General features: G+C 41.2%; 9 protein-coding genes across 21 annotated transcripts; 4 read left to right on the top strand and 5 right to left on the bottom strand.

The window, feature by feature from the left end:
- Window positions 1-21402: 21402 nt before the first annotated feature.
- On the bottom strand, window positions 21403-33856 carry cntn1b (contactin 1b). 3 transcript variants are annotated; one of them, XM_056368168.1, is made up of 24 exons: window positions 33699-33856; window positions 29994-30137; window positions 29800-29835; window positions 29545-29671; window positions 29230-29411; window positions 28499-28594; window positions 28001-28213; window positions 27815-27914; window positions 27452-27636; window positions 27044-27168; window positions 26802-26919; window positions 26495-26645; window positions 26243-26370; window positions 25948-26120; window positions 25659-25782; window positions 25241-25408; window positions 24896-25045; window positions 24736-24806; window positions 24367-24619; window positions 24124-24245; window positions 23142-23331; window positions 22911-23032; window positions 22622-22778; window positions 21403-22525 (listed from the first exon to the last, which is right to left on the bottom strand). In XM_056368168.1, exons 2-24 carry the CDS (start codon window positions 30046-30048, stop codon window positions 22443-22445), a joined length of 3129 nt encoding a protein of 1042 aa, XP_056224143.1. In that variant the 5' UTR covers window positions 30049-30137; window positions 33699-33856; the 3' UTR covers window positions 21403-22442. The 3 variants fall into 3 exon arrangements, with proteins under 3 accessions (XP_056224143.1, XP_056224145.1, XP_056224144.1); XM_056368170.1 differs by having other exon boundaries at window positions 29994-30069; window positions 33699-33766; XM_056368169.1 differs by lacking the exon at window positions 33699-33856 and adding an exon at window positions 30798-30892.
- Window positions 33857-34566: 710 nt separating this feature from the next.
- nrcama (neuronal cell adhesion molecule a) lies at window positions 34567-90003 on the bottom strand. Of its 7 annotated transcripts, XM_056368160.1 has the most exons (32): window positions 89718-90002; window positions 70061-70112; window positions 56640-56808; window positions 56088-56105; window positions 55597-55702; window positions 54815-55008; window positions 54495-54617; window positions 53884-54054; window positions 52235-52346; window positions 51846-52030; window positions 50970-51101; window positions 50496-50639; window positions 50262-50373; window positions 50012-50178; window positions 49717-49864; window positions 49469-49593; window positions 49043-49072; window positions 48201-48302; window positions 47761-47958; window positions 47585-47655; window positions 47200-47425; window positions 46855-46970; window positions 45309-45516; window positions 44368-44490; window positions 44078-44254; window positions 43804-43836; window positions 41976-42041; window positions 41019-41141; window positions 40670-40825; window positions 40098-40229; window positions 39924-40002; window positions 34567-38270 (listed from the first exon to the last, which is right to left on the bottom strand). In XM_056368160.1, the coding sequence occupies exons 3-32, from the start codon at window positions 56746-56748 to the stop codon at window positions 38036-38038; spliced, it is 3921 nt and encodes a 1306-aa protein (XP_056224135.1). In that variant the 5' UTR covers window positions 56749-56808; window positions 70061-70112; window positions 89718-90002; the 3' UTR covers window positions 34567-38035. The 7 variants fall into 7 exon arrangements, with proteins under 7 accessions (XP_056224135.1, XP_056224137.1, XP_056224138.1 ...); XM_056368162.1 differs by lacking the exon at window positions 49043-49072; XM_056368163.1 differs by lacking the exons at window positions 49043-49072; window positions 56088-56105 and having other exon boundaries at window positions 89718-90003.
- A 4715-nt stretch (window positions 90004-94718) lies between these two features.
- Window positions 94719-104246, bottom strand: pnpla8 (patatin-like phospholipase domain containing 8). 2 transcript variants are annotated; one of them, XM_056367482.1, is made up of 10 exons: window positions 104121-104246; window positions 101737-102722; window positions 101349-101498; window positions 101078-101229; window positions 100629-100723; window positions 100322-100493; window positions 100125-100182; window positions 99673-99867; window positions 96185-96380; window positions 94719-95999 (listed from the first exon to the last, which is right to left on the bottom strand). In XM_056367482.1, exons 2-10 carry the CDS (start codon window positions 102709-102711, stop codon window positions 95725-95727), a joined length of 2268 nt encoding a protein of 755 aa, XP_056223457.1. In that variant the 5' UTR covers window positions 102712-102722; window positions 104121-104246; the 3' UTR covers window positions 94719-95724. The 2 variants fall into 2 exon arrangements, with proteins under 2 accessions (XP_056223457.1, XP_056223456.1); XM_056367481.1 differs by having other exon boundaries at window positions 101737-102894; window positions 104121-104239.
- akap14 (A-kinase anchoring protein 14) lies at window positions 102934-104101 on the top strand. Its single transcript, XM_056367488.1, has one exon. The coding sequence runs from the start codon at window positions 103112-103114 to the stop codon at window positions 103631-103633; it is 522 nt and encodes a 173-aa protein (XP_056223463.1). The 5' UTR covers window positions 102934-103111; the 3' UTR covers window positions 103634-104101.
- Window positions 104247-105716: 1470 nt separating the features above from the next.
- avpr2l (arginine vasopressin receptor 2, like) lies at window positions 105717-108844 on the top strand. The gene is made up of 2 exons (XM_056367486.1): window positions 105717-106879; window positions 107003-108844. Exons 1-2 carry the CDS (start codon window positions 106057-106059, stop codon window positions 107080-107082), a joined length of 903 nt encoding a protein of 300 aa, XP_056223461.1. The 5' UTR covers window positions 105717-106056; the 3' UTR covers window positions 107083-108844.
- Window positions 108845-108986: 142 nt separating this feature from the next.
- On the bottom strand, window positions 108987-116346 carry LOC130163343 (THAP domain-containing protein 5-like). 3 transcript variants are annotated; one of them, XM_056367484.1, is made up of 3 exons: window positions 116088-116346; window positions 110623-110809; window positions 108987-110252 (listed from the first exon to the last, which is right to left on the bottom strand). In XM_056367484.1, the coding sequence occupies exons 2-3, from the start codon at window positions 110761-110763 to the stop codon at window positions 109488-109490; spliced, it is 906 nt and encodes a 301-aa protein (XP_056223459.1). In that variant the 5' UTR covers window positions 110764-110809; window positions 116088-116346; the 3' UTR covers window positions 108987-109487. The 3 variants fall into 3 exon arrangements, with proteins under 3 accessions (XP_056223459.1, XP_056223460.1, XP_056223458.1); XM_056367485.1 differs by lacking the exon at window positions 116088-116346 and adding an exon at window positions 111534-111648; XM_056367483.1 differs by lacking the exon at window positions 116088-116346 and adding an exon at window positions 111159-111339.
- On the top strand, window positions 111742-114615 carry LOC130163346 (dnaJ homolog subfamily B member 9-like). Its single transcript, XM_056367487.1, has 3 exons — window positions 111742-111849; window positions 112201-112442; window positions 112920-114615. The coding sequence occupies exons 2-3, from the start codon at window positions 112226-112228 to the stop codon at window positions 113411-113413; spliced, it is 711 nt and encodes a 236-aa protein (XP_056223462.1). The 5' UTR covers window positions 111742-111849; window positions 112201-112225; the 3' UTR covers window positions 113414-114615.
- Window positions 116347-117005: 659 nt separating the features above from the next.
- akr1b1.1 (aldo-keto reductase family 1, member B1 (aldose reductase), tandem duplicate 1) lies at window positions 117006-121467 on the top strand. Of its 2 annotated transcripts, none has more exons than XM_056367804.1 (10): window positions 117006-117181; window positions 117714-117881; window positions 118066-118182; window positions 118385-118462; window positions 118553-118675; window positions 118766-118872; window positions 118983-119064; window positions 119593-119676; window positions 119898-119980; window positions 121333-121467. In XM_056367804.1, coding segments are annotated over exons 1-10 (909 nt in total). In that variant the 5' UTR covers window positions 117006-117115; the 3' UTR covers window positions 121334-121467. The 2 variants fall into 2 exon arrangements, with proteins under 2 accessions (XP_056223779.1, XP_056223778.1); XM_056367803.1 differs by lacking the exon at window positions 121333-121467 and adding an exon at window positions 120074-120938 and having other exon boundaries at window positions 117007-117181.
- akr1b1.2 (aldo-keto reductase family 1, member B1 (aldose reductase), tandem duplicate 2) lies at window positions 121460-127164 on the bottom strand. Its single transcript, XM_056367802.1, has 10 exons — window positions 127006-127164; window positions 125986-126153; window positions 125691-125807; window positions 125376-125453; window positions 125150-125272; window positions 123520-123626; window positions 123134-123215; window positions 122752-122835; window positions 122558-122640; window positions 121460-122459 (listed from the first exon to the last, which is right to left on the bottom strand). Exons 1-10 carry the CDS (start codon window positions 127069-127071, stop codon window positions 122417-122419), a joined length of 951 nt encoding a protein of 316 aa, XP_056223777.1. The 5' UTR covers window positions 127072-127164; the 3' UTR covers window positions 121460-122416.
- Between the last annotated feature and the right edge of the window lie 4513 nt (window positions 127165-131677).

The raw sequence follows: 131677 nt of genomic DNA, 5'->3' as shown, positions 1-131677 counted from the left end.
TGAGTTTCTTTTCTCTTTTTTTTTTCTTGTGATAGACTTTTTCTTGGTTTCTGACCATGAGCCAGAAGGGGAGCAAAATCTGTCACGTGCTCATTCATAGACACGCAAAAGTTTTGTTGACATCAATTCCATTATATGGCAGGAGAAGCCTACATTGAGTTTACATCTTAATGCTTTCTGTGCACTACATTGCGTCCATAACAACAGGGGCCTGAACCCATGTAGTGAACAAGCGTGCAGTATTGATTTGGGGCCCTCTGTGGCTAAGGGTGTGGCTGCCTAACTGGCAGCGGTTGGCCTTACAGTCAATATGCTCAATAAAGTGAGGATTGCAGAACATACAGTAATTTGGCAAACACCAAAGAGCACAGATCCATATTGGGTCTAAAATCTATACAGCAGGTCAGCAGGGGATTTCTATTACACAAACGTAAATGTCTATTTTAACAAGTCATTTAATTGTTGGTGGAGTTCTTTAATCACAGTGGGACTTGGGGTTTACATGACTGCAGGTTTATTATATGCATTTTCACCTGCAAGCTCATTGTAACCTTGCAATCAATCACAACTGTTTACTCCTATGGAGAAATGCCTGACTGATTTTAGGGTTAAAATATTATTAGGAAATGTCATCTCTGTGTAATAATGTGTGTTCAGTTGCATTGCAAAATTTATTATCATCGCAATGAAGTCCACTCAGGACTCAAGGTAAAACTGACTGTGCCTTCAGATTGTAAGAATATATGTTATTGTTGAATGAAGCCATACAAATAGTTCAGGCTGTTGCTGCAATAAAATCACCAGATAAACATATCTCAGCAAGCCCGTATCACACTCATCTGTTACTCAATCTATCCCACAGTGCACTTTATTTTATTTGGATGCATCTGCTGGAGAGCCACAGGGCTTTTGGGTCTACAAATGTTCCCTGTTGCTGTGCTTTCTTTTTAATGCTCACAATATTGCCAGATATTTCAAGATGTAATTTTTTTTTTTTTTTTCTCCAAAATGATCTACACATGAATAAATGTGATTGATTGCTTGATTGACTGGGCATGCCTTAAGCGCCCTGCTGGTCCCAATCTTCGCCCAAAGTGACCAATAAAATATTTACTGTCCCCTCGATGGCTATATAACAGAGAGAAAAAAATGACTTTATGAGGAGAAGATGACCCATCACAGTCCAACTGAATGGTTTCATTTCATTCAGCAGTATACAGTATTTATTTGTAAGAAAAACCATTTAGATATTAAAGCTCAAAATTACCAGCAAGAAATAGCAACAAGAAAAGTTTAACTTACATGCTTGTGATAATTTTGTGTTTTAAATGTTTTATTTTAGGATGAATCTCCCAGATTTCATATGATGTACGAGCCATGATGTAAAAATCTAATTCAATTAAAAAAAATAATAAAAAAAAAAGAGCAGAACATCTATTGGCTGTCTGTTTTCTCAAGCAACGTAAACCATCTGTTTAATATTGACATTTAGGTCATTTCATAGATTATAAATTGATGCTACATGGTTCAAACCTGCCTGAACACAGATGGTTTAGTACACACACAATCCTGTGACACCAGCTCTGTGACGACCCCAGAGGTCAAGAGGATGTAAGGATAAGATGGCCTCAGTCTTTACAATGCTAATGAGCATCGTGAAGGAACCGCTTTGCTGGCGACTGAATTATTAGTTCAATGAGGATCTTCTATTGACAATTGTTCCCTGACGCCTAATCCTCACCAGCCTACTTTAAACCTGATCCTAATTTAAAAATCAAACATGAATCTGAGCTCTAACCTTAAACTAGCCCTTTAAAAGAGTGGGTTGTGACTGCTCACGGGGTTCGTTGATGAGCTGCTAATCTGACTCACCGGATGTCGTCTGTGCTGGTATAAAGCTTGGGCACCTATTCACAATTGGCGTTCTCCTCCCTTTTCCCTTCCCTTGTCTGCTACCATTTTTAAAATCCTCTTCGCTACAGGAAACAATCTCAGAGGTAGCAGCCTTCTGATGAAGATTTGGTCAGTTAGCAAACACGTTAGCTTGTTACTTAAGTCTAGCGTTGCACCTGTTTTGGCCAGCAGAGGGGGCTGTCTGCTAGCTAGCTCAGAGGCTTCACAAATGAAAGGGTTACTGTTATGGGATGATTCTGTATTTTGCAGGTTTATTGCAGTACAATCGTTACCATGGTCATAATACACGAAACCAGGACTGTCCCCCTTTGTTATTCCATAGAACATTGGGTATTTCAATGATTTAATAATTGGGTTTTCATTTCAGAAATCTGGTGACCTTACTAAGGGGGGCGACGAGTTACCTTGAGTTTATTCAAAAGATATATTCGTATTGACTCCTGTCTCATAACTGTCTGCAGACCATTACTCTTTTGCAGAATAGAACTAGCTTTCGCTGTTTTGGACTCTCTGACCCTCCGTCTCGCTATTGGTCAACGATGTGAATTTTCTGGTGAAATCTCACCAAAGTTTAACTCGACATGAAATTAATTCTCAGTACAACATCTAAATGTGTTTTAAATGCTAGTGTGACCTGGCCTTAACACTTTGGTTCTTACAATTATCGGGCTACAAGAACATCCATCCTCTGGATGTTTACAGCTCCCTTTTAAAACGCTTGTTTTTCTAATCCAGCAGCAGCCTTGTCAGTTGTTTATGATTCAATATCAAGCCCTTTTTTTATTTTACAGCCACCATGGATGGGGAAAAAGCACAGAAGGTCAGAGTGTATGTTTTTATTAGAACATACCAATGGTGAAAGTCATAATGCTGTCAAAAGCCTTTTACAGCACTTTAACTGCTTGTTAAAGACATATCAGCCTGTCGGAAAAGATTGGACTTGTCACACATTCATGAATTGATGCCGTTCACCTGCATGTACACTATGCGCCTTATGTTTTAACCAAATCAGTCTCATTTAAAAATAGTAGGTGCCAGACAAGACCTTATTTCTTACCTCCCTCTCTTGAATTGACATCATGCTGAGGTTGTCATAGAAACCATGCAATATGACAGAGCTAATGACAGAGGAGCACTAAGCGGAGATCTGTCACTGAAATGGTGGAGCCATGCTATAATGATGTTGGTATCTGTGTGTGTGTGTGTGTGTGTGTGTGTGTGTGTGTGTGTAAACTCAAACGTGTGTGTGGGTGCCAGTCTACGGTGGGTGCACAGGTGAATCAACACACACATGGATGTGCCATTACTTCTGCTGTGTCCACAGAAAAGCCAAAGCATTTTAGTTGGATTTGACGTGGCGGGGGGGGGTTTCTCCTCTCACCACAAACATGACAAAGAGGCGATGTCAAGTGTGTTTGGAGAGTGTGTCATGTATTGATGGCAGACAAAAACAAAATAAGGTTTCTGTTTGGTTGTACTTGACTGAAAGTCAGGGGAGTAAAAGTAACCTGCGGGCAAACATCCTGCGATAATAAAACGTTTCTTACTAACAATCTCTAAAAAGCACAAGACACTGTGTTTGGTGGTAAAATGTCAAATACATGAACAGTGGTTAAGGGATTTATTTTGTAAGGTGTTGGATTAAGTTTGTGTACTGTAAAATTCAGCTTGATGTTGATGTGTTTGCACTCATCCAACCTAATTCTCTCTGGTTTACAGCTGTCATTTTTTATTTGAAATTTGAACAACCATCATAACATTTGAAAGAATTATATATTCAATGTGTAATTGTCCATTCAAATTCAAAGACAGTGTACAATACCACAGGTTGCGTTTTTAGCAGGGGGCACTCCTAAAATTACACAGACCGTCTCGTCCTCTGCATGCCCCAGTGACTTGCCTTTAAGCTCGGCTATTGTTGTTTTCTTTGCTTGTGGAAAATAGAAAAAAGACCAAGCTGTGCTGAACATAAAATTAGGAAGCCAAGCTGTTTGAGAAATAATGAAAGGAAGTATTTTCTATTTAGATAGATAGGAAAATCGTGGATATATCTTGTCACTTGAGGCAGTGGCAGCACCGCGTTAACAACAACATTAATTCTACATCGCATTTTAGGATTAGGCTACATAGGTTGGACTGGATTTTTTGAAAGTCATAGTCACACAATCAATGTATTTCCCGCAGTACATTTGGATCGTCGTGCTCCCCAGGAGAAATTCGCAGGAGCACCAGCAAAGAAGCTGAGCTATGTAGACTGTGGACGGGGGTCAGCAGAAGTGTTTTAGCCACTTTAAAAGATGCTAACATCAGTTGATGTGTACGATTTATTTCTAATATTTTCACCACTTTATCTTGCTGTCAAACTGTCCTTTCCTTTGGAACTATATTTTCTCAACGTTGAACTTCTGTATCACTATGCACAAGTGCAACCACAGCGCACAATGTATTCTGCAGCAGATCAGCTGTTCAGGGTCAGAAAGAGCTAAGCGTAAGTGTGCCTGTAGGAATACGGTAGTTGCTGCATGCTCTGCATTTGGTCGGCGCAGTACTTCAGATTTTTTTTTTTTTGTTCTATCTGGGCCTCTCTTGCTGTGAACACTTTCTTCTTTGTTGACCTTTACTGGTCAATTCATCAGAGCGAAGCATAAGGGTATGTTAGGGTCATCCTGTGTCCCGTTGGGGGTCCTCTTCGGTCAAAATGGTTAAGGGGCTTAGTCTCCTGAGAGGGAAGCTTCTTCAGTGGATCCACAATGTCACAAGGTCAGTAAAGTGTCAGAGTTCAAAAGGCACCACTCACCCTTTCATTCATTCTTTCTTCTCAGCTTTCTTTCTTCTTATCCTAAGCTCTGTGAAAACAATTTCACCAGGTGAAATATTTTTAGAAGAAAAATAGTTCTATTCCTCAAAAAAGTCACAAATAAAGTTAAGAGTTTAGCCCTGAGGTTGTCTTCACACAAAATGGGGGTCTTGGGTAAAGCAATCAGAATGGTAAATAGCTCCTGGTCACAGGTCTGATTCCACAGCTCTCTGTAGACTCAAAGCTCTCATCAACCATCACTCTTGGTTTTTATTGCTGTGTTTTTACATTTCATACAACTACTATTTGGAGCAACAGTGGTGCAATGCAGCAAGTTTTTTTCCATTATTGTTTTCTATACAGTTCAGTCAAGAACATGAACTCTAGAAGTGTGCTGCTAACACATCCAGACATATCTGACATTGCATTTTCACAGTGCAGCTGCAGCACACTATCTGTGTGTGTAAATGAATCGAACTAGCTCTAACTTTTGTTACCACATATCACTGCAGGGAGAAATTGCTTTTTGATTGATTTTTGATTCTGATGCTTTTTACATGTGGTTCAACACAGATAAGAGAAACCTATACAGAGTGATACGATGTGAGCAATATGATGCAGGCAATTAAAGAAGAGATTTAAAAAGTTTGAACCACCTGGATTAAAAATTATAAACTTTTTCCAAACACATTACTGACTATCCATGTTATTTGTGTGGTTACTTGCCCTAAGAGGCCATGTTTGGATTTTATGATGATTTCATCTTGGGCTCAAAGCATCATTGAGTGTCTTCAAGTGCTGCAGTGGCAACCAAGACCACTCAATGCTTTTAGGGCATGAGGGATAAAATGCAGGAGCTATATCAAAGGTCCCAGCATCCAATCATGCCAAACATACTCATAGCTTGATGTAATAGGTCTTAATGGAAGAATATTAGGTGCATTTAACAGCCCACATCTATGGTCAAGGTTATTTGCTTCCCCAGTCATTACTTTTTCATCAGTACCTCTCATTTTCCCAGCTCTTTGAATATTAGTCAGCCCATCCAGCCATCTATCCAGCTATCCATTTATTGGTTGCTCTCACCATTTTCAGGAAACTGTAACAGCATCATCACACACACAAAGACAGAGAGACAGAATGGCCACAAATCGCAGGAGCTGCAGTTTCTCTGAAAAAGGTAAAATGTGTGACAACATTGTTTTGCATTGTTAGCACCATATGCAGTGTGGTGTTACAGAGATGCCCCTCTCCAGACATAAGGGAACATACTTGTTTGGTACAACAAAAATGACATCATTTTTGAAGAATTTCTTTCAGTGAAAATGAAATCACAACTCGCAGAAAAATAATCGCAATACGATTTTCGTTGCATATTGCGCAACAAACTTTCTGACCACTATGGTTCATATAATAGCTGGCACAAAATATAAAATGGAAAAAAGGGAGAGAGACATTAAGAAAGTGAGAAGGATGAACAGATACGGGGTGGGTGAGAGAGACAGAGTGATGAAAATAGCATTGATCAGAAGGACAGGGTTGCCTTGCCCCCGCCCTGAGTGAGACAAATAGCAGTAGCTCGGTCAGTATCTGGTGGAGTATATATATCGCGTCTCTCACTGTCTATCTGTGCCTGTCATGCTCCCCTGCTTCCAATGCATGACAATTATCCTGCTCCAGCCTGTGTGGACAATAAAAAATAAGGCTCCATGACACTTACTCCCTGCCGGTGTTGCAGCACAAAACTTAAGCTGTCAACAAGTTCTTCATGTGTGCCGCACTGATTTCAAAAGGTTTCCTGGTTTTGAGTGATTGTAATGGACGGGCATCACGGTGACTTGTGCAAATTACCGCTTCGTTTCTAACTGTTGTGCTGTGGGAAAGCAACCATAGTGCGCAAGGTTTAAAGAGCTAAGCACTTATAAAACGAAAAGCTAATGTACGTTATGAGGACTGTGTGGAAGCGGCCACATATGATTGACAGTGCTGACAACATAAGGAAACAACCCAACAGTGACATATTTTGATTCTTATGTTGTTAACCTTTTTCCAACTGATTCCTGCCCACTTCAAACTAGTGAGAAAAGCAAAATCAAAAACCGAAATACAGAAATCTCTCAACTGAAATAACAAGAACTTTTTCCCAAAAGTACATAATCATGCAGGAACCCATCACTCACAGTTTGAAGCTGATCGAGAAAATAGGTTTGCGGGGGGTTTTAAGCTCCGCTGATATTCAATAACAAATAATGGGGTTGGTCCAATTATCCCCTACACAGTGCCTAATATGGATTTATGTCTCTGGTCAGAAGCCTTTGTATCCTTTCAGCGGCGTCACAGGTCATAAACTGAGAGTCACAAGAGGTCAAATGAATGAAGAGGTCACTGAGAAACACTCGTCCACACCCTTTGTATTTGTCATTACTTGTATGTGCCTATTTGTGTCCACAGCTGTAACCACCTACATCACACAAATGATGCCTTATATATCCCACAAAAAGTACAGATTTGAGTGAGTGACACAATTCAAATACTTGGGAATATAGTTGAAAAATATTCTTATGTCCAGTTAGCTTAAAAGAAAGAGGATCACTTATATTTTAAGTTATTTGATTTAATAAACAGCTGGGTGATGATACAAGGAAAAACTTTTCAAAACTGCAAGAATCAAACTCACAACGATGAAAAAAAAAAAAAAAAAACGTAGGCTTCAAAGGCCACACAGCAGGAATGAGAAATGAGATATTGAATTTTCCCCCCAATAAAGCACAAAAGAGCGTAATGAATGGATTTGTTGTATTATTTAACATGTTTTTCTGCTTCACTTTATAAGAGTTAATGTTTTTCACTCTCAAACTTAGAGCATCCATTTATTCTTCTAATTGGCCAAATAAAATTTGTAGAAGGGAATTTAAGTGGCAACATAAATTTCAATTACTGATTCCTATTATCTGAAATTGGTTTCACCTCCATCTCACAAACAATGACAAACTAAAACAACCTCCATTAACTTCCACAGGTCGGCACACACCCACACAGACATACACATGCATATAAACATGCTTGCACATGCGGAGAAACACCACAGGGATGAAATAACCTTACAAATTAAAGTAATTATTACAAATATTAAATAATACCAAGTAATTTGTATGCAATCATGAGATGGTTACATCAATTAAATAACACAGTGGGATTCAGACGGTCGGTTACATGTTTCATTGTTTAATTAAGGAGAAGGTAAACTACTCAAATGCCATTGAAGAGCTACAATTGACATCACAGTAGAAGACTGAATGGCCAGATGTGTTAAAGACATAGTTTGACATCTTGCAAAAAAACTCATATTCCCTTTCTTGTCGAGAGTTATGAGAAGATTGATATGTGTGTATGGTGAATTCCGCCAGCAGCGTTAGCTTAGCACAAAGACTGGAAACGGGGAGAACGAGCTAGCCTGGCTGTTTCCAAACATAAAGTTTACGTTTGCTCATGTTCCTTACTGTTCCGATAAATGGGGAGCACAGCCTGTGACTTTTGTATGATCTTTTTATGGTGTTTTAAGAAATGGAAACATTTTTTGTACAGATTCCCTTTTGCACAAAGCTAAACTGGGCTGAGAGTGAGATTCTTATCTCACACTGAGCCAGTGTGAATAAGTGTATTTAATAAAAATGTCACTATTTCTTTAAAATACGGTGTCTGGGTGTGAAATACTGCGAGGTGACGTTAGAATGTCCATTTTGAAGAGTAATATCTCATTAATGGCCCATTATACATGTCTGATTGTATTGAATATACATTCCATTCGTATAATGACCCAAAGTATTAAATAATGTAGCACAGTACAGTGCACACATATGCTTCAAAAGGCACTGGAATGAATAATGAGTTCACCAAAACACTGATTTTCTACAACACATGGCTTTAATGTATTCTCTTGAATAATTTTTCAATATTTTCTTCTTCAGGTTAATCTTAAAAGCTCTGCTTTCTGCACCAAAATGTGAAGATTTGGCTGGAAATTCAGTGCATTTATTAATCTTAGTAATTGTATGAAAATGTATTACTCCCTTCAACACATTTTGTCAGCACTTAGTAACCTTCATTCTTTTCCTCAATCGCATTAAGATGCACATAAAAGCACAACAGGCACATAGCAGATGTTCCCCTAGGACTGAAAAGCACTAAAGTGATCGATGTGTGAACAGTCTTATTTCACATATTCAAACCAATGTGTGCTTTACATAGAGCACATAGAAAGACCGCTGGTACTAAAGGGCTAAGATACTTCTGTCCACACTAACACATACACTAACTGATCGATACCGCAGCCTGTGTTAAGGGGCTGCAGGTTTGAGGGTAACCTTGTTTGAGGATTCACCGACGGAGCTGTGGGCTGATCAAGATTCGTGTTATTTGCTTCGCTACATTAGAAAGGACCTGTTGACCCATCGGTTCAGCTGCTGATTATCTTTTCACTGGCAGAGAAAAATATGTTTCTCATTATAAGCATTGGAGATTGATTGCGGTCTTCTTGCTTGAGTGCAGTGTGTCTGATTGGCCTGGGGTGGAGATAATTGCAAGTCTTGTTGACTGAGGAACTAGTTCTCATACACAGGCCTGTCAGTCTGGCTGCACACACCAGAGCCCAGTATTTTCATCAGTGTCAGAGTCCTCAGGTCACAGTTTTATTCTTCATTATGCATGCAAATATGCTTCTTAGAACAACTCTTTTATCTTTTAGTGGAGGGTAAGTTTTCAGACATCACTCATAGAATGAAATGTTGGACGGTGTCACACAAAAAGTTTTTGTTCCGCATCGCTGCACATTTCTTCACCCCAAACACTAACCTGTCCAAATTCTGTGAGTAAAGCTTTTTAAAAGATGTCATAGCTTTCTAACATTGAATTCTTTCCAGGCGGGTTCTTCCAGATGCTATCTCTAATTAAGAACTATTTCAAAAAGCTCCAGACGCACCGCAACAGCTTTGTACCCATCAGCAGCCAAATATGAGCCATCAGCTGCGTGCCATGTCAGATTGTCAGTGACGAGCACTGCACTCTGATTTTCCTTTTCCCTTATTGGAAGATTGCTCTTTATCTCCAAACAGAAATCGTCAGCGTACAGCATGTGTTGCATGATAGTGTGTTGGGCATGTGCAGCAAGACAAAGATGTCTGTGAAGTGTTTCGGACTGTGTTTTCTGAGCTGAAACTTGGGTGTAGAAAGAAAAAGAATGGATCAATAACCTGGTCTCCCCATCTCTCCCCTCTTTTTCTACATTCTGCTAATAACCATAATTGCTCATTATTGTTAGTTGTACCTCAGACTCAGCTGTGATTGGGGTCATTCTAAAGCTTAAAGGTCACTGAATAATCCTCATACTTTGTTGTAATTTCTGTATCCTTTTTATAACCCTGAGGGTATATTTTAAGTCAAGGAAAAACCATCACTATAAAATGTGGAGTGATCTCAATCTGAAGAAGTGATCTGACACACATGATTGCATAGCCGCAGAACAACAACAATTTAACAGCTGTCAAATCCATCTTTTCCCATTGACCTCCATGCTTTTTCTTTTGTTTTTAACAGTATGCAAATAGGGATCTAACAGATGACAAGGGTTCAATGATGCTAGATTTTTCTTAGATTAACAACAATGTTAAATTTAAGATGATAAAAAACCCAACAAACCAGGAAGACCAGCGAACACTTGATGGATGCTAATGGGGATCCCAATGAAGAATAAAGAAAAAAAGGCTAACACCAGAGCAATGATGTAGCATTATCTGTCAATACTGAGTGAACACAAATTTCTGTATACCATTCATGTATTATGTCGTCTTTTTCAAAACAGTAAAAGTAGTTATACGATTGAGAAAACTTGAGTACTCAAGACGATTTGTAGGTTTTCAGTACATGAATGCTTCTACGTGTCAAATTGATGCTGTCAGATCAAAGAAAATAGATTGATCATAAATCAGCTCACAAAACCATAGGATGGCTTCTCTTGAGGACATATTGCTGACCTGTATCTCTTAGGATGATATTAGTCATCCTTGCTTCTCTTCCGTTCAATCAGTTCTTGAAGGGACGTTTGCATTAAGGCTACAGTAATGTGTCACTGTCGGGATTTATTAACCCAAAGCCCCTGTCCTCTGACCTTTAACCTCATCCTGGCGTTCCCGCACACACGGGGGTCGTGCCCTCTGTCCACGATTGTCACCTCTGTAACCTTTGCTTGGAAAAAAAAACACGGTGGTCAGAGGAAGTTGACAAACCCTACTTATTAACCTTCATTTGTATAGCTTGTCTTATTACGCTGAAAAGTTATTTAAGCGATTGAGTGTTTCTTTTGTTCCCCATTTGATTATTTTTCTTGTTTTTCAGTGGAAGCAGGGAGTGTTGCCATAGTCTGCTGATCCACAGAGTGCACCTTGTACGTTTTAAGGAGTGTGAGAAATGGGTTCAGATATCAAACCTGACAAAAGGTAGTCTGAAATCGATGGGTAAGGCCTTACTGTGCAAGGGGTTAATGGTTTGTTGAGAACTGGGATTGTACATTTCTGCTTTTCAGGATTTACTGTGCACCTTGTGGATACAGTGGAGAATGACAGGAGGAGAGGGTGAGACAAAAGCAACATGTCACATGAACCCAATCATGGACTAAAGTTTGAAACACTAAAATATAGTGTGTCTTTGTGAGATGATCCATGAACAGCTGGTGGCGTATTGAAAGATATCTGTTCTGAAACAAGATATTTTAGTAGAGCTACTGTCTGAGCTAAAGTAACTGATAGCACAAAATTGAGACAACTCATGGTGAGATGAAAAGGTCAGGTGAACTTATCTGACAAAATTAGACACATTTACAAAATGGATACTATGGACTGCTAAATATTGAGATTTTGAGATATAGACAAACTTAGCGTTAGCATTTTTTGGAGTAGTTCCCAATCCATCCAGCTCCTGAAGTGAATATCTAACCGGTTAGCAACTAAGCTCTCCTCTACAGTATGTTCACCAGCTAAAGGCCAACTTTGTCTGCCAGCCATTTGGTGCTGTTGCTGCATCTGAGAATATGGAGACTGTCCTCCTGTGAAAAATGAGCCCATAGGTTGTTTGTGCAGCAAGTTATTATGACCAATAGGTACGTTTTGCTGTTAGGCGACATCTAGCGACCATAGTAATTATGACAGGAGCAAAGGGGAAAATTGCAGTGGGGGTCGGATGGGTCAACAAATTACAGGCATATGACACGGCAGAGCAGAGTTTGATTCACATGTGAAACCAGCCATAGGCATGATATTTCAGGAGACACTCCTATGGGTCGGGGTTGAAAAAAAACGACCTGTATGGTTGTTCAGGTTTGAGGACTGGTTGATCGGAACAGCAAAGTCGCGGGTCGTAAAACAAAAACACTGAGCTGAAAGGTGCCAAAACCCTGTAGAGCTGACAGAAACGGAAGAGTTGGGTGCTCATTCTCTGAGTTCGTCAATATGAGCAATCCCTTTCAGCTTACATGTAGCAGCTTTAAATAACATTTTGTCCGATGATGATTCAAAACTGAAAGTCTTCATGTCTCAATTTTTGCAGGGTACATGGAAAATAATGCAAAATAACAATGTGTCCTTGTGAAGTGTCCTTGAGTAAGACATTAAATCCCTCCTTTCGAACACACTTCTTCAGTCTGGATCAGGGTGACAGCTAAATTCCAGATCTAAAAAGTAAAGAAACCCTACTCTTTGATGACTTCAAGTTTTATACCATCTTTTATCCAAACAGAACGATCCAAAAGTAGAACTGTGTACCACTCCTAAAAGAAAAGGCTTATTAAAGGCTTATTCCTTCAAACAGATATTTGCAGCTAATCTACTCTCACAGAGGAGCTCTGGTGACTTCAGCAGGGAGTGAGCTTAGAGACTCAGCTAATTTGTGTAATGTTCAGGAACAATGGCGAGAGGGGCTTCACTGTGTCATCCGTCAATGACTAATGCAACGCTGTGGAATCACTTCTGCTGGGAATTGACAGGACGTGGTGCCTATTGTCCGAGAGGCGTTCTTTACAATGTGGTGTGGTGATGTCATTCTGGGTCAGTCCTGTCCAAATTTTTTCCCCTACAGTTCCATCTATAACAATGGACACCTGGCAAAACATTGCAGCACACAACAATGGTAAAAATCATTCAATATTTTTTATGTCAACAGTGGATGAAATGCCTATGTGTGAAGTGAATGGAGTCACTCATAGAGTCGAACCCACAGAAAATTATCGGAGGTGAAACTATGCAATTTTCATGGGGGTGGACAGGTGGAGGCCAGTCTGGACTTTGGATGGACGGATGTTTACGTGTGGTCAGAAAGTGAATCTAAAATAAAAGCCACTAACAGTGTGTGGATGTTCAGGCAATAAGACAGAAACAGTTCCATTTTATTTATTTTCCATAATTATTAATTCTGTTAATAACATTATTAGCAGCTTTCAGTACTTTTGTAGCTTTTAAGGAGTTTGGTTCCTTTGTTCCTGTTCTGACTTACATCTAATAACCTTTACCTTCACGACATAACATTTTGTCATTGCAGACAGCCCCGCTGGGTTCTCCTCTGTAGGTCTTGACTTAACTTTCTTCAGCTTGCACAGCTCGTCCTTCACAAAGACAACCGTAAACAGAGCACAGATGTTTGCTCCAACCATTTGGCGTGGCTGTCATTAAATAAGTGACATTATTACATGACAGGAGCACAGTAAGCATCCTCATGTGGAGTGAAACTGGCAGTCTTCTTATGGAGGTTGGTATAGGAACTTACTAAAAAGCAACCCAAACATCTGCTACGCTGTTCATTTTAGCACCCAACTGTGGCACAGTCTGCAGCCTACTGTAACTCCCCTGAGGCTTCTACAACTGACAGATGGCAGCAAAGGAAATCAGTCTATTTGTGTGTGTGTGTGTGTGTGTGTGTGTGTGTGTGTGTGTGTGTGTGTGTGTGTGTGTGTGTGTGTGTGTGTGTGTGTCTATATATATTTGCCTGTGTCTGTGACTGTATGTGCACATGCACATTTTTCTGCATCCACATATATGCAAACAAAGTTGTGTACGTGTCTGCAGAGCTATGTTTTGCATTAGTGTGTGTATCTGGCGAGTGGTTGGTTCCCAGCAACACCCAAATGCCTCTGCTTTGATATCTGCCAGATTCCCTCCGGGTGTCACAACAGAGTTAAAACACCACCTCAGGAGTGCAGTCGGAGCTGAGGATTGGAGATAAAAAAAAAACACTGCTGAACTTTGGACCAAAACAGATGTTTGGTGATTGTGAATATTATAATGGATCACGAAGCAATGAAGAGTCTGTAATTACTAAATGCTTTTGTGACAAGAACAAGCCACGAGCCGAACAACATGCATTCCTAAGAGATTCGAAATAAAATGAAAATATCGGATTTCTAAGACTCACATACCCCTCTCACCAGATTTCACCATGGGGAAAGGACATTTAAAAACTGCAAAGTTCGTCTTTTAGCAGAAACCCAGAGCCATAGCAAGGCCATTAGCATTTTTCACTTACTTAGCATAATTTGATGCCTCTCTTGCTTTGGGCGAGGACCGGTCATTAAAAATGCATCTGTCTCAATTAAGGCGATAACAGGTTAACTCTTTGCTATATACGAGGCACTTTCACCTCTTGTATTTACTTGCACATTTACTTGTGTGTGGCTTATACTGCTGCTATATACTGGAAGGAGCGTAGCATGCAGCTTCATTGAGGTTTTGTGTGTATGTGTACTCATGTACATTTGAGAAACTTAAAAGTTTTTTTTATGTTTTAGTCACAGCGGGTACAATACTTATCCTGTGGCTCTAGAGGAGCTTTTTCAAGTGTGGGAAACCTACTTCTCTAACATCACAGGTAGCTCAGCCTCGACTTTGAGACTACAAATTCTTTTTAAGAGAAACTCAGTGTTACAAATTAGAGGCCCTGCCTTCATTTTGATGTCAACCAGTCACCTGTAAAGTTTCATGACTGTATCTTGCTGTGACACTATTGCGTTGACAAAATCTGTCCACACACATACAGTTTAAACATCTGCGGTAGTTCCCGCTACGGTTGGACCTCATTTTTCTCCGATGACACACACACACACACACACACACACACACACACACACACACACACACACACACACACACACACACACACACACAGACTCACGAGGTGAAAAACAATACCAGCCACGCTGTTGCAGCTGTTAACTAGGGGTGTGGAGTTTGAAAGAGTCAGGGGTGGCAGTGGGCGTTTAACAAAAGAGGCTGTCAAGGTGCATATAAAGAGTGTAACCTCCAGTGTTTGGAGCTTGGTTCATAGTAGGGATTAAAGGTGACAATGGTTCTGTCTGTGGGTGGCTTTTCACATTAATATAAACACATCTGGAACATCTGGTATATATTGAGGAAACCCAGGCTTCTTCAGTTCAGTATCTACAACCAAGCCCAGTTGTCCTCGATTCAACTTTTCCTGGATAACTGTGACCTGGACGACTGAGAATCTTATTCTTGTTTAAATGTGCAATTCTGAATAGCTGGACTTATATTGTAATCTGTATTTATTGCATTGTTTTTTTGTTATCTGTGATGAATTTGGGTCATAAATGATATATGAATTGATATGAACCTCTATCCTTCACTTGCATCACGGATGCCCCTACCTAGATAAGGTGTCCACGCAGATAAAATGATCAAAATCTGTGAAATGGGGCTTCTGTTCCAATATTTTCAAAAGTGCATTCAGCCTAATGAGGGCAGTAACATATTTTTTGCAAAAGAAATTAAACATTGCAACATCACACCATGTATTCCCACATTGCACTTATCAACCCAAGCAGAACTGTTTGCTTTCAATGTCACATACTCGGACAAAGGAGGGGGAGCCATTATTAAAACCTGCAATGTGGCATGTTTGTTTTCTGTTTGGCCCACACAGAGAAGTCATCATTTATAGAGGATGACATGTTTACTGCTGTGTTGTGTTTTTCTGTGGAAATAAAATTTTATGACTGACAAAGGATAAAATTTCTTGTTAAGATGGACAATGTCTGCTGTGTACAGATGTACATGTAACACGAGACAACACACAACAGGCTGGATCCGTTGCTTTAACAATGTAACACAACTAATGACGCTTTATGTAACTGCTATGTTGACAATAGAGCGCGTCTCTGTTGGCTGAACCTGAGCCCGTTTGTGCCTGCGACACCTGATGCAATCTGTTTGCCTTGCTGACACCAGTCAGATGATCCTGCACAAAAAGGATTTCATGTAGCTTGCTGTCAGGGAGAAAAAAAAGGGGCAAATTCCCCAAAAGAATTGCCTTTAAAACTGAGACAAAGGACAAGCTGATGCATAAACAAAATGTGCAGACATACACAGAGGGCCCATCTTGTTCTGCATCTGTTCCCACTTGAGATTCAGATGAAGACGATGTTTAAGTATGAAAAAAGACTTCAAGTTGACATTTTCGTCATGGCTGCCAGACAGACATCTTTCGGAATAAAGAGGGTTGTTTGAACAAGATATGGTGGGTATGTGTACCTATTTTCATGCTATAGAGCCGCTTCTAAACTCGAACTTGAATTCTACTTTCATGTCATCTCCCTGTTGGAGAAATCTTTCCTATGAACAGGGAATGCGTGATAAATCCTGCCATTATTCTGAGGGTGTGAGGAGGGATGGAGGTGATGATTTCGCCTCACGGGCACTGAGTGATTCCACATCATTTTGTGGAGTCTTTCAAAGTCTATCTTCTTTCCCTCTCTTCCTCTCTGACTTCTGTTTTTTTTTTTTTTTTTTTGCTGCCAGGTTGTTTCCTGCCTTTCTATGCTTCCATCCTTCTAGCTTTTCCTTCCTGACGGCACAGGTATCCAATTCCTCTGTCATCAGCCTGACATCCATCCTTCATTGCATGGCCGCCTGTGTGACAGCTTAGAGTGCGCCACACTAATGGCTGAAGAAGCTCTTCTCTCTTGTCTACACCAGAAACAAGGGCTGCATTGAGCAGATGTATCAGTCTTTGCAAAAACACATTCATCTTAGCCTTCTTGTTTGTCTTAATCTATAAATCTGAGTATTATTCACCCTCAGAGAGTTTCAAGATCAAGGTTACTGCACTATCAAATCATTAAATCTTGATTCTTTTACTTTTTTCTTTGCAAGGATTTTCTCTCTCTTTTCACTCTTTTGTAAGATACTTTTTCACTTATTGATACCAAGTAATTTAAAAACTAAATAGTTCTTTACATGCATACTTAACACTTAAAGTGATCTAACAAAGCCCTTCCCATTCGTCTCCACCAGAAATTAAACTTTCAGTTGTATGAATTATGGATAAATAAGAAAAATAATTTAATTAATACATCTTGTTTCACTTGTTAAGAAATACTGAAAGTGAAGACAAGAAGAGAGGTGAAACCAGTGTGCTCTCCCTAACTCTCTGCCTGATTTACTAGATAATTATAAATACTGGAGACTGATAGTCATGCCTAGCAGTAATTAGAAGTACAGACAACCTTGTACTGCTTCATCCATTAGGGATGGAATAAACCAAAATACAGCTGGCATACGCTATTCCACCGATAATAAGGAGTAAATAAAGGACTGCTAGCAGCCCCGTGAGGTTATACTTAGGCACAGCCATTGCTTTGAGCTAAGTGCTAATGCTAGCATCACAAAATTGTAACAGTGACGTTACGCTGCCGGTTTTCGCAGGTTTAATGTTCATGTTTGCCATTTCAGCTCAGTGTGCTATAGCATGCTAGGAATTAACCAAAGTAATGGACAAAGTCAAATTTTGACCTCATGGCGATCAAGACAGAGGATCACCAAAAGTCCATCATCCAGGAAGCTGTCTGTTCAAAATGTTTGGCCAATCCGTCCAGCAGACGTTGAGATATTTCACTGCATAAGAGGAAACTTTGACTTGCTGGAAGCGCTAGGTGAAAAGTCACAGGATAATTAAATCATTAGGATTCATTTTCTGGGGATTGTGATTAATCAATCCAATATTTGTTAATAGATTTTTAAAAGAAATAACAAAAAAAAAAAAAACTTCATGGTGGTGCAAGATAACAAGTTAAGGGATCACCAGTTTCATCAGGATACATCCTCTGGGTACCATGAATGTCTGTTATTTTTAATCATTCCAATAGCTGTGGAGAAATTTCAGTCTGGACCAAAGTGTTGGACCAACATACCAACTGACGGACATTGCCATAAAACCATATTCCTTGGACGGCTAAAAAGTGAGGAAATGTCCTGACTTTTACAGACAGAGAGAGAGAGAGAGAGTTCTCAGTTTTACTCCATTAAGGTCCTTGTTTTCCTTCAGTGAAGTATTTTATCTGGACCTTGGAAGAAATGTAACCCGGCAGTACAACATGACCTTGTCCTTCCTGTTTACCAGTGCTACAACAGTTGTCAAACAATGACACTTAATTGTGTGTTTTGTGTGAACTGCCCATTTCCCTGTTTCAGCAATAACTCTGGAAGAACATCTCTTAAACAAAAGCCGAAAAGGGTATTTACAGCAAGAAAGGTTCCTGGCTCTGTGGACGTAGTGCTGTTAATCTTTAATTGGACTCAAAGAGGATTGTAAATTGTTTTTCTGGCATCTGCATCAGCGAGCATCAGGTCTGCCAGCACAAGACACAGAGGAAGAGAGAGGATTTGGTGTGATTGCCAAAGCAGACTAGGGGGTCCTGGTGCAGAGTGAGCACAAATCTGGCAGGGGGGCTGATGAGCTGCACAAAACTAAGTCACACAACAATACAACCTGTCTGTTGTTGTTTCTGAATTTAGACAGCGCTGTCAATTACTGGGTATCTAGGGAATATTTCCACAATGAAGTTTCCCAATTTAGCCAATGGAGAGGAAAAGCCTTTCTGTGAGAGTATACAATGCACAGTAAGCAATCAATCCCGCCTCAAAAGGAACACAATACAGCTAAAATTGTTTCCTTCGGCCTCAAGGTGCACATTCTTTTTGTTCACTAATAGTGAGAGAGCACCTAAATCAACCATCAGCCTGATGTAGTGCCACCACCAGAAAGAGGGCTGTGTGAAGGAGTGATTCTTCTCGGGGTAAACAGGGTCATAAACCATCCATAGAAGAGGCAATTGCTTCCTGATCTGACACTGCAACCCATTTCAGCCAATCGAACAGCGGGAGGGGCCTCCAACCGTGGTCTTACAGGCTGCTAACCAGGTTAGCCATGCTGCTAACACAGGCCAGCTCTGCCATGCCAAATTGGTCTTAGAGATTTAGTGTGGCTCTTTCCAAACCCCGGGAGCCATCTGATGTTGCTCAGTAGGCTCCTCTGCACTGTGGGGCCAGCAGGAGTGGCTTCTCTAGCCTGGGCTAACTAGCTCGCAAACCAGGGGGGCCCTGCCAAATGTATGTGATTTATGGGCCAGTGTGAAGGCTAATGTAGGCTGCTTTGCATATGTCCTGGTTTGGCTCTTTGCTGGCTACACAGACTTTATTCTGAGACCTCCCATACCTCATGCTTTTAGCATTCACAGAATCACCCTTTGTGCTGCAACACTGCTGCTAAATTATAGAAAATGTGTTCTCTATTTAAATTTATCGTGTGCTGTTGTGCAAAAATACAGCCACTGGTATATAGGAAAGGATGGGGATAATTCAGAGAATGGAAATGGGGCTAAAAGGGTTGAGAGGATTTGATAAAAATGCAATGAGTGCATGTGAGAGGCAGGAAATCACACAGGCTGAACCTGCTTTGAGCACTAAGGACCCCAGCAGCTCTATTATTAAATCTATTTATATGCTCCCACCATCACAGGTCCAACCTGACAGTCTGAGAGCTTCTTCTGATCAAATGGAAGGCAGCAAAGGGAATATCTAATACGTAAATAATCAGGTGCATTCCATTGCATCGTGGGAGTTAATCTACTGTATCTGACACTTGGGATTAGTTTATCCGGTGTCTCTCAGAAACAGTACGTTTTTAAAAGCTAATAACAGGAAACAAAATTCAGCTGCATGTGGAAATTTGCAGATTAAAACCTTTTTGCTCAACAGCAGGAATCAACAGCGTGAGTATCAGCCAGTCATTTTCAGGCTTGACAAAGCCGAGCAAAGTCACTTCAGCCAGATTAATTCTGTTTAAAGGAGTGAGACTGATCCACACATTTGTTTCATCATCTCAATTTATGCAGAAAAAAATTCCCTCGACAAAGTTTTCATGTAGTAAACAACATCTTATCTTGTCCACTATATTTTGATGTGAAATTCCTTCCTCAATAAATGACACAACAGTGATGACGCAGAACCCTATAATGTCACTAGTGATTGAAACAGTATCTTTTTGCATGAAAATCAGGGAAAGTTGCTTCGGAAGGGGTTTTATATAAATAAATAAATAAATAAATAAATAAATAAATAAAACCCCTTCAGGGTTTGAACCCTAAAACCGGTACAAACTCAATAGGGCTCTACAGCGTTCAGACTCTAAAACTCCTGTGGTTCACTGCCTGGCTAAATGTCACCTTGCACTATTGCTGTAAAAAGAAGTGATATTTTACATCACATTTTCAAGAGTCACCTTGACAAATGTGTGGTCAGCTGGGCACTTCCACCTTCATTCGTGTAAAATATATTTGCACAGTCACGTACCTCCGGAGATGTGATGAAATTCCCAGACTTGTTTTTCAGATCAGCCTGATTTATAAGATGCATCAAGACAATACAATCTATTCAAAGATTCAGCAGAATTGGAAGAAAATGTGAGATTTCATGCCATACAAAAGAGATCTGGAGAGTCCACTGCTGTCAAAGCCACAGAGACGCTAAAGGCACATACAGTATGTTGCTGTTGTTCATTGTTCACAGAAGAGCCGCACTGAGCATGTAAATAAAAGCAGACGGACCCATGCATCACAACAACAGGCCCTTCAATATCTTCCTCTAGAGGAAGACTCACTCCCCTGCCTTAGAGACTCACCTTGTGCATCTGCTGTGATTGTTTGTAAATGACGGCAGCATTGATTTCAGTCCCACACAGGATTTTCTGTGTCGGTGTAATTTGTTTGAGGGGAAGGAGGTAAAATTGGAGAAATACTAATGATGGAGGTGGAAACAGGAGAGATAAAAGCCACCCACACAGAGACTGCTTTTCTGTTTACAAGGAAGCCTGCTTTAAAGCAAAAACAAAAAGCACACGGACAAAAAAAAAAATCCCTCCTCTTTTTTGAAGCCACACAAAAAAATATGTATATCAGACTTGGAATGCACCAGAGTACACCAATACCACAACAGCATTAAATGTAAAAAAACAAAACAAAACAAAAAAAAAACTGATGGCAGATGTGAATATTACTGTACTGCTACACAAATTCAAGGCAAAGACAAATTTCTCTAATGAATCAGCAGAACTTGCAGTACTGCTAACTCTTATTGGAAGTATAGATAATAGGGGATATATTTATATACACACATTATATACATACATATAATTAGATTAGATATAAAGCCAGTGTCTTATAGTATATTGCATTGTATGACTGGACTGATTGTTAACCATCATTTCAGTTATCCGAGTGTGGATATACTGCCATCTGCTGATTGAAATCACACATCGAATCTGCAGGCTCCAAAAAAGCTCAAAAAGTCAAGGAGACAATATGTTGTTATACTCCGTTTAATGGTTTTGCAGTCTGACAAAAAGAAAACTAGCATACTGATACATATGATATACAGTAGTTTTTGCCCAACCCTGGAATCACAGTTCATTCAAATATCACATTTTCACTGTCAAAAATCATCACTGGTCTCAAAGGAAGTTGTCAAAATGATATGGCTTTCACAGCTAGAACTCAAATTGGCAACACACGATTCTGGTGAGGATGCATAATAAAAAAAAAAAAAACTCACATTGAGCAAGCATCCTCTGTACCATCGTCCAGCACCATTAAAAATTTAGAAAATAAATCTAAAAAGGTTTAACAAAAATGAAACCAACTTTTAGAATCTAGTGCGGTGTCCTAGTGATTATGAGGTGTGATATACTACATGTGCTCCATGGAGAAAACATATTTAATAGGCAAAAAACATACACAAAAATAAAGACATCAGTCGTTGTTCATTCCAAACTAAATGCAGTGGTTATTATACAGTTCTTTACATACTATTTATTGTTTTGACCATCTGAGAGATTGATAGTGCTCGCTGTAAATAATAAAATACACACTCTGGGTTATATTCTACCTTGGTACTGTTTGTCCAGCTCATTTCAACTCCAAACAGGTAAAAGCAATTAGAAAATCATCCAACAGTTATCTGTCTTCATTTGTTTCGATTTGGGGGTGACTTGAGTAAAACATCTGGTTTTGACACAGACATTTTAGATCTTTTGTTTCAGTGGAATACAGATGTCACGGATGCAGGAGTTCCATGTTGTACTGTGTGTATCCTGCAGTTCCTCTGATACAGTTAATGGTCTATAAAAAATGCAAGACTCAATAATCAATTCTAAATTTGTGAAACAACGGCTTCAAATGTGCCGTTACAGCAGAACAAATGCAGGACAGATGCATGATGTAGGATTTTAACCAATGACTATCAGTGTGAAGAGTGTTCGGAGGTGAAGACTGGATTTCTTATTTTAAGGTCCACGTATCTGAGTCTTCCCAGAGTCTATTATATACATGTGACTTGTGGTAGGCTTAAATTTCCAATCCCACAATGCACAGCGCCAGCAGCACCAAAGATACCAGGCTTAGAGTGGGCAAGATCATAGATGCTTTACCTGAAGAAGCAGAAACATCATGAGATTAAAAAAAAAAAAAAAAAACAACAGGATAAAAAAATCTGTAATCAGTCATTTGAGTATTTGTAGTCTTACCCTTAATACTAATCTTCCTGACTGGTCCATCTCCTCCTTCATAACGGCCGCGCACCATCAGCTCATAGTCGCCAACCTGAGGCATGGGGAAGTCCATGAAGTGCCAGCCAGTGATGTAGACTTTCCCGTAGATGTAACCTGTCTTTCTGAACATGACCTAGGGAACAACAAAACATGGGAGGTTTTCAGCATTTCTGTTATTGCCATGTACCCCTGTGAATTAGTGTTAGATTTAATTGAAAACACATACTATTAGGCCAAATATATTAGCGAAACTTTCCACACCCACCTTATAGTACAGTGGGAATGAAACATTGCCAAACCAGTCGTACTGGATATGATCCCACCACACATACAGCCACTTTCCTGTCCAGCTGATGTAGCGCCACATCCTTGGAGGATCTGGTGGTGCTGTAAACAAAGTAATTTTTTAAGACCACATCTATATCTGTATATCATTATAAGATAACTCTCATTGTAGGTGTTAATTGTCCATAGATTTGTGGGTAATGAGTCTTACGTGGTCTCTTTGTGAACATCTCACAGTGTTCACCGGGGGGCCCGAGGCCGGCTCCATTGAAGGCACGGACCTCGATGAGGTAGTGTGAGTCTGGCAGCATATTCTCCAGCCTGGTCTGATTGACTGTGCCTGGAACGAATATACGGTTGGCTCCTGGCTCCGGGTCATCGTACTTTCGCCAGTATTTGACCTGGTAACGGAAAAAATGAGTATTTGAAATGAAGCGTTGACAGTTTATTGGTCAGATGATATGGTAATCACTGGATGAAGCTATGGCGTTTTCATTACATTGCTAGCTAGCTAACATTGAGATCACAATATGGTGACGGTGAGGTGGTGAGAATTGTTACAATGTAATTCACAAGAAAAATAAAAATGGATATCCGGCATGACGAAGGTTAAAAGGGCAAAATATTTAGTCACTAGCTAATTTTCAAATTGGTTTTGGTCGAACATTTAGCAGTTTCACAGCAGTTGCAGTTTAGCTAACTGACATTGTTACAGCTAACTTTCATCAGATCTGTGACCAAGCAAAAATTGGCAGGTGTGTTTGATCTACTCCCCCATTGTGATTACTGATTTATGATTTGTTAATTTGGTTTTAGGTGTGATCGGTTTACTGCTAACCAAGCTAGCCACTGTACTAGCCATTTGGGGCTAATGCGTTACTCATACAATAGTCTAAATAACTTCATTTCCTGTTGAGATTACTTTATATTTTACTCTTTTTACATTATTCATGTATATGATTACTAGCTATATTAATTACTGGGTTGTAGGGTACTTCCTAAAAGGGACATAATGTTGCTCTCTCTCTGGTGATAATTTGTTTCTTAGCTTAGCTAGTTGATACATATGTGAATCCAGTTTCCTTGTTACTGTACCAATTCATTTTTACGTTTTTGTCACTGCTAGCTGCTGCCTTCAACCTTTATTGGAAGTGTGTTTGTCTCAATGTATAAATGTAAAGAGTGATTTATACCTGGTATCCCTCAATATACTGCTGCAGGCCTGTCCCAGTGTCGACTACTGGCAACCACCACACCAGAGCTTCAGTGGAGGACACCGGTCTGGCATAGACGTCTGTCGGAGACTCTGTAGGTACTGGAGAGGTCGGGGGAATACATGAGAAAAGAAAAAAAAGTTAGTAAACTGCTGTAGTTTCACACCCTTTCATTTTCCAAGGGAGTTCCCTGATTTGTCTTGTTACAAAACAATTCCTCACCATCTCGTGGGTAGTAGATGACCTTGGTGAGGCTGTATGGTCCGTCTCCTTTCACGTTAAACGTTTTGACCTTCACCTGAAACTCTCGCACCTGGAAATCTTCTTCAGTGGGAATGAAGTAGGGTTCCCTGTGAACATAACGCCTCGTCTCGGGGTCTGAGATGGTCTCGTACCACCAGTCATAAGCATCGTGAGGCTTGAATGCAACGATGTAACCAAACTTCTTGCCGTAGAAATACCAAGGCTGCACAGGCTAAGAGAAATAGAAAGAAGAAATACTTCTTTTAATGTTAAGATGTGTTCATTTAGTTTTCAAATACGATAAAGTCGGAATCTTAATAGTGTCCAAGGAACTGATGGCTTTCTTACTGTCCATGTGATGACAATTTCGCCATTTCTGCCTCCATAACCTGCCACATCAGTGGGCGCTACCACTGGAGCTGAGAAGATAGAAAAAAAAAAAAAAGGAGTTCTTCATCCTCAATAGTCCTGACTAAAAGATGTCAAAAAATTTGCATTCTCTCCCTACCGGCATCCCAGGTTTTGATCTTGAGGGAGGGGATACTGGCCTCTCCAGAACCATACTCATTGGTGGCGATGACCCTGAACTGATACTCCATCCAGGGGTACAGGTCTGTCACCTCTGCCTTCTCCATACTGCCGTCAATAATGGTTGGAGCTGAGAGAGACACGAAGGGCACCCCAAATCAACCCTCAAATCTATGCTAAAAATTCAATTACATTGGTTGTTTGTTGTGTAGGGACTCTGTCTATCCACAACCTTGAAGTGATCAGAGCACATAAGGTCAGGATTTTCCACTTCATCACAAATGTGGAGCGAGCTGGCCCCCTGCTGATGGAGAGCGGTACTCACAGGTGCTGGCGTCCCTCCAGTCATCTTCATACAGAGCCCAGTAATGCCTCGTCTGAATGGTGTAGGAGACAATGGGGCTGTTATGCTCCGCTGCTTTACTCCACAATAGCTTCACCCATGTGTCCCCGATCTCCTCCACCCGGAGCACACCAGGAGGCCCGGGAACACCTGGATGTGGAAGGAAAGATGCATGGAAAGAAGGTAGACTAATGAGATAGAGTGGTATAAATGATCAAGAAATAAAGTAATGATAGCAATAGTTGCAGCTTTTAACAAGACTAGTACTAATCACTTGCAGTTTTTTGATCTACTCGTTTGCTTTGGATAACAATTTCAGCCAAGCACCTAAAAAGTGATCAAAAATTAAACTTAATCTTGGGGTATGTAGTCATCTGAGGCAAACCATGTTGGTACTGACCTACAACCTTGAGGTCAGCATACGCTGTATCACTGTCCACCACGGTCTGAGCCGTGCAGGTGTAACGACCCTCCTGCCAAATCTGGGCGTTCTTTATTTTAAGGTCACCACTGCCATCTTCACTCTGGAAATCCCAAGAGCAAAAGAAGGCGATAAAAGGGGAGGCGGGAAAAAAAAGGAAGAAGGAAAAATATCATTCATTAGCTGACAGTAGCAGTGGAATGTCAAGCGACCAGTTGTGAGACATCTGTAAGATGTAAAACGAAGCTAGGATGAACCATCAACCTACTATATCACGTTCGTAGTGTTGCCACTCAGAGTCAAAGTCAATGACTCTGAAGTCTATGGCCCAGATGAAGGTGATGTCCAGCATGGGGTCGAATGACGCAGTGCAACTCAGAATAACCTCATCACCAACTTTAACCTCACTGTCTTCAGGAGCCACGGTGATGCTGGTCGCCTCTAGGTGTTAAAAAAAAAACAAACGAACATCACCAATACTGTGTCCATCTAAACTGTCCAACAAATATTGGTGTTGGGGAAATGAAAAAAAAATGCCACATAAATAACAAATCCACATTAACCTGTAATGGTGAGATCACCAGAGCTGTTGGCCTTTCCTCTGTCATTCTCGGCAAAGCAGGTGTAAGTGCCCTCATCATTTTTCGTAGCATTGAGGATCTGCAGACTCCCATCAAACAGTATGGAAATGCTAAAAACAAACAAACAATCAACAAACGTAAGCTGTCTGTCAGTAGAAGGCCTTCCACTGCTACACCGTCCTGGTTATTGCAGTGTCATTGTGTCCGGTTCCTTTTCTTATGACTTGTTCTGACCGTGAATTGTTGAAGAGCAGCTCTTTGCCCTTTTTCCAGGTGTATCGAGGTCTAGGAGCAGCTCGGGGTTTACACTCAATCACCACACGTCCGTCTTTAGCTCCAAGAAGCTGCTTCTTCACGGGGTTAAACTCAAATGTAGGAGCACAGGCTGGAGGGAGATTATATCATTTTGTGTTTAGGAACTGTTTTATGACATATTGTAGCAGTAAGGATCATGGAGTCGTTGAATTATTCGTAAAAAAACCCTATTTTGTTTTCTTGTATTTAATATGTGACTTTTTTTTTTTTTCTCAAGGGGACTCACCAATGACTCGCAGCTCAGCGTTGGCGTATTTGATGCCCCAGTAATTCTCAGCAATACACTGGTACATCCCGGAGTCATCAAAAGTCAGACTGGAAAACCTCAGCTCACCTTTGCCATACTGTTAATAAACCACACACACACAACCCAAATGTATACTTGAATATAATTTTAAAGAAAACCTATCCACACAACAAAAGCCAAGCTGAGAATATTATCAAAAGTAGGTGGCAAAAAGTTTTCACCATATATCCGTCTTTGTACCAGCGGATGAAAGGGAAGGGCTTCCCTGACGCCACACATCGCATGGTGTGCTCTGAGCCAATGTCGATCTGAGTGTTGTTGATAGTTTCAGCCCACTCCGGGGCGGCTGGAAAAAAGAAAATGGGCATTGATATAATTTTAATCATGAATGTATTAAAATACATTCTGATTATTGCTGCTGTTTTGATGATGTTGATATTTTCTGCCATATCCCTTATGTCGCTCTGTACAATTACTATTTAAAGGAATTGATGTGATTTATTAGGAACGAGGGAAACAGTCTCCTACAACTGGATTTTATTGTTAGAAATAATGTTCTAGTACTTGTTTTTGCAGAGTACGCTCAACAATCTAATGTTGGTGATGTACACTTCAATAACTTCACTTACACTCTACATAGAGCCAGGACTTGTGCCAGTCCTTCCCTTTAGTGTTGATGGCTTCACACTCATATCCTCCCACATCTTCATACTGTACATTGTACAAATGAAGCACGGCTCCTGATTCGCTGATCTCGTGATTAGCTGGGAGGTCTGTGGCGTCCACCTTCCTCCAAACGATATGAGGGATGGGACTGAACGGACACAAGAATAGTTTTTTGTAATGATAAAGTCATGTTTATAAGTGTTATGTACATCCGTACCTTTTTGTGACATAAATCAGTACCTACTCTATGTGAAAGCATAGACGTACCTTCTAACGTACCCTTGTATTTAATTTATCCTTAAATGACTAAATTAACAAAAACTTACTTTCCCAGAGCAAAGCACTCTAATGTAATATTAGAGGCCAGCATGGCAGTAGTGTCTGGGAACTTGACCCTGATGTCTGCTGGGTACTTCTTCTCCTCACCTGGGGCAAAAATAAGAGTAAATTACATAAAAACCAAAGACTTCAAGACTTTTTTTCTTATTTAGTTGCAGCTACTATCTACCCACCCTCGTCAGGGGGTAAAGGGATGAGGGGGATGAACTTGGAGAAGACGCTCTTCCCTATGATGGGACTGGAGACGTAACAGGAGTAGTTTCCTGCATCCTGAGCTTCCACCTTGGAGATGTACAGGTTCCCTGTCCTCTGGGAGACAAATCTGCGGCGATCTGTGTGCAGGAAAACTGGAAACTCATTGTAGATCCAGCGGTACGTCACCGCCTCTGAAAGAGAGGAAGGACAATAAAATCATGTGGCTGTTCTCCAAAATGTTTGATGTTTGTGGGTAAAGTTCATGTTTGTATTGGTAAATGTTTAAAATGTGCATTTTTTGAAATAAATAATTAGTGCAAATTGTTCTTAAGCAAATATATATGTATAACTTTGTTATTATCTTTTATTCCTAGACATTTCAAAACTGATTATCCAGAGAGAATGCAGTGAAAAGATGGAGCTGTGTGATGATGACGACGACGACAACGGCGACGTCAGGAAAAACCTGTACACACCGGGCCAGGCTTTTGGAGACGCACACAGCAGAACTGCTCCCTGTCCTTCCTTAACATACACTGGATCTCTCTCCTCGTCAGAAAACTCCTCCACAACTACACAGCAGAGGATGAAAATTAATAAAAAGAATAAAACAACAACAATACATGTTGAAGCATACACAAACACTGAACAGGAAGGAGAGCTTTGAAATTCTCTCTGATGCTAACTATCATTTTCTCTATAGAATATTACAGTACATAATAACAAGTGGCAAGTGTAAAAATTATATATATTTATATGTACACATTTATTTACCAGTTCAGGTCAAGACAAAAATAAAACTAAGTGAAGCCTTAATCTAAGTCAGAACTAACAGGTGGTTTACATGTAATGTTTTTTTTCTGTTGACAGAAGGTAGCTCTACAGTATACTGTGTGTCGTACAATACCGCTATATCAACAGCCAACTCATTTATACACACAATTTTGATTTGTAAAGGGTTAGGCGACTAAACATTTAAATTTTTTTCCAGCTGCTTTTGGAGAATCTAAAATATAAAAACATAAATATTAAAATAAAAGGGAGCAGATTTGGATCATTGTATAGTACATTCAAAGTTAAAATAAGTTGAAAGAAAGAGAGGCAAAATGAGGCATCAAAAAACAGACGAGGATGGGGGAAAACAGGACCGAAGTCCTACCACCCTGTTAGCTAAAGTCAGCCACAGCAGCAGGGTTTATATGCTCACATCCAAACTTGACCCTGGCCTCCTTGCTGATGACGGTGCCATAGATATTCTTGGCCACGCAGACGTAAGTCCCGGCGTGCTTCTTCTGCCTGGGGTTGGTGATAACCAGGTTCCCCCCCACGAGGCTGTAGTGCTCATCTGGCTGCTCCATCAGCTTGATCTCCCAGTTATCACGGCGCCACCTACCAGTCATACAATTACAACGTATGCTATCAAACCATGCCATGCTGTACCACATGATATATTTTTGTGGCAGTGCAACATCATCATATGAAAGGCACAGTATATTGCAGCCTTCAGTTGAGGGTGTGTAACCTGTATGAAGCTGGTGGGTTTGCCCGTGCCCTGCAGTTCATGGAGATCCTCTCATCAGGTGAGCCCTCAGTGTATACCACATCCACAGGCTCCTCCTCAAAGATGGGACCATACCCAGTTGCATCCTCTGACAAATTTAACATAACAGTTAATGGATGTACTAATTGAAAAAAAATAACAATAAAATAATTTTCATGTGTAATGGTTTATGTGCAACGTGCTGTGGTTTTCAAATTTCCAAGAAACTAAACACACCTCCAAAAATTCTGGGCTCACCAAACAGGACCGCCACTGCAAAACAAAAAAAAAAAAAAAAAAGAGAAGAAAATATATATATTACTTCAGCTGATAGGGTGCCAGGATTACACCTGATCACAATAATAGTTTTTCACGACATCATATTGAAGGGGCAGGTGTTATATTTTCAGGCATTACTGTGTGCTGTGTACCTGTGAGGGAGACCGACGAAGCGAGGGCCAGGAGCAGTAAAGCAGTGGACGCCATGTTGGTCAACAGACGGATTTACTGCAGCCGCACGAGTCAGGCGGGTGGGCAGATGGACACAAACAAAAAGTGGATGAACAGGACATGAACTGGAGAGACAAAAAGAAAAGATTTGAGACAGACAGAAAAAGAATCTTTTTTTTTATACAACATCATAAGCCATTATTCTGTTTAACATTATCTTCCCCTGTGTCAACAGTGCATTATTAAAAATGTATGTGACCCATAAGATATAAAACCAGAGTGATATATAGACTTTCCATCCCAGAAACAGAGTGAGCACAGAACTAGCTGGAATCTTCCTGTGCCAAATAAATGATTCAAGATGTGAGTGACTCAGCAGAACAAAATCATATACACATCCATGCATCTCCAGAGACACACAAGCCTGTTCTTGTACTGGTGGGTGTCAATTGTTACCAAATTCACTGTAACTGCTGATTAAAAAAAACTGACAGTATTTCAAAACGTCTTGTACAGGACAATATTGCAACATACATCAAAATAAAACATATAAACATTAGTATCACTGCGTGTCAGTCCACTAAGACAGCAGAGCTCACGCATTAGCATCACAGTAGCTTTGTGTGTTGGTCCTGCTAGCCTTAGCATTGTAGCATGTATCGTTTCAGCTTCATTTTCGCTACATGACAACAAAATCTGTTTAAGACTGCACACTACACAACTTCACTGGGGCTCCACAACACTCGGAGGGCATGAGCATCTACTTTTGAGGAATATTGACCCACCTCTGTATGATAAAAAGGCCAAAAACTATAGCTTGTGTCCCGCTCGCGTACAGGATGTAAACTGTTTTCCAAGTTTTAATGATGAAAAAAAACAAACAAACAAAAAAAGCTTCCTCACAGGCACTATGCGCCATCTATTGTCCTGTTCGGATATTTCACCAACAAAGCAACAAAAAGAACACTGAAAACAGGATTTCACACAATAACTTTAAAAATATAGAGGGGTGTCTCTTTTGAAGCACATTAACTTATCCAACTTACCCAAAACCAACTGCAATAGTCTAAATTACTTTCTTACGTTTCTTCTGTATTTGTCCATTTTACTCTTTTACACTCTATATGAATATTTATGTCTTGTACACTCTTTTTTTTTTTTTAGCCCATTACATACTGCATGTGTGCACACTTTGCTGTAAACAAAACGCGAGGTAGCTCTGCAGCACCTCGACAGCTCCTGCTGTGCCGTCACACATGCTTACACATCACTTCTGCAGGAGGAAAAGCTGCGAGGAACTGCAGTGTTTCAACTCCAACTGTCATACACAGGAGAGACAGAGGGAGGATATGCATTGTTTGATTTTGATGGGGGGAATTCTAATGAGTTAAACTCTTTGTAGCCATCAGATGTTTTCCACTTGGCCCATGTTCCAGATTCAGACTACTACCCACTGTTTCTAAGCAATGGTGTTTCACACTGGAAAAAAACAGAGTGAACTCAAAGCACTCAAACAGTCGACTTTTGTGTGTGCTGGACACTATTCCCCCACAATTCAACCGACACAGGAAATTGAGAAACTGCTCCCAAAGCCAAAAAACAAACTAGAAAAACAAGTGAAGTTCAATTGGCAGTAGCTTTCCAGGGTAGCAGTTTGATTGACCTCTGATGTCAAATGCATTGTATCATTCCCTGTTAGTATAGAAAAATAACATTCTTTACCATTTTATACTATCTGCTATAACAATACACTATGATGAATAAGTATAAAGCATAATCCCAGCTGACAGTGGGCGAGGTACAGCCTGGATAGGTCGCCAGTCTATCACAGGGCTGACATATAGAGACAAACAACCAGTCACACTCACATTCACACCTATCGACTGTGCTTTATTCCAATCAACAAAAACTAAAGTTCATTATGTAATATAAATTTCAATTTAAAAAAAAATAAAAAAAATCTTTTGGCCATCTGCAGTAGCCATCATCTGACAAATGCAGCCACAGTCTCAAGGTCCTTTTCTGAGACATTCTGAATGTAAGAAAAAGAAAGCACAGTGTAGGAAGAAAAACCAGGCCCCTCCCGTGTGGTGTTCTGCCCTGAGAGAGAGAGAGAGAGAGAGAGAGAGAGAGAGAGAGAGAGAGAGAGAGAGAGAGAGAGAGAGAGAGAGAGAGAGAGACACCCAGCATACAGCACATTCTCATGCAGAGACTGCTGCACTGAATCCTCCCATCCTGGACTCCTGATGACTCAACACAAATCTCACAAGAGTATACTGGTAGTTGACCGCCTCTCTCCTGCATTGTTACAGCTGTGTTTAAACTATTTGACTTTGACATGGAGTAACAGCAGCAGAGTGTGAGTCCTCTTCTGCATCTGCAACATCCTCAAGATGAATGGGAAGGAGGGCGTCTGAAATTGCACTGCAACACAGGCCAAATTCAAATCATGCACAATTGCTTCTATGACATATATATATAGCTTTGGCTTTATAGATTACAGTGGCAGCAATCTGTTCCTCCACTAATTCTGATCAATTCATCAGAGTGTGTTTTCATGTGTTTCCCCTGGCAGTAATCCCATCACAGATCCTCTTTGGACAGACCAACAAAATTTAGGTCAGGACGCGTATTAAGCCCTGTGTCTTAGTGACTGTCTGAATAATCATGTTTGCTGCGGCTTTGTGGCTGCAGAGAAAGTCATGTTTGGATTCTGCAAGAGGGCATCCCCCAACGATATTTTGCACTTTTTGTTCTGGTTTAGTGGTGGATTGATTTCGGTGGACCACATCTGATTAGTTTCAGTGAATGTGCTGCTCGTAGATTTCTTTCCTGGATCACAAGAACAGGAATATGACAAAACAAGGGCATAACCAAAAGCAGGCCTACTGTTCAGGATGGGGAGCAGGGGGTGGGGGGGTGTGGGGTCTAATGGAAGGGAGACAATTCTATTAGATGGAGGACATTATCCATGTTTGTCATCTAGTCTTATTTCCCTCTTGTTTCACAAATTCTGCAGATCACCACATTTGCAACATAAATTTGCAACTTAAAGGATTTTTAAGTTGATATTCAGAGGATATATGTGGATTTATATCATAAAATGCTACAGTATTACAATATTTAGCTTTGTCTTAGACCACAATATTTTTTGGATAGACTGATAAATGCAACGATTTTAGACTCAGCAGCTATAGATTTGATGACTGTACAGTACAGAAAACAATGTTAAAGCAGTTTGAGTAATCAAGGAGTTGCCCTCTCTCCCATGGAGGACAGTTAGTCCTTTACCAAATAGATGCCATGGTGCCTCCAGCAGCTCACTGCGCCCTTGACGCATACAGCAGCACCTATCTGACACCTTTCACCGTGCCTCTGCTCCCTGCATCCACAGACGCACTTTTCTTCTTTTTAGCATGTGTGAGAGAGAGAGAGAAGCTAAATCCTTTAATCACACTGCTCACTTTGTCGCATTCTTTCCATCCTCTAAAAAAGTAACTGCGCAGCCCCTTACATCACTTCACCCCAGTGACGACTGAGCGGCACCGGTAATTCACAGCTCTGCATTGCGGTACTCCAGTGCCGGTCCATTCCTGCACCACAGAGCTAACACATTCTCGCTAAGTCCAGACACCAGAGCCAGTTCGGTAATGCACGCAACCCCCCTCGTGTGTTGTCGCTCTTACCTTTGAGGCAGAACGGGGGAAATCTCAGTTCACTGTCCGCATGGCACACCTGGACCCGAACCGCATCGTCCCACAACCCACCACCACCTCCTCCCCCTCATCCACCACCCGCCGGAGCGTCCCGTTCAGCTCAACTTTTCTATTGGAGGAGAGAGGGTGAGCGGCACCTCGAGGTGGAAGCAAGGATGCGGCTGTGATTGGTCCACGAGAGAGGGAGGATGGGAGCATCATGCTACTGCGCATCCCAGACAGAGGAGATACGGTCTTCATAAGAATAAGTCTACATTATACTCCCATACACCATGTGCTGCGCATCATAAATGACCTTCAGATCAATTATTAATGGCAGACTGCAGTTTGTCTGGTATATCATGATATGCATGTGGAAATGAAACAATTACTAAATCCCTTATGATGCGAGGGTTTTGAAAAAGATGGTTGAAGGTTGGTTGCAGTAAAAAGAGTCTGCACCGGGGCTTGAGCATTTTTAAACTTACCCATGTTTATAATCTATCTTTGAATTTCTTTTTTTTTTTCTTCTAATTCTTATTTTTTAATCTTATTCTATTTCTCATTAATTGCACTATAGCATAGCATTTCAAATAGTCTTTTTAATCTGCATCTCAGCAGTCATGTGTAATACTTTCAGATGAATGTCCTAAAAGAATGAAAGCACATAGAAAGCTGCAGTAAAATTCTCCCTGTAGATAATAATAGATGCATATGCACACACCAGATGTGTGTTAATCTTTCAAGGAATAACTTTTGTAGGTTTATTTTACATGTCTTTATTTAACACACTAGATGGAGCCACACACACACACGCTTGTTGCACACGGCACAAAAGGAAGACAGGACTGATTTGAAATCCTGAAACCAACATTTATTTCATTTTTTTTTTTTTAAATTCATTTAAAATACAAAATATTTTGCAATATTATACTGTAGAGTAAACCATTTTGACAGCCTTTCATGCTTCTCATGTAGCTTCAACATTAACCAGAATGTCAGATTATAATCATATCATATACTGTATATCCTACTGTATGTTCACCAGTCACTAGAACATTGTCTCCAGGGTATTCACACTCCAGTGCGCCAGTCCATTTATCTGTCCATGCCGGCTCTGTATGCTCCAAATTACAGTTTTGGGTTTTTTTTTTTTTTTTTTTTTTTTTGTTTTTAAATGCACACTCTTAAAAAAGATGCGTCAGTTTCAGGAGGTGTCTAGTTTAGAACAACAGTTTTCCAGCATGCTGCGTTCAGACACTGCACGTTGTCCTAAATTAGATGCATGAATTTGTTTGAAGTGATAAATCCTGTTTAAGTGTGTGCTGTATTTTTATATAAAAAAATACAGAAAAAAAAGGTGCATGAACAGTCAGAGACAAACAATACAGGTGTCACAAGAGCTCAGTCACAAGTTAAATAATCTCCTTTGATACCTGATAGGCTAAATGTTTGAGCAAATTCACCTGACAAGTTAGAAAAAAATAAAAAGAAAAGAAATAAGATTATAAATTTCACAGCAAATAAAAAGAGTGAAAACTGCAAATAGTCTCATCTCACACAAAGCCATTTTGCACCCTCCCTTACCCATAATGCAGCAGAGGCCAAGCTCTCACCTCTGACCTCAACACATCTACGCTCAGCTCAAGCTGTTATTTACAAAATACAACAAAAATATCTACATGTGAAAAGCTGACACAATGCAACCTAAAAACTTGATGCAAGTTATGATAAACCTAAAACATGGAAATGTTCTCTTGGGGAAAAGAAAGAAAGAAAGAAAGAAAAAAAAAGTCTTGTATCTCCTGTTGAGAGTAGGCGCAGACTGCTTGACACAGAATTATAGACTGTTATCCATGGAAATAGAAAGCGATACTATACATCACGCACGCTTTATTATAGTACCATGCATGTGCTGCGCACACACACACGCACCCAAACATTCACACACACCCATGCACCCGGACAGTCACACACAAGCTTCATTCATTTACAGTAATATAAAACTCACTGAGTGCTGCGCTCGGATCGTGACAACATACACAGATATAAGGTTAAATGCATAAACCAAAGTCACCAGTGTGTTTACCATTTGCAGTGAAACAAGCAATATTTTCATTCACATAAACAGATACACTTGTTTCCACATTCAGTATCATTACACAATTTTCCGACCCCTTCTCTTCTAAGTGCAACCAGTAACAGTAAGTCCCATTCTTATAGAGTCCGGTCCCCGTTGGCAGTTACCTGGTGAGTAGGTTGGCAGTAGTTTAGTGCTGCTGAGCAGCGGCTCCTCCTCAAGATGAATGGGTTAGGAGGAGAATGGGTTGAAATGAATAAATGAGACGTGATGACGTGTCATCAGGCGTCCATGCTGTGACCTCGTGGCTTTCTACACATTTGCTCAGTCTGCAATTCATAGCTGGAATGGTATGATTTGTCTGTTTCTATACCAAATGGGCTGATGATAGCTCGATAACATGATTGTCAACAAGGCCATAACAATCTATAGTTGAAGATTATTCCTCACATCTAACACCAGTGCACAACTGTGAAAAAGCTCTTTTTTTTTTAAAATGCATTTTTAAAATAATTTTCAGCCCTGTGTAGGAAACCTGGACCCTATAATGAGACTCGAAGAGGCCATCTTAAATTAATAAGCCCACATGGATGGTTCACAATACTCAGTGACCATATAGCTCACAATAAAGGGCTGTAGATTTAATGTGCCCTTATGAACAAACTCTACAACATCATCAAACCTGTGGAGCTTATTTTTCCATGAATGTTTAATGCAGTTTTGAATACTCACACAGCATCTGCAGTTGTTATATAAATAAATCGAGGTGGCATTTTGGATGTACTGTATTCACGGACTGCACTGAGCCCAGGTCTGTCCTGTGCATGAAGAGGGATGCAACTATGGATCTAAAAAAACACTTCTCTACAAAGGCACTAGAAACCATGCTAAGAGGTCGTGTGTACTCAGTAAACCTCTTCATGCAACAGCTTTTCTCTTTGCGGCCAGTATACGTAGCAGACACGGAAGTGGGAATGCTATTGGAGACAATGCTGGGATAAGCAGTTAGTTCTGAAAATACCATGATGGCCTCAAACAAAGGCTTGCGTAGTGGCCATGATTTCGGGGTGGAAGCGCTTGACAATGACACTGGGATCAATCACATCTCCACTTGTGTTCAGTTAGTGCTCGGTAACAAGAAGCATATAGGCTCGGTGTAAGGGAACAGATCGGGAAAGAAAAAGCAAAAAAAAGTAAATAAAAATGAACAAGCTTGAGAAAACATGAGGCTAAAAATAGACCAAATCAGTGTGAGTCCTGGCTGGCGTCATAAGGAGTGACTGAACGCTGAGTTCAAAGATGTTTTAGACAGGTTTCCAATGACTGCGAATTGACATCCCTGACCTTGAAATATAGCTTTCTTCTTATTCTATTACATATGTACAAAACATCTGTCTCAAAAAAGAAATAGGCTAGCTTCTACTTTGAGTCGCACATTTCACAGCAATGCCCACAAAGGCACTGCTGCCATTTTTTCTCTATATATATCAAACGCCATTTAACACTTTGACAAAAAAAGAAAAACAAAAAAGAAAACAATAAAATTCATACCCAGTCGCTAGTAGGTGTGCACCATATACAGTCTCAACACGCAGCTCACCTCTGCAACAACTGACACAACGATGGTAAAATGCTTCATAGAATCATGATTTACTCCATGCAGATGTTCATGAATGTGATTCGATGCATATTTGCCTGCCTGCGGGTCATGTACTGTACTTTGATAAAATATATATTTGGATACATCATGTTTAGTATGTTTGCAAAGGAGATCAAATGACACTAACATACACACACACACACACACACACGCGCACACACACACACATACACTTGGCCACACTCCTGCTCAGTCTGAGTGGTAATACACCTTGTACATTCCTTCTGCTTTTCTGTATTGCTTCCTCTCTCCCTCCCTCTTCTCGAAGTCCTCACATCCCTCGTTTCACGCCTTCTTTCAACCGTCAGGGGGGTGGGGTGGGGTGGGGGTGTCGGTCTTCGCCAGGTGGAGTGTGTGTTGATCAGGAGGTCACAGTGTGACAGGGGCTGGCGGGTGTGGAGATGAGGGCGTGTCAGCAAGTCTTGGTGAAAGGTAGCCATGGCCACCGAAGTGACGGCCACCACGGTAAAAAAATAGGGTGTCCACAACGACTGTCACCCTAGCAACTGTCACCACAGAGATGGTCACATTTGCCAGGGTGACGAGGAGTGGCCACAGCAATCGTCGCAGCCGGGCGGCGGCCCTTCGTTAGACAAACGAGTTCATGGCGTTGACAGGCGACGGGGCCTCCGAACTCTCGTTGCCTTCGTGTGTGTCTTTCTCTTTCTTGCCGCTGTACTGGCCGATGAAGGAGCCGTCCTCATTGAACTGTCCGTCCCCGCCCTCCCCGTAGTCCACCAGGCTGTCGTCACTCTCGTCGCGGCGCACCGTCCCATTGGACGGCGTCCGGCTGCCCTTCAGCGGCTTGTGGTCCTCTGTGTCACTATAAAAAAAAAAAGCCAGGGAAAGGTTGGAGGGAAGGTTATTGAGAAAATAATTCATGCAGTTTATTCTGCAGTGGTCAGAAACCTGAGGGGCCCCAACACAGAGGACAGGCTCTTATTCAAGCAATGAGTCTGGCTTTTCCACTGCACAAGTGTACCCTGCCACACGTGTCACAGCAGCATGTTTTTATGCACTCTTTTGTCTAAAGTTCAGTTTAGCTCAGGTGCGCTACAAGTGTACAAATGTACACGAGTACTCACTGTTTCCATTCAAAATGAACGGGTTCTTAAAATGGAAAGTCTGGTACATTATGCTTCATGGTACTGTACAGTGGAGCAGCTCAGCTACGTAGCCTATACAGTACAGTACGATCTATAGTGTTAGTGCTGTATTGCTTTAGGCCTGGGTGCTAAGATTCAGGGTTAGTGACCACTGCTAAAGAGGATTTTGCAAACACGTGCTGTTCAGTCCTTTGCAACAATGTACCTGCATCAGAATGCGATTTCAGTCAATATGCTTTCAGTTTACATGCAGTCATCAAAAATGCAATTCATTATTTTTCGGACAATGAAGTCATTATTAGCATTTACATCCTGTTCTTATGCTCCATTTGTTTTAAAAAAAAAAAAAAAAAAAAAAAAAAAAAAAAACGCCACTCTTCTATTCAATACTGCAGCATGGAAGCTCTACAGTTCGGATCATATAGTTAATTTCAACTCTGCTTAATGCGTTTAAAATCTGATTTAATTAAATAAGAGATAATATGATTAAATGAAGGAAGCCAGAGAAGTAAAAGCAGTGACATATAATGTTAGATTTTAGTTTTAATGTTCTAACTGCGGTTATGGTTCTGACTATGTCACAGTGATGAGTATAAGTTGATGTGCTTTCTCCTCGCTTTTAGTTTCACTTAAGTCAGACACGTAGCTCAAAGATGTTTTACAGGTTGCGTGAATTGCATGCTGGTTTTACCGCATCTCGTCTTACCTCTCCATGGACCTAAACCCCCCCCACCCAAAAAAAAAAAAAAAACAAAGATAAAAATGGAGGGACACATGAAAAGCAATTCATGAGCCATAATGAGTCTAGTCTTTTATGAGCTTTTCATAGACAATGATTTCACAGTTTTACAAGGCAAAGCATGTACATGGAAACACTTAAAGCACAATGGCATCCACATTAATAACTAAAAAAAACAAAAAACATCCTATATATTATCCTATATTATTAAATGGAGAATTGTTAAAATTAGAATTAATATTGCTAGAAAAATGGTGAAAATGTGATGAAAAACTATAAACTAGTGGAAAATTTTCCCACTTATTTTGAGGTAGTATAGAGTTGACTTTGCAGGAGATGGGATTACTTGTTAACGTGGACATATTTTGCGCTGTATAAAGTTTTTGTTGATTAGAAGGCCAGGTTACAATGTGAGTTGGTCGTTATAAGGATCAGCATAGACGGTGTGGATTTTGCCTTGCCTCTATGGAGTGTTTGGTAATGGAGTCTGGTGGGGAGAGTGTCTCTGCGGCCTGGTAAAATGTTCTATATACAAATAGTCAAGTCAGGAAACAATGAACGAGGAAAAGATGCTGTAAGCCATGTGGTTAGACTTTTCGGACTTAAAGAATGCCTCGTTTTTATTTATCACCTGTATTCTCCAAATGTCCCATCATCCTCCTTCATGGGCTGGATCTCAGGGTCTTGGTGAGCATCTTCTTTCTCTTTCACTGCGGATTACACAGTTTGTTTGTTTTTTTAAAATGCCGCATCCATCCATGTAAAAATGCTTGAAATTACATTACACACTAATTATGTGCATTACCTGGATATTTGCCACCCTTGTTCCTCTTGATGAAGCACACAATGAGAAGGACCAAGATGAGAAGAGCGATGGCACACATCAGTCCAATAAACCAGCCCTGGGTGGCAATGTCTACCTGCCGGTTGGGTGCGGCTGGACATACAGAAAAAGAGGAAGGGACAGAAAGATGGAGACACACAGTAAGCTTAGGTGTCAGTCCAAATTTAAATCCAGGCTGTTCAGATGGAGGAATGTGAGATTATCAGAGGCTGTAAATACTGAAATGGATTTTTTTTTTTTAAAAACGGGTTAATATGCAATGAACATTCAGGCACTGAAAACATGAAAAAGAAAAAACGAACATTAGAAAAATAATGGACCTCTTAGTGATGTTTTTAAGTGGCATGCATCGCACCAACTTGATGGCAACTTCTACCATGCTTGTACACTATCTAGGAAACTATACTACCATACATTCATGTCTGAATGTATCACTGCATGTCTGATGACGAGACAGTTCCGACACAAAAATGAGACAGGCAAAAAAAAAAATTAAACACGAAGACCATCTATCCTGAGGCATGCCGCCTCACCTGGCACCGTAACGTCCACTTCGCCTGTGCTGTGGACCGTCGGGTCAACCGGGTCTCTAGCTACCAGACGCACCTTATAGGTCGTCCCCGGTTTTAAACCTTTTATCATATGTGAGTGCGAACCGTTTACCAACTCCTTTTTCCAGTCCTCTTTACCTAGAATTGGAGTTGTGGATGGAGAGGAATGAAAATCAGGGGAAAAGAGGTTTTCGGGAAAAAATAAATAAATAAAAATCATTATTTGCATAATGATATTTAGTCACCAGTTTGAAAGTTAAAATCATTGTTAATGATCAGGTCGATTAAATGTTAAGTGCGGAGATGACTGGAATACAGAGTGAAGCCTTACTGTTTTCTACAATATATTCCACATATACATTCTTATGGTGTCCAAAGTATTCCCAACTGATCACCGCACCATCCTCCAATATAGACGTGTTAACTGTGCCAAACGCAGGGCCTACAGGAGGCGCTGAGCACACAAGGGAGAAAAAAGTGTTTATTCAAAATGAGAAACATACCAATTCACAACGTCACCTGAATTTTCAAAAAAAGAAACTTAATGCGGAATAAAACCTTTCAAATATGGCTACAGTGCTAAAATATCAAATAAACGTCCATAACATCTCGCTTTGACAATATGCCAGTGTGTAGGACATAACAGTTCCCTCCAGTTTTATTTTGACATGAAATATGAGCAATCATTCCTGGAAATTAATTCATTATTATAGGAAAACAAAAATTCATAAACTGCTGTAGCAGCTGAATTCAAGTCAAGAATTACAAAAGGACCCCAGCATCTGTTTTACCAGTTAGAGAATAAGCCACAGCTTAAAGTTTCCATTGCCACCTTGTATATACCGTCAGTTGTAACAAAAGGGCTACATCATTTTTGTTACATAACAAGAGAACCATTAGAGTAGTCTTAGACATACAAAAATAGAACACTTATAAAGTATAGTTGCAACAGAAATGCCCATCTCAGTGAGGACTTCAATTTTACTGTATAGTAGTCCTCTTAAAACAAGCAGCACTCAGGTGAGAGAAATGTAGCAAATGAATCCTTTCTGAACTTACAATAAGTGGAAATAGTAAAATATTCTGAAAGTATCATCATAATATCTCAACTAATAAGAGTTGGTTCCTGAGAGTGTGTATCATTGTCCTCATTTTGACCTTTTTTTTTTTTTCCCTTTTTTGGTGCTCGATTTAAACATTCGCCGAGATGGATCATTTCTGCTGCAATGACTGTGTAGGTAGATATCTGGGGAGCTACAGTAGTGGGGGACACAGGGAGTGCTTGTACCCTTGTGAATCGGGGGATGCAGAGACTGAGTGATGGGGGAAGTTGGGTGAGGGGGCTCTGTGGGGCCTGAAAGAACATGGAAAAGAGTGAGACAACACATGTACAGATCACAATAGCCAACTGCAGAGCCGTGCACAACATGCCGAGTGAAAACACAACGCCTCTAAATCCTGAGGTTCAAAGTTAAATTCAGCACCTGGTTCAGTGTTATACCCCCCCCCCAAAAAAAAAATGATAAAACTGAATTACAGCATGTATATTATTTGGTTCAAATCAAACTCTATGCACAATCCATCAGTGTAATGCATCAGCAGGTAAATGAAATGAGTTAGTGCTACGTCAGCTACAAACGCTTTCACAAGCAGCATGCGAGAGGTCTAATGAAAACATGTTCATTTCATGTAAAAACAAAAGGACTGCAAGCACATCTAATTTTAATGAATAAAAAATCCTATATTTTAGACTGTTACAATAAATACAGTCTATTCTATCCGGATAGGACACAAGCATCACTGCTTGCAGATGCCATGGAAGTCTGTCACACTTAAATCCTACTTATTCACATACAGTGGTATGAAAAAGTTTAGGCACCCCTGACAATTTCCATTATTTTCATTTATAAATCATTGGGTGTTTGGATCCGCAATTTCATTTTGATCAATCAAATAACTGATGGACACAGCAATATTTCAATAGTCAAATTAGGTTTATTGGATTAACAGAAAATGTGCAATATGCATCAAAACAAAATTTGACAGGTGCATAAATTTGGGCACCCCAGCAGAAAAATCACATCAATTATTAGTATAGTATAGTATATTATTCAGTCGAGCCTCCTTTTACAAAAATAACAGCGTCTAGACGCTTCCTATAGCCTCTAATGAGTGTCTGGATTCTGGATGAAGGTATTTTGGACCATTCCTCCTTACAAAACATCTCCAGTTCAGTTAGGTTTGATGGTTGCCGTGCATGGACAGCCCGCTTCAAATCATCCCACAGATTTTCAATGATATTCAGGTCTGGGGACTGGGATGGCCATTCCAGAACATTGTACTTGTTCCTCTGCACGAATGCCTGAGTAGATTTTGAGCAGTGTTTTGGGTCGGCCTAACTTCAATTTTGTGACTGACTCTTGAACATTGTTCTCAAGAATCTGCTGATATTGAGTGGAATCCATGCGACCCCCAACTTTAACAAGATTCCCAGTAACGGCACTGGCCACACAGCATGATGGAACCTCCACCGAATTTTACTGTGGGTAGCAAGTGTTTTTCTTGGAATGCTGTGCTCTTTCGCCGCCATGCATAACACGCTACTCTTCAGAGGAGAGTCAAAAAGAACAACTTGCAATTGGCCACCTTAAATACCTTTTCTCATGATTGGATGCACCTGTCTATGAAGTTCAAGGCTTAATCTCACCAAACCAATTTTGTGTTCCAATTAATCAGTGCTAAGTAGTTACAGGTATTCAAATAAAAAAAATGACAAGGGTGCCCAAATTTTTGCACAGCCTATTTTTCACATCTGATTCAATTTCATACAACTTAATATTGCTACACTAAAAATCTTTGTCTGGAAAATACCCCAGTACTCAGCTTTTATTTAGAAAATGAATGGCATGCCACTGTGATCATTTTCTGTGAAGACGGAGTAAATTATGCAGCCTCAGAGGGGTGCCCAAACTTTTTCATACCACTGTAAAGGGAGTCTGCAAACAACTTAGTCACATGCAGGGAAATGTAAGTTAAATACAAATAACCAAGTGAAGTTAATTATATCTGATGCTGTAATGAGCATGCAGGGACTTCCACTGGCAAACTTGGGTTACCTTTGCCCGTCACTACAGTGGGCTGAGTACGAGCTTCAGAGAGAAGAGAGAGAGATAGAGGTAGAGGAGTGTGAGAGGTTGAATGCAGTAGACCCTCGTGGTTTTAATTTTCACAGGAATCCCTACTCTCTGTCAGGGCCCTGTCATTCTCACTACTGCACTCCTCATTTTGGTTGCTGATATAACATTCTCACCTTTTCTTCCTGTTGTGATTGTAATTTGCTACACATGAAGCTAAACGTTCAAACTGTAAGTTTATGTACCCAGGACTCACTTGTGTCCATGACTGTGAAGGCCTCTTCTGTGATGATGGGGCCAGAGCCCTTGATTGTCTTTGCACTTAAGTAAAACTTGTACAGCATACTGGAGTTCAGGTTGCTCAGGGTAATGGTGGTCTCGTTGGCTTGAAAGGTCATGACCTTGACTGGTCCCAGTTCACTGGTGATGTTGACTGTAGAGACAAAGTCAATAATGGAAAAATAACAAAAGTTTTTCCCTTTCCACGAATGCTGCTTAATACTGGTGCAGAATACAGGTAGAGTGTCAGGCAGCTGGTAAGCCTACCTGGTTGGTATTTCAGTGTGTATCCAGCGAGGCGTCCATTGTTGTTCATTGGTGGACCCCAAACCACAGTGAGAGAGTCCAAACCGGGGTTGATGACATTCATAAAAGAAGGAGGTCCGGGGACTGAAAAAAAAAAAAAAAAAAAAAAAAAACAGAACCAAAGTCAGGGCCTGCTGCAAACAGGACCATTCACAGGACATACTGTACCAATGGTTAATAGTGGTTCATGGACCTGTATGATTGGTAGGGCTTTTTCACATCATTGCTAGGGTTTTCCATCAGATGAGGGTAGAGATAGATGGTTGAAACACAGATGTTGGTCCTAACTTGATTAATACAGCAATTACTACAAAAAAGGTATGCCTTGAATAAAAGAAATAGAATCAGGGTTTCCCTTATATTGACATTTCATTTGCAATATAGAAATGTTTGTATGTCTGTTACATTCCAACCAGTAGATGTCGCGCTGTTAACATGAGGCCTGAAGAAACCATTTCTCAAACCGTTTTGCAGGAATGGCTCAGAGCTTCATCTCACCATAACCAGTTGTATGGTGTCCTGTGTGGTACTACTGTGTTATACTTGCTAGGGTGTTTGGGTTGTGCTCCATGGATGCTCTTGGTGGTTGCTAGCATAGCTTAAGTGGTTGCTATGGCATTTATGGTCGGTTACTGGAGCAACTACTGCGAGGGTGTTATCATAGTGCTAGTACTAGCAGCAGCAGCAGCGGTATTACTAGTAGGTATTAATAAACGGATACAACACACACATACATTTAATGTATTAAAATGCTGCTCTACAATAGTTTAAGGTGAGTGAGCATGTGAGATCATATCTAGAAAAACTACTGGGAGGCCAACTAATGGGAAGACAAGAAAATCATCAGTTTTCAATATGCATGATGCGCTAGAACCATGTCGGTCAACTCCAGGAAAACACACCTCCTTCAGGTGTCTCAAATGTCGTGCTGGGGCTCGCAGGCCCTTCTCCTTTGTAATTAATGACCCTGATGAAGAGGCTGTAGAGGCTGTAAGGCTTGAGGCCTGGCAGACGCCCCTCGGTACGGTTCCCACTGAACGTCAAAAGCTGCGTCTCCTCATCCATGTTCGCCTCCGTCTCCTCCAAGCCGCGCTCACGCCGATAGTATACCTAGGAGACGCACCAAGAGTTAATGTGCAGTCTTCATGGGTTGCTGTTTTACTGTTTGTTTTCCTTATAGTTTGCCCTGCTAAGATTGTAGCACACAGATTCAGGTGGCTGAGCAGAGGGGTTTTTCATAAAGAAGCCCCACAAACGCAGTGTTCATCATGAAAACCTGCCTCGAGTGAGCTTGATAATACCCTTCAAGCTAATATGACGAGACTAATTCAAGCCTGGCTTAAGAGCTGATTTGATGATTTCGAAATACAGACTGTCTGTTTAATTCCTTTAATGTTATTGCCATTTATATTGAAGGTAAATGGTGAAAATGCATCTTTCACAATGGGGCTACAGCTGGGGGTCAAACTTAGTTTATTTTTCCTCTTTCCAATTATTTTTCTGCTTTTTGCATTAACATCTGCCTACAGTGTGTCAAGTGATACCATTTGACACGTGCTGCCATTTAACTGACTTCAGAGTGCGGCACTTGAAACTTCAGTCGGACTTAGATGTATTTAAAAAGGTACAGAATTCCCTGAAAATAAGAGAGCTGGTGAAGTACACCTGGCTTAACTTGTAGTCTTTTTCCAACAAAATGTGGAAGACATTTCAAAGGCTTCACACAGCCTTGACCACCCATCTCTAAATAATGACGTGAAAACTCTGCATCTCCCTCCCTCACACACACATCCCTCAGCAAACATTTTACAGAATGAGTGAAAACACTGCCCATATATACACACCTGAAAATGACTGCCTCTTTATCAATTATCCAATGAGGAGCAGACACATAGATGACCAGCCTCTAAGGAAGCTGAAGTTACAACACTGAAATGCCAAAATAAACCACTCCCCCATTCCCTGTTTCTAAGTATTCTCTTTTAATGGAATTCGCGTGTTCACTCATCTAAGCTGATAAATTTGTGTTTTTCTTTGGTTAGTTTGATTTGCTTGTACCGTTTGACTGTGTATAGTTGGTTGCATTCACAGTTTGTATTGTAGCCTCATGCTTTGAGCTTTTATTTTGACATCCTGAGAGGCTGGCCTCTATGTGTCTACTCCTCATTGGATAATAGACGAGTCAGACATTTTGTGGGGTGTGTGATATATAGACTGTGCTTTCACTCAGTCTGTAAAAAAAAAAAAAAAAAAAACTCTGATGGGGGCCATGTGGGGTTGAAGAGAGGGGAGAGTCTTTAGTTTAAGTGTTGCTGGCTTGTTTAGCATGTAGGTGCGCATGCTACAAAATGCAAAGGCTTCCACGTTTGTTCAGCGCTCTTCAATTGAGTTTTGTCACTCACACAAAGCAACAACAACAAAGACCAATAACCCTTTATCAAACAATACCTTGTATCCCTGTAGTTTTCCCCTTACTGAAGGGGAAGGTACAGGCTCCCAGTGTACCTCTGCTAGCATACTGTTATGAACCATGATCTTCACACTGTCAGGAGCAGACGAAGGCACTGGGAAACATTAAGAAACAGAAGCAGTTAGTTAACGTCGAGTTTCAAAACACCAGTCATTAATAAAGTTAAGAAGACTAAAAAGAATCAGATTCAAATGATGGTTGAAGAAACAAAACGGCAACATATTGACTGAACCGACTATAATGTTTATGCAGAATTTAACCTTGTAGCATATTCCTATTTTGACTAAATTTGACCAATGATGTGTTATCATCAGTTCACTCACAGTCTTCTCCAGAGTACCCAGTCACTACTTCAGGGTCTGGTCCGCTGCCGTAGTTGTTCACAGCTTGAACTTTAATTTCGAATGGCACAAAGGTGGGGGTTCCAGTCACGACGAAGTGGGTGGCGTTGACCACGTTCTCTGATGACCAATCCTCGTCCGTGTCCTTCTGTCTCCACTGCACTTTGTACTCCAAACCAGGCCCGTTGGACTGGAATCCTGTCAGTGGCTGTACAGAGAGTAATATCAATTAGTGCGTTTGCAACAACAGAACAGTGAGAAATTCAGACACAATGAATGAAAATACTCCAAAAGTGTGTCTTCTTAGAACTTATGTTCCCAGTCAACCCACAGCAACCAGAAATCAAACCATTCAAAGAGAGCTTACTGTCCAGTAGATGACCAAGTTGTCAGGCTCAGTTCCTTCTCCATGAACATCTGATGGATTTTCATCAGGAGCTTGGGAGGGGGGGGCGACCAAAAAATGAAGGCTTAATCTCTGAATACCTTTTTCAACATAACTCTACATGATTATATTTTCTGGGAGATGACCGTGTTCACTACCTGCGGGGTTGGTCCTGTATTGGCGCGAGGGCTGGCTGGGCTGGCTGTAGCCCACACGATTCTGAGCCAGCACTCGGAAAGAGTAGTAGACGTACGGGGAGAGGTTTAACTGTGCTGTGGTGCTGGTGCCGACAACTTCTGTCAGGTTGATCCAAATTCCTGGCATGTGGAGCAGATCCTCATATTGGATCAAAAAACCTGGGGAAGATAATTAAAAATTAAAAAAAAAAAAAAAAAAAAAACCCAGATAATGTCTGTGGGTTAAGTCACTGTATTTAATTCTGTGTATATCTAGCCATGGTGGCTCATTGCGCCAGCTACCATGGAGATTCATTTATTTGTTCTTGTTGATACTGACTGTGCAGTGTCTCGTTTTGAGTTCGGCAGTGGACAAATGGAGTGTACTAAACAACTAAGCAGCAAAGATGAACACGTCATACTCTGCGTGGGACTGTTGTGTTCATCTCCAGGGATCCAGGTGAGCTGAACGCTCCTCTCAGTCTGGTCAGTCAGCTCCAGGTCGGTCGGAGGGTCGGGTTGTTCTGCAAACACAACGAGGAGCTCAGGAACACCCAAAAAATTGAAACGCTCTCATCTAGAACTTGCTACTGACACTTTTTGCAGTAGTATTAAAAACACACCGTTGTGCAGTAAATGAGGAGTAATAGACTTTGAAGCATACTGTAGCTTTTGAGCTTAAGATTGGCTTTTTGTTGTCAGGGATTTAACATTAGGTTTTTTAGTTTTTTTCATGAAAGTGCATCTAAAATTAGAATCAATGCAACAAACCAAAAGCAGACAGTATGCTGCCTTGAAAGCAGGGCTAGTTTATTTTTACACTTTTTTTAATATTTCATGACAGAAAAGTAAAACGTTGGAAGTGTTGTATGAACTCTGTGGGGAAAAAAGATATTACTTTTATCTTCATTCAGTAATATACAGGAAGAAGTTTGTAAAAAAAGAGCTTGATCAGGAAACTCAGGTGTTGTCAGTTGTGGTTGATTAGACCTCTGCGCAGGTTGGGGCTGAGGCCAATCAGGCAGGTTAAGTGAAAACACCTGTGTGGGTGCGACGTGATCATGCATGGTGAAACCAAACTTTTAAAACCGTCCTCTACATTAAAACAAAGCTAAATGAAAACAATGATGCAATATGTAACACAGAGAACAAGAGCAAACCACACAAAATAAATGTCGAGACAAAATGGAGGCTAAAGGTTTTGCAGACGAAACTGATGACTGAAGACAATGAAAAGTCACAAGATGCTACACTGTTTGTTTACCGTAGGCAATAGCCGGAGTAGGAGTTGCCTCTGTGACGGCGAGAAGCAAAAGTAAAGTGCAGGAAGAAGGTTAGATGTTAGGGACAGACATTTTAGAAACGGCAGAAAAGCAGGAACATTTCTATAGCAATATGATTCTTTGTTAGAATATAACGGAAGTTATAGTTCATGACCAACCAGAATAAAGTTTTTGACAGAAACGGGACAGACGACACAAGGACTCATTTGTTTCTTCTATTTTGCATTCATAAAACCCCTGTCAATACAGTAATTTACCATGTTTCACTCAATTGTTTTGAAGAAGAGAAAAACATAAACTCGTGGTTGGATCCTGAAAGTCACTTCTGTGACTTCCAAAATCAAAATAACCTGTCAACATGCTGAGCGCATGAACCCCTTTTCATGCGTATTAGGATGTGAACATACCGACGACAGTCAGCATAGCGCTGGCTGAGTCCTGGTCCAGGGTTGTGTTCATGATGCAGGTGTAGGTGCCCTCATCTTCATTTGTCACATCTTTAATGGTCAGACTGTCTGTGTCCACCTCAAACCTGAAAGCATTACACCATGTGAGATTTTTTACCTAAATTATATCCTATTCTTTCCACAGGCGGAGGAAGTGATTAAACAAATTAATCAGATTAAGTGAGTGCCAATCTCAAGGTCTCTTGTACCTCTCGTCATCTGGCAGTTCTCCACTGTCTTTGAGCCAGGTCATGGTGGGAATAAGGGAAGGGTCATGTTTGACTTTGCACTCGAACACAGCGCTCATTCCTTTCTGCACCATCATGTACTCCGGCTGCCTCAGGATACGGGTGGGCTCTGGAGGACGGAGGAGAAAGGCAATACAGAGTACAGCTTGATGGCCACATGACTTAATGGCTATAGGGGCCTAAAATATCAATTCCATGAGGCTAAAAGTTAAACCATCAATCTCATTGTCTGAAATGTGATTGGGCCATATCTGACCTTTAACCTCCAGGAAGACGTGGTTCTCCTTGATCCCCAGGTTGTTGCTGGCAATGCAGGTGTACTTTCCGCTGTTTAGTGGCTGGGCCACGTTGATCTCCAGTGTACCATTCTCATAGATCACGTATGGGTCACCATTCTTAATACTGGTCTGACTGTCTTTGAACCTGCACAGAAACAATAACGCATTTTTTTCATAATGAAGACAAAATGGATTCAATGTCACAGACAACCTGATCTGTTATCTTACCATGTGATGGTCGGTATTGGAGAGCCAAAGGAGGAACAGTGAAGTAGTGCAGGGTTGTTGGTGATGACCTGGTACACTCGGTTGGGTGGAGTGAGCACCCTTGGTGGTTCAGCTGTGTGGAGAAGCCAAATGTTTATCTAAATCAGCACTCAATATGTCTCTCACAATGGCCTGCATATCAAAATCGTACCATAAACATTTAATACATTTCCATCTACACATGTTTTAACTCACCAAGAACATTGACAAAAGCATTCGCCATCACGTAGCCAAACTCATTGGACGCATGGCACTGGTAGACAGCACTGGATCCTGACTGCACGTTGCTGAGAATCACAGTGTCGTCCTCCACCTTGCGGCTGTGGTCCTCAGGAGCATCTAGCACAGGACCAGAGACGGAATATATTGATCAAATTACAGAAAGAACATCTCTAATCATCATGTTTCTGGTAACTTCAACTGCACTGTAAGAGTTCAGTGTATGTAGAAATCAGCATGTATTTTATAGAATACCATGCAGAAGGAAAGAAAAAACAACAAAAAGGAGGAAAAAACACGGTTGGGACTGAAAATTAAATTCCCAATGCCACTCCACATCTAATTTATACACTCTGTTGCTGCTGTGTGCTTTAGACAGAAGTGTGTGTGTGTGTGTGTGTGTAATGTAGTACATTCTATTTTTGAAAGCATGGTCTCATTTTCACTCACTCTCTATGGGGACTCCATTCACAAACCAGCTAATCTTCGGTTTGGGTTCTCCATTGACTCGACAAGTCAGGATGCCAGTCTCATTCGGAGCGAGGATCAGGTTCCTGGGAGCACTGACCCAGAAAGGAGCCGCTGGGGATGAACAAGAATAAAGAAGATACAGAGCAAGATCCTTGAGAGAATATGACAAAATAAACTTTACGTAGCCTACACGATATACTTGGTATGAATGGTTGCATTTATGTAATTGTAAGACTAAAACAAATAAAGGTGATTTACTTCACCTAATCACTCCCCTGTAATCGTAAAGTGTTACTAGTACTACCGATCTCACTGTGAATCAACACTTGGGTCGACAGCTCTAGAAGCTTTTAGTTCATTACTTTGTTTTGCCAGCAAACCAAGAATGAATATCTTTATATTCCCTGGTTTTCAACTAACCCTAACCCTAATCCAAACCCTAATCCCTATTTAAACCCTAACCTGTAATCTGATGACTTTGTCCCAGAAACTTGGTGTCTATGGCCATAGAGGTCTGGCCCAGTCTACCATCAATGGTATTCTGGGCCTTTGCATTTTAATCATCTTATTTTTTTTTTTGGGCTGTGTCAGACAAAATATGCAACTTGATAACATCACTTTGGACTTATCGTAATTTGAGACAGACTTTTTGACACTTTATCGACTAAATGATGAATCAAGACACAAATTGGAGAGTTGAGAATGAAAATAATACTTGAGTGCATCCCTACTTGAATTAATGCACTTTAAAAAGGACAAGGACAAAAAAATGTCAACGGTATTAAATGACATGTGATGCATAAAATGATGCAATGAAGAAATGCAAAAAGAAAATACCTGAACTGATTTGCATACCTTTGACAGTGACCTTGATGACGTGGTCTGCAGTGCCCAGGCTGTTTGTAGCCGTACAGCGGTAGTCTCCCGCATCGGCTTCATTCACATCCGAAATCTTCAACGTTTTCTTGAAGTTACGGAAGGACATCCTGCTGCTTGGCATTTCACTTCCATTCTTCTTCCAGGAGATCTCTGGCGTAGGCCTATCATAGAAACCCTTACAAATCAGTTCTGTTTGTTTGATATTTCTGCATTTTGATTTTTAGTATTAAAGCACATTCATGTATAATACATTCTTTCCCACAGAGGTTTTTTTTCGTTGTTTATCACTAACATTTGATAAAGTAAACACAAACTCTTAAGATGAGAGAAACTGTGATGCAAAATCGCTCCAGATGCCAACTTACAAGCCCTCAGCAATGCATTCCAGCTCCAGGGTCTCCCCTCTCAGAACCATCTTGGTGCTGGTGGCACCCTGAGGTGTCATGAAACCAGGGCGACGCTCCCCCTCTGGGCTGTCTGAACATACGAGAACACAAGACTAAATCAGAACCAGGCGGCAACTTTAGACTTGGAGGTTTGAGTTATCCAAGAGGAGTATAGGAAGTGAAACTATAAGCTCAGGGAGCAATTCACATTGTCATGAAGGACAGAGGTAGAGTCAAATATACACTATGAAAAGTGATTTGCCAAAGTGGATAGAAGGGATAGAAAATGAGTGAATGATGACCCAACACAATGCATGAAGAAGACATCTTTGTTTTTCCTCATTTCATACAGTACGAGCACTGACAGAATAAGCGAGCGAGAGGAATCTCCCTGAGAGGGGTAGCCATGGGTTTGTTGCTATGGCAACGTGGGAGGATCTTGGCAGAAAGCAACCCTCCAGCCACACACATATATACAGTATGCACATTCCTCAGAAAGTCCTCGTGGAAGGATCTAGATTTCTTTCTAATTACTCTGCCAAAACAGTCACTAATATAATGAATGAGCCTCTTCCACTTTAGAAGGTAGAAGAAGAGCAATGCCGTGTTCAAATGTGTTGCGTTTACATGTGGCCATCTTGGATAACCAGTGATGGAGCAGATGAAGAAATCAGTCTGGATTTGTGTGGGTATTTGTGATTCCAGGGGAGATGTATTTAGCTGATATGTAATGTTTGCATGCTTTGAAAGTATTAGGTAGTTCAGAGCTTGTTAGGATATAATGTTATCTACACACAGGCAATAAACAGATACTGTTGATTTTGTCTTATAATAAATATTGTATCATGCATCACAGTCAATTCAGTTTTATTTGTATTGATCAAAATCAATGGTTTGACTGACACTCTACCCTTAAACCTATAATTTGCATTAGAATGAACTCCACATAAAACTAATCAGATAAAATGCGAGACACCTAATGGAAGAGTACATGTTAATATAATCACAGAGGAGGGGATTGAGACCAAGTTAAAGGTGAGTGTGTATGTCGGGTACAGTTATGCGAGGGAGTAAAAACGGGGCTGGGTTCACACTGAGGGGGGGCTGAATGGGAATAAACCAGCAGCACTCACCACTAAAGAAATCAGTGACATTGTATAAAGCGGCCACAGTCTCATTCATTGTTTCCACTGTAATATAACAGAAAATCATAAGCATGCAAAACTAGGAAATAAACAGGCAATGCTTTATTTTACAATCACTTTTCCCCCATGTGTTTAAACAAATGCACTTGACTGTGCAGTGTAAGTACAGAATAATTTTGCATTGCTGCAAAAGCGTTGTCAAATTATGGGTGTAACATAATATAAAATACCGTTATGTCATTCTAACAGGTGACATATGGCCATTATAAAATCAAATATTGCTATATGTGCTTTTTAAAGCACAGCAAATGTACAATACAGGAAGACCAGCAACCAAAATTCTTCTAAGACAGTTTTGCATGAGTAACATATCAAATTGTGTCACAAGCAACACAGTAATGCAAGACCCTAATGTATCACAAACATGGGGAAAATGGTTTATTTATTTCAACTGATATAGGCCTGTTCAGTGTCTTGACTTACTGTTGAGCACGGTGACTGAAATGGGCTGTTTCTGCTGGATGGTCTGTGTGTGGGGGAAGCGAGCATAGCAGATGTAGTCACTCCTGGTGTCTTCTAGGAGAACATTTGAAAAGTACAAGTCTCCGTTCAGGGCCTGGGACACTCGCTGATCCAGCGGCAGCCTCTGAAAGTCTGAAGGACATGGCGTGTTAAAACGCTAAAAAAGGAACAATTTATCAATGTAATGAGCTTGTTGGACTTAGTTTTTCTAGAAAAGGACGTTTACATTTACTCATTTGGCAGACGCTTTTATCCAAAGTGACTTACAAGTGAGGGTCATCACAAAAGCTTCACTGCAGTGAGACCTTGGTGTAAGTACTACATCTTTACTTTTTCATTGGTAAATGAGTTGGTAAAAACACCTATTTTCCACACCTATTTATCAAATCTATCCAAATACCTCATGATTTATATCATCATCCACTGTCATGTTCAAAAAGGCAGCAAAAAAGATAGAATAGATATAGAATGCTGGATACATATTTTAAATGTACAATCCTTTTGTTTGTGAATGTTAAATCCTTATGTCCTTGTATAATGAGCGCAGATATGCACACATGCAAACGACTCACTGTTATCCATCCAGAAGATGACAGGAGGGGGTAGCCCGGCAGGGGGTCGGCACTGCAGCACCAGGGAGACCCCCATCTGCACGGTGATGGCTTCATTTCTTTCCTTCGACCACAAGGGGGACCCTGCGAGTCGCAAGCATCAAACAAAGGTTCTGAAGGCTTCCCAGAACTTAAGATCATATAAATGTTCATTAAATGTTTTGAACAAAGTGTAAAACATAACTTATGAAACTGTAGTTGGTGCTGAAGCCATTAGGATCAGTTTTAATTTACAAAAATGGGGGAAAAAAAATGGAATGGAGTATAAGAAGGAGTCTTACTGGACTGCCTGATGACAATGTTGTTGGAAACCGCGGTGCCGTGCTCATTGTGAGCTGTACACTGGTACGTTCCTTCGTAGGCCTCCGCCTTCTCCCCGCTGATGTCAATAACCAGAGTTCCTGAACCGGGTTTCATCAGGACTTTGGAGTCTTTCTCGACGTCAAAGTGGGTTCCATTTCTCGTCCATGAAAAGCTAGGATCAAGCGGAACAATAAATAACATTTTATTTTCCAGGCCAGCAGCAACAAGGAAACATACAAATGAGTGGAAATGACACGATACAACCCATGTGTTCAAATCATCAACATGCATTCTGCTTCATTATGCAGATTGATTTGAATTATTGTTTTCATGGCGGGGAGTTTGGCTGATTGTAACTCATTTGATTCAGAGACTGCTGGCAAAATCTAAACTGTGGCTAATTCTCTCTGCCAGGTGTCTCTCAAGCGATTTGCTCGCCATGACAACAGTTGCTATGGTGATCCATATTTCCACACTGCTCCAGGTTAAGTTGCCCTCAGGAACAGGTCTATATTTCACAGAGGAACCATAAAACTGAATGGAAATCAGTTTGCTCTTGATTTCTGAAACTCTCAGGTTGTATCTTTACAATAACATTTCAGGAGCTTTTGTGCCTCATATTATGTCAACCAGAGAGGAAACCAGTGAAATATGCTAACGCAGTGTTGAACTGGGATGGATACCTGCATACTTTTTCTTGCACGTTGCACATGTTCTAATAAACAAGCCCCAGTGGCAGTGGGAGGAGTGATTGTCTCACCTGGGATTTGGCTTCCCCTTGGCCTCACAGTGGATGACGATGTTCTCCCGCGGATCAAAGATGTAATCTTTTGGGGACTGTAGTGTTATAGTTGGGGGTTGAGGCACTGGAGATACATCAGTAGAAGCACAGTTGAGACACACGCACAAACAGCGCAATGTAAGCATTGCAGACTGGAACTTCAATATTCAAGCAGAGGAGGCGCAGGCAGCATGCAACAAACATTCACATTCAGTCCGACCTGACAATCAAGTCTGGAGCGGAAAACTCTCTCTGCAAACAATAAAGCCACAATAGCTATCTCACTCCAATCTGAAGACAGACAACTTACCATGGAGCACCACTCCAAGACAAGCAAGCCACTTTATATGGTAACAGTGCTAAAATAACTGCATGCACATCTAACATTGCCCAAACCCACACAAAGACAATTTAAGTTTAAGAGCAAAAACTCCACACTAGAAGTCACAGCAGTGTTTGAGCCAACTTACATCCTTCCAGTACTTTAGCTTTTTGTCCACCATGACACGCCGTACCACAGTAGTAGTAGAATAGTGAGGAAAGGTGTTAGTTTTTGCAAGGAGTAAACAGCAGGTTCAGGTGAAATAGTTGCGCTTTCAGGTACTTTTAAGCATTTGATTGAGCCTGCCTGAAGTTTGGTTAAGGACAAGCTTTCCTACTTGCTTCAGTTTTTGTGAGGCAGGTGCAATAAATGCAACAGAGGCAGCTGAAAATATTACAATTTCAACACAGGATATGTGATATGAAGGGAAAAAGAGTTCCTCCAAAATTTGAATTGCATTTCATAACTGAAAACCACAACTCCATGCTGAAACATGCAAATATGAATTACAAGAACTGCCGAGTGGAGCTCATCTAAAGCTTTTTTTTGCGGCTCGTAGAAGCTATAATTCATTAAGCTCTGCTGAATGTAATTTCCATTAGAGCATGAAAAGTTTCCTTAATTTACGGAAGTGGAATACCATGTCCTGTATTGCAATATTACTATGTATAAACGTGATATCGGTAAAGAAGATACTTACGATCTAGAGGCACCTCTAGCGCTGATGTCATGCGACTCAAGAGTATGAGCAGCACAGCTCCGAAGCCAGGCGTCCACTTCCTATTCCAGTCCATGGATGGGTGCGTCATGGTGAAAACCTTCTTATCCAGGTTCAACAGCAGTTCAGGTGGTCAACACGGTGAAGAAGTCTGGATCCACACAACAGTGGTAGAAAAAATTATTAAAAAAAAAACAAAACATTTTACTATATGGGTTATTTTTGGTAAAGTATACTCTCACACACACACACATACATAGTTGCAAGGGTGTTAAAAGGGGTGTAAGTGCAATGTGTATACAATATTAGTCCATAAAAATGACAGACAAGGGTACAGAGATATAAATATTTAGTCTGAACTGCAATGGAAACTTCACTTTGTCGCCTTTTTCTATGCAGTTTACTGACATTCACAGGGTCCAACATCCAAAGCAGGGTGTTTAAGTAGAGCATTGCAAGTGGCTTGTCAGTTAGATAGCCTGTCATTCTGCCAACATATAGACTTTGGCAGGAGGAGAAGTCAAAACAAACTTGATTTCAGTCTTTATTTGAAGAACCTATGCACTGTGCACTTATCTGTCCATCTCCCGTTATTTACCTTCGAGTGTTGGAGAACATATATAGAGACACAGCAGCTTCACATAAGCATTAGTTTAGACTCAAGCACACTTCATTTTGTAATACTAGGCTTTTTATGTGTGGGAGCTGCCAACATCCATTGCACCTTAGATTGAGAGAAGACACACACTCGTGTGTTTAGGAAGCCTCTGTGGAGATATTTGGTGCTAGCTGTGTTCACATTGGCATTGTTATTGACAAAGATGGCCAACTGCTTACTGGAACATCCCGTGTGCACCGCTGAGGTGTCCCGCCTGACACCACGTGTCTGCCTGTAAACATATGGCATGTGAGTGCACTCGGCCGGAACAATTACAGCTCCGCCGCAGATATAGCCTGCGCACAGATTGGCACGTGCACGCACAAATGCACATCAGTGGGGGGGGCCAAAATATTCTTGCCAGTGCAGTGTGTTATATGAATCGAGTTACACATGAGTGCACACCCACAAGCGCTATAGCATAATATAACATAACAAAGAGACGCAGATTAATATGTACAGCCATCACACACACAAAATCGTGTTGGCATTAACGGGCTCTTGTAAACTGCACCATGGGGAGCTGGAAAATTCTGACTGTCTTTGTTTTTCCCTTTTATGTCCTCTGTCTTTCAGTGTGTATAGGCCTCTGTCACGTGCATTTGCAGGCTTTCATTTATTAGCAAATTGGTAATATATCACAGCACCTAATGGCATTCAGACCCTCCCCTGCATATGCTGGTTTTGATTAATGTCTGTCTGCTGCACAATATAATATACATGTTAGCCTGCCTAATTCAGGAAGATGGGCATAATATCTAATGATATACAGTCTTAAAATGTTTGCAAGATTCAAGCACCACTATTAATGTTTAATTTTATTCAAGAAAATACATTTTTCCCCTGGTGTTATGTGAACGGAGCAAAGTCGCCAAAGGGTGATAGTAACTCCTGTCAGCAGCCTGAGATGGAATTCAAGGTGGAGCCGTGTGCTGCTGTCAGGTACATGGCTCAGTCCATCCTGACATCTTCATTATTCATGACTCGCACATGCATCTTTGCACATACATTGTAGACACACACACACACACGTGCGCATACAGAGGTCTACATATACACAGGAGGTTGAAGTGTTCAGAGGCATTTCAAAGGTGAAATTATCAGGCTCACTGCTAAACACAGGCCAGTCTCTACTCTGCTGGAGAAGATCCATGTCTGATGACATAGGGAGAGTGTGGTAATGAACACACACTCAGAAAGTAGTGTGTCAGATTTTATCCAGCTGAGCTAGGCAGAGTGTGAGCTAATACAACCCCAGGACACAGCTAATTACGCCGACACGTCCTATTGGATATTACTCTCATTAGTTAATCGAGAAGGAAGACGATGGAGAGAAAGAGCGAGAGAAGAGAGCAACACAACTGAATGCATTAGATGAAGGCCATGCATGCTAAATCTTCTAATCACATTGTGGAAAAGGCAATGTGATATCATGCAAATGTAATGGCCCATCTTCTGATTAATTACTATAACGCTCTGTGCTGCTGCAGCAAAAAAAAAAAGAAAAAAAGAAGAAGAAGCCTCCCCCATGGCGACAGTGGCCATATTAAGCCTTGCTGGACCTCAGGCCATTTTCTCACAGACAGTGAAGCCCATTCACCTGGTTGGGAATAAGTGCGACTTTTGGGAGACGGATGATGGAAGTTCAAGAGAATGTGCAAATGGTTAAAAATGAAGACATCCAAAGAAAGTACAGAGGATGGGGGAGGGGAGGAAAGGAAAAAGGAATTCTACAGCCGGAGGGAAGATGAGGATGATAGGGGACGTGTGAAAATTCAAATGCAGCATCAATTACTTTACTGGTCTTCTGATTTAAAATAGAACCTGACTGACAGAATTTTTTTAGGCCTATATAATTATTGAAAATAATAAAAATCTGATGAAAAATATGCAGTCAAACTTTTTAACAAGTATTTTGTCACAGACATGTCTGAGAAATGCCATTTTACAGCTGAACAATAAATATTTATCAAATGTAAGTATAATAGTATGTAAAAACACCGGAAAAGACAACCATATTGAACATTAAGACTAACATAAGTATATAAAAATGCTGCCAATAAAACACTTAAGTTCACTCACTTTTCATTACATATCTGCCAACATACACACTATTTGGATAAATATGTGGTGTCATGTTTTATTTCGAAATACTGCTCAAACAAGGGGCAACTATTTGATTTGTAATGATCTGTACAATTCAGAAATTTCCACATGGAACAGTGTGTTGACCTCCAGTGCATTGGCCTGTCGCCCTGTCAGTAACAGAGGATACTGTTCTCCTTGTACTGTCAAATACAGAAAACTAGTGAGCCTTGAAAAGATAATCATGACACCAAACGAAATGAAGTATTTTGGAATCAACACCACAAATCTTTCATAAATGTAAGGTTGTTTGATGAGTTTGTAAAATGTAACCACAGTAACATTATTGTCAATAAGAGTATAAAGAGTAAGAAAAGCAGCAGAGGCACCAGAATCAACAGAACTTAAATCCTACAAAGAGGTTTGGAAATGTTTAGAAAACATGGGCTGCGTTCAAAGTACCATTTTAGTTCAAATTCATTCTAGATTGATGGTCACAACGTCACAACCCAAATATACAGTGTTGCCAACTTTAGCAACTTTTCAGACCCCTTTTAGCAACTTAAAAAAATTAATTAAAAAAGCACGTAACAACAAACGCAAACGTCCACCTGTCTGTGTCTACGTCTGTTTCGCATGGCAGCTGTCGTAGACTTGAACGAGCTGCGCATGTGCAAGCTGTGCAACGTGTGACGGATAAAATAAGAGGGGTATTCTTTTGCTTTTAACTTTCTTTAGCACTGCAGAGCAGCTGGTTAACATCTTAATTGGCCGCGCTTTAGTCACTATTTCATACTTGTTCCGTCATCCGACAACAGAAAAAAACAAAAACATGATGTATATGAGAACAGCTTGATTGGGAATTCTGTATGTGAGCACAGTGAGTAGGAGAGAAGCAGACTGATGTAAAGGGCTGACACGTCTGACCTATGCATCTGACACAAGGCAGAATAGAGTGCTGCAGGGATGACATATTTTTATTGGCCAATCAAATTTTTGGGAGTTCCAAAATCACTCACCACTCCCTTTATAGTCCACTATATGGTGAGTTCGCCATTTTGTGGTGCTGTCCGAATGTATAATGAGAATTATTATACCCTATATACAGTATATACTCATAGTTTCCCACAGTGCATCATGAAAAGCAGTGTACAACCGATGGTCGCTAACCAAGCAATACCATCATGCATTGCGCTCGTGCTGAGAGACGGAGCAAAAGTGTGGAGAAAATTACCTGAGTAGTGTCAGAAAGTGTTTTTCCATTTCACCGATGTGCTCACTATATAGTCCTCTGCATAGAATTAGCTTTTGGATTATTGCAGAAAAGAAGAAGCTCTTTGATGAACAGATTTTGTTCAGCAAGATAATCCTTAGAAATTAACACCACATATTTGATTTTTGAAGCCTAAGGACAGTTGCCAGAAGTAAAAAGCTAATGTCAGGCTATAAACGAACTACACCACGGTCACATTGCGTAGTCACCACCACTAAGCTTCCACCTTGTCATTCGGTTTTCGGTCTTCTACAGAAACCTTTCCTAGAAATTTAGCAAGAGCGTGAGTATGAACACAACACGGTTATGAAGGTGCACTGTTGAGTGGATCTGTGTTCATGTTTGGTATGACGATATTTAATGTCCCAAACAACCTCTGTCTCATTTAGACACTTATTAGCAACCATCTTTTTTAAGACTCGTAAGAGCTTAAAAAAAAAAATCACAGCTGGGGTATTTACAGACTGATTTTATGTTGTAGAATAAAACCTGAAAACGTCACCACAGGCCTTATTTCAGGCATCTCACCCAAAAAAAAAAAGCCATTGAATTCAGGACGAGGTGCAAAGATGCTGACTTATTTCAAGGTTTTCGGAAATATGGAAATATTAGCGCATGACGTCATCTAGCGACAAATATATGATAGCCTAAATGTGGTCAGGCGCTACTATAAAGGAGACATTGCCTCAAATGGTTCCTATCAAAGGAAACATTGTGATTTAAATCACTGATTTGTAAAATTACCCTTAAAGCAAAAGTTCAAAGTTTTGGGGAATGTGTCTGTTCGTTTTCTGGAGGAGAATTGAGTCTGTTACACTTTGGGCTTTGTATGGATTAAACAAACACGATAAAACATGTTTATTGGTGAGATTTTCATGGGCTGGTCAGCTGATTTTGATACTTTTGGACTGGCCAGCCATTTTTAATTAGCCAGGCTACTATAGCGCTCTTTCCCTGTTTACAATCTTTGTGATAAGTTTCAATCATCTAATCTAACCCTTCACCAAAAAAGAAAATAAGGGAATTAAACAATCTATTTAACACCATATTTGATATATAAACGTAAAAAAAAAATAAATAAAAAAAAATCCCCCAGCATGCATCTCTGTCATCTGTTCTTATCCTGTGTCTCGGTTTTAATGTCTGACCTGGTTCACATCTCCAGAGAGGCGGGGGGGGGGGATTAAGGGTTAAAAACACAGCACGAAACACACAGACACAAACAGAAAACAGACACACAGACATAAAATTAGCTGCCATGTGCAAATGTCGACATCTCCATATTTCAACAGCGAGAATGTCACTGTGTTAAGAGGCATAAATTGTTCAGACATTGGCGTCGGAAATACATCAGCACCTTTTCAAATTTGCATGATCATACAGCATAACACTGAACCTTTAACCTTTAAGCGAGGACAAACACTCTTTCGTACCTGTTGTAGCACGGTCAAAATAAATAAATAAATAAATAAAAAAAGTGTTAATGTGTTTTTGAAGCCTGTTGAGTGAATTTACCATAGTTCAAGGCGATGCTACGAGCCTGTACTGTGCAGTGGGCAGGAAGACATTTCTCTGGCAGCAATATGGGTGTCACAGAAGCACAAATTATACACACACACACACACACACACACACACACACACACACACACACACACACACACACACACACACACACACACACACACACACACACACACACACACACAGCCCGACATTCATCCTAAAGCGCAATGTGAACAAAATAATTTCCCATTGCTCATTTTCTCGCAGGGCACAGACGAGAACCGGAAGATGATGATGACAAAGAAGACTCAAAGGAAGACGAGTGGGATGACTTTTGCTAGTGGGCAGGACATCTCTCATCCTCCCCTGCCTTCTTCTCACTGACTCAGGGGTCAAAGCCCAGAGGTCAACACGCCGCCCTGCAGCCCTGCCTTTCCGTCTCGACAACTATATCCCTGTATTTCTCCTTCTTTCACTTCCTGCCTCCCTTCTTCTATTTCACTTAGTCATTTTGTGTTTTGCAAATCATCCTTAAACCGAGCCCATGAGGTCTTCAAGGTTACGGTACATTTAGAGCATTTACTGTAGCTGACACTCATCTCTTGCAGAGTGATCGGGAAGGTGTTCAGTGTATCTTTTTAAAAGGACATGTTAATGGATCGTAATGGCTTGCCCATCCTACATCTCTGCCCTCAGGAAGTCAATGCAAGCCTTCATTTACTCATAACATTCTCCCAGATGATGTCTGATGTGAGTTTGCAGTGATATACTAGGAGTCTTCATTAATGGATGAATCGATAGTCCACAGTTCCTCACAGAAAGCCTGACCACTGCCGCACACTACCATTACATAAGTGCAGGCCTATAAAAATGTAATTCAGGGGTTAATCCACTTTGTGTGCCTGTTCACACCACACACTGACCTTTCCTGTTGCCTGGATCTATTCCCTTTGTGCATGTGGACTGAAGATGAACATTAAACAACTGAGGGGCTATTGAACCTGAGTCAAACCATGAAATACTTATATTTCATTGTGCTGTACGTGTGACGGTGTCTGTGTTTAAAGAAACCAGAGCTGTAAAAGGAAGCTTTTGTTGGACACGAGTGCGCCTTTCTGTTAGTTGTTTGAAAGGATTTGACAGATATGGCGTTTTGTACTGCTATGTAACCACATACTTTTATCTGTTTCCTTTCGATTTAAACAACCTTCCCGTTACTTATCTCATGCACACAGCTTCTCTTTACATTTGAAACCGCAAACACCGGATCCTGTCTCATCACAGAATACAGGAATAGATTTTGACATTTTGGAAAATATGATTAGTCACGAGCAATTCCGTGAGAGTCTGACCAAAACACTGAACCCCTGATTTTTTGCTCTGCACGGATAAAAGCGGTCACTATACCCAGATCTCGCGTTTCCCAATAACAATAACAAAGAATGACGTGAAGTTCGCTGACACAAACCTAACAGTCTCCCCTGCCCTTCAGTTTCGCAAAACCCTGAAGCAATGTGCTAAGTTGGTCACTCCACAGCCTTCAGTCACACTGAGAGACGCTGAGGGATGACAGCCTGACTAGACGGATGAGGGACGAGGCAAAGGGGAGGCAGGGAGAGAATTAGGGAGGAGGGATGAAAACACAGTCATCTGCAGTCACATCACATCACGGTGACAGAGATATTTTGGAGACAATAGACTGAGTTGCACTGCTTTCAGCTAGACTAGACTGGAGTGTGTGTGCTTTTTGTTGCATCTCGGCACACACACACACTGATCACTCTTTGTACATGAAAACACTGATGCCACAATGAGTTATGCATAATAGAATTTGCAGACAATTATCTTCTCGTTCAAAGCAACATGAATCATAAGAATCTGCCCGGACTACACTGGTCTGCAGTTGCCGTCTAACAATTTGACCGTCTCCAGTAACCAGGTCACTAGAATAGGAGCTTCTGAGCCCGGAGAGTCCCCACAAACACATGGAGAGGAACTGCAGCATAAATGTGAACATAACCGTAACGACCACTCCACCGCTGACATTTTAGAAAAGCGCACTTTACACATGTGCTGTTCTGCTGCGTGTTTCCACGGGGGGGGGGGGGATGCGCATTCGAGCTTCTTTGCTGAACGGAAATGATACCAAGTAGCTGAAACGAGAAGCCGCACTCCCTGAAACTGAGCAGATGGTGGGGAAGAAAAATGTAAACAAATACATGTTAGCACTGAGTGCAGACCACACACAAAGACCACTGCTGATATGACACATATGACAAACACCTGAGGTTAGGACTTCTAGCTAACTGTCTCACGCTGTTGTGGAAACCAATGATACAAATCTGGCTCTTTAGCTGCCAAATTCTCAACTACCTGCACCAGCTAGTTTGCTAACTTTGACTGTTGTTTGTTTCTGGGCGAGGCAGCACACAGTGAGTTCATTAGAGCTGAGACTTTTTCCTCAGACATGGGCTGAGCTTGGAGCTGAACACAAAGAGAGAAGGAATGTAAAGCACTGCCAGTGGATACCAAGAAGATCGCACCGGGAGACTACGGCCGCACTACTACGTAACATCACTTTTGCTGTATCTACGCTGTTTTGTTTTTTCTTACTGAGTTTTTGAGCCTCTAAAACGGAGAATTTCGGAAACGCTGCTGGCCCTCGTTTTAGTTTGAAAACTCTGGGGTTGCTTTTTCACACTGGACGACGCAGGAGACCTTTGGACCCCCCCCCCAAAAAAAGGGCCCTTGCAAACAGACACCCACATTTGCTCCACTGGTTTGGGTCTTATCAGTCAAGACTACCAGTAGTGAATGCAACATGAATAGCGACTTACTCAAGTATTGCTGACCCTGTTTTCTTTGCTAGCAGCTGTTGTGCAGTGAAATTCTGCATTTTAACACTGCAACTTCCTTTGCTGTTCCTCGCAACTGACCAACTACAGAGTAGACGATCCGTTTCCTGTTTACACTGGCAACACGCACGCCCAGTGTACGTGAATGGTCATGTGATATGTGTTTACGGAGATTGTTTTTCATTTTTAAAACACTGTTTTAATTTAACAGCCCTCTGGAGGAAGCAGCTGACCCTGAGACAGAACGCCCCAATGTGTCTGTCCATTTGATAACTTTACTGGCTCCGTCCCTTGTCGCCCCCCCATCTCTCTTCCTCTCTCCCTCCTTGACGAACCTGCGTCAGGCGGCCAAGTCTGCCATCAACAAAGCCCATTGTAAGGTGAGAAAATGGCCCGACTTCTTTGGGCCAAAGCACTTTTCGATCTGGAAGGAAAACAAGAGGCGGCGCTGCCTGGCTAATCCACTTTAAGAGATGTGGCGCTATTCATGCACGTTTCATATCTTTTTACAGGGTTAAGTATTATTTACTAAAGCAACATTTAGAGTGCAGACAATAGATGGATACTGTTGCGCGGTTCGTTCCCTTGGAAGGTAAGGCGGTAAAGCACTCGCTCTCAAGCTAAAGTGAAGCTATGCAGGGTGTCGTACAGGGTGTATTTTGTGTCAAACAAATACTTGAGACTGGGAAATGCAGAGGAGAGGTGTGGAGTTTGTTGTAAGAGAGACAATAAAGTAGTAGTGAGGATGAGGTAATGGAATACTTGTGTTACTGGTGTTCTTTCCAGGGAAATGTTACACTCTTGGCCACTACATTCTTGTACACTTGACGGTTGCTAAATAGCACTTCAACTGCCTTTGCCCGAAAGTGGAACCAGCAACTCTCCAGCTGCGAGTGACAACTGCTTGACTTTTTTTTTTTTTTTTTTTTGGAAAGCGTCATGATTTAACTGTTGACTTCAACAGAAGCTGCCCACTACGTTGGAAGTTATTGTAAGAGGAGCTTTCCCTACACTAACACCACTTCTTTGCAATGAAAACACAGAACTGGCAGCCTCTTTGTCTCCAAACCGGATCACACACAGCCACCTAATCAAAACAAACTCTCTCAGCCTCTTTTTGCACACACACAAACACGCAGGGCCTTCCCTTTTTTGGGGTCAGTTGTTCTAGCACCATCCGCAGAATCCCCCAGCGCCTGCTTTTCTCTGAGGCTTTGTGAAGTGCTGATGGTCAGCATGCGCCAGGCCGTGCCTCTCCCCCATCCGCACCTCTACAAACCACCCCACGGGGGCTATTGTCCTTCATGTTGTTTACCACCGGGATAACACTGAAACGGCAGGGGTGTTCTAGGGCACAAGGTGACACTTCGAGTTATAAAAGACTAGGTATAGATCTGTACTGCATAAGAGAAATGATAGAAAAGCAGTTGTACTTTTCGATACTCGTGCAATGGTGCTAACTCAAATATAGTATAGTTTATAATCCAACTCAATATTTAACCCTGCTGCAGTGAATTCCCATGCATCTCCACGCTTTCTTGAATCCCTGATATGAATAGCTCGACCCTGACACACACACAAAAAGAGTTATTGTCATTTCCTTTCTCCTTTTCTTCCTATTCAGGGAAGGCGAGCATCCCTGCCTCTCTGTGAACTGAATCTTAACAGCTTTGCTCCGGGCACAATCAGGTAACGGAGCGATCCTCTGTCAGAAGGTGAGAAAAAACGGGAAGGGTAGGACAGCTCAGACAGAGGAGGTGTCACACCCGCTGCCTGATAAAGGACTGTTAACACTAGCTGCCGTGTTGGCCTAGTGGGGAAAAAATGAACACCTGCTTTGAAAAGAAAAGGCTTTTTGAGTGTGCTTCACCTATTTTAAACCACGGACAACAAAAATACTGACTTGTATTGTATTTGAAATGTAGGAAATCAACCTTCAGTATGATCTATCCTCTCAAACTGCAGGTTGTGGTTGTGTTGAAGGCCTCCAGAAGAGTACACGATTAGACCGGAGAGGCTATGGAAAATGATAATTGCTGAAAAACAAAGCACTGCACCCATTCATGTGTAACTCATCAAAAGCCATTAGTGATAGCTGCCATTAAAATTCGCTTCATCTGATGTCCAATTACAGTGCTGTGATATTTGGACAATTGCACACATTTTACCAGGCGTATGGACCGGTTTGTCGGCTGCCGGGGGCTTGGCTGGGTGTTGGGTGTGTGCCCGTGTGCGTGCATGTGTGTGTGTGTGTGTGTGTGCGTGTGTGTGCGCGTGCACGTCTCGCCTGTCTAAGGTCATCTCATCAAAAGCTGTGGGCTCAGCCAGAGAAGAGGGACATGCTGGTTAAATCCATAAGGGAACGTGTTTCTCCGTGTGATTGTGTTTGTGTAAATTTGTGCATATATAAAAGTAAAATGATACAAAAATGAAGGAAAACCAAGGCAGATATAATATCCTTTAAAAATGTATCTTGGTGTGTAACAAAGGTGGCCCGTGGCTAATCATTTTATAGCCCATATGGTCATACATACTCAATGAAGAGTGTAGAAAATAAGTGGCTCATGCTGATTCAAGTAATAATCAATGCTTTAAATAAAAAACATCATTTAATAACAGGATTTACAAGAAATGCAGCTCCACACACACACACACACACACACACACACACACACACACTCACACTCATATTATTTCTCCATAGCCTTGTATTTAATGACATTTATTGCCTATCCAGTCAGCTCTCTTTGGCTTCCAAACCCTCCATCCAATTACTGTATTCCTCTCTATTTACTCATCTAGCCAATCTGGTTGTTTTCAGTTTCCAAGCCATCTATTTAAAATCTAAATCGGGATCAAGGGAGAAACCAGATGACAGAGATTGGTTGCCGAGCTGCTGCAAAAGGCGTGCTTGGAATGAAGCGGACAAAGACGACGCGTGTTATGATAAAAAAAAATTTAAAAAAGGACCTAAAATCAATAGTCAGTTTCATTCTAATACAATGTGACAATGTGACAGTGGCTACATAAATCCAGCCGGGCTTGTAAGAGGGCCAAGTCTCATTGGTATTCCTGGGTGCTATTGCTAGGTAAAATGTATTGATGTGCAGATAGATGCACGTGTCCTCGGTACGTGACTCTGGGCTTTACTACGACACGAGTTACTGCGCACGTCTCTGAGAGGGAAAGAGAAAGAGAGAGAGAGTGTTGCAACTTTTATGGCTGAAGTTCCCACAAGATCCTTTTGCATATTACTAGGCCTGATCCATCTCTGGAGACCTCGCTTGTAGAAGGTTCATCGTACCTTTCCAAAGCTGTTGAACAGGAGGCTCATTTTTCAGGTTTTATTTCTCATGGAGTGTCAACCCTGGTAATGTTGTGTTGTCTGGAGAGTATCAAAGTTCATTCCGTGGCAGTCTGGGCAGTGGCTGCTGGTCGTGATGGATGGCCAGACAGACAGATGGTCAGATCGATCGATGGACTGAGCGACAAACGCCATCAGGGTCGGGCGGTGCAAATATAAGCACGTAATGATAAAGGACGGAGCGGAGGTAGAGCAGGCTGAAATGTTGACAGGCGAGAACAGGGCATGATTGGAAAGGGGCAGGAGGTGAGAGGGGGGGCGGAGGGGGGACTGATTGACGGTGTTATAGCAGCGCAACAAGCTGGCATGAACCCTTTTTGTGTTTTCTTTTTTTCTCCTCCACCCATCTGTTCATCAGGATTACTCAAACAGAAGGATGGAGAGGAGGAAAGAGGGAACTGTAGGAGGGCAAAGACTGTGAGAGGAGAGGAGATCCGTCAGCACGACCTACAATAACTGAATCCAAACCACTTGTCCATGTCGTCTTTTCAGTAAAATAAACTGCCAGGATAATGACTCACTGTTAAAATTATGGATCAGAGCAATATAGTGGAGTGCTCTTATGGCGCTATTCAGGTTCCAATGATAGTAATGGGAGGCGGAAATATCGTAGTGGAGTGTTATGTAATACTGTGCTGCAGCACTTGCTCGCTTGCTCTACTTACGAAGACATTGCTCCCTGCTGACAAATATGTTTTTATGGGTTTTCCACGAGGCAGACGCAGCACGTGTGTATTAATGTTCACACAGGCCTGTAGTACACAATCTTTATATTGTTGCTGCTCAGCATTGACACAGAAATACTGTCTAATACAGTAGTCAGACTTTTTTTTTTTTAGACCTCTGGAAAATGACTCTATTTTTATCTCGATGTGCATAAAATATGAAATGAAACTGGATTTTTCTTTTTTTTTTTCATAAATTGTTCATTTGAGTGTGTTAAATGGCATCTGTGCACTGTCTGCATCCTCTCCCTGTTTTTGTGTGTGTGTGTGTGTGGATAGAAGTGTGTGTTCAGCAGCAGGTGATGCCAGAATATGTGGCTCCTATTTTTCCACTCAAACACCTCTCGCCTTGCTGGGTGTGGCCATACTGTTAATTTCACTCCCAGCTTCTAGCCTGTCAATGTTTTCACATCTACTCACTAACATTATTTTTCTGCATCAGGGAATTTCACATAGCAACTAAAAGCAGCGAAAAAAAGGTGACCCCTAAACAGCCACACAGAGGTTGCAACGAGCACTATGCAACTGTTTGTTGACTTGCCACCTGGTGAGAATACAGTACATGCTGCAGTTATACCAAGAGGGCACAGCCAAGACTGCAAAGGGTATAAATCAGTCACTGCCACTGTGAGTCACTCCTTAACACTCAGCACTTTCCATCCATGCTAACTTGACATTTCTTATTTGAAATTCAGCCATGGTTTGAAAAGATTCGAAAATTCACAAAAGGGCCTTTCGAGTGCCATTTCAAACGCAAGGATATTTACGGTTCTGTCAGAAACGGATACGATGAAGACCATTTAGCAGAGAGTGCACATATACAGAATATCACTGGGACGCCACCCTCATCCAGCGAGACATCAGGGGTTACCAACAGTGAAATAATGGTTAAATTAGTAAAGCAGACAAAGTAGATTCATTAGAAATCTTTCACTTACCTGTGAGGATTCAACTTCAGCCACCGTCTCTTCCTCAGAAGGTCGTTCAAACCTGCGTGTGCGAGAAGAACATGAGGCATTAATGGGGCTGTTTTCCAGCTAAAATTAGAAAAACCGGTTCTGAAGCTCATGCTATTATAAAGGTTTAAGGATGAAAGAATAATCTAATATTATCAGAGCAGCGTTTCTACTCCTTTTGTCCCCTGTGACATTATGTAGCTATGATGTTTTTATTGCAACTCATTTGGCAAAGAAATGCTCAGTCAAAGACCTGCACAGCTTACATTTATGCAAACATGGCTCAGTGTCCTTCCAGTGGTTAATCAGCATCAGATAAGATGGAAGAAAATGGACAAGCAGATAAATGACACACTCACTTTAAATGACTGGTGGTGTAAAGGTTTAATATTTGAAACTGTTGTCTTTGGTTGAAAAAAAAAAAGACACACACACACACACACACCTCCCAACTCTCCAGGGAATACCCAGTCTAGCTGAACACAAGGCCTTCAATCAATAACCAAAATGTCTCCAGTCACTTTTATTACTTTTACCTCCAGCAGGGGACACGCACACAAATGAAAGGTTATCCCACCCCACCCCACGCACACAGACACATGCCACACACACACACACACTAAACAGGCTTCACTTCGTGTCCGTGAATGTTATTATCATAATCTCCAGAGAGACTCTCCATTCATCTCACATTAGCAAAACAAATGTGACGGACAAAGAACGCCGGCCCATTTAGACGTGAAGCCATTACGGTCATAGTTAGCTCGGAGGAGAAAGACAGTGGATCGTGTGAGCGGCCATTAATAAGGCGAGGTCGAGCTGTTTGAACTTATTGGGTAATGCAAAAGATGACAGAGGGGTCTTTCCACTGATCTCCCGGCGGTGATGTGGGTGAGTAGCTGCTGTCACACACACAGAGAGAGAGAGAGAGAGAGAGATTGGAGGAACGCCAACCCAAGCCCAAGCCGTGACCCGTTACCATGGAAACGCAATGATGTAGATAGAGAGAGGCAAGGAAAGAAGGGAGCACCGTTTGAAGACTGTTCACCTGAACTGAACACGACTGAAATGAAGAATATTGACTGAATGGTTTGAAATATATGGAGCTGAATTGAATGATCTCATTTGAACTGAGAACAGAGAGAGGGCAGACACAGATGAGGGGAAAGGCGGGGGGGGGGGGGTGTTAACGAAAGGAGACGGGAATGCAACAAGACATCAGAAATCTCCAGCAGGAGAGGCAGAGCGAAGGAGAAAGAGAGCGAGAGAGAACACATGAAAAAATGACGGGCGATGGGGATCAGAAACATGCATTATTAACGGGCAAATCTAAAAGCGCTTCATCATCAGAGCGCAAGAGAATGGGGTGGAGAGAGCTACAGAGACAGTGGGAAAAAGAGAGAGAGAAGAAGAGTGCTGGGAGGTGGCAGAGGAGAGAAGCTTAGCAGAGCTGACCCCAAACTCTAGCACATTACCATGGAGACGAAAAAAGAGACACAAAGAACGCTATTTCCATTATTAAAAAGAATAGTTTAACTTTTTTTTTTTTTTTTTTTTTTTTTTAAATATGCTCATTTGCTTTCTTGCTAAGAGTTAGGTGATAAGACGATAAGCCCGGAGAGGGTTTGCTTATCTGATAGCACTCTCATGTCAGTTTTTGTACGGATAACACAATCTTCTCATCTCATTCACAGCAAGAAAGGGAATGAGACTTCAAAATATTATGTGGATTTTAACTAAATGGTGCCACTGAAATTATCTGGACTCATTTTGGTCTCCCAAATATGGTCTCCCCTATAATCTATTCAAACAACGCTGGTCATTATCTCAACAGCGCTCTGTCAGTGATGGATAACTCTCTGCGCCCATTATCAGAAAGCCACAATATCTTTACCCAAATAGTAGATGCATTGGTCAGAAGAGGGTGAACAGTATCGACACACATGACAACATATAAAACGTTATGTAAAACAAATGCGGGGTGGCCTGCTGTTTATTTGAACCAGTCATTGCAAAAACTCAATCCGCGGGCTAGCGAAGGGTTAAATTAACGGGCTTGTTAGTTAATTTTGATGCATTAGAAACACTGTGTGGTACATATTGACTCAAGCACACTGAACAATGGCATAATGTGGACAGGACAGGGGTGACCTGACGAGCCCTGTATTTCAGATTCCCACACTAAATATTATTGGATAAGATAATGGCTTTTTAAAGAAGCAATTCTTGTGGCACAAATAGATGATTTGTTCAAACTTTCGGTAAGAGACTAAAATATCTCTGAAACAAGGGTGTGAATGTGAAGTTTTGTGAACGTTCACTGGCTTCTCTAGATGTCCTCATGCCAACTACAGTGTGATCACTATGTCTGATTAAAGCCTGGTGCAATCCCACTTTGATTTACTATCTATCTCCCGTTTCAATTAGCTGCCTGAGTTTACAGATCCATTGGGAACCAGTACACGGCATGTGTCTGTGACGGGGGGGGTTGCAGACTATGATAGAATAACTGACCTCAGGCATGAATAGAAATGTGGGTGCACCTGTGTCTGTGTGTGTGTGTGTGTGTGTGTGTCGTAATCCCCTAGGCTGAGGGGGGCCTCAGCAATCAGCGGCAGAGGGAGCTGCATGAAAAACACACTTAACCTGACAGCCGGGCGCCAACACCCACTTCTATCTTCATCTGATTCCTACACAGTATTACCACACACACATACACACATACGTACATATACACACACATATGAGTAAATTAAAACAACCCCTATGTCAGCTCCCCATTAGCGGGTTAACACACATCCTCATAAACCCACGCACATGATCAAACAACACTTTGAATGTGGGTTGAAAAGGCCATTAGTGGCCAAAATGTAATTTCAAGTTGTTTGATATCCACATTCAGACCAGGAAAAAAAAAAAAAAAAACACTTGAAAGTCATCATCAAATATTTAATCCCCAGCAGAAGAAGCAGATGCAGTATGTAGTTTTGGGAAATAAAAGTAATGTATTGTCATCCCCTACAATCTCAGGAGTGGACATTTCAGTATGGGAACCCAGTATGGCCAAGTCTCAATATTTAACTGCCTTTCACAATAAAACATGTCTAATAAGACTGCTATGAAGAAAAGTTATATTAAAACAGAGTCAAAATCCTCAATGTATGAATTTATGATAAATATCAAACATGCGCAAGTCAATGTGGAAAAAAAGGATTTCTTCTGTGGACTGTAACTTTGATGGTAATACTGCCATCACCGAGGGGAGTTGCTTTTAAACAGTCATGTTTTCCTGCACTTCATAATAATTAGCAGGTGCTAGCTGTCGTCTAAATGGCTCCGTCCATTCTGTCCCGCTCATAACACAGGAAACACAGGGTAAGGTGGTCCAGACTGCCACGAATGAGGTCTGACTTTCTCTAGTCTGGATTCCCAGATACCAGTTGCCCTGGAGCTGGGCAGGGCAAACAGCAGATAAACACAATACCAAAGCAACACATCAACAACAACAAAAAAAGGACGCACACAACTAGCTTGTGGTTGACAGAGCAGAAACGCATCCATTTTCTGCCATATTGCCAAGCAACACAATCCGACTGTAAGATCTTTATCCACACTAACATGGCTCTCATAAATGGAGACGGTAACACCTGGGCAACAAGGAGCCTGAAGCTTGTTTGTTGTCAAGTATCAGACATAACATCTGTGTGTGAAGAGGTTTTGGATCAGGCCTTAGGGTTATTTATCACTGTGTATGTGTGTGTGTTTTCTGTGCTCGTCTACATCTGTCTACATGTTCCTGTAGTCACAGAGAATGACAAATGACCTAATTAAGATGGTCGCCAGGTTGGGTTTAGTGCACCGTGTCATTGTGCATACGGTTTTTGTATTTCACAGTAGACAAATAAGATATTAAAAAAATGACCGTGTGAAGATAACAATAATTGAGTCTTTTTTTTTTTTTTTTTTTTACAAACTATCCTCTGGAGCAGAGAACGTTTCGGAGGCTGAAGCTAAAGATCACAGAATAAAACAGGAACTTTAATGACTGCGGTTGAAATTCTACAGTCTGTGGGCACTTTTACAACTTTCCTCGGTTCCTGGAAATGTTACTGCAGCTGAAAGGGGCTGTATCACTGGCCTTCAGCTGCTCTCTTACACTAGTGCACTTACTAGTTTTCACACTTTGACTAAACTGTGAAAACAGTTTAAGGGTGTCCATTCAAACAGTAAAAATTGTATAAAAGGAACTGAAAAATGCCACCGGCCTGTTTCAGGTTGGCCTTTTTACGGCTGCTTTTGAAGTCTCCACTGAGCGTCTCCAACCCATACATTCCCTTGTAATGTTTGTATGTGTGTGTCTGTGTGACAGAGATTGAGAGGAGGGGAGGGAGGGGGGAGGGTTACCATGGCTTTTCGAAGGATTTTTTTTTTTCTAATTTTGTCTGTGAGCATCCTTCAGATGACAGACAACACACACAGTCTAGTCCCACACAAAAAGAGCAGTCAGAGAGAGCTGGGTTTAATCAGAGAGATTTACTGCCTCCTGAAAGTTAGTTTCTCCCCTCCCTCCAGAGGTTAAAGGGAACGTCCTCCCAACCACGCTGTTCCCACTCGACACCACACAATGCACACAATGATCAAGAATGTCACACGTACACACGGACGGTAAGAGCACGAAAGATAAATCAAGATTAAGGAACAGTAGGAAGTAGCATTCCTTTGCTTCTGAGCCTCTGCTAAGGTTTCTACAACTGAAAGCTGGGGGGGGGTAGGGGGGTATTGTAAAAATGTATCAGGTATGAATGCTCTATGGGGATTGGATCCAATCATCAGACTCATTTTACAGCTCCAACAGAGGGAGTGTATGAAAGAGAGAGAGAGTAGGGCAGAGAGGGAGAGAGGAAACATTAGAGTGACAGCAAGCAACAGAAGAGCGGGGAGGCCGGGAGGAACAGAGGAAAAACAGACTGACTGTAGAAAAATAAGATTTGTAATATGACTGAGAAAGATGGGCCGTTTAGCCAGAGTGATGCAGATGAAATGCTTCGCCATATGATGCTGAGCTCCATTAAATCGGTCACAGCGAGAGAGAGAGAGAGAGAGAGAGAGAGAGAGAGAGAGAGAGAGAGAGAGAGAGAGAGAGAGAGAGAGAGAGAGAGAGAGAGAGAGAGAGAGAGAGAGAGAGAGAGAGAGAGAGAGAGAGAGAGAGAGAGAGAGAGAGAGAGAGAGAGAGAGAGAGAGAGAGAGAGAGAGAGAGAGAGGTCAGCCACAGAGTGTGATTTCTATGTTAATGCAGGATTTGTGCAGGGGGATGACCCCCAAGGCTACGATTGGGAGGGGGGGCGGGGACTTGGAAACCCCATTTAACACAAACATGCACTCCTGCACACGGATGCAAAAAAAGACCTGTCCAGCTTACATTATGACTTCCTCTACAGAACATTCATAATTAAACTCTTATAGCAGCAACTGGCCTCTGACCCTCTTTTTACAAAACGACCCGAGGGTAGCCTACACTGTTGAAGAAACACCAAGATGTGAGAGGCTCTAACTAGCGTGGAGAGAGTCGAGCAGAATGACATCCGGAGCACTTGGCTGTCAGCGACATGACATGTCAGAAACACCCTGAAAAATGCCCATGTAACCGGCAGCCTAGAGACCGTCTTATCTAAAGGAACAACACAAAAGGGCGGCGAGGGAAAGACAAAGATGGAGACAGATGTAGAGGGAACGCAATAAGAAACGGAAAAGTGGAAATGAGAGTGTGAGGAACAAAAAGGGGGCTGTTGACAAGGGAGGGCAAACAGTGGAGGGTATGGACCTATAGGATGCCTGGGAGACATCTAATATTGACTGCATGTCTTCCACCTACCACAGAAGGAGAGAAGAAGAGGGGCAGAGGATTGAGGCCTTCTAATATAAGTAACACAAGTGGAGAGGGATTTCTGTATGTGAGCTCATTAATTTAGGACTCCTCACAAAAAAAAACCTTGTTCTCAGGCTTAAAAGCTTTGATGAGGGAGCGACAAGCTGACACAAAAGGCTGCTCAGACGTGCAGATATTACACTCACTACATTCCGTTTGGCAGCGTAGCCGTTACACAGTGAGATGACTGTAAATCGGATATCACTTTTTTTCTTAATGGTTCGACAAAGCCACAGCACGAGGAGTGATGCCAGATTGTAGTTTTTTTTTTATCATACGCACTCTACTGCTCTGCCAGTCTCACACCACACAGACGCAGCACGGCACAGCTGTGTAATTGGTATATCCTGCAGCAATCGTGCGACAGAAAACTCTTTGAAGGAAGATCAAAACTGGAAATGAGCAATAGCAGGAGATGACATTACTGAGTTTGCTATTTTTAGAAAATATCAAGGAACATGCGAACTGGAGTTTCATCTTGTTTTCCCATTTACAAGCCCCTCCTCAGGGTCCCTCAGGGTTTCCGTGCAGATGCGTGGGTATGGATCAGAACAGATTGAAGATGCGTCAGCCCCAAATCAGGATTTTGATCAAACTTATTAGAGGCGTGGTTTTACCATCAGTGTGATGGCACCTGACACTGATAACCCCAAGGTGAGCCCCAGCCACAGAAAAGGGTGATTTTTCACATACAGTATGGCCTTTCTGTGGACCGAGTACCAAGACAGTACATTTCCAATTAAAGTCAATGGGCTCCTGATCTTGATCAAGGTCTTATCGCACCAAGAATCTCATTATAGCAACTACAACTCAATGTATATTTATATTCATTTATACATTAACCTGTTAAACCTAAAAAAAAATATTGCCTTCTGAAAATTATGTTCAGTAAATTTCGGTTTTGTATCAAAAGAGACAAAACAAATATCGACCCTGCCAACCAAAGCATGATTACGAGTGGGGAAAGTGGATAAAATCCTTTATGAGGGTTAACGGAATAATAAACCGAGAAACTGTTAGGAATGCCTGTTTTTGGCTAATCCGTCAAATCAAATACCTGACAAATCAAGGTGCTTCATTGCATTGCTACAAAAATTCAAGATTGCCGTAAATAGGCCCTGCTCACTAAACACTGGCTTACCGTAGCCATCTCTACCTTTTTGTAGGGAAAGATTGTGGTCTTGTTAAACATGGAACAAATCAACAGAGAGATTTGAAGCACAAGACAGGATGAGGAAGGTCCATCTGGCAAAGCAAATTAGTGCTATATATATGTATTTTGTAGAAGAAAGGTTTGGAATACCTGCTCAAACATTTCAAAAGGGACAGCAGGAACATTATAAGGTGACAGTGCGAACAGTGAATTGCTAATATGTAGTGTGTGCAGGATTGGAGTGAGATGTGATAATCTGTGCTGTGCTGTGTGTGTGTTTGTGTGTGTGTGTGTTTGACTAACACAAAATGACTAATTACACTCCACTCAGCATTGCTACTAGATTGAATGTGAAAGCTCAAAAGCATACACTTCACTAGACTGGCTAGACCTGACATTAACAGTCCACTTCTGTAAGAACTTGAGGCTACGAGCAAACAAAACACAGCGCTATCCCAACAACAGATTCATGCACTAGCCAGAGCTCTTGTGTTAGCTGAATGACTGCGCTTGCATGCTTTGCTTTTTTTTTTTTTTTTTTTTACTTATAAGTGCTATATTTGTTTATGGCCCTCGCGGTCAAATAAACACTCAATAGCCCATCGCATGGCTTTAGCCTCTGTAGCTCTCAGCTTTTGTTAATGTGGCTACATTTTGTGGGCTAACAAAAGAAGCCCCAATGAATCGGTGGCAGCCACATGCACAAGTTCCTGAGGCCATCCTAAATCATGTGAAGGCCATGATTCATGACCTCACCTGAAAATGAAAGAGCACGGCTGGACTTATTTGGATGCTGTCATGGTTCAGTCATGCAGTGACGCTGCTGCTGCTTCCCTCCCGCAGTGGGCACATAGGGTTGCTGTAGCGTGAACCGGACACACGTTAATCTATCTGCTGCAGTTTGCACACATGGATTCACACATACATACGCATGAGCCCACGAGCGCACACACAAACCTACTTCATTTGCCTCCCACCTTTTGCCCTGATTTTCATTAAACAAATTCCCAGTGAAACAACAACACTGGCCAGCACTCAGACAAAACAAACCACAGAATCAGCCGCGTCAGTCTGAAAGCATTGAAGATCACAGGTTTACAACACGCTAATATCACACTCCCACCGTTTTAAAACTCTTTGGACACAAACATCCGCTCTTTTGCTAATTTGATACAATAGTGTCACCGTAGCTGACAATCCATTGAGAAAAGATTCACTGTGTGTGTCCCAATAACCTCATTATTTGACACCAATCTTGGAAGTGAGCAGGATTGACTATATCTATCCTTTGACACCGTTAGCTTGGCTTTTGGAGCAGAAGAAATCAATATTTGAAGAGGTGTTCCTTTCACACCTGCCAATCTCTGACTGTTTCCCAAATCCCTATAATCAACACCTCTTCCTTCCTTCGTCTCTTCTTCAGAAAATCACAGTGTCTAAAGTAAACTAGATCGTCTGAAACTTGTTTGATTTAAAATGAGTTTAAATGAAGTAAGGCTCTAATAAAGTCCTCTAGCCCTCCTCTTCTCGGAGCATTTTAGCATCTTTCAATTCATTGTTTTGGTTTTATTGCTCTCAACTTTACTGGTAGTTAGCAGCTGACTAATGAACATAGTGCAGCATTCAGCAGCTAAGGAGTCGGATATTTCTTATGGGAGTTAATGGGAAGCAAAACAGAGCTAAAAAAAAAGTGAATACTGGACTTCAATTCATCATGTGGAAACAAATAAGAGTCCAAATGAATGCGAATCACATCAACTTTATAAGATGAGAATATGTTGATGTTGCCTTTGTTGTGCTGTCCCCAAGTGACAGTGATAGTTAGGTTTAATACAACAATGCTGTTGTATTTTCAAAGCAACTGTTTCTATTATACAGTTATCCTGGTTTTAGCTTCATTGGATCATGTCCAACGAGTGAAACCAACCTCTGCTACTACAAGGCTAATAGCCAACATGGATGATGACCTGAATCATTATAGATGTAGAGCATTTTTTCCCATACAGCCAGGCTCTAAACCTGCAGGACAATATGACTTAGAGGAAAGTCAAACCCATTCGAGGTGATCAATAGAAAAAGGAATCAACAAACGAGCGTAACCACAGGTCTACATGATCTGTCCTTGAGCCAACTCCAAGTATTTTCATAAAATGTCCTTGTCAACATATGGAAAGTTTTCCTGACACACTTCCTTAAAGGAAAGTGCATCACCTCTTCGGCCTCAGTACGATAGAAAAAGAGAAAAGAAAGAAATCTGAAGCAAGATCAATAACACTGGGAGGAAAACTTCACACATGGACCTAAAGCCTAGGCTCTGTAATGGCGCTAAAAAAGTAGCAGACCCTAGCAGCTTGCTATCACTCAATCTCTCATTGCACGCACGCATGCACGCGCACACACACACACATACGCTTATTCACTGCTGCCCACAGGGCTCTGCTGCCTTGTTGGCCAGCGGTGTTGAGCTCATGGCAGGCCAGACAGCACGGACCCAGCTGTAAAAGAGAGGCTGTAGCTATCTCTATACAAAGGCCCCAGTCAGCACTTTGGTACTCTAAAAACAGATGCTGTCTGAGCTAATGAGTGTACCTCGCAGCAAAGCAGCCCAGGGTTTACATTGGGACAGTCGAGTACAACTCCATCTGTGCAAATGCGCCCTCTGTTATGTTTACCAGCCTATTAAAGGTTATACCCTGTTTGAGGAATAATTACATTCTGGTCTCTACAGAACAAAATTTTTATTGTTCATTTGAGTAAAACTAAATCTTTATAGCGTCACTTGGTGCATTTTGTTTGTTGGTCATACAATTATTCCACTCTTAGTCAAAAGATGAATTGGAAGGAGAGTCAACAAAAAGAGAGGAGGTATTGAGCAGGATAGCAGCTCTGTGTCTCTTGCACATTAAAACATGACTTACCGTGAAAATCATAAGGCTGTAATGAGAACTGAATCCCCTTCCTTTTGGCTGGAAGAGACTGCGTCAGAAAAAAGTGCCTATCTGACCGCAGGGATTTTGGCTAACAAAGGTAAACTGAGTTAACCCACTCGACTCCATCCAGCCTGTGTTAATGAGCTTGTGAGATATCACACAGCTGTCTAAAAACAGGGGCTTCTGCTCTCAGCAACACTGACGCCCTCGGGGTCCCCAGCCCTAATCCCAAGATCAATAACCTTTGTGTCAGTACAACCCCATGTGCTGACACTTATGGATTTGTGATACCTGATACACATTATCAATCAGTGTGTTAATGTGAAGGCGAATGTTTGGGTCTAGGCTGAGGAAAAACCCATGATTGAGTAAATTCTAAATTACAAAAAGATGACAGGAGAAGTCGGATGGAGAAAAAAGATGATGGAACAACCAACAAATCCAAAACCTGATTTTTTGAAAGCCTGCGCAACTCTCCCATTTCTCTGACAGAACAAGGATGCTACATCCCCAATCCTCCCAAATTCGACCTACATGGAGGATTGTGAGTGCAAGTGATGAAGAGCAAAGCACTCAATAATTCATCACTGTCTATAGCATTTAGTGGCCTGGCTTTGATACACCAAAGCAGTGGTGGTGCTTCTAAGGAAGAAGATAGGAGACATATTTTTGCATATCTATATGTGTGAGGATATCAATTATTCAAACGCGATTAATCTCTCATGGCTAAAGGGACCCTACAGCCAACCTTGCCATATAACTAACAGCCATATAGTTCAGACAGAATAAACAGCCTACACTGGCTTGATCTCACCCACACCATTTTATTGCCTTTTATTTAAGATAGTATAGTGAGAAATAGACAGGAAAGTCAGGGAGAGAGAGAGAGAGGGGGATGACATGCAGCAGAGGGCCATAGGTCGCACTCAAACGCACTCTACAAAGTGAGCCATGAGGCGCCCCAAAGATTATTTCTATTATCAAATAATTTGCTTATTATTTTCTCAAGGAATCCATTAATCATTTGGTTAAAAAATGTCTGAAAATAGAAAAAAAAGCCCAAGTACACTCATTTATATTGCTTGTTTTGTTTGACTAACAATTAAAAATTTTTAAAAAGTTTATTATGCTAGAAGGCTAAGAAAACCAATACATATTGTATTTGCACAGCTGACTAAGCCAAGTTAAATTTAAAGTGTGGGACAATACCCGAGAGAGTGACTGTATTAACTGTATAATTGCTGACCAAACAAGTTACTGTTAATGTGATCCAACAGTAAGGGACACTCCCTTGCCTTGACACCTGATAGCTCGTGTTACCTGGTTATGTGAGTGCGTACACAGAGGAAACCACCGTGGGAAAAGTATGTGATACCCATTTTAGAAAACTAGCTGCTCTTCCACTTATTAATGGATCTTTTGTAGAGTGAACATCTTGCAGGTAATATATCACATAGCTGTAATGGATGACTGGCTCGAATGAATATATAACAAAGCAGAGGGGTTTCCTGTGCTTTAGAAAGGACAGGCTGATACATTATAGTCAATGCCAGGGGTCTGGGAGCCAGTTTCCTCTTCGTTCTGATTCGTCTTGAGGTTTAAGAGGTGTGCCATTTACTGCACATGATGTGTAGTGCAGAAAAACATACACGGACTTGCCTCTAGTTGAAGATATCAGGTGAATAGGCCGAATCGACAAAGTCAGCCAAGAGCCTTATTCCCCAACACTCCAGTAAAAACTAGCAGAAACAATAAAAAAAGAAAAGTGATGTGTGGTTCTTGCAGCCAGTGGGTAGCAGCCGAATGCTGGCTTGCATTTAGCTGGGTAAAGGTTAAATGGGCTTTGTGAGTCACGGATCAGAGCGGAGAGTGGAGGAGAGATGGAGTGGGTTGAGGGTCAATACCAGCAGTGTGCATATGGTGGGAAAATGCTGGGAAGACACAGGGTGGGAAAAAAAAAAAAAAACTGGGCAAACAGGCGAAGTGGGAGCAAAGCTGTGTGTAGCCCTCGCAGGCATGGAAGTGATTACAATTTTAAAAAACGTGGATGTGTTCAAATGTCATGTTTCATCATGTGATTTTATGGCACAACGAGCTTTTCCATGTGAAACAATTAGCAAAGAAATGCTTGCTTTTCAAATATCATGTGCCAAAAGGTAATCATGGTGATATCGGAGGGGCAAAAATGTCGATAAGACATTTCATAGCATAACACACCTCTTCAACGAGAGGAGGAACAACACTGCACATTCATCATTGAAACATATGGCCTTCTCGCCAAAACTTCATCTACTGGCTCCCAGCCAAGTCATTAAAACAGTTAATTATCAGTGTGCCGCCAGGAAACTGTTCTATTATCATCTAGAAAAAGGTTAAGTAGAACATCTTTAGTAAGAGAGACGGTTCATTTTTGCATTATGGATTGCAACATTAATTGAGATTTTGAAGCGCCGTAAAGTTTTTGCTTTCTGGTGATAAATGATTATTCGTCATCCAAAAGATTAATAGCTCTTAATAATACAGTATGCATAATGACATATACGTTTTATTATTATTTTAGAAATATCCATTATATGTTTTGAACTGATCCATAATCACAAAAAAGATGTTCATTTTTCTCAGCATCTTCTTTATTTATCATCTTTTTTTAACTGAATATACAGTATGTGTCAGAAATGAAATCCTCTATGGCTCTACATCTCTCTTTGTGCAGGGAGTCTGTCTGATTTCAGTCTTGCAGTCTGTGTATCATCACTGTGTATCTTAGCAATCTGAGCAGGGACATCAGGGTTATCTCTTCCCGTCAGAACAGAGACCAGTCAGGCCGCTAGAGCGGCTAATTTGGCAGAAAAAGGCCTGACCACTATCTGTTTCTCTGTTTGATGTGAACCAGCCACAGAGAATCACCGAAACTTTCCGCCGATATGAATTATCTTTAATGAGAACAATCAACTCGAGTAGATGAAAAGAGTTCCTGTTGCACACAAGTGCAAAACTACAGAGGAGTGCTCTTCTTCTGAAGGGTGGTTAGAATATCTCACATCCAACTGCAATAAACTAAAGTGCTAGAGCAGCAGCGGCAGCCACGGTTGAGCTATGTCAGGGAGCGAAAAGGCAAGGTGAGTAAAGCAGCACGGCTCTGATCGGACAATGCAGAGTATCTGGCAGCCTAAAAACCAGCCAGCTCAGCAGATTTAAGGGTGAAAGAGAGAGTGAGAGAGGACAGAGCTAGAGTGACAGGGTGGGGTGTTATCACTGATGTGAAACTGCATTGACTTTTATGGGCCGACATTCAGAAGCATCAAATGATGCTGAGTAAGAACAAACAGGAAATGACTTACTCTTAAATCATAGTCCCAACAGCCCGGTCTGCGTCAGGTCTGTTGACATGGACATGTGATGAGACCACATTTAAATAGGTTTATGTGCTGTTTACAACTGAGGGGCAAATTATCATCAAATCAGCGGATAGAAAACTTGTAATTTCTGTCATTCTCATCCAGAATGTGTCATTATCCACCAACCCAGTGGCTGTCAAAATCTGACACATAAATCTGACACATTTTCCCAAATGGCATGACCGATAAAATGTGAAGTGTGTGTAGTTTTGCTACAAATTAAAATGCTCTTATGTGTGTTATGGTGTTGACGGCCGGAGATATGAGTTGTTTCATATGGGGGTTTTCCACAGTTGGGGGCATGTGGATCACACAGTTCAAATGAAATTAAAAGTTGCAATAAACAAAGTATTAAACATGATTAACAAGGCAGATGTTATGTGTCTCTCATTCTCTCTTCAAGGCCCATAAACGCGGCATCTGTCCGCTTTTAATTAGTTTATCAGTTAGCAGATGCATCTTAAACTGATAGATGACTTTTCCACACTGAGAACCGCTTCTGTTCTCCATGCTCCTCAGCTTTCTGGACAGTTTATCTTTTTCTACAAAGGCATTCTTTCAGTGTGAGCGGAGGGCTCTCATTGAAGGCGGGCTGGCCACAGAAAGGCCTTCTCTCGGGGGGTCAGACGAGTAGGATCGAGGACACATGCAGGCTCCATTGAACCGGAGCCGCCTTTCCCACACCATACACATATTGATGATAAGCAGATGCTCAGCCTAAAATATCTACTGACCGACTGGGCTCGTACTTGTTAAGTATTTTTTCTTACAAATGTTAGCAGAATGTTCTTTAGCGATTTACCATAAGGTGGAGTATTAGGCTCCTGTGTAGGTGTAGTGTGAACATTGTCAGCTTCTGGCCTAAAAAGAGCAATACATAATTACACACTCTACAAATCATGTGTGAAGGCCCCTAAGATACATTTCCCATTAAACTAATCTCTCCTCGGTGCTGGGGGTAAGAAAAGATACGTATGAGAAAACAAGCTCAAACATTCATCCTCCCATATAAAGTAATGATGCAGTTTTCCAAAGCAGCATATAAATCTTAAAAAAAAAAAAAAAAAAAAAAATCACTCATAGCCAACAGATTCAATTATACCCTGTAAAAACAACTTTAATAATCATTGTTAAGGCTCGTTGGTTCACACCCACCATGTGATGCCGGTGCCTTGAACCAATTGGATGTCTGGTGTGATAAGAGGAGCTCTTTAATGGCTTCTTTGACCTAAATCCTCACTAATCATTTTAGAGCTGTGACAAAGATTCTGGTGGATGGGGGTAATATTATTTTTAAGCCTACTGTACAATGAATTAAGCTCCCACCGCTGGGATTTGAACATACATCTTTGTTTCCCTAACACTAGCTAAAAAAAAAAAAGAGGATATACTGTACATGACCATATGCGTATAGATATGATTTTCTCCTCCAAAGAGAAAACCTGACGAGGCTGTGAAACAACTGTGTCGCAAACGTCCAATGCACCTGCAGCGAGACACAGATAATCCTCGCCTGCATATGGCTCGGTGTATGTAATGAAATCGGCTGTTCAGACAGAGATGCCGATGTGTCTTCACACTCAGCGAAATGACAGCCGCCATCAGTCTGGCAACTTCTGTGCTCTCACCCACTCTCCCATCTGTTGCCCACCTGATCCACACAAACAACATCACCTGCAGCCTCCGAGCAGACTCAAACCTACAGGTGACGTTTTTAATAAAAAAAAAATAGAAGACAAAAGATGAATGTCTGATGGATAAAAGTGTCATTACTGAGCCTTTAAGCTTATTTATGTGCATGCGTGCGTGCCTGCGCAGGAGCGGCATGCTATGTCTCCTTTTGTTAATCTCAAGTGTCTTGCTGCACTGAAGATGTGGCCTTGCACAGCTGGTGATCACAGCAGCACCTCGCTCCTCTCCTCTCCTCTCCACTATTCACTGCAGATCTAGTTTCCTCCTACTAACTCATTCCCCTTGTCTGCTCTCCAACATTGTGTTTCTCGCCACTGCTCTCTTCCCCCAGTTCTGCTCAGTCTTCTTTCTCTCCTCTTCTCTTCTCTTCTATCCTTTCCTCTCCTCTCCTCTCCTTTCCTCCCCTTCCTTCTCCCTCTGTGCTCTCACGTGATACACTGTGTGAGTTGATTTGTGCTGGCCTGCAAATAACAATTATTTTCATTATCAATTAAAGTGGCAATTATTTTCTGAATCATCATTATGTCTACAAAATTAAAATTAAAAATTAAAAATAGCTTTATTTCCCAGAGTCCAAAGTGACATTTAAATTGCTCAGGTCAAACAGGTTAAAACTCATTAATCAAATAAACTGTGATCGACTAATCAACTAATCGTCCAAGCTTAGTGTTTAAGAAATCACATCACTGGTAGCAGACCTCTTCCCAGAATAATGCACTGAGTGTGTTTATTCATAGTAAACTGGAATACGGTATCACCTAAGTGGCTGTGATGTAGGAAAGTACCAGGATGATGTGACACCTGAGATTAAACTGTCTGAAATCAGACTTGTTTGACTTACGCAAGATTTCTCACAGTGTTTCACTGTGCAAAGAACTGGGTGTCTCCCATCTTCCAACTATAACACCATCCTCCAAAAAAGGAAAAATACACACAGACAAACACACACACAACAAAAAAACCATCTGTCTTCTGAGGAAAGCAGGGAGAAACAACAGCATCTGCTCTCTGAGAAATCCACCAGCAGCAGCAGAATGTCACACACTCCAGCCCCGGCTTTAACTCTCCCCCATTTTCCAATTCATCAATCTTTAGCCAGTCATGCTAATTTAATGTGTCCCGTACCTTAATGAAAACAGCCACCCAAACATGTCCAGCTGTGAGCCAAGGGTGTGTGTGTGTGTGTGTGTGTGTGTGTATCTATATATGTCTGGGTGGGGGGTGGGGGGGGGGGGGCACCATCATCGCTGCAGGGTGCTGCTGATGCTATTAACTCAAAGCATACGGAAGAATCCATAGTGCTAACTGTATTCATTGGCTCACAGTCTCATAGATGTTGAGACATCAGGATGCTCCTGCTAGGATTTCATAACATGTGCACCTGCATACTTCTCTGGCGGCTGCTTATGTAGCCTCAGAGAATTCTTTTTTTTTTTTTTTTTTAAAGAAGCATTGTTTTCTTGTTGTGGCAGAGCCTGAAGCAGTGCAGGGACCGAGAATCCAAGGCATCACTGCAGTATAGCATGCAGTTACAGAAACACAAAATATAAGCAACATTATGCAGCTGGACAGATGTGGATGCGCAAACATTTCCTCAGAATATTAGGGATGCAACAGTCAAATATCGGCAGTAAAAATTGAATTAGATTGATATTGATCATGTTTTTAATGCTGATATTGGCCATCTTAATTTATATAAAATCAACAGAAACTATTCAACTGTTAAAAGCTATAATCCATATTAAAAAAAAAGGTATAGAGAATAAAAGCTATAACCCTCACAAGTCAGTTTGAGTCTCACCTGAGTGAAATGAAAGGGAGCTGACCTGAACCCTGATCCCCAATCAGCCTGAAAACAATATTATGCATCTCCCTCGTCTCAATATTGTGTCATCACTTGAATGACAATGCACCTAAAGCAGCCATGAGCTCCATTACCTGACTCGTGTCTAATGGGCCATGGATAAACGGGAGAGCGGGAGAGCGACGGCGACACCCCGTCCACCATGAGTAATGGCGGGGGGGGGTGTCGCAGGAAACTCAAGTCATGTCTCAAGGGGGGAGATCTTGCAACAGTGGTTATTGGTGCCCACACACAGTACCTGCCAGGCCATGACATGCCACAGCTACATGGTAGCATACTTGACAAAATGATCACTTTAACAAGCCAGATGTTCAATATTTTAAATATGTGGAAAGATTAAGTTTTGTATTTTTGTATCTGATAAATGATGCTCGAATTAATGGAACAAGTGGCCATCATTTAATTTCATTGTTTTAAACCTGTTCTCTCCCCACTGTCAAGTGTCAACATGTGCACTGTTAAAAAGGCCTGTTTTACTGTGGAGTTTCACTGTCGCATGTTGCTGAGGGTTGGCAGTTATTCAGAGAGGACAACACAGAAATAAGAGGGAGACACTGGGACATAGTCTATTGCCTCAGCTCTCACTATGTCGCTGAACACAAGAATACAGTATGAAATGCTGACTAGAGCTTTCGAAATGTAGGTTAACAGGCTGATATTAGCATTCTGGTGCAGCTTCAGGTTTGCAGAGTACAACAGTACAGGCTTTCCAATTCACAGCAACTGATTACATTCACCAAACGATGACAGAGCTTGCAGATCCACAGCAAAACTTGACTTGGAATTTACATGGAAAATACAAGATCCATACAAGATCTCTGTATGGGGCATGACGTATGGTTGAGGCTCAGACTGAACTCACCCCATCCTGTGTTACAACAACAGCAGATGTGCATGAAATAACTCACACTCGTATTATCATCACAATGACTCTTCCTACTCGTGGCTTGTCGTGTTGTCAGGTGTGATACCCACTGGTTACATACTGAATACTGCAAACATTATTACAAGGCATCTGTTGTATGTATCACCATTCATACAACGTGATATATATGCAAAGATCCTTGCAACAAAATAACACGGGCTACACAGGACAACTCTGCATCCATCATTTCACTGAAATCACAATGTGGCAACAATAAAGGCCTTTTAAAAGAGCTTGTTATTCAGCAATAGGGGAGTAAGACACTGGAATAGCTGCACTACGAACACATTTTCTCACCTCAAATCCAGACATGTGAAAATGTTGATCACCTATCTTCCCTCGCAGACACACAGACACACACAAAGAATTTCAACATCTCCACCATACTGTAGATAGCATCATATCAGATACAATCACCCTGTTTTTCCATTTACCACACATCATTCATATGAGGATGCATACAGCTCACTGTAATCTTGACTGTGGCTGCTCCATCTGCACGTTATTTGCTCAATTATTCGACTCATCATTTTGCCTCAAATGTCTGAAGATGGGAAAAATGTCCATATCACTATCGTATGTGACAAGGAAAAGCAGGAAATCCTCACATTAAAGAAGCAAAAACGAGAGAACAGGTGGCACATTTGCTTAGAAAATCAACTGAAATGTTTCATCAGTGATTAGATTTATTGTCAGATTGATTAATCCATTAATAGAAGAATTATTTTAGCTCTCTTCCTGACCTCATGAGGCTTATAATTAAATCCTTTACAAACAGGATTTAAATTAGCTCTTTTATTAATAGTCCTGAAATCAGTCAATTCACCTATAACATTTGTCTTCTTCCACTGAATGTGACCAATCGAAAGTCAACTGAATCTCTTGTCATACTGTCTGTACATCAGTACACATATTTTCCATTCTGTGACAAACAGCTGTTGAGCATTTGGCAACACTTTGAGGGGGGGGGGGGGAAACCCCAGTGCAAATAACACCAATAACTCTCATTCATGGAGCCCTGAGTTTTATTTTTATGTAAAAATCAATGAGAAATGTTGATCAATAATAAAGAATGGGAGGCTGCTGGTTTCCTGTTGATCAATAGTCACCTGCTGACTGGCCTATCTACATCTCTAAATCTGATACGTGAAAACAAGGCCTTAGTGGGCTTGCTCCCAAACCTTTTGAAAGGTTAGTTAGAGGAGCTGAGCTTACAGCTGGCAGCATCACTGGCAGACATCAAATAATCCTCTCAGCGCTGAAGGGCCTGCCTGCACCGGCCGGCACCAGCAACAATAACCGCGCTGCTGCTGCTGCTGCAACCACCGCTGAATAAATTCATTCAACACAACGGCCGATCAACACATTGCTTTCCCTCCCCTCTGCTTGCTTTGATGGTTCCTCCTCAAGATGCAGCGCATGCAGTGCGGTGAGTGCACAGACTGCAATGGTCTGCCTTTGAAGCTCAGCAGAATCCAGATTTATTTTAAAAAAAGAGAAGAAGAAGAAGAAAAAAAAAACGACAGTCGGCGTCAGGCGCCTCCATATTGCTATATTATTTGCACCTGGTCATCCTAGTCAACCAGCATCACCGGGATGCCGTGGTAGATGAAAAAAAAGAAGCTCCGATTTGACACATGCACTGCACCATTATTCTCAAGCCACATACGATGACACTGAAGATAACTATCCCCGTCTTCATAAAGAGAAAGAAAAATGAGAGAGAGACAGAGAGGTATATTCAAACTCACCGTCTGCAAACCGGCTCCTGTTTCCTCCCCCGGCTGTGAGTGTGTGAGGTGATGCTGTAGAAAATGATGTGTATGTGTATGTTTGCGTGCGTGCGTGTGCGTGTGTGTGGTTGAGGGACCGTGCCCGGCCAATGACTGTATGTAGGGTATGTGTGTGTCCGTCCCCCTCAGCCGCTGCAGCAGCAAGCTGTGGTCCGCACGGATCCTCCGCTCTCCTCCTCACCAGCTCCCCCGCTGCTGTCAAAAACCAGCAGCGTCCGAAGATCGCCTATGCTTTCGAAAAGACGACACACTCACCCGCGGAAAACCTGGTCTATCCTCCAGCTCTGCGAGCGTGGGCGTCCTTAACCCCTACGCATGCGCTGTCTTCAATGGCTTGCAGATATGTTTGGCATGAAAACCTTTAAAAAACCAAAGATATTCACTTTGCTGTGTTATGACAAATAATTGCAACACATTTGAGATGCTGAAATCAGTGACCCTTCGGCATCTTTGCTTTTAAATAACTAAAACCGACAAACGAAATAATTGTCGACTTACTTTCTGTGTTTAATAAAATCAACAATTCATTACAGCTCTAGAACTATATAAGGATATTTCTAAGAATGGATCATATCAGAGTGAGACCTCTTCGTTTTCCATCTACTATCTTCTGGCTGCCAATGTGCAGGAAGAAAGGAAAGAAAAAAATCCCAGCTGCAGCGACCCCGTTTTAATGAGCGGCAGCAGAGAGACCTGCAGACAGAGAGATAAACAATAACCCTGCAGAGCACTGTTAGCATCTTATTGTGTCAAATAAAATAAAAATCCAATTATATTAACAAAATAAAAGGAACTTCTAGCATGTGGTAAATATCTTTAAGTTTAATTTGTTATTTAAAAAAATAGGTTATCCTAGGTTTTTTTGATACTACTGATATAATTTTGTACTTCACTTATTTGATTGCTAGAATTGTATTTTATTATTTAGTAGCTTAATCACTTGCACTTCCATTAATTTGTTATAGGTAGTTCTAGATGTTTCTCAATGATAATGTAGGGCACAGGTGTCTCTGCCATGAGCACAGGACAGGTGGCCTATGTGTACACACACACACACACACACACACACACACACACACACACACACACACACACACACACACACACACACACACACACACAGCAGCGCTGGTGTCACACACCTGACTGCACATTTACATTATCATTACTGGCCCACCTATCTGCATCACAATTTGAACTGCAGATCCTTCTTCTCACATGACAGCTGTGTGTGTGTGTGTGTGTGTGTGTGTGTGTGTGTGTGTGTGTGTGTGTGTGTGTGTGTGTGTGTGTGTGTGTGTGTGTGTGTACGCGAACCCCCTCCCACATCACTCAATTCCAACCTGGGACAGACCAGGCATGTCTCACAACCATTAAGACCTTGTCATCAATATCAGTAATGACCACACTGTTGTTTCACTTAACTTGACTCATGGTTAAACAGTGGCCGCACATTTTCACCATTATTTTTAATGAATAAGTGTAAAAAAAATAAAAGTCAAACCTGTGAGCTGGGCTCTCACAGCCATGGTTTACTCACGTGTAGCTCACTGTAAAGCATGTACAGGTTCATCAGCACTGTGTGGGTATACATGTACAGCTTCTTCACATGACAAACGCATGCAGTAACACTCATCCAGGCCGAGGGGCATAAGCATTCACAACCGAATCATGTGCTGTTTCTACTATAATAATGGTGACATGTCCTGGGGGGAGGCTGGGACCAAAACAAAGAGGCGTTTTAGCAATGGAACTCTGCTCATGAATGAGTTGGTGTTTCTGTACATGGGTTTGCACCAACCAAAGTTATGCACCATCTCACTTATTTTAAATGCAAAATTACTCTCCATGGGTGTGACCTAGAAAACAGTCAAGGTGATTAATGTTGACACAGAGGATTTAGTTTTCACTGGACTGCCGTTGCACAGACACAGACATCCATGCAGAGCTGTTGGACAAATAGGATGTGTGTGTAGGTGTGTCCTCACGCTAACCGACTGGCAAAGCCATGTGGAGAGCAACACCACTGTGTAAACTGCTCTGCCGTTTCTTTTCAATGAGACATGACGACAGATTTTTTTCCTTTTCTTTTTTTTTTTTACAGTGTGACATTATTGACATGCCACTGCCGAGTGTGAAATACTCCTGCGCTTTCAACATTTTCATTAACGTCTCTGGAACTGCGAGTTTACTGTCTCTCTGTATGAAAACAAACAGCTCTGAAAACTGAATAACAAGCATCATTTAAAATTTTTTTTTTTTTTTTTTTTGGATTAGATTTGTGCTAAAAATCATTTGCAAGTAACAGTTTACATTTTTAGGATCCTCTCCAAAGCCTCTCTGGTGCACTGTGTAATTTAAAATCAGTTTATACAGGCTAGGATATATTATACTGAGACAATGTCTCTGACAGCTACCAGGTACCTGCTTCCATACTGTTTACATAGCAGCCTTCCTAACTTGGTCACTGAGCTACATCTGACAAACACTGATGTGAAGCTGCTGGGGTCTTCCTCTCACTGATATGTACAAGCTTCCTCACACTCCTTATCCTGAGACGACCCAGGTGGGGATGAGTATAAGTGACTGTATATGAATCCTCCTCAAGCCCTTTGGGTGATTTTTGCCCTCTGCAGCGACAGATTGGATGCATGAATCAATCCCTTCTACCTCATTTCTATTCCTGTGTGGCCTTCACGCACACACTTCTAACCCCTCGGGGGCCTATTTGTTGCTTCACTTGCATTGTTGGAGCCACTGTAAACCCATAGATTGTGATAACACATTGGATGGCTCTTGTTATGTAACCGTGTTTATACATTTGCGGCTACAACCCATACGGCAGGGGGCAGATACTAGAAATATGAAGCACAGCCATGACAAAACAAGGTAAGACACCTTGTACAAACTTCTTCTCACATGCTGCACTGTTTGTGTAAGATAATGACAGACGTCAGGCTGATAGACAGTATGTGTCAGCTGTGGGAGCTTGAAGACAAGAGAAGGAAAAGAGCGCAGCACTGGATATTGATAGCAAACTTAAATGTGATCACTTTTTTTTTATCCACAAAACCCTTCTTATATCAGCAAAATAAAAGAGGCCGATTGTGTAACATGTCTGCAAGATCAGGGACAAATTTAGGCAAACGTGGGCACACATACATTGAGCAGTCTGTAAATGAGAAGGGGAACTATAACGGTTGCTAGGGAACAACATAAGGCCAAACAATCCAATCGAGTTTGAGGAGGAGGGGAGACGGACAGCTCCTGCCACAATAAGCAACATAGGATAATAACACAATAGTATTGGTATGAACTATAATAATATATGTTTTCCACTCCTTCACGTAAACAGAGTCTGGCAGACTTCACTTTACTTTGGCACTCCGCCCTACTTCATACTCAAGGAAGTTGCCAGCAGGATGAACATCGCCACAGTGTGTTAATCTCATGTTCACCTCATTTGTCTGTCTTGTCCATGACACTCGGTCTCCACACAGTCTGACAGGAGACTTGAATAATACTCTGTGCCGTGTTTGACGGTGGACTCTCGCAGATATCAACAGAACCTCTGCATTCGAAGCTTTGAGAGTCGCAGATGAACATTAAGTCAGGTCCGCTATCGAAACACACAAATTAAAAGTGGCATTTTCTAGCAATATTTGTTTTGTAATTTAAATCAAAACATGGAATATATAACTGGAATACATCTTGACTGGAACAACTCTCTCTGTCAGGCTGCTCGGGCACACATTTGAAAACTGTTGATATGATTATGCATTGGTGTATGTATCATAGTAGACAAAACTGGGGGGTCAGTTCACTCAAAGCACAAAAAAACATTTCCTGTTAACTCCAAGTGGAATCTAAGGGTGTAAATAGTCTTATGTACATAGGTTCTGATGTATCCACCTGTGAAACGTCTTACACCACCCAAAATAATAGAGGTGAAGGGAACTTGTATTGTGCTGCTAGTTGATCAAGCATAGAAATTGGTAGCAGGGTTGGGTAAATATGTTTTTAAAGAGTAGTGTGCTCCAGCAAGCCTCGTTTTTAATCACATAATCACTATAATAAAGGCTTAATATTTGTACTTGACAGTGTGTCCAGACTTTTTAGGGAATTCAGTCATTCATCAGCAGCGGTTTTTATGGAAAATTAGATATTTGGAGATTTTTTTTTACAATTTCATAAACTACCATGATTTTTATAGCAGTCCCATCTCTCTCTAAGAAGTAACAATAAACTGAGATGACAACACATTTTTAGCCATACTGCCAGGTTTTAGCACAGATATTCTTGTAGGATCTGCTTACCCACTGGAAAGACCCTTCTAGAGCAAGGCCAAATGTAGGCAACACAACCATAAATCAGGCCTTGATGTCGGCATGAAATGTACCATGGTGAAGCTAAATCTGGCATTTGGGGAAAAAATAAAAAAATGGGCCATCAATCTATCAGTCAAATCAGTTATAAGATTGACAGGAATGAGGTATCAGTCAAGTGAAATACGTGACATATTATTTCTTTTGTTTCTGGCATGTGTCATTGTTGTGGAGGCTCACATGCATGAATCCTTGTGGCTTATTGTTCATGTTGATTGGGGTAACGACAGTGTGACTGGGAGGAATGACACTATGGAATTTCAGTTGATGTTCAATGGGATCAAAACAATAAAGCAGAAAATCAATGTGTACAATTGGGAGAAAAAAAGCAATTCATCATAGGAAGACACTTGGCATTCCTTTGTAGCAAGCCTATTGTGGGGCTCTTTGTGATGTGTGTGTGTGTGTGTGTGTGTGTGTGTGTTTGTGTTAAGTATGAGGCAGCAGAATGGAAAAACAGATAAACATCATTAAAATCAAATAACATGACATATATATCTGTGGTATGTATAATCATCCATTTTATAAGAGCGGAATTTCAAATAAGTCATCCAGAGGTCAAAGGTCAAAAGAACAGAGTTTATATCAAGGTTTTGAAAACCAAGTTTTATTATTTCATGACACTTTCTTAATTTTCGCATTCCACAAATGAATGAGGAAGGGAGGAATCAGGGGATAATGAGAAATGTCAGATTTATAAAGTGAAAAGCAACAAAAGCCGGGGCCGAGGAATTCAGGCTTAAGTGAGGTTAAAGGCAAAAGTTTCACACTAACTAATGGGCCACAATTCAGAGGAACAAAGAAGAACATGCTTTGTACCACAAGGATAACGCTGATCACATTCTAATACTTTATTTTAAGTATGAGAACAGATGTCAGTGTGGGTACCAGTATATAGTGTAGTATAGTGTATTTCTTTTATCTCATTTCTAAATTCTGGCAATAACACTCAAAGAGATAATTTGTACTTCAAATATTATTTACATATTCTCAGTTAAGAATTCTATTTTACAAAGTGCATGAGGTCTTTCTCCTGTACAGTGTTAGAAATAGGCAGTCATGTTTATGCTCTCACTAAGCAATCATGTATTTATTATATTTTAATGTATTCAAGTTACCGAAAATGCAAAAGAACATCAGTCTTATGTCTGTACATGTCTGTTACACAGTTATCCTATCATGTTGGCATTCATTCTTAATACCGTTTTTGTAGTACGGTCAACACCAATCAGCAAACCAAGGCTTTCAGCCAGTTTAAAATTCATACATTTACATTTACTTCCTTTGTCTGATCAGTCAAGTGATTGATCTCAACCTCGTATCAAAACCTGCTGAATTCTTTCAGTCTCCATCCGACATATTATCTCACAAAGAATAAATTACATCACATTTGTAATTTCATACTAATATTTATAGTACTGTCTTTTTTTATGAATAATCATCCTTCAGTGTTAGATGGATGATGACCAAACCATGTAAACATTTAGTATCGCTTCCCTAGATGCTTAAAAAATGTGTCCAGTTTGTTCCCTTCTTACCTTAACAACATCTTCGTGGTCACACTGTTACCAGGCTAACATCTACAGCTTGGAGACAAAGGGAAGACCCTCGTACATGTCGGCCTTGAGCTTGGCCCACTCGGCCAGTCTCTGGATGGTGCTCTTCTCCTGGCCCAGCACGCTAGCAGCCTTCCTCAGCTTGGCCTCGTTGCGCTCCAGGTAGCGCTCCCCCTCGCTCTTGAGGAAGTTCAGCTTCTCCACGCGGCTCTCGTTCAATGGGATGTCCTCGCTCATGTAGGGGTTGAAGCGGAAGTAGGTGTCAGGGGGCAGCAGGGCGTCCAGCATGGTGTGCACCTCTGAAACAAGGATGGAGAAGGAATCAAAATCTGACGCTAGCTGCAGGCAATTTTACATTTTCATCTTTGATTTTGATTTCAACTGAAATCGAGAAGAACTGCAGTGCATCGCACACCTCTCATCTGTGGTTTATAAGCAATGTGGGACATCAGATATATACGAACAACATTTTGTCTTGTCCTACCCTCGGTGTCTGTGGCACTGCTGATGACGTTGGTGAGCTTGGTCTTCAGGCTTGTGTAGGTCGTGCTGTTCTTGCCCGCCGCCTCATACCGTCCAGTGCCAAGAGACAACACACACTGCAGAGGTGTGTTTGGCCACAGACACTTACACTCATGGATGGCCAGCGCTGTGGGGTTGTTTATCAGAAGTCCTCCATCCTAAAGGAGAAGAGAGGAGAGACACAGTCAGCATCTCTGCAGTCAAATATGTTTACTCAAAATCACATAAAGGAAACTTTGTATCTCTGACATGTACCTCTAGTTTGAATATATTTGATGTGACAGCCGGTAGGGGACAAATGAGGTGAGGAGGACAAGCTGTCCCAGAGCTACACAGCTTTAAGCTGAAGAAAAAGAAGCTCCTGCGTCAGAGACGTGCTGCACTGGCAAACAGCACTGTTTATTCAGAGGTAAACAAGTAGGAAAAATAGTTTTTAGCAGCTATCAGCAGCTAAAATAAGCAATTCTTTGTCATTTGGACTAGAATTGACCTATATAATGAGTCTAATGGCTGTAATACATGATTATTATTGTATTATTAGTATTGAATACTGAATTTAGCATGAGTGATGCATAATGTTGCATTTTTAGTATTCTAAACCTGACTGAGTTCATTTAGAAGCTAATCATTAATTATTTCCCTGCTTTTTCAAGAGGCATGTGTTGTCACTTTCACTAAATAATGTTACCAGCTTCATGAAAGAGCTGCTGACCTAAATGATGCCGACAATAAGAGAAAGAGAGACAATCAGGCTGAATGGCTGCCTGGACCGATTTAGTGCTGAACACTCTTTCTAAGTCTTTCCCCTAGTCCAGTCCTGGACTTTATCCAACCACTGAAGTGCTTTTGGCAAGGATTAATAGAGACGGAGAGTGTGGCACACAAGAGGTCCGATACTCCCTAGCAGAGCAGGGGTAAAGGTCATTTCCACGCTTCTAGAGGGGGTGGGCAGTAGAAAGGTATTTTTAAAAAAAAACTTAGTTAGTAAATATCAGTCACCAACAACCAATACAATAAAAACACTCAAACTCAAACTTGTATTCTTAACCTAACCTAGCTAAAAAAAAAAAAAATACCTGAATAGCTCTAAAAAAATTATTTTGGATTCAAATACCCGTCTATGAGTGACTGGTGCTTTCCTTCGGTGCACTCTGCTGCCCTGGTCTCATTATTAATATGTGACAATACATAAATTAAACGTCATTCTGAGCCTGATTATGAAGCTGTTTACCCTCAGGTGTGAGCTATTGAAACAGTGGAGCACAGTTTGCACTCTTGAGACAGAAGGTTAATTACACAGCTGCTCCTCAGCTCTGACCCTCAACCTCTCACCCATGGGTCTCACCTAACTGAATGAGCACATAAACAAAACACTGATACAATTCAACAACCAAATGCTGGAAAATCATTGGGTATTAGTGTATAGTTTAATAACAGTTAAGTGGTATAACAAATACCTGCAGCTCAAGGGGAAATATTTAGGTTTTACCTTTACATTTTACCTTTGATTGTGTTAATGTGTCTCTTCAATGTGTGTGTGTGTGTGTACATATTTTTGATGCTGTGCAATGACAGAATTCTCCTGAGAAATACCGCTGCTAGTGCTGAAAACTAGAGTAGGAGTGAGACCGGTGGGTGGCAACGGTACCTCAAACTGTGGATAAAAAAAAATAATAAAAAAAACTATGCAGCTCCAAGAGGAATGTGGAGAACAACTCACACACACACACAACTCATTCACTCTCCATCTTTCCATCCCTGCTGTTATACTTTCTGCAGAGATGTCAGCGGGAGTATAAGCACAAACACACAGACAAAAGCCTGTTATACAAGAAAATGGAAATAATCAAAAATACATATTATCATCACAATGTTAGAGGTGAGGAGAAAGAGGTCCTCAGCTGATTGATTTCTAAAAGAATGACTCCAATCTCTCGCTGTCTGGAACAACATTATAGCTGGAAAACTGATCATGCACAGACAATATCGGCTTGTTAGTTAGCTTACTAATCAAAGAACATTACAGTCTGCTTAACACAGAATCAAAACTAGAAAAGGTCACATGGATTTCTGGAGTTGCATTCACAATGGTTGCATTACTAAACTTATTGGCATTTTAGACAAAAAAAAAAAAAGACCAGTAGGTCATTTGGTTTAATTAAAAATGCCTCAGAGAATCAAAGCTTAGATTAGGATGTGTTATTGTTTAAAACATAGTAAAGGCCTGTCTACCATGGGTCTTACATTAGCAAATGGCAGGGGAGAGAAATACTTGTTAGAAGCAGGGATAAGACTAATTTTGCCTAAGTAGGTTATCAAAATGAAGCTAAGCCCTGAGCATAATTGCTGCCCATAAAGACATCTAAAGATATCTGGCCTAATAATCAAATTTCATGAAATAACACGTTAAACAACTCTATTTGAACAGCACCCAAAAGGCACAACCAAGCAGTATAAAAGATCGCAGTGGTCGTCAATAAAAGGCATTAAAAACTTCCTACATTCTAGTCATTTATCAGATGCCTTTTATCTAGAATGACTTATAATCACTGCGACTGTACAGGAAGCTTAACGGTCTGATTTTCAGTCACTGACCTGCTACTTAAACTTGATCTACCATTCAGGAACCTAATACTTTATCCTCTCCACTATTCCTGTCTGTCTGTGACTCAAGAGGAAAAAGAGCTAAGTAATAATCAGTCATTACTCAGTGTGAGGATGCAAAGGAGTGATGTGAAGCTCATTATATTGAGTGTATTTTTCCCCATTTTGGACCTTGAAGATCCTCTCAGACACTAATGGTGGCGGACAGGAGCCCTGTTGAATTTTGTCTTTCATGAGGGATCAAAACCTCTTTCCATTTCCCTGTAGGACAGCAGGCTTAAGTCAGAGGACAAGGCCTTTTGATGTTTCGGGGCACAGACCGGACTCTCTCTCTACCTCTAACTCTCTCTCTCTCTCTACCTCCATCTCATTCTGTTCACTTTCTCTCTAATCCTCAGACACTTGACAGCCAGAAGAGAAGATGAATCAATTAGGGGACCACCTTCAAGGTTATGCGTTTGGAAGAGTGACACAAATCTACACACACATCCTTAATGAACACTCACACAGAGTACAGTACAGTCCACAGCGCCTCTGTCCTTGGCACCAGTCTTTTAAGAGATGCAGCATCGTAGCGGAAGTGTATTGATTGGTAAGATTTCAAGGAAATGACCCTCTCGCACTAATCTAGGGCTCTCAGAGAGCTGTGACTTTGTACATTACCAAGGCGGTGTGCATGGCAATTTCAGACCATTAAAAACCATGTTGCTACACTGCTTTTTATCTATTTTTATATATTACTCATTCATTCAAAGCCTCAAATATTTAAATTCAACTAACTAAACTAAACTGAACTGATCTAAACCTGGCGATGCCTCTCCCAGCTCTCTTGGTTTCATGTCATACCTGATGAAGGTCTTTTCCCAGGACAAATTCCTGGAAGTAGCCTGGGGCGGCAGACGAGGCCCTGATAGCCTGCCACATTTTGTGATGGCAGTCTCCAGGGTAGTGGGATCTCACTCCTGGCATGAGTCTGTAGTTCCTGAACACATAGGCCTTCAGAGGTAAACCCCTGTTCACAATAGTGCTCACTGCTGACACCTGGTGGACATAAAAAAAAAGGTTATGTAAATAAAAGCATGCCTAGTCATAATTTTTACAACACTTTGACTTTGGTCTTTTTCTTCCCACTTTTCTGTAATGAAGGAAAACTTAAATAAAACAACACATTTTGTCATCTGAAATATGAGCATTTTTGTGTCTCTGTATGTGCATTTATACATATACAAATAGAATTAACCCATGCACAAATAGGTGCAGTATTATTAACAGTACACACATATAAGGATGTGACTAACTTTAGGACAGTGTGGGTCCCTGGCACTCTCAATCATACATCCCTCACCCATCCGTTCCCTGGAGGAAACACAAAAATGGATTTAAGGAAAGGACAAATTAAATTACCTCTGCACCGGTCTTTAATTCAATTGGTGGGCAGGAGGGAGGAGATATGATTATATGAAAAACAAAGGATGAAAGAGTCGCGCAGACTAACTTGAGGATGTTTTCCCAGATTTCGCTGTCATAGAAAGCATGGCTCCAGCCCATCTTGACAGTTCCAACGATGACATTCTGTTTGAACACATCTGAGCCCAACTTCCTGTACATCTCCTCGCACTCTTCTAGGGGGATTTGAAAAATCCCCAACATGAAAGCCAAGATGGCACCTAAAGCAAAGGAACAAGAATGATGTGAAAGTGGGGCAGTTTACATAAAATCAAATGTGGAATCAATGACAGTCAAGCTTACAGAAGAGTTGAAGGACAACAAATGACTAACACTAAAAAGTGGTAACAATGTACCTGTGCTGACTCCACAGATGTAGTCAAAGAGCTGGTGGACTCGTTTCCCAGTCAGGGTCTGCAATTTATGGAGAGTCTGCAGGGCCAGCAGTCCCCTGTAACAAAGTCACAAACCTTACACAGCTAGACTAGTAAAAAATGCAGCTTATTGTATTTAAATCACTAAACATATAAAGATAGTCATAGCCATTTGGCCTGTCATAGTAGTTTTTTGTTTATATTTTTCTCTGGTGCAATTTAACTAAATTAGTTTTAATATTTTGTTAGTTGTCAGTCAAACAGTGGAGCAAGTACTGAGAACTGTAGTTTCTGTCAGTATGACTCCTTTCTTTAGCCACAGTAACATTTGCTTGTAAGAACAGCAAAAAGCAGGTTGTATCATTTTATATTAATCAGCAGAGAGCTGTTTTTTTAATACAGAAAATATCACATTTCCTTAAAAACTGTACCGTGTTCCCCCTCCATCTATGGCCAGGACCCGAATTCCTCTTCCTTTGACAGGTTCGGTGTAGCCAACCAGGGCCAGCGCTTCTCTCACAGCGGCCTGAAGAGGAAGGTCTCTGGCCTGGCGCAAACGAAGCAGGCAGGGCAGCACACTCTCCTAAAGGTCACAATTACACACAAACATACTGACTACTACATTTCCCAGATACAAAAACATTTAAGGACTGTGCGACTCCTCTAACTTAAAAACAAAAAACAAACAAAAAACCCACTAACCTTGATAGCGACACCTCGGGTCTCTGGGAACTCCAGGAGGTGATAGCTGAGCTCCTCCACTCGAGAAGCAAGAAGTTTGACATCAGTGACCCTCTGCAGGCCTTTCACCAGAGCTCTGGTCCTATTGTCCACACTCACCCTGGCTATTATCTGCATGACAAATAGGCAGCAGGAACAAAAAATTAGAACCGTCTAATAAAATATAAGGTCTTTTTAAAGGTCTTTTGATCTATGTTGAAATTTAACAACCTAGTAATGCAGTTTTATATAATACTGGCAGAAAACACAGAAAACATATTCATTTGACAACATTGATGTTTTTTCTCATTTTGCTTTTTGGACTCCCTTGAGCATTCAATGATCCTTAGAGCAATACTGAGCACTTTACCTTCTGCCTTTGAGTCAACTGCTGTTGCTTCACTTTATCGACTTTCTCCTCTTCACTGTCTGTCTTCTCTCCTGCTTTGTCTGCAGTGGGCTCTTCCCCAGCGACTGCCTTCTCCTTCTCCTTCTCAGGTGCGATGCTTTTGGAGTCACCTCTGAATTTGGGGACCAGTGGAGCTATGTAACTACCAACAAAAGCCTGAACGCTGGGACGAGGGTAGGATAGATAGTGGGTGAAGCCTTTTTTAGTTGAGGTAGTGGGTACAGGGATGGACTGAGCTGCATTTTCTGTTGCAGGGGTGTCAGAAGAGGGCGTTCCTACTGGAGGACTGAGCTTTTCTGATGGTGAAGGAGGGACAGGAGAGGTAGCTGGCACTTCAATACTCTTAGACTCTGCCACTGGAGACAAAATAGGAATGTGATCCCCTGTTCTCTGAGGGGTAAGGTGAGGAACAGGCTCACAAGCAGGATCATCCCCTCCTCTGTGCTGCTGCAGTGGCCTGTTCTCTCCATCTTCTACCTGTGTGTTGGTGCCAAAGTAATTATTGATGTGCTGAGCCAGAGTTTTGTGGGTCTCATCCATATTGGTTGAAAGAGCTGCTGGGTGAAACAGCTGCATAGTTTGTTTTGCCACAGTTGAGGACGAGCTCGGGCCAGGCACACTTGCCGCTGAAGCTAAACTGGATGTTGACTTCTTGGTGACAACAAAAGGCTTTTCTGTAACTTTGTGCAATTGCTTTTCTGACTCTTCCTCTGCTGTGTTCCTCTCACCTTCTTCGTCTTCTTTCATGGTGGTTTCAGGTGGTGACGGAGTAGCTATGTTGTTTGAGTTTACGGTCTCTGCTTTGACCAGGGCTTTTTCCACATGGGTGCTGTCGACTGCAGAGCTGCCAGGCTTCAGGCGGGAGAACTTGGAAATTAGGTCTGTGCTGCCTACTGCCTTGGTGACACTGTCGAGCGTGGTCCTGATCCGCGACATGCGTCTGCTCACTGGGAACAGTAGCGGGGGGAAATTTAAGTCAATCAGGCAACTGGATAATGCTTTAATGTCTGTGTGAAATAATGCAGCATCCTGGTGGGCTGCCTGCAACAAACTACAGTGGATTCTGTGGAAAATCCATTTTGGAAGGGAAAGTATCAATGTTGCTAGTTCCACAATTTCCTGGAAAAAGGATGAAATAGAAATAATCTCAAGAGACAGTGTGCACAAAAAATGTAAAACAAAACACCATCTATATGGCAGGAGTCAACACTGCAAGTAAAAACTGGGCCAACAGAGGGCCTTGGTAACCATAGCAACACCTCGAACAACAACAGATGCTGACAGCAGCTTTTGCAAAATAGGTTTCCTGTATATTGACCAGTGTTACAGGGACAATATGGAAACTCACGGACCTTCACCTAATGTCAATCTCACAGCGGAGTCAGCTCAACTTGTAAAAACCCTGCTGGAGAAACACCGCCACACTATCACGAAGGAGCAGGAGGGAAACTCTCCTGAGAGTGAGTTGAAGAATATTAAGTGGGTTGCAAACAAAGACTTCACGATGGAAGTGGGGAAACAGCAGATTGGGGAATACATTCAAACATGGGATGTGCAGCCATGCTGGCTTTACAGTCTGGATTTTCTCTTCACGACCGAGGAGGAGCATCACACCTTCTACCACTACCGGGCACGCTTTAGCACCCCGACACCGCGGAAGCCTATTCAGGGGACGGCTTGTGTCTACTTCATCATGGACACCTCTAAAGTCAGAGACCAAACTCTGCCCGTGGAGGTGCACTTCGTGGTGGAGTCAAATAGGCTGGTACACACGCCGGGGAGGACCAGATTCAGAGAGAAGTGGCTGGCGGACGTTATTGAGAGCAAGACTTTGCTCCGAAATGCGGTGCAGTTTTGAATCGACTGTCATTAGACACCACAGAACCACCCGGAAGATTCCCGAATCCTTGCGAAAATACCAGTGTTGTCATTAGATCCCACATTGTGGCTTTGAATTTTCTGCTACCCTAGCCACTTCGCAATAAAATAGCTCGAAACGAAAATGACAAGCTAGTTGCCAGTCCTCATTCACTGCTTCTGAATTGTCTGTTTTGTTGGACCTCACAGTTGCTGCAACGCTAAATGTTAGCCAGGTTCAAAACTGATTCAGACGTATTCAAGACTGCGACACTATTTATGTTATATTATATGTTTATTCAAAGGAATAAACACCTCATGAGCATGATGTTTGAAAGCTAGCTTGCTAAGCAGACAGCTGTGTACATTGCGAAACGTTTACTAGCTACAACCTATTAGCTGCTGCTAGCCACGTTAATGAATGAACGGCGTATTGTCAGTTTTTCCACTTTGACACAATGTCACATAATAAATTGTTTTCTTCTTACCTTACAAAACACAGACCGTTAAATGTGTCGCCGAAATGTTTCATTCTACGTGGTGGTGCTGGTTAGAAAAACTAAACAGGAAGAAGAGAGGAAGTGACGCACTTGGCCTATATTATTGTGCAGTGCTGTATTTCTGCCACTAGATATCGACAAAACGTCGTCATAATAAAAAGAACAAATATTTTCATTGCAAAAACTGAACTGAGAAATTACAAATACAGGTGTTAAGAATTATGCAATCGATTTCAGACATTTTGATGCACTGACAACACTATAACACATGTTTAACTATCACTGTGACCATTTGTGTCTTGAACAGAAAACAGCTGAATGTGTGCCTAAAAAAATCTTTACGCCCTTCAGGCAGGGTTGTACTTGGCTTGAAGTAATCAGTGATTAAATATTAGAGGTAATTACATTCTTGGAAGTTCTATCAATAACCAATCTCTCTTTTTCTAGATTAACATGCACACATAGTTGCCAATCACTTATTGTTCATAACGGTTTTAAAATCAGTGGGGCAACAGTGTTTTTTGAAAATAATAGTTCACATTCTGAATGTCTTGCAGTCAAAATGAAACAGTGAATCAAAGCCAGCGAGAGCTGTGTTATAACATCACATGGCTTTTGTGGGCCTGATTTTCATGGTGTTTCACTGCTTGGAGGCCTAGAGGGTTGGATCATGTACAGTGTGAAACAATGGCTGAAGATTGATGTGTTAGTCAGTAATTATAATAATAGGCCTACTATCTGATAGATCCAGGCAGATTGCTGCCCTGTTAAAGGTTAATACATGTGGAGGTGTCTTTTCAAGAAGATCTTGTTCACATGAAGAGGAATGAAACACTAATGGTGTGTGTGTGTATAAAAAGTAAAATCAGGTCAGAGAAAAAAAAATGTGTCTATGACCTGATGGATCTATACTTAAACCTTTTATTCACTATACCTCAGAATCAGGCATTTACTTGGTCCATTTTCATGCCTTTTCATGCATTACTATACTTTGACGTTTTATGCCTTGCCATACTATGTAGTTTTTATGACTTTTTAAGCTTAAATATAACATGACATTTTTATGAATTTTCATGCTTCTGTATATTGTGACATTTGTATTCTGTGGAGGACAATATCATCTCTGTCTCTGCCTGTCTGTCTCTTCAGTCTCAATTTCAGAGCTTTTATGGAAACTTCAAGTGAATTACTGTCCACCCTGCCTCTATTATCAGTGGAGTATAGCAATGTTTTCGTTTCACCACTGATGCAATGGTTTTCTCAGCTGCTCTTTCAAAACCAGATATTTGCAATGCAAGTAAGATGCAAAAACATTATGGCATTAATACTAAATCAGTTGCTACATCAGTAATGCACCTGAGCATCTGGAAGGTATACAGTATGTACTCCTGATGCACTTACACTCTCACTGAAAACAATCTCTGGATCTGAAAAACTCAAAAGATTAAGCGTAATCTATAACAGAATACAAACATTTTAGCCTTGAGGACCGCTTAAGACAGTCAGTCAGTTCTGAGGAGTTACAGGTTAATAAAGATTAATAATACATTTAAACAGTTCAGGGGGGAAAAGATTTCCATTTCACAGTGCATTTTTAGGTTATGGGTCCAAGGATTAAAAAATGACATTGGTCAATTCTAGTCATTTCCTAGATTTCTATATTTGTGTGCATATGAATGTCACAATTATCATATTGACATTCAGTCAACACTGACAACTTTGACCCCTCTCTCCCCTTCAAGTCGATGGATTCGCTCCTCGCAGCCCCCGCAGTCACTTTGCATCGTGGTGCACCAAAGGAGGAGAATGTGGAGATGTTCCCGCGCCAACTTGTCAATATTCCAACACCTTGATAATGCGCCGAAATGTCGATTGAACCTTGAAGTTACGAGTCTTGCGGGAAACATCAGGAATTCGTGCTAGAATGGATTCCAGCAGCAACATCTCTGAAATGGCACTAGATATGGATGGAGAGGTGTATGAACATTTTGCGCTCATCCGAGCAGGAATTTTGGGTTTGGTTTTTGTGCTGGCAACGGCTGGTAATCTTTTTTTCTTAGGCACACTTTGGAAGAAGCGAAAAAGAAACTCAAGGACCCAGCTTTTCCTCTTGCACCTGTGTTTGGCTGATCTGGTGGTGGCTTTCTTCCAAGTCCTGCCGCAGTTTTCCATTGAAATTACGCACAGGTTCCGAGGCACAGACTTCCTGTGTCGGTTGGTAAAATACTTGCAGGTGGTTGGGATGTTTGCCTCCGCGTACATGATAGTGGCTATGACTTTAGACCGGTACCATGCGGTTTGCAAACCGATGGTTTCCTTCTTGAACGGCTCATTTAGGAGATATCTCTCCATAGGCGCAGCGTGGCTGCTCTCGCTCGCCTTCAGCGCTCCTCAGTTCTTCATCTTCTCTCTCCAAGAGGTGGGGGAGAACCAGTACGACTGCTGGGCGACATTTATTGAACCGTGGGGGAGCAGGGTTTACATCAGCTGGATCACCCTATCAGTGTTTGCCATACCTGCCGTCATTTTACTCTATTGTCAAATAAGAATATGCACAACAATCTACTTCAACATGAAGAGAAAGGCGCTGCAGGCAGGGCGCGCAGACACGAAGGGGGTGTCCAACGCGATGCTCAAGACTGTGAAGATGACATTTGTTATTATAATGGCATACACCGTGTGTTGGAGCCCATTTTTTGTTGCACAGTTATGGTCTGCATGGAGTCCAAGCAGTGCGCCTAGTCAAGGTTGGTCTATTTGGAAAAAAAAAAGAAAAGTAGATCCCCAAACCTGAAGGACCAAATATATCCAATTGGTAATTACTGTCACTTTGTTGAAGGCCCATACGTCATCTATCCTTTCTCTTTCAGGTCCCGTGTTTGCTATCATCATGCTGCTGGCCAGTCTCAACAGCTGCACCAACCCCTGGATTTATATCTACTACAGCTAAAATGGTTGACCTGCATGTGCCAAAACTGTGAGACATTTAATATCAAGAGCTGATACACGCCTGACCTGAGTATCTCATCAGGATATCTGACATCCAGAGAACTAAAAATCCATCATGGATCCTGTTTTTTTTTTTTTAATCTGTAGTTTCTGCCAATGCATGCTTGTAGACTGGATTTCTGTTGATCTCTGTTTGCATCTTACAGTATTTTGTCAGTTGTCACGTTTCATCATGAATAACAGAAAAACACATATTTCACGTTTTAGCAGAATAGTTTGCAGTTGTGAACCAAGATGACACACACAGTACTTACTGCATATTAAAAGTATGCAAGCATAAGTTTAGAACAGGAGTAACAATGTTTGCACATAATACAATACTATCTTTCATTCAGTGCCGGAGGACGCTGAGACGAATATTAACACAATCTCAAAAACAATCAAGGCATTCTATACAGACTGTACAGATAAACGGAGCATACACCATCCATATTTAACTATTTCATGTACTGTAATGTTTTCTTTGCTGGGTGTTGTGAACTGTACACACGAGCTATTTGAATCTCTCTGTTTTTTAAACTGCTTCCTGCATGATCACAAATAAACACTGAAAATACTGTTCCTGATATTCAATACAAAAATTAAATGATAACTTACTATTTACGGCACTGATGTCACCCTCTTTAGTTTACCTGCAGCTGACAGTTAAACCTGAATCTGATTCTGTAGCATAGACGTAAATCACCTGTTGGAATTTTAACATTGTCATTATCTAAACAGATTAACACAAAGAGATTTAGCTTTAATTTTCAATTTTGAAAATGGACTTTTATCATGAGGCCTTTGCTTATTTAATCTTATTGTCAGTCTGTTATGTACTGATGTTACTATACTTATTTTATTATAAAAAATTTTATCCTGAGTCCTATTTTATTGATCATCAGTTGTTCATTTCCGTTTCTCCTTTCACAATGAAAAAAGATTAGTAATATTATTCCACTATACACTGAGATCAAGGCCTGCACTTGCTTCTATAGGATTTGTTCCTTGCTCCTTTGTTGCCAGGAGATCTCAGTGAGATGGCGTTTTGTCTTCCCTCCGTGATTAGGTGCAATAGGATTACAACAATGTCATTTCATTACTAATTTCAATAATCCATTCTCTTATTCACTGATGGTGCGGCAGGGACCAGTATCACTCTTGAGCAGGGAAATGTGTCATCTTGTAACACCCTGGAGTCATTTGAAATTGCACTTTCCACATCCTTTCATATATGCAATCAGTCATTTTGTAATTAATTCAAAAACCAATTTAGCCTCTCCTCTGCCCCTCTCTTATTCTCTCTGCTACACAGCTGGTTTGGAGAACGAAAGTACATCAAATCAAATAGCATTTACCATGACAAGCAAGAACAAGCAGAAACTCCATCATGCCAACATCATGGATGTATACTGCCTTTTTAGTCCAATTATGTAATGCACTTCTGAATGCTTTGCTTGATTAAATCAAAAACCACAGCCCCCAGAGGCACACATGCTTTAAGAAAAACATTCAAAGAACACCTCACCCTACTTCAAAGTAAATCCATTGCTCATTTTTCTGTAGAGTTGAACATTTTGCAGAAGATCGCGTAAAATGACAGTGTGCTACTGGAAATCAAGCACCGGGCTGAAATAAACTGACGACTTAATTATAACAAAAATACAGCACTTAAGCAGCAGGGCGCTAAGAGGACCTTTCTTGTAACTCAAAAGTAAAAGCGCGGATTGAAGAACAAACTGCATGTGTCCGTGCAAAACATGGCATGACCTGTTGCTTCTCTGAACCCTCGTCATCATGAATCATAAAATGAGCTCAAATCCTATTCATATGTAAATAGACAGAAAATAAGAATGACTACATGAATGAAATCATGAATTCTGACTCTGGTGAAACAACAAACAACTCCATTAAATTATACAGTAACAACAGAGATTATAGAGTAACAAAGACAACTGTCAAACACTGACCAGATGATTAAACATCATAACAGGCAGATGGCATTGTATAATAAAAACAGCAAAAGAGCTGTTAATAAGTTAGCATATGGTATTGATGACACAATGGAACAGAAAATCTTGAATATCTATCAAAAATGCATAGCAACAAACCATTGAAAATCTGTGCTGCCAATAAAAATGGTTGTACAGTGGCACCGTGTGGACATAAGAAGACATACAGTTGTAATATGGAAATGTGAGAGCAATATTGAGAACACCAAGTACCAATTAAGTTGTGTAAAATCAGGCACAATTATTATTTCTGTGTTTTATGTATGGCATCTATAGAAGCATGTGCAAGATGTTTGCAAAAGTGACTCAATGGTAACAACTAAAATACAACCACATCCACAATATTGGTCCAAAATCAGAGCAACATGGATGATATATAATCTTCTAAAACTTTCTGTTTCTCTTTAAAAACAGCCCCATCCCTCTTCAGGAGGGCTATCTCAGTCTCAAGAGCATGGATTTTAGCCACCGTGCTCTCCTCTCTGTGATCCAGTTCCAATATCTTCGAATGCAAACTCAAGATCTTACTCCAAAGCTGATCTTTGTCTGTGTCCGGTCTGCAGTACGAGTGCTCGTAAACAGAAATGTGCTCTCCCTCACTGGGTACCCCCTCCCCAAGAAAGCAGCCTGTGGGTTCGTCCTTAACCATTTCCACAGGAACAAGGTGAATAGCCTGGCCCAGTGCTGCTTGGAGGGCAGCTGCATCCACAATGGCCTCTCCATCTGAGAAAGGGCCCAGCGATTCACAGCACATCACAGTCACAGTGGAGTCAGCGAGCTCTTCAGAATAGGGCTCAGTGCATGGGGACAGTGCGAGGCAGGACGCTGTTGGTATTCCGCTGTCACCTGGTACCTCACAAGCAGCACTCTGTATGTCTGACTGGTTCCCGTGACAGGAGATGCCAGTGTCTGACACCAGAGGCAGTTCAAATACCATCTCTGTGTGTTCAGCAACAGTGTTGTTTGATGTGCTTGAATGGAACTTTTCGCATGTTCTGCTTAAGATGAGTGGCCTCTTACCGAGGGGACAGTCAAATCCTGTGGGCTCAATGTCAATCTCTAATGTCCTGGGTTTGGCCTTGGGGCTCCTTTTAATGATGGTCCCTTTTTTCTCACCATCCTGAGATAAAAAGGAAAGGAATGTTTATTTAATGAGATTACGCAAAAGTCAGTGCAAGTGAAAGCACAATACTGTAACAAGCTGCATGTCTATAAAGGAACTGTGATGGACAAGAAATCAGAAATTCCCCGCAGAGCAATATAATTGATATGGGTGAAAAGAATAAAACATTAAGAACAGGCTTGCTGCAAACCAAAACGTCTTTGCTTTTACTGCAAGAAAATGTGATCTTGCACCTTTTGGCATTTGGCTTGTGCTCTTACTCTTGCAGAAAAATGTCTAAGTTGGTCCACAGCTAATTTGCGGAGTCCAGCAAGCCCTTTCTTCATGATGGAACTGTGACAGACAGGAAAACAACACAGACACATACATCCTCATTGGAGGGAAAAATGGTCGGGATGGCTGTGTTCTTCAGGTAGCGGATGCCCCATCGAATATCGAAGCAGTCCTCTGTGAAGTGCTCGCTGCATAGGCACTGATGCCGACTCGGGGTCCACTCCTCTCGCTTCATGTTGTCCACCCATTTCTGAAGCCTGGGCTTGTCTTGCAAGGGAAACCTTAGGGGTAAAGAGAGGGAAATGTAAATGGCTGTTTTTGAAGCTGAAACTACAGGCAGGTTTCAGTAGGGGAGCATCAGTCTCACTTGAATGTCTCATCATTTCTAACATTATCATTACATCTCATTCATTCCAATGGTCTCACAGTCTCTACCTGTACTACTACAAACAGGTTAACATGACATACATTGTATACCACTAATATAACATTAATGCTAACTTCTCAATTCCTATATAACCAATATTAAGATTGATTAAGATGCTACAATTAACAGAATATAAGCACTTGCAGCCAAACCAACAGAAATTTCAACTTGGAGCCACTCCAGAAAGCAAACAGAAAACATACGGGTAGAAGCTAATTCTCTTGTTGTCTTGTCTGGAAGCACTTCCTCCGCGGTTTCTGCAAGCTTTTACAGCGCAGTACCGTGGCATGTCTGCAGTGAGACTACATGAAAACGCTTCACTGAGACACGTTTGCAGTTAAAATGTTTTGACAACACAAAACAGCTCGTAAAAGTGTCACTTCCGGGTTGTAGTTCTCCTAGCGGAAGTGACGTTTGTTTTCAAGACAATAAACGTACCTTCCACGACTACAAACGGTTGCACAACTATATGGAAGTAATTAAATAAATTAAGACACGTGACCTTTAAGGATTCAGCAGCTATTTTATATGAGAAGAGAATAATAAAATAATGCAGAATAAAATTATATAAAACATACTTTTATTTAGTCGGCTGAAAACATGTTTAGATCTCACAGCTCAATCGATTAAGCGAAAACGGAGCGGTGCGCGGTTCAACCTCTTGCTTCGGTTGTAGTCTCTTCGGGCTATGCAACATTCTCCACGTGCGCACTGTTTCCGCCAATCAGAGCGAACTGAGTCACTGAGTTAAGAAATGAACCAATAGTGTTGCGAGTCGTGGTGTTACAGCTTAGGAATGCAGTTCGTCAACAATTGCTAGATTTCGTTTCGCATCAGCTGGAGGTGTCGGCAGCTGATAGAAGTTGTCCCACGGCTGTGTCACCCTGTCTCCAGGTAAGCTCTCTTCTCCACGACGCATTAACGGTTTTTTTTGTCTTGGGTGGTTAATCTAGAACCCACAACAGACAATAGAGTGTCATTAAGAAGGCAGAGCTTATTTATTCTTCTCCCTTATTCCACTAAGAGTGAGTTGTCATTTTCTTGAGCCTAACGTCTCTCCGTTGAAACTAGCTAGCAAAAAGTACAGTTATTTAACAACGCTATATATGCTTTATTCTGGCAATTGTTTGAAGAGTTGGTACAAGAATCTTGTAATTTATAACCGTTGAGAAAGTCTTCCTGTGTCTCAGGGGTGTGAAAAACGTCGCTAACGCAGCTGTCAAACTGTCCTCTCTCTCTTCACAGCCGCAAAGGTGCCAAAACCAGCAGTATGGCCACAGCACAGTCTGTGTTGCTGCTTGCAGTGCATGTTCTGCTGATCTCAGAGTTCATCCTGGCCAAGAGAGACTACTATGACATGCTGGGGGTGACCAAAGATGTCACTGATCGCCAGATCAAGAAGGCCTTCCATAAGCTGGCCCTGAAGTACCACCCTGACCGAAACAAAGGCCCTGACGCCGAAGCCAAGTTCAGAGAAATAGCAGAGGGTAAGTTAGTCATTGTGTCTTTCTACAATAGAGGACTAGCAGTAACAATGTAGACTCAATATTCTTTTTTAGATCAGGTCTTTTCTGTGTCAGAAGGTTTTTTAACCAAAACATTTTATGATTTTGGTTCCTTCTGTTAAAGACATTCCTAAGAGTAATAGCCTACTGCTAATAACCTGTTTTGTGTTGTCATGTGATACCATTAAGACAACAGCCAAAAGTGAAACTGGATGTATAAGGAACTATTTATAGGCACACTCTCACATAATGGGTCTTTCTTAAAAGAAAATTGCACTGGAAAAGTCAAACATTTAATCTTATGTATGTGAAATGGAAACTTATGTTGTCTACTATTGACAATACGTAGACAAGAAACATTGCCACGTTGCTTAAAGTAGAAATATTCAGATATGTTTGTGTGGCATTGTCATAGCAACCGACACAATAAGTAATGAAATGCTTCCTTGTCTCTTGCAGCATATGAGACGTTATCAGACGATAAGATGAGGCAAGAGTATGACCAGTTTGGCCATGGCCTATTAACAGGGGAGGGCCGTAGAGGAGGAGGTGGAGGTGGAGGTGGCAACTATAACTTCAATCAGCACTACCAGTCCTTCAACTTCAACTTTGATGACATCTTCAAAGACTATGACACTTTTGGTCAACAACGACACCAACACCACTTTCACTCCCACTCCCACACCCACTCCCATTCCCATTCTCAAAGTCAGGCCCATCAAAAGAGACACTTTGACAGCCACTTCAAGGCTCACCGGGAGGCAATGAACAAGCAGAGACAGTTCAGTGGAGGACTCTTTGATGACATGTTTGAGGACTTGGAGAAGATGTTCTCCTTTAACTCGCACGGTTCCAGGACTGAAAGCAGATTCCAGAGCTCGGGAAAGCAACAGTGCAGGACAGTGACCCAGCGTAGGGGCAACATGGTGACAACCTTCACTGACTGTTCCTGAGACAAGCAGAAAAATGGGTGCTCTACGGAGGGCAGCTGCTTAGGACACAGCTAGGCTTTTAAGTGTGGTTTTGGAATTGATCGCTAATTTATCACTTGGTGGAATAGAAAATTGTTTTTGTGTGGCTTTTTGTAATTTTCTGTGTGTAATTCCGTCTAGGAACAAATATCCAAGCTGGCCTGATAAACGGCTGCTTCCAAGCAATAACTCACTCACATTATTGCTCATAGCACAGTAGTAAGTCATTCAGATACCTCCCCATTATTTAGCTTTCCAGGTTCATTATGTTTACTTGTGTTCATTTTTTATGATGGTACAATCTACTAACTAGACTCAGGTATGGCCTAAAGCTAACAGATCATTTGAATGAAAAAGGTTATTTTTTCTCTTGTGAGCAGTGAGGCAATAAGATTTCTCAAACATCAGCTGTAACATTGCGAAACATTCATTCTGCAGCTAATTAGGCCATACTATTATTGTGCTCTCAACAATATGAACCTTTTCGCTAATATAAAACCAGGCTATGCTGAGCTTAACATTGTGTACTGCTAGATTTGTACATTTTGTTTCTTGGTTTTTACTCATTAGCTTAAAAGATTCAATCACAAGTAAAGCTGAAGTAATACAAATTTGGATCGAAAGCACTTGCATCAAATTTTGCTGTGAAAATGGAGCGTCACATCCTGTGATGTGTGCGAGTTGGCCATTATCAACTGTTACCTCGTTTTAATTTCTTTCTACAGAGTTGCATCTACCTTCACCCAGTCAGGGTAGGAAAATAACATCAGGCCTATGACAAAGACTGGTAAACTTAGCCACGGAGAATGTTTGTGTGTTCTCTCAGCTGTTTTGTAACCAGTTGTTTTGATGCTTACAAAAGAACCTGGGGTCGTCTGCCAGTGAAGCTGAACGGACTGAGAAGTTACGTTTCCTGAACTGATCATAATGTGCAATATTTAGCACCTTTGCTCTTCATGTTGCCTATCTTTCAGAGACAGTGCTATGTTAATGTCATTGTCTGATGTCTGCACTTTGTGTGTGTGTGTGTGTGTGTGTGTGTGTGTGTGTGTGTGTGTGTGTGTGTGTGTGTGTGTGTGTGTGTGTGTGTGTGTGTGTGTGTGTGTGTCTGCACAGTGAGAGTGCCCTGAATGTTGATTGGTTGCATAATGTTTGAATAATGAATAAAAAGTTACATGAGCAAATCCATTTGTTTTGATTTGGAGAATTTGGTGCAATAAGAAATATAATTTATTGTTTCAAGTAATGTTAATATTATTTTAAATATATGTTTACCTGTAAATTAGAATATTGTCAGGAGTAAATAACAGAATGATATCTAGATTTGGGCCATAATGCAAATTTAGTATCAGACAGGTAGGTAACATGCTTCTAGCACATTAAAATAGGTGTTGTAGGAGTTTTCTAAATTTTCAAACCACAGTATATATTGAATATACTGTATATAAAATAATATAATCAGTCGCTGACAGTGTGAACAGTTCACAGCTTTTTGCAGGACTGAATGAATCATGCCAAGAAGTAAAAGTTCCTGTTATTTTGTCAGCACCACATCAATGAGACACAACAATGTTCGTCACTATAGAGCCACGAGATAATCTAGAAAGTTGTTGTTCAAGTTAACATCCAGTAGAGTGCGTACTTTCCTAACAGAGGAGGGCAGGGTTTAGAACAGTAACCGCAACAACTTGGCAAAGGGAAAAGGAAATGATGGAGAAGAAACTAACTTGACAAACATAAGAAAAAATATTTTTTAAAAAGAACCTAAATGAGTTGGGACGTGGCAGTGGGAGTTTGTTCATTATATCTACTTGTAGGAAGCACGTAAAAAGTTAGTTATTTAAACACTTATCATTTCCTTTTTTTTTCACACTTAAACCTGATCAAATCAGTTAGAGAATAAATTTCAACTAGTACACATCGTATGGAAGCCAAAAGGGGACTTTATTAGAATAATAATTTAAACGTGAAAATGTAATCCCATGATAGATAACACATTTATATGTGGAACATTATAATAATAAGTAAAAATGAAAATGCAATAATACAATTGCATTAGGACATCAATCTTTTTCTGTAGGACATGATGAAGTCCCTACCGGAGCCTGAGTTTCAGGCAAATAAAACAATCAGCTTGTATTACAGTGTATGTGTGGCCCTCTTCAGTAACTGTCATTGTCATCTGTGCCAGTGTTAAAGGGCAAATAAAACCACACGTGCTTGAAGATAATTGCTGTAACAAGGCGTGAAAAATGATAGATATGTATTTTCTTAAAATCATTTCTACACTCAAAACAAGTTAAGACTTGAGTGTAACCTGATAGATTCACTTATAGTGTCTCAACTAGGCAGCTTTCAAATACATTTTAAGAAACAGCACATGACTCAAGAGGATGATACATTTTTCCAAGAGCAATACATCAGATTAGCTATGAGATGTGACCCCAAACATTCATCAAGCACAGAAACTGTAGCACTAGGTTACTGGTTGATTAGTATCTCCCTGTGTTGTGTCCCTCATGGCAGTATCACTAACACAGTTAAATGTCCAAAGATTAAGATGTGACCAGCTGTGGGCCTGCCAAGCTGCAATGCCACACCGTCACTCAACAGACGTGAGGCTCATGCAATCCAGAACAACAATATCACAACTTGCCTCTTTGTTCTTGCAGGATTTTGGCCATTTCAATCAACGGTAGAGGATCCACAGCAGAGCTTTCGTCCAGTTCCATCCAGTGAGGGTGCGAGCACACCTGCACTGAGAGATTGATACAGTGATATGAACATATCAAAAAAACATTAAGATTTATTTATGACACTACATGATGCCTGTTTTTTGTATGACTTTTCCTCTCTATTTGACAATGTGTCGGTGATCTCCTAGTCACCCCCCCCCCCCCCACACACACACACACAACACACAGGCCCATTAATGTTTTATACATATGTGCTAATATTGATCGTCACTGTATCTTGTGTTTCATCCAGTGTCTCCTGAGCTGTCATATCATGCACTGAGTCGCTGAGATTTGCAATTAACTTGGACCTCAAATGTTTGACCATTGACCATACACTGTTTACTTTCTAAGGCAGAGATCAGTGACTAGTTTTTCATTTGTAAGACGAGGGGAACGTTTCTTTTTTCCTCTCTCAGAAATTATACAATAACTTTAGCAACAAAGGTGCAATTTGTAAAATACAAAACAAACCTGAAATAAAAAACATAGATGTAATGATGTATTGTGTCTGTTTTACATAATTCACAACACAAAACAAAAAAAGTCCCTCCTTTTGCACACAAGACAGAAGCCCCAACAACTGATTAAACCTTGTTTCCGACTGGTCAGACTCCTGCTGAGAATATGAAAGCAGTTATTTTCCAATTCGTAGAAACTCTTGCACAGATTTCATGCTGTACAAACAAATATAATCACACCAACTGTGCTGACCCCCCGTGGTGCCTCTTAAAATCTCACTAACTAAAATCTCTCTATGATCTGAACACATGTTCTTCAAAGAAGGCATGACTAATCAAACCCAGAAGGACGTTCTTTCTGCCCATTGACCCCTCCTCTTTTAAACAACAGGCTGCCTCCTCTCTCAGTGTAGTGCAGTAAGAGTCTGCTTGCACGAACGGCTGCTTGGATTGATCATGCAAGACTGAGAACTGCAAAGATCTTCAACATGATACCTGCAGTTACACTTAACAATGGAGCAAAGATGCCTATTGTGGGTCTGGGAACATGGAGGGTAAGGCTGAACATGTTATGCGTTCAAGCAGCTCTGTGGCAGAAGGGTTGACCCTGCCTCTCACCAAATGTGCCAGAAAATCCAGCTGGATGGACTTTGTATTTTAGCTTTAGCTCTGCATCAACTGCACTGTGTGTTGAATCAACTGCCTTGCTGCCTGAATCCACCGTACTTGCAGAGTAGGTTCAACAGATCAGAGATGTCTGTATTGAAGTATTGCAACTGCAGCACAATGACGTGCTTAATTTCACTGACTGACATCAACATTATCTCCTCTCTCCAGGAGAATGGATATTTACGTTACCGCCCACAGGCCTGAAAAGATTAGTGTAGGAGCAGTTATACTGGTTGCACTGCCAATGACAACATGGCCTCTATATCCATGTCTCACCATTAACTATTAAATAAATAGAACTTTTCACTGTTATGAAGCCGCAGCAACACACAACAGACACCCATCACTACCACTGTGTCTTATCTATTTCGTAACTCATCTGCAATTTCCTTTCTTTGTATCACCCCACCTCTGCAGGCAGATCCAGGGAAGGTCACTGAGGCTGTGAAAGAGGCTATAAGCGTTGGTTACAGACACATCGATGGTGCTTATGTGTACCAGAATGAACAAGAGGTTGGAGCCGGGGTTCGTGCCATGATTGATCAAGGAGTGGTCAAGAGGGAGGATCTATTCATCGTCAGTAAGGTAAGCTGCAGCCGAAGTCAATGCACCCATAGGGGCTTTTTAAACACTAGAAATAACCTACGTGTGTGTGTGTAATGTATGTAAACTTGTGGTTTGGTTGTTCCAGGTTAAAATGTATTATTTGATCCACTAACACTACAACATCACCACCATCACACCCACATCAACTCTGTTTTTTTAACAGCTGTGGTGCACCTTCCACCTTCCATCTCTGGTGAGGGGAGCATGTGAGAAGACTCTCAGTGACCTGAAACTGGACTACCTGGACCTCTACCTCATGCACTTCCCTATAGGAACCAAGGTTTGGAAGCCACTGTCCGGTGCTGGCCATAGAGGAGAACAAACTCACTCACCTTTGGCCTATTTTATCTGTCTGAGAGAATGAGGCAACAGTTAAATGTTGGAACCTCTCTGAATTCAGACTGACGTGTTTCCCCATTTAACATTTCCATCCAACTTCATGTTCTGACTTCAACATTTTTTACATTTTTTTTTAACTGCAGCCAGGTGATGACATTTTTCCTGTAGATGAGCATGGCCAGGTCATTTCTGACGGCAGCAACTTCTTGGACACTTGGGAGGTAATTTAAGTGACGTGCTAAATTTTAAACTGACAATCCTTGTGATCTAACAAAGCCATCACTAATACCAGTATGTAATGTGTTTGAAAGGTCATGGAACAGCTGGTGGATGCTGGGTTGGTCAAGGCCATCGGCATCTCTAACTTCAACAAAGATCAGATTGACGCCGTACTCAACAAGCCGGGCCTCAAGTACAAGCCCGTCACCAACCAGGTGCGAAGCAAGATTTCCAACATGCATCGTTGTATACCTACTGTAAAATAGCACAAGAAGAAAATAAAAGCATCTGCACGTGTTTCCCAGATTGAGTGCCACCCGTACCTGACCCAGGAGAAGCTCATCAACTACTGCCACTCAAAGGGCATCTCAGTGACGGCCTACAGCCCTCTGGGCTCCCCTGACAGACCCTGGTGAGAGGAAATGTCACATATCACATATTACACACAGTGCTCATAGAAAAGTGTTGGCACCTTTATATTTCAACTGTCACTGATTTATTTCTGTACCTATTTTAAAAAAGGGCTTCATCTGATGAACCCTCTCTGCTGGAGGAACCTAAGATCAAGGCCATCGCTGAAAAGTACAACAAGACTCCAGCACAAGTAAAAAAAACAAAAAAACAAAAACATCTTTGTCATGTCTTTTCAAAGAGGTTAATTTACTTCACTTTAACATTGTATTTCATTCTCATAACTACAAAGCATGATATGTCATATGTGAGCACATAGTATATGCACCTTTAAGCTTAAATACAGTATACTTATATTGGTTAGTTGTAGATTACATACCGGACAGCACCAGCACGAGTGCACAGCAAAAACTAGTGAACAAACAGATGTTGCATTGTCGTGATATTTGTTTCGGCCAGTGGGTGCACACAGGAAACATCCAATATTGACATAATGGCTTTGTCCGAAATTATGGACTGCTTATATAACAGAAGTCCGCAAGGAGAAAGTCAGTACCGTCATGTGGTGGATGAAAGGGTTTGTTATAAAACTCTGAACATGGGAAATTAAACAGTACAGTATTGTACTTGTGTTTGATGATCCACCAAAAATGTGGTCACGCAACTATGTTCAGGAGGATGGCTGAATAACAGTTAAATAAGGTTTTGGTTTTCTTAACAGGTTCTCATCAGGTTCCACATCCAGAGGAATGTGATTGTCATTGCAAAGTCAATAACACCCCATCGGATCAAGGAAAATTTCCAGGTATATCGATCTCAATCTCAGAAGCAGGATCTGTGTTCTCATACTGGATAATTCAGATCTAGTGGTTCTTAGCTTTTTGAAATTCTGATTATGCGCTTTATACTTCCATTTCAACATTCGTTATTTTTTTGTGTGTGGGTGATACTTGTCGGGCTCCACATGGATGGAACACAAGGCAGCTTCTGTGGCTGTGAGTCGCTTAGCTGTTCTTTCTCTTTCAGTTGTTTGACTTTGAGTTGAGTGAAGAAGACATGAAGACCTTGCTGAGCTTGAACAAGAATTGGAGAGGATTCACAATGCATTGGTGAGTAGACGGGAAGACGGTTGCGAAAAGAGAGAAATAGATTACATTGTCATTATGAGTTAAACATCTTAACCTTTCTTCTTTTCCTTCAAGGGCCTCAAAACACAAAGACTTCCCCCTGAACACTGAATACTAACTCTTCAGATGACAAACTTTCTCAGTTTCTGCTTTGCAGCCACTTATTTTCTTCAAATTCCACATGTTGTGTTATTAAAACAACTACCCGATTAATGTGCTTATCAAGACTGAGGCAGAGGCGTGACTTCTAATTATTAAGCGTTTGCTGGAGGTTGAGTATCTCCTGTTTTACTCAAATATAATTGAGATCACATGGAATAAATGGGAGTGAAAGTGATCACTAAAAAATGCTAAGGAACTACTTCAGCGGGCTGATGGTGTGACAAAGTAATTTTACAAAGGTCACGTGATGTTCTGCGCACAGACGTTGGGCGGGTTATTACACACAATTTCAAACCAGTTCTGCAAGTTTTTATTACACTATGCTAAATAGGCAGGAGAAATATTTTTTAGGATGTGGACCTGTCACGTAATCTACATCCATGTAGCCTTGAGACTATAGAAGGCAAAGAGTTGACAGACAAATGATAAATTAGAGCCCAGAAAAACTGGCTAAAAAGACAGTTAGAAAACTTATATATACTATACTTATACTTATATGTAAAGATGGCAGTCACAATTACAATGTTATTATGGTATAACCCATTGTAGTGGAAAGCTAACTCACTGTAACAAAATACAGATACAGATACAGTAAATAATACTGGTACTCAACCTAATTTCAGTCCACGTTTATGCTCGTAGCCCCTTTTTAATTATGTAATTATAGTGTTTAACCCCTCTACTTATACATGCATCTCTTTTTATTTTTAATTCCTTGTGTAATACACTGACTTTCTGTATGAAATTTGCTATAAAATAAACCTGCCTATAATGTGAATCCATTGTCTTTATGACATTAGCTTGAATGTCAGATCTTTCTGCTGACTCGCACACAAGTTTGTTTTAGCTTTGTCTTTGAGGACAAACTCAATTTCCTGCTGGACAAGAGGGTAATAAAGATTCACTGCTGTTTACAAGTCATGCTTGTCATAAACATGGACAGTCTCATCTAGATGACTGTTAGATAAGGTTCATATGTTCAGTACAGGACGCTTTTGGCACGTCATTTTAAACATTAACTAGAAGGCTAATACAGGCTGATTTTAATGTCCCTTAAAAAATGGAGCATTTAATGAAGGACCAAAAAATAAAACTGAACTGAATGATTTAATTGTGGCTATTTGTGTGCATGTGTGTGTGTCTGTGTGTGTGTATACCTGTGTGTCATGTAGATTACACCACTGAAGGCTCCAGCAGCTCATTCACTCAGCCCCCTCAGACCCACTGTTAGCTTTTCTGACCTCTAGTGGAAGTGAGAGGAACCGTCACCACTCAGCTCTGCAGAAAACAAGCGCCGCCTCCTTTTTATTTCCTCTCACAGGCCTTTATTGTAACACATTACAAAAGCAGCTGATATGGGAAGTGCAAGTGATTATTTTGTAACGCAATCAACACACATGATCACAATGTGCCACATATGACTCACAGATAATAGTGGAAAACAGTTTGTCATCCTAGCTGAGGAAGCATGTTCTGCATTAGTGAGACAACACTGTGAATTTTGTAATCAATTTATATCCTAAGGCACTATTCCCTGTGATGAAACTAAAAAAAACTGCTATGACAGAAAATAGGTGGAAATTAGGAGGAAACATTTAGATAAATGAGAAGTGTTTGGATGTATGATACATCATTGGATGTATCACCAATGTGCTACAAAAATATATTTTGAAATGAGAATTTACTGTAGGTGGTTAATTCCTCTTACATGTAACGCAAAACTAACTCAGGCCGATACCTTTGTAATTTATTCCTTCTGTTCTGAGACCTAACTCGGAACTGTTACTAGTATTGAAAATATTAAATCTGGATATGGCACGAATAGTTATTCAGTAACTTTAAACGCCACAAATTAAAACAGTAGAATCTACTCTGCATTAAGACACAAAGCAATTCAATTCTTGTTTCCAAGCAAACTATGTAACTGACAGAACAGAAAATGACCATGTAAGGAAAAGACATTAACAGTCAATTGTATTTGTGCAAAGCTCAAAATCCAGAATGGAGACAACTGAGCCTCTCGAGTGTAAATACATCTTTGGGGTGTGTGTGTAAAAACTGTATGGAGACAAGACTAGTAACAAAGGAAGTTGTGTTTTTGTTTCCTGAGAACTGTAACATGACAACAAAAATCTGCTGCAAGGTCACACCAAGAGTTCCAACTGCTCTAAACAACAGGAAGCAATCAGTCTAGAAGGCAGAGAAGCAAAAACCCAGCTCCCACTTTAAACCTGTGGAGAATCAGCGCGTTCCTTTTCAGAATTCAGCATTGAAGGGATAGTCCTTGTGCTTCGTGCTCCTGTAAAGAGAGAGGGAACAAATGGTTGCCTGAAACACATCATCTTTTGAGCAGTGTAACAAAACACACAAAAAGTGCACAATGATATACTGTCTCACCACTGCATGGGACAGACTCTCCAGTTCCTGTTGAATCCTAATACAGTTTTCATTTCCTCGTCAGAAAGTTCAAAGTCAAACACCTGCAATGATTTAAAAAAACAGTTTTCATGCACAAGCCAAAAAGGGAAAGTAAGTAAAGCAGGCTGAGGGATAATCCCAGAAAATATCTCAACAATTTGACGGCTAATTACTTGGAAATTCTCCTGAATGCGCTGAGGCGTGATGGACTTGGGGATGGCGATCACGTTCCTCTGGATGTGGAAGCGGATCAGGACCTGGCAGGGGAGGAGGAGGAGGAGGAGGAGGAGGAAGGGAATAAACATGTGAACGTGATCAGAGGTCACAATTTGAAGTGTAATAACAGCTGGGACCATGCGAATGGTATTTAAATCAACCACACTTTTCTCCCTGGCATCCCTGTTAATGCCTACTACTATGGCTGAGAGTAAAAGTCTGATTACCTACGCATGTCCTACTTTAAGACAGAAGCGAAGCAAGGATTGCTTTTCTTTAAAGCTTTGTTCAGTCCAGTTACATTTTTAAATATGTTCGAGCTTAGTGCGAGTGCTGTACCTGAGCAGCTGTCTTCTTGTACTTTTCTGCAATAGCCTTAATGTTGGGATCCTGTAGAAGTGATGGGTCTTCCGGTTTAGCCCTGCAATTCAAAAACAGAATTTACAGGACTCAAACATTGTATTCTTCTGCAAAAGTATACAAACTAATGGAAACACTTTAGAAAAGCGATCTGAATAACACTGCCACAAAAGGTGGGCAGTTATGAAATATGTACTAAAATGTCAAAAACATGACACGATGTGCCACACAGAGATAAAGAGGAACAACAGTCACAAGTCGAAACTGACCAAAGCGATGACCATTGACCACTTTGTAGCAGAGCACATGTTATAGAAAATATTGTTTGTTATTTTGTGACAAATCTGATAGTCGTGCTTACGGACCAGGGTCTGTCAGGGGAGCCCAGCGGGCTGTAGGCCGTCACTGAGATGCCCTGAGAGTGGCAGTAGTTGATCAGCTTCTCCTGGGTCAGGTACGGGTGGCACTCCACCTAGTGAGACAAGCACACAGATCTTGGAGAAGCACCGCGGAGACCATGGAGTGATCACAAATACCAAGCGGGGTACACATTTGCACAACATGCAAACATGGGCAAAGATGATTTTGCTTTGTACAAGTCAAGGCACAGTGGTGCTTTAACTGAGTGTAACTGTCAGGCTATTGATATGTTTCTATATCTAAACTCACTGTTCAGTGTCTTGTTCAAAGCCTGTCTATTTTTTCACTTTATACTTTATTGTTATAATACCAAAATTCAATTTTTCAATTCTCACTAATCTATTACTTCCTGCGTAGTGCAAAAACCGGATTTGGAAAATATAGTGTCAGATTATCCACAGAGGGCTCATAAACGAAGCACAAGAGGACATTTGTATTGTTGCTTTACTTATTTGGCATCATTTTCAGGGACAAATTCACCGATGTTCAGCTCTTTTGTTCCATATTTGGTGTGTACAGTGACAAAGGGCTGTAATCTAATATACAACACAACCAGACAAAACAAGACATTAATGGTGAATGATGGTTCTGAGAAACAGCAAAAATATAAAGTCTCCTCAGCTAATTGTTCCACCCTGAGGGGAAGCTGCTGTGGCCCATTACAATTAAACATGACATTTATTTCTTAGACCTGATATCAGGGGACAGATAATGCCATTACGGCCTCTTGCCCTTTAAGAACAGAGCTCTTGTAATGGGTCTGTTTTCTTGCTTCTCAGTAGCAAAGACTCAGACATATTACACATCCAAAATGGCTGCAATTGTACACAGTCTGTATAGTGGCCAGTAATGGAGGGACGTCTAAAGGCAAGCCTTCAAGGTGTGTACTGAGTAAGAAGGGGTGTATGAGATGAAGCCCCACTTTGTGGCTCGTGTCGTTTTGCGGAAAACCACTTGACCTATGACGAACCAGGCTTCGCGTTGCACGGGGCATGACACCAGTTTTAGGATAAAAGCATCTTAAACACTTGGCACATCATTTGGGGGATGTCGGTGGTAGTTTGATTCACATGTTGCAAGTGTACCACAGTCTGCACTAGAGTTTTTTGCGGAGTATTTATTATTCTTATTCCTAGGAATAGTAGTAGTAGTAAGAAGAGGAACCATCTCAAGCCTGTTCTGTTTTTTAATAAAAAGAACATCCCCCTCCACACAAATTTCATCCCGTCATTCTTCTTTGTTAACAGCCCTGATATTTAATCTAATGAGTAATGAGTCAGTGACACAATGAACACAGCAGTAATAGAAGAATGAACAGAGCTATACTGTTCTTTATATTAAAGGGCTTGTGAATGATTTGGCGGCTACACCTTCAGCCATGGATGTCACTAGTGAATGTTGTTGAATGAAACTTCGAGTAATCAATCTCTTGACGAACCAGTGGACCATAAGCTTCATTTGGTCGTTACTAGTTACCAGTTGAAATAGTGTTATCTCTTTCTTCTACTAATGTGTAGGAGGCAAGAATGTCACTGTGAGGTGACATTACTCGGGTAAACAAGTCCTTTAACGTACCTGGTTGTTGGCAGGCTTGTATTTGAGGCCTGGCTTGTTGAGAATGGCTTCAATCTGCTCCTTGTTGAAGTTGGACACACCGATAGCTTTGACCAAACCAGCGTCCATCAGCTCTTCCATCCCCTGAGGACATTGACCATAAAAAAAACACATGGTTTCCCTTGGCTGAGTTCAGTTTGTTTTACCAGAATGAACCTTCCATCTGATATGTGAGTGTTTAACTCACCTCCCACGTCTCCAAGAAGTGAGTGTTATCACCGATCGTCTCTCCTGCACTGTCCAAGGGAAAGTCCTCACCGCCAGCCTGTGACATGACAAAAGAATATAATAGCTAAGGCTGTTGCAATCAACTTCATACTTCATCAAAAATATGAGGACGGATAGCATAGTACAAGGGCATTTAACATAGCAACTGCCCACACTGAGACACACCACCATCACACACACACACACACACACACACACACACACACACACACACACACACACACACACACACAACACAGACACTCTGGCTAAGAAGAGGCCATAGTTTACTTACCTGGAAACCCATGGGCCAGTGCACTAGATAGAGGTCTACGTAGTCCAGTTTAAGATCACTGAGAGTCTTTTCACAGCCTTTCCTCACCTGGGACTTGTCATGGAAAGTGCACCACAGCTATGAGATGAAAGGACAGAGTCAATGGTAAGCAAGTGAGCATGTTCAGGAAACCCATATTATCAAAAACAGTTTGCAAATAGTACAGCTCTATAGACAGGCAGCATCAGTTTCAATGGGATTTTTTGTGTGTGGGAGAAATAACAATAACAACATGTACATGAGGTAAACAACTCACCTTGCTCACTATGAAAAGATCTTCTCTCTTCACCACGCCGTCCTTGATCATGGCCTGAACACCTTCTCCCACCTCCGTCTCGTTGTGGTAGATGTACGCTCCATCGATGTGCCTGTAACCTGCTGAGATGGCTGCTTTCACTGCTTCTGTGACCTTACCAGGGGCAGACTAAGGAGACAGGACCGGTTACTCATACACTGTGTAACTGCTATTGATTAGTACCGGTTACATTTATACACCTTGTAGCATACTCCATGTCCTCTGGAGGAACTGTAGCACAATAACATCACAATAAATACTTATTTATTTGTACTCTTGTGATGTCAATATACAGATAATGAATGGTTAAACATTATGTATGTTTTTACTGCTACAAATTGTAACTGTCCTTTGTCTGAAAGGCAGTTTAAGTTTGACTTCAGTTCCTGGGACAATAAATTTGAAGGTGGCTGTTAGGTTAGTTAGGTTACACTTTAACATTGTCCCTGGGTGATGTGTCCTCTGCATTTGAGCCATTTTAACTATTCAAGAGCAAATGATATATGCAATGGAGCACCTGAGGACGGCTGATAAAAGCAAAGCAAGCACATAAGGATTAGGTTACAATTCACAATTGGTGCCTTAAACAAACAGCAGCCTAAAGTATCTGTGACTTTAGTGGATTAAAGTGAATGAAATCCGTCAACAATGAAGTGCACATAGTCTACCCGCCGTAACTTGACTGCACATGACAGTCATGTTTCTGGAAAGTCCATTACACTAAATCCTACAGGGTGGTGCTACATGGCCACGTAGACCAAAACGTCAACCAGCAGTCATGTGTCAAACACAATGCAATTACATGCGAATCTATGTTGGAAAATATCAGCAGTTGTTTCAAAGAAAGCTAGTTGTCACGACGCGTGTTTGTTGCAGTCTGCAGCCATACTTTCTGTTGGCACGTCAAGCTAACTAGCTCATTGAGCAAGTTAACTGTTAAATGATGCTAGGTAGGATAGCAGAGTGAAAACAAAAACGCACCTTCCATGTCCCAAGTCCCACAATGGGGATTTGTGCCCCGGTGTTCAGTTTCACTGTTGTTGCCATTTCATCAAAGGACGAGCGGAGCCTGAGAGCGGTCCGTACAGCCGAGCAGAGACAACAGATACCGAGCTCAGCACAGGCAGAGCGCTGGCATCGTCAATCGATTAATCATGTCTTATTTATTTTATTTAGGTGAATTGAGGCCAGAGACAAGCAAGAGTCACGCACTGCCGGCAGTCTGGGTTTAATCTAATGACAGGCTGTCCAAGATGTAAATAGCTGGTTTAATCAATAATTACGCATCATATTTTATTTGTTAACTATATGTTTTGTGTAAAATGTTAATGAACAAATTTGCCACTACTTATGTCTAAAAGAAAAAAGCAGAAAAGGGAAAAATGCAATATTGTCCTCTAAAATGTGATGTACAAAGTAAAATGAAATACAAGTAACACATGCATACACTTAAATGCAACACTTGGGTAAATGTACTTTGTGTATTCTACTACTGGTATTAAGAAGACTGCTGATAGTCATGGCTGTAGCCCAGCTAATGAAAAGTACATTTACTCAACTACTGCACAGTTGTGCGCTTGGTTTCTGTACCTTTTTGAGTCAAACGAAGTGCTTTTAAAGACATTTTTAAGCCATTTTTAACACCTTGTCCACATAAGAACGAGTCCACGTTACAGCTGGGTGATATGTTAGAAATCAATATGATATTGATTTTACAATACTGATAAACATGCAAAATCACATGAGCCTATACAATAATGAAAATATCAGAACGTTTAATGCAATGAATTATGTTCCACTCTTGTGCATTACAGAACTGCAGTGTGCATGATAAAGATAACTTTGGTTGGTTGTTTTAAATGTTTTTTTAAAAGTCTATGTGCAAGTAAAGTGATATGACCCCGAGACAGTTTCCAAGGACGAAAGAATAGTTCCCAGACTAACCACACCTGAGCAAGCACACAGACCAGCCCCAAACCCCAAGGACAAGCTGAAAGAGGAAACAGGTCACACACCTGGCAGAACCACCAGGTCTTTGTTGGTTCTACCAGGTGTTTGATCTGTTTCCTCTTTCAGCTTGTCCTTGGGGTTTGGGGCTGGTCTGTGTGCTTGCTCAGGTGTGGTTAGTCTTGTTAGATTTGAACCACCAGAGGGCACCCTTACCACACTTACTAAACCTGAGAGCATCTCTTCATATCGCCCAACTCAGGCTCCAAAGTAACATAATTACATACATTAATTAATTTGGCCAGTTATTACAGTGACTGAAATGATTGATCAGTACTGTTCATTTCACTTAAGGCTCCCAAAAACACATCCAATATTTGATTTAATTTTATCCATGCCTTTTGAGCATCAGGTCATGGTTCAGCATGTGGCATGTAATGTAGGTTATTACATTCTTTTTAATTAGTCTTTATTACATTAACTACAAATTCCCTGTGGCATAATGCCTCCACTGTAAAGGAGATGTGCACTGATGTGAGCGAGCACACAAAGACCAGCCTTAAACCCCGAGGGACAGGGAACAAATACAAGGTGTCTTATTTTATTTCTTTTTTTTTTTCGTCAAAATCAGATAAAACCTGACAGACCTTTAACTGAGCCATTCAACACTCTGAGCAGAAGATAAGAGAGGGAGAAGAGAGCGATATAAAAAACATACAAAGGGAAAAGTTATAGGAGCCAGCAGTCACTGTGTACCTCACAATGGCTCTCGCTAAAGTTTGTGTCTCTTCTGATCTTCTCCCAGCTGGACTCCTGCTTTTCAGGCCCTGTCTCCTCTGATCTGACTTCAGACACTGGAGGGCCTTTTGCCAGCCTGCAAACTGTCAAAGTACCCCAGGAATCAAACACTGTCGCATGCTGTCATGATCAAAGACCCACAGGTAAACCAGACGAAGACACAGCCACATACAATTGCCATCTAAAAGAGGAGGGGGGGAAAGTTTTCATTTCAGAGACTCTTATTTTGCGTCTGCAGGCGGGTACCGTTTCACTGTACTGAGTGCATCGATTAGCATGAAGGAAAAGAGAGACGACCAGGCATTTGAAGATACAACAGAGGCCCAGAGTAAAACCAAGTGCCTCTCAGGGAAACTTTTGGATAAAGAGTGTAGACTTAGGTGAGGTTTCAGAGTGTGTTTCTCAAAGAACTCTGAAGAAAAAAAGGGGGAAATATTCATAGGTTCCAGACAGAGGGAGAGAGGATGGTGGTATGACAAATAAATATATAGATCACAATGAGTTACTGTCTCCTTTTCCATTATGTGTAGCCACAATGAATGCACAGTGCAGCTGGTGGTGTCCATTCTTTCATAGGCTGTAAATCAGATCAGACGCTCCACCAGTAATACCTCACCTGTCCTGGGGAGATCAAACATCTCATTTCATTTCATGGCCTCTGCTCTATTCTCCCTGCCTCTCTCTCTCTCTCTCTCTCTCTCTCTCTCTCTCTCTACCTCTTGTCTCTCCCATTGGCCTCGGCTCTGCTGTCTTTTTCTCTGTTTCTTCCAGAGTGCCCTGGGTCATAATCTCCACTCATAAATCTAATGTCGAGTGTCAGCTCCTGCTGAGTTCACTCACACACTTGCATTCCGCACATTCTGTCTATCGAACAATAACACGATCAGGGAGAGAAATCCCTACGTCATGAGTAGATCATGGTCATTTGTCAAGTGCATTACGTGTTCTTGATGCAAGGGAGATCATTCAGGCTGATTTGAGCCGTGCAGACATGATGGAAAATAATCCTTTAAAACCTACAATAATCCCACTGACATCTGGATGAGGTAGACAGTTTAGAGCTAAAACTATTCATTCATCAGTTGATTGGTAACAATCATCTGCAACAATTTTGACAATTGAACAATCGTGAGTAAAGTAACAATAAAGTAAGTTTTTCTATCTTCTACAATAGTAAATTTAATATTTTTGGGATTTGGTTTATCAAACAAACCAGTCCGAAAATGTTACCTTGAGTTCTGAGAGGGTGTGCTGTAAAACTTTCATTATTTTGTGACATTATATAGTCAGTCATTTCATCAAGAGTGAAAATAATGGTTAGCTGCAGTGGAACATATACTGTACATATTTATCTTGTGCCGCTATTTGCAGTGGCACGTGTTCACAATTACAATATCAGTTCACGAGACAGACTTCATTCCATTCTGTCACTGTAATTTTATGGCATTTTACTGAAATTGAATCTAATGTTTCTATGCCACTAAGTCAGTTAAGGCAATTTGGACAATATAACATTTCTGATGAACTTTTTATGTGAAGAACAGCGTCGCCACTACAAGCATGCACAACACCAGCACACTCAGATGTGAAATCCATCAACAACAGACAACACAGGACTTTAATGGTGTTGGTGTTGGTGTGTGAATGGTCACCTAGCGTTCAAATTGTGTTCAGGCCTTGCTAATGTGATAAAGAAAGGTTAGGAGAAGATGCTGCCTCCACCAGAATAATGCAGACAATTATTGTTACAGACTGTATGTGTGTAACAGCCTCTAAATTAACTAAACCCTTCAGCATGTTTGGAGTTTGTGCTAGTTTCTTCCTCTTAGCATTTCAAGTGCCTCCCCTCAGCTGTCAGATCCTGAATGCACGAAACAGAAGTTATAGAATAACACAGTACACAATAAAATCTGGTGTCTTGTCAAACTGCTCTTGAATATCGCACTATGAGCAAACTGAAATACTCCACTATCAATACTCGCTGAAACTCCACATGTGTTTTATTTGGAGAAAGTTTTTCAAGTGTTAAAAAAAAACTGGAACTGTGCAAAAAAGGGTTACAAATGATTTCCTGGGAGATGCCCCCAATATTTGGCAAATCAGCAGGGATTTTAAGCCATACTGAAATATCTCAACAAATTTTGGATGGATTTCCATGAAATCCACACCAGAGATCCATATACTCCTCCGGATGAACTGTAACATTCTGACGGATGTTAAGATTTTATTAAAATAATTCTTTTTGTCACTAACTGGCTGTTGTGGTTCACAAAATGAGCAAGTAACTAACAGGTAACTTGACATCATGACATCAGGATTGTTATACTTTCATTTTCAAAAGTTGAACGAAACTTTGTATCTTTAGTTTTCTGCTCTAGTGAGTCCATACTGTGATGAAGCTTCGTATGGTCCAAATCATAACAAGTGATTGTGATTAATTCACAATCATTAACAATGAGTGGGAATTTATCTTCAAGCTATGTAGATCTTCCTGGTGTGGTATAGACTCAGAACACACACGTGTATTTTCTCATGCTCTTACATATATCCTGTGAACACACATGCACGCACGCATGCACACACACACACACACACACACACACACACACACACACACACACACACACACACACACACACACACACACACACACACACAGTGTTGGCCTTGTCTGTGAGCAGAGGTCTCCTCTCTGGCCCCTCAGACATGGTTTGGTTTTTGGCTTGATTAACCACTTAGTTCAGTCTCTCAGACACGAGATTTCAGGGAAAAAGCAAGTAATGAAGTGCTTTTGAATTTGCATTCCTGAGAGCTTTCGCAGACGCCTTGATTTCAGTCTGCCTCTGCTGTTTGTTCTTCGTCAAGAGATGTCTGCTATTTTAACGGTAACATGTAACAAGTGTCCATC

Source organism: Seriola aureovittata, chromosome 22 (assembly GCF_021018895.1).
Source record: "Seriola aureovittata isolate HTS-2021-v1 ecotype China chromosome 22, ASM2101889v1, whole genome shotgun sequence".
NCBI lineage: Eukaryota > Metazoa > Chordata > Actinopteri > Carangiformes > Carangidae > Seriola > Seriola aureovittata.
The sequence above is the reverse complement of the archived record's forward strand: the minus strand, read 5'-3'. Positions and strand labels throughout refer to the sequence as shown.

What these genes read in the sequence shown, in the direction of transcription:
- cntn1b (XM_056368168.1), bottom strand. Translation starts at nt 30,048, where the DNA reads ATGGCGTCCACTGCTTTACTGCTCCTGGCCCTCGCTTCGTCGGTCTCC. An exon ending in TTCGTCGGTCTCCCTCACAG is followed by an intron (nt 29,836 to 29,993) that starts GTACACAGCACA and finishes TTTGTTTTGCAG; the next exon opens with TGGCGGTCCTGTTTGGTGAG. An exon ending in TGGTGATCTCACCATTACAG is followed by an intron (nt 26,121 to 26,242) that starts GTTAATGTGGAT and finishes TTTAACACCTAG; the next exon opens with AGGCGACCAGCATCACCGTG.
- nrcama (XM_056368160.1), bottom strand. Translation starts at nt 56,748, where the DNA reads ATGACGCACCCATCCATGGACTGGAATAGGAAGTGGACGCCTGGCTTC. An exon ending in ACACAACAGTCCCACGCAGA is followed by an intron (nt 47,959 to 48,200) that starts GTATGACGTGTT and finishes TATCTTCCCCAG; the next exon opens with GTTTTTTGATCCAATATGAG. An exon ending in CACACTGAAATACCAACCAG is followed by an intron (nt 44,255 to 44,367) that starts GTAGGCTTACCA and finishes TTGTCTCTACAG; the next exon opens with TCAACATCACCAGTGAACTG.
- pnpla8 (XM_056367482.1), bottom strand. Translation starts at nt 102,711, where the DNA reads ATGTCGCGGATCAGGACCACGCTCGACAGTGTCACCAAGGCAGTAGGC. An exon ending in AGTTGACTCAAAGGCAGAAG is followed by an intron (nt 101,499 to 101,736) that starts GTAAAGTGCTCA and finishes TTTGTCATGCAG; the next exon opens with ATAATAGCCAGGGTGAGTGT. An exon ending in TGGGAAAAGACCTTCATCAG is followed by an intron (nt 96,381 to 99,672) that starts GTATGACATGAA and finishes CTTCTCCTTTAG; the next exon opens with GATGGAGGACTTCTGATAAA.
- akap14 (XM_056367488.1), top strand. Translation starts at nt 103,112, where the DNA reads ATGGAAACTCACGGACCTTCACCTAATGTCAATCTCACAGCGGAGTCA.
- avpr2l (XM_056367486.1), top strand. Translation starts at nt 106,057, where the DNA reads ATGGATTCCAGCAGCAACATCTCTGAAATGGCACTAGATATGGATGGA. An exon ending in AAGCAGTGCGCCTAGTCAAG is followed by an intron (nt 106,880 to 107,002) that starts GTTGGTCTATTT and finishes TTTCTCTTTCAG; the next exon opens with GTCCCGTGTTTGCTATCATC.
- LOC130163343 (XM_056367483.1), bottom strand. Translation starts at nt 111,244, where the DNA reads ATGCCACGGTACTGCGCTGTAAAAGCTTGCAGAAACCGCGGAGGAAGT. An exon ending in AAGAGAATTAGCTTCTACCC is followed by an intron (nt 110,810 to 111,158) that starts GTATGTTTTCTG and finishes TTTACCCCTAAG; the next exon opens with GTTTCCCTTGCAAGACAAGC. An exon ending in TTTTTCCCTCCAATGAGGAT is followed by an intron (nt 110,253 to 110,622) that starts GTATGTGTCTGT and finishes TTTTTATCTCAG; the next exon opens with GATGGTGAGAAAAAAGGGAC.
- LOC130163346 (XM_056367487.1), top strand. Translation starts at nt 112,226, where the DNA reads ATGGCCACAGCACAGTCTGTGTTGCTGCTTGCAGTGCATGTTCTGCTG. An exon ending in GTTCAGAGAAATAGCAGAGG is followed by an intron (nt 112,443 to 112,919) that starts GTAAGTTAGTCA and finishes TGTCTCTTGCAG; the next exon opens with CATATGAGACGTTATCAGAC.
- akr1b1.1 (XM_056367803.1), top strand. Translation starts at nt 117,116, where the DNA reads ATGATACCTGCAGTTACACTTAACAATGGAGCAAAGATGCCTATTGTG. An exon ending in ATCTATTCATCGTCAGTAAG is followed by an intron (nt 117,882 to 118,065) that starts GTAAGCTGCAGC and finishes TTTTTTTAACAG; the next exon opens with CTGTGGTGCACCTTCCACCT. An exon ending in ACTTCCCTATAGGAACCAAG is followed by an intron (nt 118,183 to 118,384) that starts GTTTGGAAGCCA and finishes TTTTAACTGCAG; the next exon opens with CCAGGTGATGACATTTTTCC.
- akr1b1.2 (XM_056367802.1), bottom strand. Translation starts at nt 127,071, where the DNA reads ATGGCAACAACAGTGAAACTGAACACCGGGGCACAAATCCCCATTGTG. An exon ending in ACTGGCCCATGGGTTTCCAG is followed by an intron (nt 125,454 to 125,690) that starts GTAAGTAAACTA and finishes GTCATGTCACAG; the next exon opens with GCTGGCGGTGAGGACTTTCC. An exon ending in GCATTCAGGAGAATTTCCAA is followed by an intron (nt 122,641 to 122,751) that starts GTAATTAGCCGT and finishes AAATCATTGCAG; the next exon opens with GTGTTTGACTTTGAACTTTC.